This window comes from Lethenteron reissneri, chromosome 18, assembly GCF_015708825.2.
Source record: "Lethenteron reissneri isolate LAM-NWPU_2019-01 chromosome 18, ASM1570882v1, whole genome shotgun sequence".
Lineage (NCBI taxonomy): Eukaryota > Metazoa > Chordata > Hyperoartia > Petromyzontiformes > Petromyzontidae > Lethenteron > Lethenteron reissneri.
Window position 1 is genome coordinate 13,629,782 of NC_083796.1, and position 144,179 is coordinate 13,773,960.

At 50.6% G+C, this 144,179-nt stretch overlaps 4 protein-coding genes across 4 annotated transcripts in view; 2 read left to right on the top strand and 2 right to left on the bottom strand.

Moving 5' to 3' along the window:
• Positions 1-2,098: 2,098 nt before the first annotated feature.
• Positions 2,099-21,055, bottom strand: LOC133343895 (cAMP-regulated phosphoprotein 19-like). Its single transcript, XM_061553874.1, has 3 exons — positions 20,691-21,055; positions 12,771-12,878; positions 2,099-10,306 (listed from the first exon to the last, which is right to left on the bottom strand). The coding sequence occupies exons 1-3, from the start codon at positions 20,736-20,738 to the stop codon at positions 10,094-10,096; spliced, it is 369 nt and encodes a 122-aa protein (XP_061409858.1). The 5' UTR covers positions 20,739-21,055; the 3' UTR covers positions 2,099-10,093.
• A 1,517-nt stretch (positions 21,056-22,572) lies between these two features.
• On the top strand, positions 22,573-36,321 carry LOC133343896 (GPI ethanolamine phosphate transferase 3-like). Its single transcript, XM_061553875.1, is given in 13 exon segments — positions 22,573-22,608; positions 24,308-24,821; positions 25,377-25,441; positions 25,443-25,521; positions 27,024-27,147; positions 27,874-28,033; positions 28,530-28,787; positions 29,182-30,569; positions 31,217-31,509; positions 31,850-32,056; positions 32,503-32,678; positions 33,135-33,205; positions 33,444-36,321. Coding segments are annotated over 12 exon segments (3,456 nt in total). The 5' UTR covers positions 22,573-22,608; positions 24,308-24,316; the 3' UTR covers positions 33,574-36,321.
• Positions 36,322-36,489: 168 nt separating this feature from the next.
• Positions 36,490-114,570, bottom strand: ATOSA (atos homolog A). The gene is given in 14 exon segments (XM_061553317.1): positions 36,490-42,576; positions 43,067-43,094; positions 43,229-43,418; positions 44,205-44,432; positions 44,751-44,850; positions 45,486-45,562; positions 46,449-46,552; positions 48,048-48,087; positions 48,463-49,239; positions 49,242-49,842; positions 50,760-50,885; positions 51,526-51,740; positions 52,051-52,241; positions 114,353-114,570. Coding segments are annotated over 14 exon segments (2,847 nt in total). The 5' UTR covers positions 114,369-114,570; the 3' UTR covers positions 36,490-42,422.
• A 25,616-nt stretch (positions 114,571-140,186) lies between these two features.
• Positions 140,187-144,179, top strand: part of FECH (ferrochelatase) — a 22,370-nt gene continuing 18,377 nt past the window's right edge. The window contains exon 1 of the mRNA XM_061553876.1: positions 140,187-140,303. Coding sequence (XP_061409860.1) covers positions 140,270-140,303 — 34 coding nt within the window. The 5' untranslated portion in view covers positions 140,187-140,269. The remainder of the gene's footprint in view (positions 140,304-144,179) is intronic.

Consider the following 144,179-nt stretch of genomic DNA (forward strand, 5'->3'; position numbering starts at 1 on the left):
GCGGACCGTACCATCCGCAGTGGCACCACGATTGGGAAGAGGTTCCAGGTGAGGGCCGGGGCAGTCACCTGGGCCATCAATGGCACAAACGATGTGTCGGTGACACGTAGCCTTGAAACACTAATTATGTTAGAGATGCGACTGCTGTAGCGTTGGCAGTGGTGCATAAGCACAATTGACACACACGCACACACAAATAAAGCCATTCGTCAGCAACATTGTGGGCATAAAAAGTGAAAAAAATGTACTTCGCGTGAAATGGTGAAACCGAGTGGTCTTCATCGCAAGGCCTGCGGGCCACTGGCCAAGCAACAATACACAAATGGTGACATCACCCCATCATCATCATCGTGCTGTCAAATCCCAATGGTTTCAGATGCGTGGCGGCCCTCACGCTGATGATGTCTTATCGGGGAAAGTGGCCCACCCTCTGAAAATGACTGAAGAATACTGAGCTAACGTTTCTATCCTGCCGTTGCAGATGAATGCCCCCCCCCCCTAAGACAACCAAAAGTTGAAGAAGAAGAGGCATTTTGGTTTTCGAATTCGGTTAAGAAATAAACTCCCCCATCACTACATCGAGAGCCGCAGTGCACACGATGAATACGCGACGGAGGGCTGATTAATCATCACAAAAAGAGGATCGTGAAGCAAAGCCTCAAAGAGCCGCGGGTTGCCGACCCCTCCTGCACCTACAACATTGTTGGTGATGACGGGGCCACGGTCAGTGGTCGAGACTAACGACGGAGTGGCAGCCCAAAGGAGGGAACCACGCTCGCGAGGACATCCACTGGCAGGATGAGCCATTCAACCCTGCCCATGGGCACAGATGGGTCTCTTTTTATTATTATTATTACACGCTTTTATTTTACACGCTTTTATTTTACACGCTTTTATTTAACTCACTGTCTGTTGTTGTATCCTCAAATCTTGTAACTCAATTTTAACCCATTTCCCAATGTGGTATCGACTGCAAGCTTGGTATACTTACGTCATACTGATGATAATACTATATTCTATCATAAAAAAAATGTTGAAACATTATGTTTAATATGTTATGTTTCGGCTTGGGTCTAATTGTCCACGGTAAGCTGACGTTGGCTGTAAATGACAACGGTCCCTTCCGTTATGGCAAGCTTCTGGGCCACTTCCTGGAGTTCTTCTATTACTAGTACGGTACAATTCATTAAAGCGTATTTAAAAAAAAAGTAATATTACTTATTTGGTTTAAACGTGGCATGACTGTGAGAGACGGCAACGGCTTGGAATGACCTTTACTCAGCAGTAGATAGACCCTGGCTATTGTTATTTAGTTGTATGGAACTTGATGTCGTGTCTCGAACTCACGTAAAGACACTAGCGCCACCGTGTGGATTAGTGCGGAATTGCCCAGCGGTAGCAAGCTCATGATAATCGGATTCCTCTGCGTGATATATTAGTACAACGTCCTGCCAAGTCCACTGCTGGTTAAATCTTGCTTTCGTTCAATGTTATGATAAATTTGATTCGGAGTACAATATCAAGAAGTGTTACAAGCTTAGTATCCTTTCGTATGTAACGACACGTGACTTGGTATATTCAGAACGATTAATACTGGTAGGAACCTCCTGGTTACACCTAGCCCACATGGAATTATTGCGTCCGTACGTCCGTCGTGCATCCTAAAATGGGAGGGGTGGGGCTGGGTGGAGAGGGGAGGGTTGGGAGGGGCTGTATTTCAGAATTTCAAAATATGTTTCAGACATCTCTAATAGATATATATCAGAACGTCAGCAAATGAGCACGATTGGTTATTTTGTAGAATGTGTTCTTGTTGAAGAGACATCTTATTTCATGAAACTCGTGTTGTTTAAAGTTGGGATAATGTTGCTGGAGGCTTGGATTGATTTTCGTAAACCACGAAATGTTGTACAATTATAAATTCGTAACATGTATTTATACATTTTATAGGGATAACTAATGTTATATGCAAGAGGCGTTGGCTGGTCACGTATCTAAGCAAAGAATAACACAACAGTGACAGTGATACCATAGTCATGTTTCGTTTACGCCACATGTCTTACTTATTATTATGATATTACGAGTGAGCCGAGGCTGCTGCGTTCCCAGTAATAAAAGTTTATTTACAAGCCATGCTGGACACACGCCAAGAACAGTTCTGCTGTACAGGCACAACACACCACATCCATGCATCTCTCTCAAAAATTTTACTCTGCCACTGTGGCTCCCTCAAGAAACACGGCAGCTGGCATATGCTCGTTTATATCTTCTGGTTTCACTACTACTCCAATGAAATCAACTGCCAGTCCTAAATAAAAACAGGCATTGCGAAAAGCCAAATGTGCACCCATTTTGACGGAATGCGATTAGCAAATTCAAATGCTCAAAAGCTCAAGCAGTGAGTTAATAATTTTACGAATGAGGTTGGAGGCACCATCTCCCAACTATTGTCACTAAAGGTAAGCGTTTAAATCCATCAGCTCTGTTTCATTTGCAACCTAAGCTGGTCGGATGCTATGTAATCTACCAGTAGATTACAAACTGATTTTTCCCACATTGATATAGAGCACAACATTTTATTGAAAACTTGCCATCTAACAATATTTCCATTTGGATTTGCCGAATGAGACATTTAAAACAAGGCTATTTAAACTTTAGGGAGTACAAAAAAATCGTGAAATTGGCACCACCCAAGGGGAACAAATAATTCGCTTGAATATTTTGACAACATTGTCACAACACCCATATTTTTGCCAAAAAAATGTGCAAGCGGTGGAAAAAAGCAGATCACAAACCTACCGAGGAACATCCATTACTTATTCCTACACTTAATAAATAAGCATACTTGTCTCATTTGTAAGACTGGGGATATTTCAAAACTGTAGCCATCTAAACGAGAGCCTCTCTCCCTATGGTTATGTTTCTTTCCAAACGAGAGCCTGCGATCTAAGCCAATGCGGGTGCGGACAACTTTACCAATTTTCTTGCTCTAATGAGAGGGTGCATTTTGGAAAACCTTGACAGACCACATTATCTCACTGGGTGACATTTCTTTCAATGACATTCCTCGACAAAACTCCAACGAGTGTGTTCATTATGTCCAAGTTACTGGCTAAGACAAATACACGCGACATCTATAATGCATAAACAATTACAGTTAAAAATGAAAGCTATAAAAATGTTTGACAGAATAGCATATCCAACGGTTACTATAAATCTCTCAGCTAAAAATGTTAAGTTTGTGGGGAACCGCTCACTATTACCTTTGAACATAAGACGAAATGAGCGCGTATGAAACGTGTTGAAACATACCGATGCTTACATTGATTCCCTTCTCGTTTAACATAAAGGAGGTATTTACGTCATTACTTTGTTGAAGGTAGGCAGAATCAAATCAGTCACGGTCAAGCAGTGAACTATGACATGAGTCTTTAAGCAAGAACCTAAACAACCAATTCCATGATGGACCAATTATCTTTATAGCAGAAGCAAGGCGTAGTGGCTACTGTCAACAATCTAAAATTCCTCACGACGCATTATACTAACGTCGTGCTTTAAAATGGGTAACAAGTTATTTGAACCAATATACTGCAATGAGAAAACACATTAAGAATGAAGAGACAACATTGAAAGGGTACAACAGTAATGATACATTTGCCTGCCCAATAACGTATGTAAGATTGTGCTAAAGACGTGTGTAAACATAGGGTGTCAAACTTACCAAGAGATTATTTCACACACTGTCAGTCATTAAAAAGTTAACTCGTGCTATATAATTTGACTTGGCAACCATCAGTTACCAAACCTTATCACTCATTTATGTTTCGTTTTGCCTCTTAGCTGTTTGTGCTTAAGGTGAAAGAGCTTTTCTTTTGTAGCCACATCACTCCTGTCGGGGTCTTGTTGATGCTCATACATGCTCGTCACAAACACTTTTTGTTTTAATATTGGACTGTAACGGCACATGACACTGGGCATAAGAAAGCCAATATATTTCAGGCACTTCAAAAATTAGTGATAAGGGTGGCTGGCAAACTTCGAGTAACTCTTTCGTCATTTAATGTCAGCACCAGACTTGTAGCACGATCTTTAAATGTTGCAGGTTTTATACAAACCGATTTGTTTTTTTGCCAATCTATAGACAGCACTCCCACTGTTTCACCTGCTATAAACATAACGTCTTTAAGATCATCAATGACGGTTTCATTTGTTCATCATTTGACAATACCAAGCTTAATGGAAAAGCCCATTCTTTCTTGTTTTATAAAGTCTCGCCACAATGCTTAGTCATTTGACACCTTGAATGTATACATTTGCGAAATGCAAAGCCGAGACTGGAATGTTCATTGCAAGGCAGGTGAGATATTAGAGAGGGAAGGCCTTGAGCCTAAGATGTTACGAACAGAAGGAACTATCGTTACAAGTCTTAGAGCACACCATCACATCTCCACAGCTGTAAGGAAGGAAACGCCTAATTGGGGCAAGCGTCTGTTTTACTCAAGACACCAACACATCAACATGTCCGCAACAGAAAGACACAAAAAGGGGTCTTGCTATGGAAAGGTGACAACATAAAGCCACTTCAATTCACAACACTTCTACACACTTTGACAAGTCAAACGAAATCATAGTTTTGAAAATACTACGATGCATCCTCTTGCTATAAAACGTTAATAAATTTTAACAGAAAAAAAAATAAAAGATCCTCCAGGCTTGTTTTCGTCCCAATATATGCTGCACACACATGGATACACAGGAACATATAGGTGGCTGGGAGGCTTAGTGGGAAGAATTGCTCGCCACTGTGCCGAATTGTATGGATCATCACTTCAATTTCCACAAGACCCTGGTATTGTCCGTTTTTTGTAGATTGGATGTTACAAATAATCTCCATTACCGGTTCCTAGAAATAGTCGACTGTGTTGGCAGTGTCAAATTCTACTGGCAAATAACATTAAGAAAAATCTTTTTTCCAAGCCTCCATGGGACAAGATTCTTATGGGTTTTTAGGACTCTTACCCGGACTTATTAAAATGAACTCAATTTAAGAAGTGTTTCAAAGCGACATGGTCATTCGTCTCTTCTGCAATGAGCGAAAATGGTCATTAACTAGTTAAAAGGAATTGATATCTACCAGCGTGAATTTTCATGAAGTTTCAAGCGTGGCCATTAGAGCAGTCTTAAGATTGATTCCATTCAATGTTCTCAAACGTGATAACAAAAATATCTTTAGACTTTGAAAACATGGCTTCCATATATCTTAGCTGTATCCCATTCTTCTAAAGTGCAGGTGGATATCTTTTTTCATCTTATTGGGGGTTACAACCATATGGCATTAAGCAACTGATCACACAATGCAGGACCACGCCGACCATCGCCATTGTACGAGGCTTACTGCAACAATTCTCACCGAGCTCATTTGAGAGACTATGGCAAATGTAGTTAGAGGAATAGTTCCCGTCATTGATATTTGTTCATGGTAACATTTTGTGATTTGGGTTACTTGTCAAAGGTTTGCATTTGTGAATGGCGCCGAGTGGCCTGCGAGTGTTTAATTTAAGCGACAGCGAAGTTTTAACCACAAAGCTATCCGGCCACTCATGATGGAACAGACTCGGCTCAAGTCGTCGTTTTATCACCTGCTATACAACATCTCACTCGGGGTACACCGAATATACAGTTTGATTTTAGATCGAGCCAGTATCCGGTAATATTTTTGCTATTTGGGTATCTATTACTCGATGTAAATATAAAAAATGTAAGTACATATTCAATATTGACATTTTTATCCGCCTTTGTTACCATCCCACTCAATTAGTCTAAGTCACCCCTAAACCTGTATTATCTGCATGATCCCATTTAAACACGCGCTTTTAAAATGTTTCGTCTCATTGCAGCATTTACATTCTACATTATTTATCAGTGTATGTTACGCGAGTTTGTTTTTTGTGTATATATAAAAACTTTATTTGGTTTCAAATTCAAACCGGGTCAGATATCAACTAATATATTCGGCAAGATAGCAAGTCCGATTCAGTGCACCCATAATTATTCCCAGAACTCTTTAGGCAACACAGAATTAACTTTTTCTTCCACAACGCACGCTTACACACACACACTAAACTGACGGCTTCAATCCGTTAATGTCTTTGCGTTACACAGACGGAACTAAACATCACAGCCGACACGCCACAGTCTTCCAGTACTGGCAAGGCAAATGTGGTGGTATACGCCTGTAGTAGAGACTTGGGAGGCAGAGTTGGTGGACCACACAGATGGAGAAGCAAGAGGCCCACAGGAGGCAGCACAGCAAGTACATTGATGGCAGGAGGCGATTCCTCCGCAGTTTGTCGATTACCTCCAGACACTCGGGTTTTATTCGACGAGCATAAGCATAAAAATATGGACGGGGCGAAACTTCCCAAGCAGAAACCTCTTGAAAGACCGGTGACCACTCAGAATTTCCTGGGCAAGGAATGTCAAAATGTACACATTGTGTGGAGTGCCACACTGTAAGGTGGATTCCAGTGTACGAGTTGTCAAAATGAAGGTCCTAAACAGGACACATGCCAATTTAAAACTGTTGCACCTTCATCTATTACATCGACATTTTTCATGCAAAACTTGCTTTGCAGCGGTTTAATTGAAATGATCCATTGATAAAAACAAGCTAAATACGTTACATATTAGCATTGGCTAGGTCAAGGGTTATGGCGGTTTAACCATGCTGCTTGAAGTCGTCGAACGTGAAAGTTAATGAGCTCATCGATCTATGCTCTCTGCTCACCTGCTTAACATGGGCTGTGAAAAGCAGCTCGAATTGGCAGTCGGGTAGTCCTATGGATAGTTGCGCATCCTTATGGACACCGTACGTCGGCTTCACCGTTTACAACTGAACGCTAAACAGCATGGTATCACGCCTCAAATCCGAATTGACCAAAGCACATCGCGCTGTATGTGTACTCACCACAAACCCGTTCAACATGGGCTTAAAAAGTAACATTTTCAACCAATTGTTTTTTTTCTTAATTTTATCTCACCCCTCCCCCCACCTTCAACTACACTCCAGTTGTGAAATTTGAGTCGAGTCATAGCAGGACATTTCCATCTGTGTCCGGTCATCGGTGAGAAGACAGAGGACGTTAATTTGCAACCTCTGAAAAGCTGGGGTTGTTCAGAGGTGGTTGTCCACATCCACACCCATGATTCCAGATGTGCCGGCTACGGTGCTAACATTCACCCTCCCCCCCGAGGCACCCAGCCACCTCTATGTCCTGTTTATATTCGCGTGGAATCACCAAAGTGTGCTATGAAGGAGGTAATAATGACCGTGTGGCTATCACGAGCAAATTTAGGTGACGGTGTATCATAAAGCCGGAGCTGCAAACTGCTCACAGTTAAAGTTTAAACATATACAATGACACGTTCCAACACAACCATATTTCCCAAAGCTTCCCTTACAAATGTTTAAATCAATCCCCTAAAAGGTAATACAGGTAGGAACAGGTTCCACACTGCCCACCAGGGATCGTCTGTCTGTCGTGCACGAATGCGCTGTCCAACCAAGTTCCAACCTGCCCACTCCGAAGGAACGTGTTTTTGAAACACCGGCTTCAGATTGAACACAACCTAAATGTTTGATTTCAAGTCCTCCTTAAGAAGCAGCGTCTTTAGAAAACCGCCACCACACGTAACCAATTACCTTGCGTGTGTTATACCTCTCAAGGAGCTGCAAGAGGGTTACCACGATGGAAAGGTTATCAGTTTCATGCGATGCAGAATTCTCGACCAGAACAATTGACCCCCCCCCGGCGTGAAAGGTGGGCACGAAGCTACGGGGGGGGGGGGGGGGGGGGCTGCTCACGAATGTTGATGCGCGACTGCCCAACCCGTCTGGTGTGCCTGGAGTAATTGTGACGTCACGGACTAGCGACGTCACGAGACTGGAGGGCCCTGCCTGTTCAGCGTCGCCTTGCGGGGACATCAGCCACGAGGCACGCCGCAAATATTTACAACGTATGAATGTTGAGATCACCCCCCCCACCCCACTGCAACATTCTGAAAAAATATGAATCGTCATGCATGCTTACATTACATCGCTGTATGCGTGGAAATGTATATTTTATAGTAATTAAACCTCACGTTGCTGCAGAATGTACATTTGCAGGTGTATTCGATAAACAGTGATAATGCTAAGTCTTTATTACCTCCTGATATTTTCACTGTCCATTGTATTTTTTTTTTACCAACCTTAACCTTTTAAACATTTACCTTTTCGCAGCAACTTATAATCCAAGTGCACTTTTGCGAGCACTTCAACTCCTGAAGACGGCCGCAGTCGTGCGTGGCAAAAGCTTAAGAAACGCCGAATAAAGCAACCCCAAATAGGAAAATGAATCCACGCTTAAACTTTAACCTTTCGGTCAACCACCACTCGATGATGCGCCACATGGCAATGGCAGGCCTGCTCCCACAATGCGAGACGGCGATACGCAGGGGCTGTGGGTGGCTCTTTGGCTCAGTTGAGGCTAGACAGCAGACAGAGAAGACTAAACAAGCCTCAAGGGGACCTTCTAAGTTGGGGTAGGTCGCAATTGCACCGTGCCGTTTCTCAGGTGCCAAATCCACATTTTGAAAACCCGAGAACATTTTCCCATTTTGCTAACATTATAGAATTATAGAATGCATTTGACAGTAGTGTCAGAAATCTCTTATTATGAGATTCGGTTTGATCATGCAACTCCTCAACACACAGCTTTTCAAATTAGTTCATGGGCCGGAGCAAATATTGGTACCACCTCAGGCACCACACTTTATTTGTACAGATTGTATTATATGGCTAATAAGAGTGAATTGTTTTATAACCTACTCATTTCAAATAGTTATTACACAATCCATTATTAATGGCCAAGACATTTGTATCACTAAAGCTACGACACCTCAAGCGGTACCAAGAAGTGAGATATCTAGTCTGGGCTCACGGAATCATTGGAATAAATTCAACTCCGTTTGGAATTTGTACAATCGAGCTCTCCACTGCAGTGGACTGCCCGTATTGTGTGCCTGCAGCCCAGTGCTGTAGCCATGTGCATCTCACTGCAACGGTATTCTTCACAACAGAAACGTGTTCCCTGCCGCAAATTAAAAAACAACGGGTTTGCACCTGAATTGTATGAGGCCTTCATTGAAGGCACATGGGGACAAATGCTGGAAACTTAAGGCCTAATTTTTTCTTTACAACTTACACTGCGAGTCACAACGCTGCATTCTGTTTCTGTGTCTGAGACGTCACGTTTTCAACCGGAAATTCTCAAGTTTCACTCGTTGGAAGCAGAATCCATTTCAGCTCTCCCGTGTTCAGCGACTCATCCTCATTCAGCCGTATTATTGATCATGCAATGTGCATTCTGACTCTGCTAAACGGGAGAGGTGAAAATCTGGAATGGATTTTGGTTCCGGAGCATCGCAGAGATGAGAACGACTGCTTTTAAATCACCACTTCACAAATAAGGCTGCAATGAACGCAAAATAGGCCTTTAAAAGTGAAGACAGACAATTATTATTCAGAAAAGGATAAATGTTAAACGAAAAAAAATGTTAATTACAAAAGCTGCTGCACTTCATTAGTCAAGAGTGTTCAATGCAGAACGAGCAGCCAATGGCGAATGACAAAAACGACCAGTCACTCCATTACCAGATCATCTGTAATTAGTGCGAAAAATTGGACAACCCAGCAGAATTCACTTTGCTAATTAAAATGAGGTTCAATTAAATTTTGCCAAGATACACATATGCACACGTGCAGTACACACTTGCACGTGGGGTACACACGTGTATAAGCACCTATGTACCAGTGTGTACTCGTGTGCAGCACATTTATCCCCTACAACCTGTATCGAGTAGACAGGGGACGTCCAAACGGGACGGTTGTATGCAATGGTGTGCGTGCGCGCGCGAGTTTCAACACCCCTAGCATCCTACAGTAAACCCCAAAGCCTCGCGAGTCAGATGGGGGGCAGACGAGGGTACGAGCGAGTGAGAGTGTGCGTGCGTGGGGCGGGCGGGCGAGGCGAGGCGGCAGCACGTGGTGCGTTCAACCCAGCAGCTTGCTGGCGACCAGCGAGGGCTTGCGCTGTGGCAGATCCTGCGGCGTGGGGATGTGGTCTCCCGTTACGGGCTCCTTCTCGGGCCCGGCGTCGCACGCAGGCTCGCTGTTTGCGGCCGCCGCCGCCGCAGCCGCCACCGCTTTATTCTTCTGGTTCGCCTTGTACATGTTGTAGTCGCCGGAGTCGAAGTACTTTTGTTGCTGCGGGGGAGGAGGAAAAACACAACGCGGGAGAGGGTTCATCAATGGCGAGTCGCGTGGCATTGTCGTGCCGAGCGAGCGTGGCTTAACCATGCCCCGCTCTCGATGTCACGCGTTGCAAAATTAAGTTGGCCACGAATTTGGGAAGATTGTGGGAAAATATCCCTCGTGGTTGAACCACGACGGCTCTCCTAATAATGTTGATGTTAAGTTGAGAAGGATTGAGATCATAAGTTTGAGAGCCATCCATTGCATGTACTTTTTATCAACATTACAAGGTTTTTCAAATAATTGTAAATATATTTTTAGTGGTGAATTAATAATAATGGTGGCGATAATACAGTTATCAGCTTAATCAATTGCAATAGATAATTATGCTCATTATCTACGCGTAGGATTGGGCAAGCAAGAATAACTTGTTTATTATTTATATGTACTCTCTTGTACGTCATTTGTTCAGGTGAACCCTGCAGCCACTAGACGTTCTACATTTGTCAATGTAAAAAAATGAAATGTGACCATGCCTCGAGCCACAAGGGGAGAAAATCGCTCTATTCCCAGTGGCGATGGTGGCAGCAGCTGTTATTGATGCTGGTCATGGATGTGATAAACAATGCCATAAGGTGGCTTTCGGCATTGTTTATCATCGGAAAGGTCAGATTTCTAAATGGGATACGACCTCACCACTGCATCACAGGCAGCGCAATCAAGACAGCAGGAGGTACTGTCACCCGTACACGACAGACTGGGGGAAGTGGGAGGCCAGCAACACAGTTTAGCCTCTAACAGAAATCTGCGTGGGTTGAGGGGAGAGTTTGGAGCCCATTACTTTAACATAAAAAAATACCTTGTTAAATACATAGTTTATTTCCATGTTATGTTTTTAAAAATAAATGCATAAAAAACAGTACTGCTCAATTGAGATTCTGTAGACAAATTGGTGGGATACCACAAGAAGGTGCTTTACCCAATAAGGATGCAAATTGGCAATATTGATGCGGTAAAATGTAATTGCTTTACAGGTAAAAATAACTCCATGTTTGGAATTAATATTAACAACATATTAATCCACGCAATTACAAACGTTGCATCACAGTCGATACATTTACAATGAATGCAAAATTACAAAAGACAAGATTACAGAAAAACCTCAATGAGCCAGACTAATATGGGGGAGTCACGGTTTGGCTCGCTGGAAAGCCTGACAAGCCATAATTTCAATAAAAATGTATGCAAAATATTTTTTTTAAATCTTTGCTGCCTGGTGCGCAGGCAGGTAAGTGCACGGTCATGATGTCACTGTGCACATCTGCGCAATGACGTCACCACCCTTGTCCCATAGTGTTGAGCCGGATCGTACATAGCCAACTCTGCTAATCGGAGGTGCAGGGGAAGGACAAACTAAACACAAAAGGCAGTTCCAAAGAAACGAGTTTTCAATCTAGATTTAAGAGTGCATAGTTCCAATGGCTTCCTTATATCGGACGGAAGAGCATTCCAGACGGCCGCGTACTCAACAGTATAAGTACACATATCAGGGTGTGCATTCCAGGTCCGCGTTCGTGTACAGACCAAGCAATATAAAACCCTCATGGTGTGTGTGTGTGTACTGTGCCGTTAAGCACTGTCGATGTGTCCGTCGGTCCGAAGTGCATTGCACCCATGTGCCAAACCACCCTCCCCCACCATCACCCCTCCTCCCTGCCATCCACCACTAAATAGCATTCTTAATTACATCGTATTGGTTTTGTACAATTTTATTGCTCTGACCTTTTCATTCAGAATGTTAAACATAATAGTACAGCTAAATGTGAAATCCAGCTGTCTGGGTTCTCACCGTACATGTAATAGCACTGTGGGAGGCAGTGCCATGGTGGTCTGTTTCACTGCCCCACAAACCCAATTAGCTGGGTTCAATTCCTGGCCACGGCTGACATCAGTGGACGAGTGATATCAGAACCAGCTTTTGGGGCTCCCGTAGGTGGACTCCGCTTTAAAATGAGAGCTGGTGCAATGCATACATAAACATCAGCACTGGGCAGAGAACAGTCTATGAAGTCTGTGTGGTGGATGTTTGTCTCTGCGTGCTTGTGCGCGCATGCTTGTAGGGAGTGGTAGAGTAGCGGTGAGCACATTGCGCTCCGAACCTGGCGACCTGGGTTCGATTCCTGCTCACTCCCAACACCAGGGACAATTATCTGAACTGGTCCTGGGCCTCCCCTAGGTCGACCCAGCCTCAAATGAGTACCTGGCGCAATGTATAAACATCGCCATTAGGGGGACAAAGGCGGCCGGGCGTGGTGTTGGCTACCCACCGCCTCGTGTGCCACAAGGCTGGCCTTCATAGGTGCTCGCTGACAAGCACTTGCCCCAGTCTGTTAAAGCTATACGGGCGATCTTTGTCTTCATCTTTGTTTTGTGCGCACTTGTGTGCATACGCAAAGGGGTAGAGTAGGGGGCGTACCCCTTTGTGTAGACGCTTCATGAGGAAGGCAGAGCCCCCAGTCTTCGGTCCCAGCTGGGGGTACTTGGCTCTCAGCTTGGCCTCTTCAATCTGTTCCAGCGGTACTCGCTGCAGCGCACACATACAAACCCCACACCGTCATTACATAGTCTATTTTAATGATATCTGTTGTGCGTAGTGGCATGTGAGTCAAGTTTTTAACTAGTAATTAGCAGCAGGCTCAGCCCACTTTATATCAGCTTTAGTGTCGCACTGTTGTACCAAAAAACTTGAATGACTCCAAGTATAATGTTGGATTTGGACACCCATAAAACCACCTCCAGGTACACAATTTCAAAACATCAAGCAGTGCAAAGATTCAGACACTGGTTATGGAGGCAAAACTCGACAACACTAAGTATACACTCAATAAACTGCTGGATGAAGGCCTACCCACTACCGTCTGGGTTATCATGGTGGTAATTTTACCGTACTTCCTTACACTTGCAAAGTGTGGGTTGGTGAAGGATGGGAGAAGAGATGTGGGAGCATAGAGGGTACAGTGCAATATGTTTTTGCCGCACTGACCCACAGCAGCCTAAGACAACCAACGTGATGTTCATGGTGGTCGCCCATCCAAGCACTATCCAGGCTCCAACCTGCTTAGCGTCTGAGATCTGACAGAATTGTGCACATCTCGGTTGAGTTGCTCACTGGCACACTCGACTATATTTGTTAAACATTGTTAGAGCTTATATCAGTTGACACTTAGGAGCAGCTAGTGTCATGTAACTTTATTCAAAATCATCTATAAAATGTCTGCTATCGCACGTGATATTCTGCTGTAGGTCATCGTGGAAATGTAAAAAGGCGATTTCTAAAATGCATGCTCATACAAAAACTGCATGAACCAGGTCATCAAGATCAATAACACTACCAGGTGTGTTCCTTATAATTTCTTATATTAGATTTATCGATTTCTCAAAATGTTTAGATGTTATTTATACATCGTTTGTCATTCCCCCAAATGTACCCCCCCCCCCACTGTGCCATCAACATATTGTCATGAGATGAAGTCTCTCTTCTGAACTCTCTCAGGCCTTCTGGCCTTCCTAGCCTCGAATGTAAAACCCATTGGCCTGACAAAAACAACTCAATAATGTGCAATTGTGTAAGAGAAAAAACAATTAATGAGAATGCAGTGGGATATTGCACAACATTTAAAGAGTTCAAAGTTATATGGGGGGGGGGGGGGGGTGTAGAGATTTTGATATTAAGCCTCAGCTTAAGACCACAGTGATTGACATGATGCAATGGGTTCAGTAACGATGGATTCACTATGCCACGTTGCAAAACCTTGCAACAAAACAGTGGGCAGCTAGTTTTGGGAAGCTACCAGCAGCGTCTATTTTGACGTGTGCAATCGGATTAATTGTTAATTGGAACGCGAAGAAAAAAAGTCATTATACACCCATATTGAGCACACAAAAGCAGGCCCGGGTTCTGCTGCTGGGAAGCAGAACCAGCCTGGTTATGAGTGCTTATGAAGTCACTTCCCATTACATTTATAATTACTTATAAATTCACCACCGCATGTTACCTGTGAAGACAACAAACCCCACCCCCCAGACAATGCGTCACTTTCCCGAAGCGGAGCCCACAAACTTAATGTTGGCGCAATGCCTCAGGGAGTGTTACCCAACACATGTGTAGATCACAATTCACATCCATTCAAAAAATCTGCACCAGTGTCTGCTTTGTGTTAGGGGCTCAACAAGCGTAACACCGCAGGGTCATGAAAACTGTACCCCCCCCCACTCCCCAAAGCTGTGGCCTGTATTATTTGGCATAGTGCCTTGTTTGCATGTGGAGAAGAAACACCTTGCATTGCAGGGCATTAATATAAACAAACAATGGCATCAAGCGTTACTTGCTGGAATCTCCCCTTACTTAACCTCCTACCACGTGTGTAGTCCTTGATCAATCCTTGCCTTGATGAAGGCCTCCCATTGATTTTCTGACATGGGAGTTTGTTTGACCATACGTCAATATGCTGGCGAGTTCTCGTTGGTGAAGGGGGTGCCCAGGACCACGATGGACATCGCATGCCACTGATGTTAACCGTGGCAGGAAATTGAGCTCAGGACAGTGAGGTGCTTGCTATTCATTAACACTACTATATCCAAGCCTCCCATAAATTTGCATAATCAAAAAAAAGTTGTATTATTTTTTATACTTCACCCAGAAACGCCTCCCTTCGTCACAACACTCTTTTTCAAGAAGGTCCTGCTAAATGTTTGCAGTGGGGAGGCAATGTTGCTGCGTGCAATTCCAATTAAGTAATTTTGCAGGTACATATTTCAGCATTTAAATGCTTTGCCAATAACAGTTACATTGTCTTTTTTTAGCTATAGGAGGAAACCGGAGAACCTGGAAGAAACCGATGCAGAAGAGCCAGAGAACATACCAAGTCGAGACTAAAAACAAAAGGGCACGCACCCTTTTGCTTTTCGATTAACAAATGTTCACTTCCCCCTCTCAAATCCAGATTATTGCATTTTCCATCGCACACGACTGGTAATCTGTTGCTTATGCAGCCTTAACCTAATACATGTTTTCGCAATATAAATAGATAACTGGAATTTACGGTATATTTTAAACATCTTACCATATATATATCAAATACACGTCTACAACTTCGCATGATATACACGAATATGAAATTTGACATCGACGTGAAATTGGCAAATATAAAAATGTAGTCAAGTACCTGCACTTTAAATTCACACAATGTACCATGAATTGCATTTATTATATCCCAATGCACATTGTAAATCCATCGTGTATGTACAGAAACTATTGAATTACATGCATTCCTAACACAGTGGAGCCACGCCTTGCACATTTGGCCTCTATTCACAGTATCTTAAGGGGTCTCTGTGCTTATCACCAAACCAGTTTGAACTGTCGATTTCTAGACCACAGAAATGTTTGTTGGAAGTTCCTGTAATGGAGAGAGCGATGAGGTGTAGATACATTGCAAAGCAAAAGTGCTCGAACTATTGATTCCTGAATGGATCACATCTTTAATTTCAGCCAAAGAGTTACCCATTTTAATTGATGACAATGCACAAATTGGTTGTTTTCATGACATTAATAGTAAATCCCTTCACTGTACCATTATCACCACCAACACCATTATAGTTAATATCAGTATCTCATCAAAATCATAAAAGCCAACATCACGATTACCAGCAATACCACTACCACAATAACCATCACTGTCACGACGACCACCACAACCCTTGCGATCACCACCCATCTTATCGGCATCATTACAAAACTATCACCACCACTGATCCCACCATCTTTACCACCACTATAATCTCTACTTCCACTATCAATACTAAGACCACCACCATTATCACCAATGTCACAAGCTGTCTAGAAGTAACATAAAATTTAACCAAACATACCCCCCTCCCTATAATGGATATTGTAGTCGCATGGCTTTAAAGACTTGCAATTTAGCAACGTCAACAGAAAACCTACAGTGGATTTAAAAAAAAGTAAAATTTTTCATGAGATTTATTTATCCATTAAATTCATTACTGAATATAATATCCACCTTCAATAAAGATGGTAAAAGGTAGCAAAAAATTTGGTGGAAGATACATGGAATGTATCGTCCCCAAAGGACATTAATACTGCGGACTAGAGTGCAGGAGAACAGGGGGGGGGGGGCAGATACACAACGTAAATTTACCGAGTAGACAATGGATCAACGTTCACGTTGTAGCCCCCCCGTCAGTACCACCCCCCCCCCCCGACTTCTCCAGGACCCTACTGATCCAACCAGTCGTGAGAACGAATTATGCAAGCTCCTACTCTACAAATCCCAGTCTCACCACCACCGGCAGCTGTGACGTCGTGCAACCCTCCGGGTTTCCATGCCGTTGCCCCCCCCCACGCCGCGTTCTGCAACCCAACGTTCTGCAACCCAACGTTCTGCAACTCAACGTTCCGCAACTCAACGTTCCGCAACTCAACGCCGACGGTCTTGACGGCAGCCAAGTGCAGCTTAATCAGCGAAATGGTTTACCGAGCATATGTCAAAAAGTGCTTTGTAGCTCATCAGATTGCTCCAGTGTATATATATATATATGACAAAATCTCATTATTCTGATTACTGAGGTGAGCACGCTTTGACAATGCAAAAAACTGTTTGTTATAGCAGACTGCGTTTTTAGTCAATAATAGGAGACGGATGATTGATTCACCGTTACATGCGAGGTGACAGTGCACGCATCATTTATTGAAACGAACATGCGACTGGCTGATGACACGAGGGACATCACACCCAACTTGGCATATATTGGCAGTTTACACAGGGCCATCTGATCAAGCTAGGATGTTGAAACCATCAAGAATATGGCCCATGTGGATACTTGCAAGGACTTGAGCCAGACAAGCTGTCAGTGGTAAACACATTATGCTGGTTACAATTGGTATGCTGTCAATGATTCTACAGGGTGAAGTGACTGGATGGCAATTAGTGTCTTGGTTTTGTGTTGTATTCAAGGGAATAATTATACATGGGAAAACACAGTCTAACCTCAAATAAAGAATAATGGACAACCTTTGAATGAACTGTAGCAAGTCTCATCAACATGCTGGCAATTGCTGGAATATATGATTAGACTTTAATGAATAGATGACAAATTGAATGGCTGAGTGATGAAAAGGAGCACATTAAAAGGTGGAACTGAAGGTCCTCTGGGCCGACACATAAAAGGGGACATGTTACGTCACTGAAAGAGTTGTATACACAGTTTCTCAAAGACAGGGAAGAGTAACACTAAATAGCAATACGTTTGCAACGCTACTTTTCGAGACAGGCGTGTGATGCAGCCTAGGGAGGCTGGGATACTACTGGTCTCTTGGCAGCCAACAGTGGGGGAGGTTCTGCTGACAACGCTACGAAAACACTGACAATGTGGATGTTACGACCCGTCTGGCTAAGAGAATAGGGGTGATGGGCCTGAATTAGGGGTGGCAGGTGTCACATTTATAGTGCTACACAGCGGGGTGTAGTTGGGATTTGTGCACAATGCCAGGACGCACTACTCTGTTCATGTCAGTTAAAAGAAAAGTTGGAGCAAGCCAGAACCTAACCAACAGGGAGTTTGAGTTGTGTGCTTGTAGCGTATGTATGTATGCAGAACGTTTGCGCCACACGTAGGTAATCGTGCTCATTGGAGGTGTGGTAATGAGAGATTACGTGAATGAAAGCTTGCTAAACAGAATACATTTTCCAAATAAAATCGCGCAATAAATCATAACCTACGAGGGCAGTCCAATTATTTCACGATTGCAAGATGTTTTAATTGGCCAGCAGAGGCGGGAGATAATGGGAAGTGAGGTAAGCATTCAAAAAATGCCGGATGCACTTTAATATCCACTTAGCCAAGTCATGAGTATCGTCGACACAGAATACACGTGTGAGAAGGTCCAGTGCTTCACTCCGAATAGATCCTGCAGATGTTGCAAGTTCACACTCACACTGAAAGGTATTTAATCCCACAATCTGTAGCCTAAAACTGCTAGTTTATGTCCCAGTCCAGGTATAAACTATAAAAACATCCACATACTCAAACTTTTTTATTGATGCTTTGGTATTCTCTATAATATATTTTTAAATAATTATCGTATATATTTGGTATTCGTGCAATTTCTTTGTCTCAGAGTCTGCAGTAGTTTCACAGATGCTTGTCATGTGTAATTCAAATTGAGGGACTTGTATATATATATTTTATTAATCAAATGTGGATTATGACGCTGGGACACGATGGTCTACTCATTTTGAAGGGGCTGTTTGACATTCACTGTGAAGCAGACCGTGCGCATTTTATGGTGGCCTGCCGATTCCCAACTGCAAACCTCGGCAACAAGTGGCAAAAGCACTCCCAACTTGGCCATGTCACCACCTACACGGCATTAGTGAACATAGGCCTTTGCAACTCCTTTCTTGAATTAAAATCTCCCTTCTTTTGCAAGTGGCGAGCAAACCCCGTGCGAGTAAGTGTTATATTTCTGTGTTACCTACTGCCAGTGTTACTTGAGTGGTGCATGACTTGAATGTTGTTTTCCTCGAATGTGTTTGCTACCCAGTGTCTGCAATGTTTTTCCTTTATATGCTGCAACCTCATTTTTTTCCCACCAAGGCCCTCCACGGGTCATTCTTGTAAAATAGTTTAAGCCTGAATGTTTCTCACTCACGCAAACCTAATCAAATCAAAAGTCAAGCACAACATTGCAGCATACGGGTGACAAAATACACACCATTCCAAACAGTCTTAGTTTTTAATCCCACACAAGTGTAGGTTCCACATCTTAAGCTCTTGAGCACTCAACTCATCTTTGCTGGAATGATGATACAATACCTACTCGCTCTTTTATCATAAAAAAATATTCGCTGAGTGTAATTCTACAAAACAAATCAAAACGTCTTGAACTACCCAGGAGTAACATTTCAGGAGTACGACTACCTCGTCTTGCTAACATTACAAGTATTAGCTACGTTTAACTTGCTGAATAACAGCTATATCACCTGTAGCAGGAATAATGCATCTCAAAGGAGCACTTACTTTATTTAATAAATAAGGAAAGTCTTATTCCTAAAGGTGACAAATCTCAATCAGTTTCACAGATTAAATTATCACCTTTGTATTGAATATCAATTGGGCTTAACCAGATGCAATAAAGCATGTAGAATTACCGAATCTCAAATGGGCATTCACCTGATTCAATAAAATTCACGGACACGTCACACCGTGGCGATTGAGGCTCTAAAATGGACCATCACAAGGTTAATATGAAGGAAATGTATCCCAGTGAAGCCAATGCGAATAACTTTATTCAATAAAGCGCTTTTCTAGGGAGGAAGTGAACCTCAAATTCAATTGTAACCGATTAGATTAAGGTGGTGCTCATCTTCTTGGTTCTTTCGGTAAAGTCACGTAGAAGGGAAGTAATACTTCCCTTCTACGTGACTTTACCGAAAGAACCAAGAACCAAGAAGATGAATCCCTGCAGTCACGAAAGCTTTAAATCAAAATTTAAGGTGGTGCTGGTAATAAACTGGGTCAGTGGCTCCCCGGTCGAGCGTACGGCTCGCAATCACAAGGTTGCGACTTAAAATCGACGCTGAGGGTAGAATCGGTCCACCACCATCCCTCCGGATCGAGTCAAACGAATACCAACATTGTGGGGAAATCGGCAGGAGTTGCTTTCTATGGGTGGAATTCGCACCCGGACACATCAATGTGGAATTTCCTTCACTGGCTCAGGACACCTAAGGCAGGAGACGAGCAAATCGTTGCGTATTTAAGCAGTAAATCGCTGACTTTTGAGGCGGTAATAACAATGTGGCCTCACCTACTTCCATGAAGTATGCGTTGGCATGTATGAAATGAACACCTCGCAATGTGTGAGGAGATATGGGAGGGGAGGCATTGTAAAAGTTTGATTCTAGAGAGAACGCCTTGTGCCGAGACAAGACGTGGGGGGGGGGGGGGGGGGGCTTGCTTGGTGTTATCGATTACTTTGCGAGATGCATGACTTTAAACAACCCATACAGGCCCGTCACTTCAGCCCCACCTAGTCCTCGTGAGGATGCGTTGACACATATCGGGGGAGGCCGGGCGGGCCCTCCTTACCCGCTTCTATAAATAATGCCCTGGGCCGCGTCATGCACACACACACACACACACGGGACGCGTGGCCCTGCGGTAGACCCCCAAGGCCTTTACACGAGAGAGTGACATCAGCCACACGCCGCGTTACAGAGGACGTGGGGAGGGGGAGCCGCGAGCCCCTCGACCAAGGCCGCAAACATGTGGCCTAGTTGCCGCCGCCGCCACCGCCGCCGCCGCCTGTTACCTGGTTCTCCTTGTCCTTAGGCTGCGCATCGCCCTGCGGATCCGACATCTCCTGCTCACTCGCCACACGGGCCCGGCGTTAGCGGACGAGAGAGAGAAGGAGGAACGCGGCGCTTGACTTGGCGGTGGCCGATAAAGCCGCGGTGGTTTAGTGAAGCTTGTTGTGAGCGAGCTGCAGCGAAGGGCGGGAAGCTTCTCTCTCTTCGCTCTCTCTCCGCTCTCTATCTCCCCTCTCTCTCTCCGCTGTCTCCGCCCTCTCCTCGCTGTCTCTGCGCTGTCTTCTCGCTACCTCTGCGCTCTCTCCGCCGTCTGTTTATGCGTTCGCCGCCACACCGCCTCTCTCGCCCTCGCATTGAAATTCCCACGCCTCGTGGGCGGGGCCCGCCGCGTCGCGCGCTCCCCATTGGTCGGCGTCCCCCCCACGTGGCCGCGCGGGCCAATGGGGGCGCGCGAGCGCTCGCGGGGAGCGCTTATCCGCGCTGCGGAATTGGAATGGCGCCCTCGCCAACAGGGCCGAGGTGGCGTTCGTTGGTGACGTCATGGGCCGAACTGCGGTGGGGGGGAAGAGTGGGGGGGAAGAGTGGGGGGGGCTTGGGGGGAGGGGGGGAGAGTGGGGGGGGGGCTTGAGGGGGGGAAGAGTAGGGGGGCTTGGGGGGAGGGGAGAAGAGTGGGGGGGGGGCTTGGGGGGAGAAGAGAAGAGTGGGGGGGGGGGGCTTGGGGGGAGGGGGGGAGAGTGGGGGGGGGGGGAGTGGGGGGGTGAGGGGGGGAAGAGTTGGGGGGGAGTGGGGGGGTGAGGGGGGGAAGAGTTGGGGGGGAGTGGGGGGGTGAGGGGGGGGAGAGTGGGGGGGGGGGGGAGTGGGGGGGTGAGGGGGGAAGAGTTGGGGGGGGGGGGGAAGAGTGGGGGGGGGAGAGTTGGGGGGGCTTGGGGGGAGGGAGAGGGGGGTGTGAGGGGAGAAGGGTGGGGGCTGGTGGGGAGTGAGGGGGATGGTGGGGAGTGAGGGGAGAAGGGTGGGGGCTGGTGGGGAGTGAGGGGGATAGTGGGGAGTGAGGGGATAGTGGGGAGTGAGGGGAGAAGGGTGGGGGCTGGTGGGGAGTGAGGGGGATAGTGGGGAGTGAGGGGGATAGTGGGGAGTGAGGGGAGAAGGGTGGGGGCTGGTGGGGAGTGAGGGGGATGGTGGGGAGTGAGGGGAGAAGGGTGGGGGCTGGTGGGGAGTGAGGGGAGAAGGGTGGGGGCTGGTGGGGAGTGAGGGGGTTGGTGGGGAGTGAAGGGAGAAGGGTGGGGGCTGGGGGTGGGGTGAGGGGGGTGAGGGGGAGTGAGGGGAGAAGAGTGGGGGCTGGGGGTGGGGTGAGGGGGGTGAGGGGGTGAGGGGGAGTGAGGGGAGAAGGGTGGGGGCTGGGGGTGAGAGGTGGTGGGCGGAGCTTGGCCATGTCAATCAAACAGAATCGGAAAATGTATTTGCTGTTACCCGGCGTAACAAACGCCGATCTAAACTCATCCCTGTCAACCCCTTATCAGTGCCCTACCTTATTACAGACACATTCAGAACGTATTGGTCACCCCGTGCCCCTTATACATCTCGACACAAGGGAGCAACACAAACAAATAGATTTGTTTTTGCCCGTATTGAAACGGCTGTACAGTACAAGAATATGGATTAAACCGTATGGTTTGACAGGTATGCTCAACAAACATAAAAAAAACCGGTTACAAATGCGGCTTTCATCGATACACATTTCTAGATGGTAACCGGTTTTCCCTCAGTTTTGCACTTGCGGTTACGGGCAATGCAAAAAACTCACCAATTAAAAATATATAAACACCGATCTGAAGGTAAAAACTACCTCTGATCTGGCATGGGCCGCTCGCTCCACATTTCGTCTCGGGAAGCCGCCGCCGCTGCAGCCTTCGCGCCGGAGCGGTGATGTACACAGCTCCTCGTGTCCTTCTTGTCCTTCTTGTCATTGTTGTTGTTATTAACATCTCGTCGTCGTGTTGTGCAAAGACAAAGATCCCCCCGTGAAGCCACCTTCATCAGACTGTTGGGGCGGGTGCTGTTCGCGAGTTGCAATCCTGCGAAGGCCGCCACTGTGGTACACGAGGAAGGGTGGCCAGCACCACGCCCGGCCGCCTTTGTCTCTCCCCCAGGGGCGATGCTTACTACACACCGCGCCGGGTACTCGTTTGAGGCTGAGTCGACCTAGGGGAGGGAGGCCACAGAACCGGTTCAGATTAAGTCCGGCGCCGGTGTCGGGATTCGTAGCGCAGCGCGCTCACCTCTACCATCACCGCTTTCCACAAACACACGGACACACACAGACACACTGACTAACACACAGACACTGACTAACACACAGACACATACAGACACTGACTAACACACAGACACACACAGATACACCGACTAACACACAGACACTGACACACACACAGACACACACAGACACTGACACACACACAGACACAGACTAACACACACACAGACTAACACACACACAGACACTGACTAACGCAGTATAAATGTGTCATTAAACCCGCCACCACCCGACAGCCAATTAGTAAGGTATGTCACTTAAATAAAACATGCCAATAGTGTTGTTGCTTGCATGGCCGGGTTCGCACTGCTGTGGCTTGTCTGTCGAATTTTACATTTCTGGACGAGATGTGTGCATCGGCCTCCCAACACGACTGCTCTTACACCACTGCCAACACTACTCCCTCTTGATACAACTACCGCAAGGGAGCAGCATCTATTTTGTCATCTTGGCTTTGCTCCCTAACTTCAACAACCCGTACTGACCAGCGTGGTGAAGTATGGTCAAACACGCTCCACAGAAGATGAAGGAGCATTAACTGTTAAGTGAGGGTGAACTGCATTAGATCATCGTATTAGGTAACGTTGGTACGAGGTGCAGAAAAGAGAGGGTCGATTGGTAAGTTTAGCTTGGAGTGAGGAATGAAATAACATCTGTTAAGAATTTGCAGCCAGCTGGGGAATTAAAATATTGAATACCTTTTACAAAACGTGATTCTCGTAAATGGACTTGGAGGAGCTCAAATGGTGAAATCAGGAATGCGATTGCCCTGATTAGAATCGACAAACCCCAGATTGTCAAGAGACGTCTCTGCCCAGAAGAAAATGTAGCACAGGAAGCGATCTCAGTCGGTGAGAGACGAGTTTCACTCTAAAATAGCCAAATAGAGGTCAAGCAGGTTAAACGTGAAGATGAAATAACATAAAGACATCCAGCTCACAAAGTGTCCCGAGTTATCACAACTTTGAACTTTACTTGAATTCTTTATTCAAACCCTCCATTGGTTTTTACTTTTCTTTAACTTTGTAAATCTTTAACTAGTACAGTAGATTAATGTTTAACACATTACGTGCGCTGTGTTATTTTGACATTGTAGGAAAAGGTGGCGCAGTGGTTGCCACACTGTAACAGTACTTCACATCATGGGAATAATCGGCACTGGGGAGACGAGGGTAGCCTGGCGTTGTGGCGGCCACACCACCCTATCGTGCGCAGTGCTGGCCTTCTTGATAGGTACTCGCAACACCTGCGCCAGCAGCACTGTGTAGGCTACAAGGCGGATCTTTGTGTGTTTTTTTGCTGCAGTGTGAGACCATGGGGAGATGGGGCTGCCTGGGCTTGCTGGCTTGGCTCTGTCTCCTCTACTGCACGGGCCTGTGGGTCTTCACGCGCGGCTTCCTGCTCAACCGCTCCGAGATCGTCCGCAACAGCTCGTGCGCCGACTTTCCCGCCCCGCCTGGCCTGCCCACACCGCCGGGCTCCGCCACCCCGAACCGGAGCTGCTGGTCGGTGCCGGCGCGCTACCGCCGCGCCGTGCTGGTCGTCATCGACGCGCTGCGCCTCGACTTCGCCACGTACGACGCGGCGAGGAGCGAGCCCAAGCCGTACGAGAACCGCCTGCCCGCGCTGCACGCCGCGCTGCAAGCGACGCCTCGACACGCGCGCCTCTTCCGCTTCCGTGCCGACCCCCCCACCACCACGATGCAGCGCCTCAAGGCCCTGGCCACGGGCGGGCTGCCCACCTTCATCGACGTGTCGAGCAACTTTGCGTCGGCGCGCGTGGAAGAAGACAACCTCGTCGGGCAGCTCGTCTCCGCCGGTCAGTGGCGCAGCGTCGGGTGGGAGGGGAGGCACTGGAGTGGACTGAGCCCCTCTCCACCCCCCTTCTGAAAGCAACATTGGAGCTATAAAGAAAAAAAAACACAAGTGGAGAAAGTATTCGGTGGTAGAACATAGGTTAACTCTTTGGAATGGCCTGTGTATTAAGATGAAAGCAGAGTGCTCGAAAGGACAGAGATGATCATGCTCTTTCGGTGTTGGGAATATCTCTCGGCGAAACGAAGAGGAATGAAGAAGAAGATATACCAATATCGACCATGTTGAGAGACAAAACACAATGAGAAGGTTTTATGGAGATGCCACCAATGCAGGGCAGGAGTAAAGGGAGACCGAGCGATAGAGGGATGTGGTGGAATTAAATACGAAGATAGTGAGTGTGCCTAGGGAAGGCTAAAATTAGTAGCACAGTCCAAGATAGGTCCTAGGGCACTCAATTAGAAGCTGTCGTTGAGCACAGGGCATAAACTTGCCTGTGCCCACCGGAGGCCATGTTTGAATTGTAACGCCGTGACGTGGGTTTGCTGTGCTGGTGCAGGTAGGAAGCTGGTGTTCCTGGGGGACGACACGTGGATGGGGCTGTTCCCCACGCATTTCCACCGATGCCTTTCCCTTCCCGTCGCTCAACGTGCGCGACCTGCACTCTGTGGACGATGGCATCTTGCAGCACCTCCACAGCGAGGGTGAGAGTCCGTGTATAATGTATACAGAGCAATGGTACAAATTATTGTTCGACTTTAAGCTCTGGTTCTGCACCTCCGAATTGTTGATTGAACAATGCGTCCGATTCATTATGAATTGTGCATTGGTATCCACGGACGAAATGCACCTTACAAATGCAAATTATAATTGTTATTATTCATTTAGAAGCGCCTTCTGGCTGTGATATTGAATACTCAAACCTCGTGTCTTTTCAGGGGATGCTATATTTCACTCGGGATGGAATGTGATTTCACACCGTTTAGTATGTGATGATAGATTCATCAAAGTTATGCCTCCGAGTGGTAGTGCCTTCTCAGATTCGTTTATTTTGATAAGATAACCATAAACGTTTGTATAAACAGATTTTTATTTTTCAAATCTCGTAGAACAAACACCACAACCTACTCTTGTCAATGAAGATATCAGGGGACATTCAACATTGCTCAGCAGTTGGCATGATTTGCTGATGCCTTGCAAAAAATACCGAGTTCCAGTGGGAATTGAACCACACACCTCATACTGGTAATGACAAAGCATACCCATACTCATAATAATTGCTAAATAATAAGTTACATTTTGCAACGTTTCATGTCTGGTGAGCCTCCTGGCATGGTTGGCTACATACGGTGCGAAGGAAGTTTTAAGATACATGCGTAAGACAGGGTGGGTAGAAATCACATTCTTCGTGCGTTTATAATTGTTATTTTGTAGAAGCGGGAAAAGCCTTTGCATAACAGTAGCTTATCCTCCGATGCCATCATCAACTCTTTTCAAACACCCTGAAAGCCCCCTTCTAATTGAATGTTTCCGTCACCAGGAAGTAAGGAAAGGCACTTGCGTGATTAAACCCTTTCAACTCGGGTGGTTCTGACGGATCCTGTTGTCCTTATTAATGCTTCAATAATTAATGAACATAAACGAATTGCACAATTAACGTTAATCATGAATTGAGCAATGCGGTCGGAGCTCCCACCACAAGTTGTCATTCAGTGCAGGGGTAGTAGCACAACTAAATTGACGTTCATCCTGTGGAAAATTATATTGTTCAATTATACGTGACATTTATATCACCATGGACTTTCAACGATTCACACTAAAATACCACCAATTATCTTAGTTGAAAATGATAAGAATAACTGGTTACTTGAAAGCTAAAACCAAAACGCATTCACCATTTACCTGCGTAGAATGTGGAATGGAGGTGAGGATATAGACTGCATCGTCGGTTTTTATTAAGTAATCAGCTTATTTGCCCACGTGTTTACGGTCGCGTGGACAACGAATCGCCGACCCTCCTCGATGAGTGAGGAGCAGCTCACAGTGCTACGAGTGCACGTAAAAGGCGTGAATGACACGCTTAATCTGTGGAAAATATGCTCATGGAAAGTTGAAAGTTAACTAAACTGTTAGAATTTCACGCAAGCAAATGCAACACGGTTTGTCCGTGTGTTGTATCCGTGTGCGTCCGCGCCTGCTTGCACAGTGGCCAAGAGCGACTGGGACGTGATCATCGCCCACTTCCTGGGCGTTGACCACGTTGGCCACCGCCTGGGGCCGCTACACCCGGCCATGTCTGACAAGCTGTCGCAGATGAATGAGGTGCTCAGGTTAGGACACCTTGCTCGCCCGCTCGCCCACCGGTCCGCCCAGCAGCTTGCCCACACGCCTGCTTTTCTTGCCAGCCGGTTTTCCTGCTGCCTTTCCAGCCTGCTCGCCAAACCACCCTCCACGCCTTCCGACATGGCCCGTTCACGTGCTGCCTCACTCATTCTCCCGCTCGCCCGCCGGCTCGCCGCTCTCTCCTCCGCGTGCGGAGTCAGACGCTCCTTTGCGTTACGCATGAGAGCACGCTTGTGTGAGGTACCAGTTCGTTTTGGTTTGTTAAGCCCTTGGAGTATTGCTGACAGGACCGTTGCGTGTAACAGCTCCACGCATAATCCTAGCTGTAAGGTTGGCACGTTTGTATTGCATGGGAGGTATGTGTGTATAATTGTGGGTAGCGGTGGTTTAGCGGTTAGCTTGCTGCGCTTTAAATCTGGCGTCCCGAGTTTGGTTCCTGCTCACGGCCAACACCAATGACGATTATCTGTACAGATCCTGGGCCTCCCCTAGGTCGACTCAGCCTCTAATGAGTACCGAGTGCGGTGTGTAAACATCGCCACTCGGGAGACAAAGGCGGCCGGGTGTGGTGCTGGCCACCCACCCCCTCAGTACCATTCCGGCCTTCATAGGTGCTCGCTAACAGCACTTGCCCCTACAGTATGTTATGGATGGCTATACGGGGGATCATTATATTTGTTGCATTCTCCCGCTTCCCCTCTCCCCCGCTGCAGTAACCTGCTGCGAGAGCTGCCGGAGGACGCGGTGCTGCTGGTGATGGGCGACCACGGCATGACGGAGACGGGCGACCACGGCGGGGAGAGCGAGCGCGAGACCAGCGCCGCCCTCTTCGTCTACAGCCCAATCCCCGTGTTCAAGGGGGCACAGCCACGGGTGCGCCCGTCGCACTGCCTCGTAACCCGAGGGCACGAGGGTTTAATACAAAAATAAATCAATCTCAGTTTCAAAGTTGACATTCGAGGCGCAGAGCAGAAGTACACGCGGAGAAGGATATTCCGAGCAGCTGAAATCGTCTCGTGGCCAGTCGCGTGACTGTGCGAGTTGGAAACAGCCTGGGCAGAACTTCATCCCGACAGTGGATCATCACGGCAGACGTTCAAGATGGTTTGGATTGAGTAAACAAATAGGAGGCATTCTTTTCAAAGTATCGCTCATAGCTTGTGCTGCTTCACATAGATGGTAAACCCTGCTTTATAAAGTGTAACAAACAAATGTCACTTTTAAAGCAAGATGTTTTCATCAAGACTTGTGGTTACTTGTGGCTAGTTTGGCACTACATTTGAAAAACCAAAATCTGATTTCACACATTCGTGAAATAAATGTAATCTATTTCACTCATTCATTACCGATGGATGCTGTGTGTGCACAGGAGCCACGGACCGTGTTCCAGACGGACCTGGTACCTAGCATGGCGCTGCTGCTAGGCGTGCCCATTCCCTACAGCAACCTGGGCCAAGTCATCCCAGAAATGTTTGGAGGAGAGGATGATGAGGAGGAGGAGGGTGACGGCGGCCTTCCCAGGGAGGGTGAGCCCATTCCTGCGGACGGCGAGAGTGTGGAGCGAGAGGAATCGGACTTGGCTCAGCTGCCGATGCATCTGCAGGCGCTGCACCTGAATGCACAGCAGGTACGTCACGGCATTTGGATTAGAGGCTTTGCTGCCTCTTCACCGCTGTATAATCGAGCTGCGCCAGGGCCATCTCGAAGTCAGCCCAGCGCCGGTCCGTGACCTCTGGATTGTTTTTCCATTTCAGAAGCCGAGCCGTGCACCAATGTCATATGCAATCAATGTTTCATGAACTATTAACGACTGTTCCCTCCACATTCAGAAACATAGGTTTAGAGTATTTGGCTGCTTGAATTGTCCACGTGATGACAAGCCACTTCGTTGGCTTATCATCACATCTGAAAAGAGCTATACAGCTCAGTGGGCCTTACCTGGTAAAATAAAAAAAATAGATTAATAGTTTAGTTTAGCTGTCGGCTGGTGCTCACTGTCACTGCGTGCGTCTCGTTTCCAGGTGCAGCGTTTCCTCGACTCGTACGCAGCGCTGTCCGACGACCTTCCGCCGGACGGCCTGCACGCCCTGCGTCGCCGCTTCTCCGAAGCCGCGGCCGCATACAATTCGCTGGCGTCGTCCCCGAGCCCCGGCCTCCGTGCCACCGCCGCCACCGCGCGTGACGTCGAGGCGAAGCTGCGCCGCCACTTGAGCGGCGTGCGCAACCTGTGCGTGGCGTCGTGGGCCCGCTTCAGCGTCCCCGCCATGTTCGCCGGCGTCGCGCTGCTGCTCTGCGCCTGCGCGGCGAGCGCCGCCCTGAGCCAGGCCGCGCCGCGGGAAGGGCTCCCTGGGGTCGTCGCCACGGCGGCGCTGGTGGGAGCGCCGGCGGGGGCAGCGGTCGCCGCCTTCGCCGCGGCGGCGTCCGGGACGAAGGCCGAGTTGTGCCTGGCCGCGCTGTGCGGCGCCAGCGTGGCGTCCTTGCTGGCGTTCGTCAAGGAATGTCTGGGGACCCCGCCGACTCCGGCTCCCGCCGGTCCGCAAGAGGCCGGCAGCAAGGACTCCGGCGTGGGCGCGAGTGTCACCGCCGTGATCGCGAGCAGCGGCTGCCTCGCGCTGCGCTTCTTGGCGCCGTTCTCAAACAGCTACTTGATCCAGGAGAGCCAGGTGCTGCCCTTTCTCATCCAGTCAGTGGCTGTGTGGTCCTTGCTGAGCTTCAAGTGGTCGGGGACCCTGACCCTGTCTCTTCCGGCCGGCGGCGGAGAAGCGTCGAAGTCCGCTCAGCAGCAGCAGCAGCAGGCCGTAGCCGGGAGCCCCGCGCTGCGCCGCCAACAGAGCTGGTACATCGTGGCGCTGACGCTGGGTCTGCTGTGCTGCTCGCGACTCGCCCTGACGCTGCGCGTGTGCCGTGACGAGCTCACGAGCTGCGAGCCTTCGACGCTGCTCGTGCCGCCGCCGCGGCAGCAGGGCCGCTCGCGTGCCGACGGCCTCCCGCTGGCGCTGGCCGCCGCGTCCCTCTTCGGCGTGTGGGCGTTGACGCGGGCCGCGCTCCGCCACCTGGGCAACCTGAACGATCTGCTGTCGCCACCCACGCTGCTGGTGCGCCTGGGCCAGCCCGTGGCGCTGCTGTGCGTGTGCTGCCACTGGGCGTTGGCGCTGCTCCCCGAGCGCGGGCGCCAGGCGTCGCACGTCCCCGAGTGGGCGCAGGAGGCGTTCCCGCGCGCCGTGTATGGCGTCGTGGCGCTGGGGCTGCTGCTGCTGCTGTGGCGGCCGCTGGCCGTGTACGTGAAGCGCCGTCGGGGCAACGCCGCCGCCGCCGGTGGCTCCGGCGACGCGGTCCCGTTCGTCGACTCGCTAGGGGGGTTCGCGCACCCCGAGGAGAGGCTCAGACACGTCATCCCACAGATATACAGGTGCCTGACAGACAGGACAGCGTTGTGATGTTTATATTTCCTACAATTTGTTTCCTTCTCTAGCCCAGGGGTCAGCAACCACAATAACAAGAATAATTTTTCATTTCAAATTCGGTAAAAAAAACCTCTTATTTCAAGAGCCGCAATGCACGTAAATATGAGATGGTGGTCCTCCTTAATAAACAACGTCACGAAGCATTCCTTTAAGAGCCGCATGCGGTTTCAGAGCCGCAGGTTCCCGACCCCGGCTCTAGCCTCCTAAGCCAGATCAGGCATTACCGATGTGGGCCCCATGATAACTGCAATGCTTTGCGCTCCAATGCAAGAGAAGCAGCGAGAGAAAGAGCATCTGGGCACCACAGTGGCAAGATGTTAACTACCTCGCCTAGTATAGAGGTCTTGGGTTCGATCCCGACCTTGACGCCCGCTGAATATTTGGAGTTTGCACGTTCTCCCCGTGGTTGCGTGGATTTTTGTCCGGGTCCTCCAGTTTTCTCCTTCCACATTTAGAATGAACATTCCTTCAGAGTAGTTGGCTGCTGCTCTAAATCTCCACGTGATAAGCCACTTTGTTGAGCTATCATTTGTGATAGCCAGGTCATAAATAAAGTTTAGTTTATCTGGATCTACCGCCACCCCCCACTAAGGCACGTGTCGCGCTCGCTCGACGTCCAGCTGAGCTCGACGACGACGCCGGTGGCGCCAGCAGCAGCCGGTGCGGACGAGGGCGGCGGTCACAGCGTGGCGGCGTTCGGCCTGGGCTCGGCGTACACCGCCACGCTGCTCGTGCTGCTCACGTGCCTGGGCCTGCTGCTCGCCATGCTGCACCAGCCCGGCGCCGCGCCCTCCTTCCTGCTGCTCTTCGTGCAGGCGGCGCTCATGCTGGAGCGCCGCGCGGCCGCCGTGAGCCTGCACGCGTCGCCAGCGGGGGACGGCGCAGGTGATGTCACGCGACGTGGCAAGGCACCCCTCGGCAGCGGTGCTCGGAGGCATCCGCAATATTTTTTATGAGAATCGTGGTATTTTTGACCCCCTTCAACAAGCGGAAGCAAATGCTGCATATATTGATGTCGGAACCTTTAAATAAACAGTCACGTAATCAGTGGCCTCTTCACTAATTGGGAGTGCAGTAGGAAGTGGGGGGGAACTTCTGAGATCCCATCTGTTATAGAACCACTGATATACCTTGTTAAAAACATAACCCACGCTAGCTTTATTGTAACACCCACAATCTGCTTGCACCGCACCGTCTCCCGCGGCGTTCACCGCTCAACCCCCAGGAGGGCTGCTGTGCGTGCCGCTGCCCGACGTGGCCATGTGGTCGCTGGCCGCCTGCCAGTTCTTCTACGCCACGGGCCACCTGCCCACCTTCCCCGCGCTGCAGTGGAACGCGGCCTTCGTCGGCTTCCACGGAGGCCACGGCGGGCACGTGCTGCCCGCCCTCCTCGTGGGACTCAACACCTACGCCTCTCACGCGCTCTTCGCAGGTACGCCTGCGTCCCACCCCCCCACCCCTCACCCAACCTCCCATGTGCCACCTGGGCAGGCCACGCCACCGCAACGGTGACATGCAGCGAGGTTTCACCACGGCAGGTGATTGAGAAAGTGAAGCTTTGTGCTCTGGGGTGCATGGAGTCGTGCGACCGAACGCGAGTGAAAACCTGATATGCCGTGGGCTTCTCTTAACTGACAAAAATAATTTGCAGTGACGGCGAGTTACGTCCTTTAAAGTGACTTATTAATCCATGGTCGTAAAATGATCAGCGCTTTGTGGGAAATAATAAGTGGTTGTTCTTTGGAGAGACTGCCATAGGTATGTGGCTTTTCCACCACTGGTTCAGTGCTGCCTACAGAGATCAATGCTGTCCGACATTGGTTGAAAGCGTCGAAACAATACGACTTAAAAAACCGCGGTTGCCGTCGCCGCTCCCAGCCGGACTGCCGCTGCTGCTCACGTGGCCGTTTGCGCGCGAGGCCGGCGCGGCGCGGAGAAGCCCGGCGGACGAGGGCGCCACGGGGATGGAGATGCGACTGCACAGCCACCCCACGCTGCTGCACGGGGCCCTGCTGCGCCTGGGCGCCACCTACCTGCTGCTCGTCGGGCTGCAGGTGACGCACGTGGGGGCCCCTTCCAGCTGCACCGGGGGTCAGCAACCTGCGGCTCTTTGAGGACGGCTTCGTGTGACGTTATTCACGTGCATTGGCGGCTCTTGAAATATTGAGTTTTTTTTTTACCGAATTTTAACAATATGGCTCTTGTTGTTATTTTGGTTGCCGATCCCCTGAGCTCCACACCGACCGCACGATCAGAGTCATGGCACCAACCCATGGACGGATCCATGGGTTGTACGTAGCTCATCCCATAGGCCCCGTGCCTTTCCTTCGATGGTCTCCAGCCCCTTTTTAAACTGCATTTACATTATCAACAAAGAAGATGGAGCGTGGCAGAAGCAGGGATACACGGGCGCTCCGCGGCCGGTAGAAGCGAGTGGATCTCGAGGAAGAGTGACTTTGACGAGTTGTTAACTTGACCCTCGTGCCGTGTGTCGTCCGGTCTGCGAGCAGCTCACGGCAAGCGTCTGCGCCGCTGCAGTGCTTCGCCGCCACCTCATGGTCTGGGGGATCTTCGCTCCCAAGTAATTGCTCGCATGCAGCATTCATAATACGCAGCACATATGGGTTTACAGAAAATGTACATTTTCTGACTTCTAAGTAACACTCGACTGCCTGTCTCATCAGGCCATCTCGCTAAAAGTGACTGCGAACATGCATCTGCGTGTGTGTGTGCACGTGTGTGTGCACGTGTGTGTGTGCACGTACGTGTGTGTGTGCATGTGTGTGTGTGCACGTGTGTATGTGTGCATGTGGCTGTAGGTTCCTGTTCGAGGCCGTGGGCTTCGTAGTGAACGGCGCGTGTCTGCTGCTCGGCGTCGCGTTTGTGCTTCGCGTGGACGCCGCCGTCGCCGCATTCTTCCGCCGGCTCTGCCAGACGCTGCCGTACTAGTGGGGCAGGAGGAGGGGTGGGACGACGGTCGGCAGGCTTGAAACAACGACAACCGTGAGCAGTGGAGTCTGTCAAAGCGGGGAGAGAGACCGGGTGGAGAAGAGCGATTTGGGTTTATATGGAGGACCCAAAATGCGCGGAAGGAGGCCATGGAGGTGATGGGAGTGAGCATTGTCCTCACGCTTTTGCAGAGCAAATGCCAAATCTATGGAGAACCTCGGTAGGTCCATAGGTGTACGGTTACCTGCAATGAAGCCCGCCGTGCTAATTGCTGAAACACTGACGGTGAGCCACCGTGAACTCAATAATTCAATGACGCAAATCCACCGCACATCAGCCGAAGCCATTCCCCCGGCTAACTCATCGTGGCTTCGACTTGGAGTGTTGCGATTCTTCGAGCCATACGAAAGAGTAAGAAGGGGAGACCCCATACTCCGTGGAACACGACCCGTCTACACGCCGGAGCAGGGAACGCGCGTCGTCGCTGGTTAAGTTTCGCCTCTCTTGGCCATCACAAGTTCGTGTGCCGATGCCGCGGATGTGGGGAGGTGCCAGTGGAGCATCCAGCTGCGAGTGCCAACCACAGACCTCGTCTGCAACCCACAGCGATGTGTCACAAACACCGATGTTTTCACGAGCACGAGCATTTAAAGTCTCGGAGCACCGAGGCCCCCCCCGATTGTGAGCAGTTCATCCCTTGTGCCTGGTCAGGCGTGGGAAGGAACAGACAGTGGTAAGACGGGTCGTGTACACGACAGCAGCGGTAGCGGGAGCAGAGGGCATCGCAGCATTCGATTGCCGCCTCTCCCAGGCGGTTCGTTTGCCGCGCTCCAGCCGTCCGTTTCTCCCGTTGGCAACGCGCGACGTGCTAATATCACAAGACATTCCGACAACCGTTTCCGGAGGCTACTCTTCGTATCATAACTTAATGAACAATGAATATGCAGTATCGTTTATTTTCTTTTTTATAAGCATATGAATTTATATAACAACAAATCAGGTTTTCATAAATATCTAATTTGCAAAAAAATATCAAATATTTACATTTAAGGCAGACTCGTTGCGAATTGAGGAGTTAGCCAACTGTTCAGTAGTTCAGGAGCCAACTGCACTGAAAGTAAAAAAAAAACAGCATGAGCTTCATTGATTTTCCTTCAAAGACTCCTCCTGTCACGACGAGGGCACCGCTTAGTGGATTAAGGGAGAGAAGAATTGGCTCCATGGGCTTGTAGAGACCGACCAGTGGAGAGTGCACACACACAGCCCACGCTGGAGATGTTCCTATGCAAATCCAACGAACTGGACGGTCTGCTTAGAACAGTGACACACGAGACCACGGGCAGCCGACGAATAAATAAGTCTTAACCCTTTAACGCAGATTTGACCTGGTCAACTTCTGGCTGGAATCCCCTCCCCAAACAACGACGCCTGCCGCACGCCGCTCCTTTGAGAGATGCCGTTGCGCGAATCCAATCTCGCATTGCATGGCGACGGTACCGAACACCCGAATGGATTGGCAGCCTTGCAGCCGTCCCACCGTGTTCTTGGGTGGAAGATCTCGACAGGGTCCAGTGATCGCTCTGTACAGTTTACGCCTGGCGTGGGGAAACATACGCCCTGCGACTTTGTTTCACGTGACCAGTGGTCGCAACGTCGCACGTATCCGTCATTGCAAGCGTCTTGGCCGCACCAATTGGTTGCGAGAGTTGAGGATATGTTCGACCCGTGTCTATCGTTTTTGTGTGCTCAGTCACTACTGTCACTGCGAGTGTCCTCTTGCAGTGACAGGTGTGTGTGGCCCGCCAAAGAGATTTGAATGTTTGGCCCTCTGTAAGGAAGCTGTTGTCCACCCCTGGCTCTCTGAGTGTTATGCATTGGGAAGATGGATTGTGTTGGTCTCTGACCTGTGAAGGACACACACCTTTTGCATGTATGTGCCATCGATTTTTTTTTAAAGGTTCGTTCCGGTGTTTTTTTTGTAAGCAAATATTTATTTGAAATTTTTCAACTTGAAATGCAGCTCGGTCTGGGTTTTTTTAAATTGAGGATTTGCCTTTAAGATTGTCGCTACACTGCACAAGACTTGTACGCGTTGTACGTTTATACTTGAATTTAATATATCAACATTGATGGTGTAAAAACTAAAACAACCCATCTGTATGTTCAGTGATTACATTTCAATAAAAAGATAAATTCCCTGGTACATGGTTGAAGTCCTCCCTCTGTATGCAGAATCGTTTTTTTGCATGTCATTTTCTGAAATTCGCATTCACGTTTTATTTCGTGTACGTCAGGTTTTCTTTCGATACATATACGTCGTTGGAATGGAACCGTAAGAATTTTTAAAATAACTATCAGTACAGAGGCTCCCACAAGGCCAAGCGGGAGGACGTGTGGCACGGTTTGGTGGCAGCTATCATAGTGCGGTGCTGTCACTACAGTTGTCTGCGGTGAGTAACATATCTTAAACAATGGCACTGCGCATCTCGAAATAAAATTAACTTAACCGCTTGCGAGTTTAGGAGATCCAGCGGTGAACGGGACCCCACGCTGCAACTTGCAGACGTCTCAGAAAGGGTTAATTGGAGGTGAATTTGAGCTTTGTTTCAGCTCCCGCCCCTTCCTGCTTGTGCCCGCCCTTTCATCTCGAGGCCCCGCTCCTACCTCTTGAGGCATTCGTGTGGACGAAGTCTATCGAGGTGCGTGTTTTTTTTACGTGGGAGAAATCCAGATAATCCATACAAATGAGCGGACAACACGTACATGACATAACCAGCCTAATTGATGTACTGTATTCAAAAAGCACACCCAACTCCGCACGAAAAGTGTTTGTTGCACGATTTCCGTGAGTAAACTTGCGGTGCTGTCATCGCGACAACCCCCCAAAATAAAGTCCACTCCGTTCACAGCCTTGCACTCGTTTTGTTGCAGTTTATTTATTTACTTACGAACATTAACGTTGCAACCACGTGAACGATCATCGTCTCGAGTCAACCTCTAACCTCCACAAAGCGTTTAACGCGAAACATTCAGCCGACCTCTGGATGGGCACAACGTACGATTGCGCCGTGCCGTACCGTGGCATTGCTGACCGCCGTACAAGGAGTTTTGAGAATGGGCCGTTATAATTGCGCAAACGCTAACTGCAACTACCGTACTTGTCAAATCACCCATAACACAAACGCGTCCGTAGTGGTGTTTCGTCACAAGAGGTCGAAGGGTCACGCGAAGTCAGCGCGACATTTTCGTTAATATTCTCCAACGCGCTTTTTTATTTTCTTAAACCACACCCTCTTAAGTCTTCTGTGCATAGCAGGAGTCGTGTTGCAACGAACGACATACAATGTTTAATCATCAAAATTATAACATTTGCTTGATTTTCAAACACGCGGTATTATTACAAATTAAAGTCCCCAGGATCCAGCGAGCCCTGGGTGGTGCTCACCTCTGTTAGTCCTGAGCTAGCAGTGGAAGTTCCACATTCATATGCTGGGGCCAATGCTCAAACAACGACCTCTGTGTGTTGACTTCTTGCCAAGTGGGGCAGCCTCACCGGGTGGCACTCAATCTGCCGACCCCAAATGGACTGCGACCAGGTCATGGGACTTGGAATGGTCTTGAGATCACGAGCACAACGGATGTCGGGTTGAGCCATGCGGCCCTCTCGTCAACGCTGCAAAAGAAATCGTTCGTTCGCCCCCACGCGCGCGTTCAGCAATATGGTGAGTTTGGCACAGAGATTGCGTTGCGCTCGGGGTGACCCTGGTAGTATATATATTGACGGACGTCAAGGTTTCGTGAACAGGCATTGCGAACCACTTTCTTAAACGGATTACGAGGGGTGTGAGAGCTGACACTGGGAGAAAGAGACGACCACTGTAAACTGAACAATTGCTAAAGTTCTAATGAGAGTGACAGAGCTGAATATGGGAGGAATAAAATCTTTGGTCGAAAGAGAAATTGCTCTTGTATGAACAAATAACGATTTAATACCACGAAAAAAATTCACTCTGTTGAAGCCGGATTGCTAAATAAAATAAATCACAAATTAAAAATTGCTTAAAACTCTAGCAGCTCCGAATCAAGATGAGATAAAAAAAAATTGTATCAACTTGGAAGTGGTCCATTTGGGATTCAGTGACGTAGGTGACAATTCGTCATATCTGTTTCCAATAAGCCTATTGGTTTCCATCACAAACGAACTCTCGCTAACGTGATCTTGTTAAGCAGACCTAAACGCAGAGCCCCACCAAAATCAAGACTCCCAGCAGTGGCCACGTGGCAATTGGGGGCCCTCAACCAGCGTCACACTTCCCAAACGTTCTTCACACGCGGATGTTCCCATTGGGCTCCCTCCGACAGAGGAGGTTCGCTATACCTGGGCACAAAGAGCCACGGTGGAGGAAGAGATTGGACCACAGCCGTGGCCACGTGGCTCACAGCAGCGTGGTGCAGCGAGCATCTTCGGCTGGGAGATGCTCGCGTCCACTCTCAAGGAGAAGTAACGCCGAGACATCCACAAAGTTTCACGGCAATGGGGAGACCCTGGGGAGAGGGCCAGTGGCTCGTCAACTTGGGTTGTCCGCATTGGGAAGCGTGGGAGCACCATAGCGGCCATCATGACCACATTTTTATAGCCGAAAACCAAAACTTGGGGTTTATTTTTTCTACGATTTAAATACTAAGATGAAGAGGCAATATTCACGCAGTGTCTTGAGGTGGCCCCTTGAAAAGCCATTTCAACTCAACGGGCTCTCACGTTATTACAAAGTAAACGAACGAGAGGTTGACGCAGCATTGGCAACTTTAATTTAACACGTTTCACTCAGCCAGGCGAGAGCCTGGTGAAAATCACTTCTTCACCAAGACAGACGCCTCCCGCCACCAATCAAAACGGAACATTTTTTTAAAAGTATTTTTCTTTTAATCTTTAAAACAAACTAAAATATAACGTTGTAGCTGTGGGCAATTTTGCCATTTCGGGATTAGTTCTACGACACTGGCACGCGACGTCCCACTGTCATGATTTGACAGGGCCTTCAACGTCCAGCAGACGATGATCTTTGGCGGCAACGTCCTGCGGGAACTTACTGGGCGGCGCGAGTGGGAGTTGATCCCCCCAGTGTGTGCAAATGACCCGGAGGGGAACTGTCCTTCCCCGCCTGCGGACACAGCCGAGTACGGTCCAACAAAGAACATTCCTCGCGTCCGGCCGTGCGCGCAACGCACAAGCGGCGTGGAACGGGGGGGGGGGGCAGCCTCGAGTCGTCGTGGACGATAATTTACAGCCCTTTGTCAGCCGACTGCCGGATGAAGGCCTCCCCCGTGCCGCGTCGATCGTGGGGGTTGTGCGACCGGTACCACGGTGGTTAGCACGGATTTATAAGTTGAGAGAGAGGGCCCAGCACCGGGCTCAGATATGATGTTAGCTGTGGCAGGGAATGTAACGCGGGTCACCGGCGTTCATCGTGCGGTGCGCTCAGCAATGCGCCGCCCCGCTTCCCTCGAATCGTTAAAATGACAATGATGATGACCCCTCTGTGTTACTGCAAGGTTCGAGTTTTTAACGTTTTAAAACTGTTGGATTTTCTTCGGGTAACAAGCAGCCTGCCCAGTGCACACACAAAAGCGATGTTCGTAGCCAAAGCTGTCCTTCCACGCCTGCGACCCGCAGCGCCGCGTTGCAGCCGCGGCGCTGCCACGAGCGCACACGGCAGACGACTCCTCGCCGTGCTTCAAGCCCCCGGCGAGACTCGCGATAAAAACAAACGACGGATCAACCTAGCGATCGGTTTACTTAAGTTAACATATAAATTATAGGCTATACTTGTCAATAATAAAAAATAAATTAGAAAGAAAAAACAAAAGCACTCGGCTCAGGTCACACAATCTACAGGAATAACGTCCCGCGAAAAACGGAAACTCTGGGCGAGGCGGGCGCCCGCGGTCATGTGGCGACGCTAAAGTGACAAATCTAACGCGAGGGGAAAACACGCGCGTCAAAATCTGCGGGTACTGTAAAGTATTTAAGAATTGCACTTTTGAAAACTAATTTACTCTTCTCTTTCCACTCCAAAAAAAACATTATAGTAAAAACAAAACGGCCTCCCCCGCTTGACCCACCGAGCCCCCTCGCCTGCATATTCCGTCTCTCGCGCCGTCGCTCCGAGGTCGACGCTTATTGGCGTGGCGGCCGTCCTAAGGGTTTCCCTGGTCCCGAGCGGCGCGGCGCGGCGAGCGGCTCCGGCGGGCGATTTGGCAGAGCCGCACCGACATCCCCAGTACCGCGGCGCGATGCCCCGAGGTGGGTGGGGGGGGGGCCAGATCAGTAACCGGTAACCGCACGAGGCAACACGAACTTTTAGTTGGCTACCGAGAGTGAATTATGCGATGGCCTGCTCGTTTCAAACGGTTGTCGCGTAATTGACTGTTGGCCGGCCACTTAAAGGAAGTGGAAGTTCTAACATGATCCCACCTCGGGTGGCAGTGACGAGTGAAACATCTGGCCCCGGCTCAACTGGTTTTAAGTCTCGCTCTGATACTGGGTATCGCTTTAAAAAAATAACTATTGATTAGCATTGCTCAACACGAGGTATTGCCCAATGTTAAGAAGGTAACTCCGTATATTGACCAACACCTATTCAACTTAGCAATCAAAAGGCATCGCGGCCCTGAAATGGAGATGCAACACCAAGATTGATTAAAAAAAAAAGTGTCAATAATAGCCCTTCTGAGATTGCCATACTGGTATATAACCCTGGTATCGTGGGCGGTGGAAATGATACCTTCAGGTATCGGCTCAGTAAATACTCAGGTGACCTTGCTCCGAGTGGACTCGGAGCAATCGGAGGGGGGTAGATCTGGAGGACACTCCCTGGAGGTCTTGGTGAGCAATTCCGGATGTCTACGGCAAAAAGGTCAGGAGGCTCGGTGGAGAGCCCGGGACCTTCCAGGCTCTGTACAAGAATCCAAGACGTTGCCACATTTGGAGCCCTCATTGCCTGACTGCTCCGACTGCGGCTCCTTGGCTCTGTCGACGCTCCCACGCGCCGCGCCGGCCCCCAAGGGACGGCCGCTTGAGAGAGAAACGACCGCGGCGGAGAACCACCCCCAAGTGTCGTCATCCCGGACGCGCCGTCACTCACGTTGACCGAAACCCCCACCGGCGAAGAGACGGAGATGCCGGAGCGGTCTCGGGCTGCGAGCGGTGGTGAGTATTAAAGCGTTGTCTCCAACGCCAAGGCTGGAGCTGAGCTTTTGTGCAACGCACGAGGGGGGGGGGGGGGGTGCGAGGAGAGACAGAAAGGGGAGATGCTTGGGGAAATTAGTGGGGAGATGAGAGGGCAGATGAGTGGGTGAGTGGGGAGATGAGTGGGGAGTCACGAGAGAGTTCCCTTCTATTCATAAGGGTTCCCACCGTAATTATTTGAACAAGTGTAATAGTATGTATTCTGCTCTCTACTACGCCAATTGGTAAATGGAATTACAGTGCCCTCAACGTCCGGACACTCATCTCTCCGATCGTTGTATAAAACCAAATTGCACTGCAACGCATGGACGTGTACCGGCTTTGTTCACCCGGCAGAGTCCCAAGGCTGTTTTTCATGAAGGGACCAGCTTGGGATGTGAACCAATTCCTGTCGAGTGTTTAACGACGAATCGGCATTCCAGACGTAGACCGCCACGCCTGTGCCACCGTACACGTCACTGGAGCGAAGTTAGCAAGAACGCGCGGACCGGGTAGCGGACCGGGTAACGGACCGGCTGATGGACTGGGTAACGGACTGGGTAACGGACCGGGTAACGGACCGGTTGATGGACCGGTTGATGGACCGGGTAACGGACCGGCTGATGGACCGGTTGATGGACCAGCTAACGGACCGGGTGACACCGCTTACGTTGCTTGGTAAAGCCACGGGACGGCTCGCGTGCAAATGAGATTAAAAATGGCAACAACACATACTCTTTAAGATGCCGTGGCTATTTAAAAAAAAGTCCAAGTTGTGTCTCTGCCTGCGGCCATCTGAGAGGCGGGGCCCTGACGTGGCACTGGGAATGGCGTGTCGATGCGGGGTGTGGGACTTCCTTAGTTAGGTCTCAAAATGTTTTTCTACCTTTCTTGTTGTTATTTAAGTATTAGTATTATCTCACATAAAAAATGTGGATTCTTTATCCGACTGAATTTTGTACGTATTAATCTGCTATTGAAATGAAGCATGAAAAATAAACTAAGTTGTAGTTCCGCGAGTGCAACTCAATTATTTTTCAAAAAGTAAACGTGTGACGGAATGTGTGACGTGACGAGATGGAGACACGGCATGGGCGAGCGACGGGCGAGCGATGGGCGAGCGACGGGCGAGTGGTGGGTGAGCGACATGAACTCCCGGGGGCCCCACGCGGCGTTGCACAAAACCACCCAGAGCCGCCATGCACCAGCTCCGCTCTCGCGCCCGCCCGGCATCTCAAACACACGTCTCATCGCACCGACTCTAACCACCCAGAAATCTAGACACTTTCACTTCCTGTCCTGAACTTAAATAATTTCACTCTCAGCTACGCGTCACCGAACCTCGGGGACACGGGAGATCTCTGCAGTCTCCCCCCTCTGGCCACACCCCCGGTGGTTTGGGTTGACGTGAAGCCGCACCGGTGCCGTGTGTATGCACGTCGAACTTCTTTCGCGCCGCACGTAGCCATCCGTGCTCATCGGAGGTGCGGACATACGTCGCTGGCGTTGGCCGTGAGCGGGAAATCCAACTCGGGTCACGCCGCGAGGTGGGTCGTGGTCATGGAGGGAGGGGGGAGGGGTGGGAGGTGGGGGGGCTCGTGAAGGCCGAGGGGGGGGGGCATCAGAGCCGTGGGGAGTAGCGCGGGTTCTGCGGCGTCTCCGTGTATGACTTGAGCTCGTACGCCGCGCCCGAGTCGATCTCCATCGACTTGCGAGAGAAGAGCAGCCGGATGTCCGAGTGCAGGTAGATCTTGCCCGACTTGGAGCTCAGGAACCTGCAGGGGGGGGGGGGGAAGGCAACGGCATAACGAGACGGCTCGGCGAGACTTCGACACTTCACAAACCTTCAAAGTGCCCTAGCGCCATGGAGGTCACCACCACTTGGTAGCGAATGGCAGTTATTGCTGCTGTTGTTGTTGTGTACGCGTGCGGTGTGCGTGCGTTCCAGGAGTGTAGCAGTTAGCGTGCTGCGCTATGAACCCGGCGACCCGAGTCGGATTCCCGCTCACGGCCAACACCGGTGACGTGTATCTGAATGCCATCCTAGGTCTCTCTGAGGTTGACTCAGGCTAAAACGAGTGCCTGGTGCAGGTGTGTAAATTAGGCGATAAAAGACGGCCGGGCGTGGTACTGGCGACCCACCCCCTCCCCTCGTGTGCCGTGCCGGCCTTCATAGGCGGGTGCTCGCTAACTGCACTTGTAAGCTACACACGGAGGAAATTATCTGGCGTGCGTGCATGTGAATGTGCGTTTGTGCGTGCGTACCGCAGGTGGATGAGGTATCGGAAGGGCCCTGTCCTTGGCCCCGTCGGCCGGGGGGGCGCTCGCGGGCGACAAGCGGTCGGGGGCCGCCGCCGCCAGCCGCCGGGGCCTTCGGAGGGGAGGCCGAGCGCAGGCGGCCAACGGCGGCGGCGGGCGGCACGGCGCCGTTGGTCCCGTGGCGGGCGTGGGGGCCGGGGCCCGGCGTGGCGGGCACGGCGGGCGCCCCCGCCCTTCGTGCCGCGGGCACCGAGAACGTTCTCTGGCGCAGGAAGGTGTGGTGCCCGCCCGGCATGTCGCGCAGGTCGTAGATCACCACGAACATCTTCACCACTGTCTTGTTGGGGTTGAACAGCGTCTGCTCGGGAAGGCGGCACCGGCACGGCGAGGGCGTCACTCCCACCCCACATTGGAATACGACTCTGCTGTTGTAACATGGGTATCACCAATGGCAACAATTATCCATGTATCTATGCATGTGGATGATGCACGTGGATGTGCGACTGTGTGTACGTTTTTGAGTGTGGATGTGTGCGTGCGTGTGTGAATCTGGCCACCCGAGTGTAATATCCGTTCCAGGCCAACACCGGTCTTGGGCATCCCCTAGGTCAACTCAGCCTTAAATGGGTACCTGGAAATGGTGTACAATCATCGGCACTGAGGAGACAAAAGCAGCCAGGTGTGGCGTGGGCCATAAAGACAAAGTTCCCCCCTATAGCCTTAACAGACTGTTGGGGCAAGTGCTGTTAGCGAGCACCTATGAAGGTCGCCACGGCACACGAGGGGGTGGGTGGCCAACACCACACCCGGCCGCCTTTGTCTCCCTAGTGGCGATGTTTACACACCGCACCAGGTACTCATTTGAGGCGGAGTCGACTTAGTGGGAGGCCCAGGAACGGTTCAGATAATCGTCACTGGCGTTGGCCGTGAGCGAGAATCAAACACAGGCCGCCGGGTTCGTAGCGCAGTGCTCACCGCTACACCACCACGAGTGCCATGTCGGCCTCAATAGGTGCATGTTAACGGCGCTCGCGCCACCTCCGCCGTACCGTCCGCGCGTGCGTGGTCTGCACGTGCGTGGTCTGCGCGTGTGCGTGTGTGGTCCGTGCGTGCGTGTTCCGCGTGCGTGCGTGCGCGCGCGTACCACTTGTATGGTGCCGGCTCGCGGAACGTGGTACCCGCGGCAGCCGTGGGAGCGCAGGCCGAGGACGCCCAGGTAGGGGGAGGGGGCCCCGTCGTGGGCCACCGAGAAGAAGGAGACGTGCACGGGCAGCACCGCGTGGCGGGGGCAGAAGGAGCCGCTGGCGCCCAGCTCCGCCGTGAAGCCCGCCACCGAGCCCAGCGCGGGCAGCCGCGCGTTCAGCACGCACTCCTGCGGCGGACACGGCCAGCGTGAGGCTCGGGCAAAGATCCACGGGTCGCAGCGCCTACGAAGGCCGCTACCGTGGCGCACGAGGGGGTGGGTGGGTGGGTCGCCAGCACCACACCCGGTCGCCTTTGTCTCCCCGGTGGCGATGTTAACACGTCGCACGAGGGTACTCATTTGGGGGTCAAGGAACATCACACGAGTCTCACAGCAAGTCATGCCGATTCTCACCGAACCTCGCCGAACCTCGCACGAGAAGATACATCGATCCTCACTGACACTCTGAGTCTCGCGCGCCGGCGTCGCTTGTCGAATCTCACTCACCTCGAAGTTGCCGAGGAGGCAGCGTGGGCTGCTGCCGGGGCCGTGCGGCGCGGGGGGCTGCCGGCCGCTCTGCTCGTCCGCGGGCGCCACCACCTTGGGGCTGCGCGACAGGCAGAGGGGCCCCAACGCACGACCCACGTCATCACCTTCGGTTCGCCACGATGCGCCGTATCGAGCGAGCTCCCTCACGTTCCGCGATTCTCTCTGCAAGCCGAGAGTCTTAAGCGGCGCTCGCCACAGGGGAGCCGACGGGCCTGGTAGTCTATCGCGGCTACCGCCGCGCCCGCGTGGGGGTGCTGCAACGCCCGAGGGAGTGCTCTTCTCCCCCGCCGTGAGAGATGTCAAAGGAGGGACGGGCCAGCGCGATCGCACGGCCAGGTCTGTCCCGACGGCGCTCTCACAAGACGGAGAACGGCCCACTCAAGCGGACACTACAGAGCTACCCCCCGAGATCCTTTCAAGTCACCTGGGTCCACGCAGTAGAGGGCACAACTGCTCTGCCACCTGAGAGTAGTGTCTGTCGCATCAGCCAAACTGATGTTTCAATGTCAGAGCTTAAATTGATCCAAATTAAGTGCGAAAACAAATTTAACGTGACGATTTGTCTCGTGCGCTCATAGGCGACCAGGCAGAGGCCATCAACTCACTGCACCTCGGAACCCGGTTCGACCGCGGGTGGCTGCCCGGTTTCGAACCCGGGGTCGCCAGCTCGGCGCTCGGACCTCCGGCACTCACCTCTTCACGTGCCCGTTCTTGTGCAGCAGCGAAGCGTCCAGGTCGAAACGCCCGGAGATCCCTTTCCTGAAGGGCACCTGCCGAGCACAGACAGAGCACAGGCTTTAGAAGCAGCTGGGCCCAGCAGGGCCACGTGGAATCCCCTCGGCTAAGTCGACAATAGTCGACGGCACAGGGGTGGACTCCGCATCAGGATCATCGAACGTGACCGCTGCTCCTGACGCGGTTACCTGGCTTGGCCACCTGAGTGTCCACGTCAGCCACAGGAAAGGAGAAGACTGGGCGTGGGCACCAAAGCGAACGCAGGAGAGACGTCGCCGAGGGGGTTTAAAGTTAACCGGCCGTTATGATCACTCGGCTAAAATTGGGGACGTGGTGTGAACCAACGCAAAGGAAGGCTTTTGTGCGGCTCCATCCCACGACCTTCCCTACGGGAGGAGTTCGGTGGTCTTTCAAGTAGCTCAGAGCAGTCCCAGCGTGATCAAGGTTTCGTGATGGCCGACGCTGACTCGATTGGTAACCCGCTGACGGTGTTTTAAGTTCCTGTTGGGCCCTACGGTAAGGAAAGGCTTCCCCGAGCGTGCTGTAGGGGAGGGAGGAACGCTCGTAGCATTGAGGGGGAGAGCCAAGGAGCGAAGCCTCTCAAGTTCACGGGGATGCCGATGATCAGAATCTTTGTTTAGACCGATGAGCTATGAAGCTTTTTTCTCACCGATGTCTAGCAGGGGCGGGCGGGCGGTCAGCGAGTTACGACAGTGAGCGACACGCACGCACGAAGAAAAAACGATAGGAGTGCAAAATAGAGAAAGAGGCAAGCAAGTCACGAAATATAAATAGAAAATATAAATAACCAAAACATTAAGTAATCGATTCAATAAATTATTTATACGAGTCCGGCTGAGGAGCGGCACGAGCGTGTAATCACAGCGCACGGCAGACGAGTTTGTGTGTGCGCGGCCTTACTGGGCTGGAGGCGGCCTGGCAGGCCGGTGCGTGGGTGGAAGGCGATGGCGGCGGCGGGCAGCAGCAGCAGCGGCGGCTGGGCACCGTTATCCAGCAGCCGGCGGCTCACGGGGCCGCTGGGGCGGGGAGGGCACTACGGCCGCCGTCCGGCAGGGCTGCGCCTGCACCGTCGGAGGATCGCCGACCGACCACGTGAGAAAATGTACGGTCTATAGCAAGAGGGTTTCTTCTCTCCGCCGTTGTCGATGAGATTGACAGCAAAGCACGAACGGCTATGGCTCCGGAGCCGCGTGCGGCTTCTTAAAGGACTGTTTCGCGAGGTCATTTATCAAGGAGGGCTGCCGTATCGTATTCACGTGCACTGCGGCTCTTGATACGTCGAGTATCTTTTTTTACCGAATTAAAAAAAAATGTATCTTCTTGTTATTTTGGTCATCAACCCCCGGACCAGTCAATATCTATCACCACTGTACCCAGCCGTTGTCAACTGTCGTGTTCATGTTGAGTGCAGCCTCGGTGCCAGGGCAGGGCTCGAGTTGACCACGAGGATGGGCACAGCTGAGGCAGGGTGACCGGGTGGCACGCGCTCGCCGTCACGCCGAGTCGGCAACGCGTGCCCCCGCCAAGGCCTGGCTGTGATGTTCCTGGCGGCGAGATGTTCACTACCTCGCTTGGGACACAGGAGGTCGTGGGTTCGATCCCGACCCAGACGCCTACTGTATATTTGGAATTTGCGTGTCTCTCTCTCTCATCATCATCACGGTGGCTAGGAGATGTTAACTACCTCGCTTGGTATACAGGAGGCCGTGGGTTCGATCCCGACCCAGACGCCTGCTGTATATTTGGAGTTTGCGTGTCTCTCTCTCTCTCATCATCATCACGGTGGCTAGGAGATGTTAACTACCTCGCTTGGGACACAGGAGGTCGTGGGTTCGATCCCGACCCCGACGCCTGTTGTATATTTGGAGTTTGCGTGCTCTCCCCATGGTCCACCGGTTTTTCCCTCCACGTTTATAAACGAGGTGCGTTTAGAGTATTTGGCTGCTATAAATTTCCACACGATGATAAGCCACTTCGTTGAGCTATCATTTGTGGCCAGGGCGCTTCTGAAAAAGAACTATATAGCTCAGTGGGCCTTACCTGGTGAAATAAAAATAGTTTAGTTTTTAAATGATAGTTTAGTTTGTGAAGCGGACGCGAGTAATGCGGGTCGCTTGGCATCACGGAGATGTTTGTGCCGTTGTGTGCCGGCCACTGTGCGTCACAAAGATGCGACCCATCACTTCTTCACTGCAAGACGGATATGTTGCCATTGAACACTTGCCTGATTAAATCACAAACGCTATAAGCAGATAATAAGTCTCTCCTTCATTTATCTGTCTCGCCACAATGATAATCAATATTTACGCGGAGAGACAGATGTATGAAGGAGGCGCATTGTCTGCGTGTATATACTTCGCTATTTATAATCTCCACAATGACACCCGCGATTGCTGGTGTTATGATTAAACGACGGTCCTTATGCAGACAGCCGACTGAACCCAAGCCGCAGACTCATCATTTTCAATCAAACAGCAAACACAAGTTACCCTCCATCACCGTGAGCGATGCCCCGGAACGAGTGCACAACGTAGACGAGCTGGAAGAGCGAGCGTCGCAATTTGGCGCGATGCAACGATTTGGCGTGATTAATCGTCGGACTCAAGATGCAACACGAGCGCACAGCAAGTCCGCTTAACGAACGAGGACGTATGCCCGCGGGCACTTGGGTGAAACATCCTGAAGCGGTGAGCGAGAGCGAGTCGGGAGAGTTTCCTGCCGAACTGAACTCGATTACGTTCAGTCGACAAAGCTGCCTTGGATGTAAAGAACGCAAACGTGGCACCCAGCAACGGACTGACACGGGGTCGAGCACTGAACTAAACTAAACATTCGCCGCGTGCGCTCACGGTTGCGGGCACGGCCCCTTGAGGTGGCCTCCCCTCGCTCGCACGCCCTTCCTGCCCCCCCTCACCTGGCAAGACGCGCTCTGCCCGGCGGGGATGCCCGGCGACGAGGCCAAGTAGCACGTGGACGCGGCCGGCACCAGCGCGGGAATCGTCGTCGGCGCCGCAGGGGTAAGGGGGCCGCCGGGCGGCCGGGGGGAAGTCCTGACGCCGTCGAGCGGCAAGGTGCCCGGGCGGGCCACGCCGCACTTGGCCGGCGGGGACTGGCAGGGGTCCGCGGCCCTCGCCGCCTCCACGGCCGCCGCGGCCTTAGGTCTGTGCGGCGATGGCGACGGCAGCAGCTTGCGCTTTACGCGCGATTTGAGCGGCAGGGCGGCTCCGCGCGACGACACAGGGGTTTCGCTCCCCCCTCGGCCCCCCGCAGCGCCGTCCGGCGCCGGCTCCTCGCCGTGCGGCGTCCACCGCTCCGGCTCGTCGCCCGCGAGCGCCGCCTCGACGGGCGTGAGCGGCGGCGTGAGCGGCGGCGTGCCGGCGCGAGCGTCGCCCGCGTTCTTCAGGTTCCTCCAGGAGGACGACGGGGGGGCGGCGGTGCCATCGGGGGCCGCGCCGGGCCGGCACCGCTCGGGCGCCGGCGGGGACTCGGCCTTGCGGCGGAGGTCGCGGGCGGCGCCCAGGCGCACGGCGCGCAGCGACGTCTCCAGCTCGCACAGGTCGATCTGCTGCGCGATGCTCGAGATGATCTCGCGGCTCTGGTAGATGGAGCCGAGCGGCGAGCTCTCCTTCGCCTCCCGCGCCAACTCCGACGTTGGTTCGGCGGCGGTGGCGGCCGACGCGGCAGCAGGTCGTGGCGATCACAGAGTAGTTCTTGGACAGCGCGCCGCGCAGGCCGCCCGTAGTCCTCCTCTCCGCGGACGCTTCCGGCGGGCACCTGTAGGGCTGCCCGGCGGGCCTGGGCCAGCACGTGTGGTGAGGCGCGGCGTCTTCCGGGCACTCTCGCCGCCGGCAGCCGGCAGTCCTGGAGCAGTCGCACCGCTCGCACGCCGCGCCGTTGGAGCGTATGTACGTCAGCACCATCTTGCCCACCGCCTTCTGCTGCCGCCGCTCGGCCTCGGGAACGAACCGGTCGTATTCGGCGCGGCACGCGAGCTCCGACTCCGCGTCGCCCTCCTCCGCGCCGTCGAGGCGGAGCCGCGGCGCCGCCCCCGGGCTCCGCCGCGCCGGGCTCCGCCGCGCCGGCGGAGAAGACGGCGGAGGAGGAGGCGGCGGCGGCGGCGGGGCGGAGGGGAGCGTGCACGCGGCACTGGACGGCCGGCGGGGCGGGCAGGCGCGGCAGGGCCGACACGGAGACGCGCAGCGTGCGCGTGCAGGCCAGCGCCGGCACGGGGAACACGTGCTCCTCCGGGGACTCGGCAAAGTCCTGCTGCGTGGCCTCGCCCGGCGCGCACACCCTGGCAACACGACGGGCACGTGGGCAGGGTTCAGCCTCGGCGCAGCAGGGCGGCGACGACGACCGCGACGCCGCTTCTGCCGCTGCTAGGACAAGGGCTACAACTCACAGTATGGGGCTGTTTAAACGTACAGATTTGTCTTTCGTAGACAGAGGGTGGGTTAGGGGTGAGCGGGTGTGTGGGTGTGCTGGGTGGGATTATGGGTGAGTGGGTGCTTAGGTAGGCGTACGAATGGGTTACTCATAATACGGGTTTTTGAGTTAGATTGCAGAGATATATAAATGTGTCGTTAAACCCGCCACCACCCGACACAACCAATTAGTAAGGTTTGTCACGTAAACAGAATGCGCCAATTCGTCACTAGTACACCACACCGGTGTGTTGGAGAGTCAAGCCACAACATTTACAATCTGAGTACGATGTTTCGTAATTACAACTAGCTTCATCTGGCGAAACGTCGTACTCAGATTATCAATGTTGTGGCTTTGCTCTCCAACACACCGGGGTGCTGTACTAGTAACAAATTGGCACGTTCTGTTTACGTGACAAACCTTACTAATTGGCTGTGTCGGGTGGTGGCGGGTTTAACGACACATTAAAACTTATGCAATCTAACCCAAAAAAACCTGTATTATGGATGATATTGGTCGCAAAAGCCTACTACGTGTTAAACTGAATGGGTTATTGCGCAGATTAGCAGCTGGTGACTGGGTTGGCATGCCAAATGGGTTGTTGGGCAAGTAGACTGGGGAATGAGCCAGACTGGCGAGTCAGTAAGCGAGCGTGTTGGCGGGTGAACGGGCTGCTCAATAAGGGGGTTATATAATGATTGAGCGGACTGCTAAGCGAGTGCTTTGGTGAGGAACCGAGTTGAAAAATCTAGCGAGTGAGCGAGCGAGCTGCCGCCAGGTCCTCACCGATAGAAGATGGAGTGGTTGAGCTTCCCGTGCGCGGCACTGAGCCAAGCGCTCAGCTGGGAGAAGTGGATGTAGGAGCGCACCGCCTGCAGCAGAGTCCCCTCCGACACGGCTCCTTCGCCCGGCCTGCACACAACGCGCACGCACGCAGAGCCCCACTCGTACGCCGCTGTCTGGTCGCGGACCTTGCTTGCAGGAGGTGGCGGCAGTCGGCGCCTGCTTTGGTTGTCGCTGCTAGCGGTGGCAGCCTGTGTCTGGATCGCCTGCCAACTGCTGGTGGCGGTGTCTGGTTGCTGCCGGTAGTAGCTAGTAACTGGTTGGTGACAGCTGGTGCATGGTAACTGCTGGTGGTGGCAGCTGGTGTCTGATTGGCAAGAGTTGGTGTTTGATAACTGCTGGTGGTGGTGTCTGGTTGCTGGAGTCTGGTTACTCGTGGTGGAGGTGGTGCTGTTGGCTAATGGCGTAACAACAGCAAGGGGCACCAGCTGGTGCATTTGCCTGTCATCTCAGTCGGTCAAGCCATGGCACCTGGATCTGTCGCACGACCTCCTGTCTGCGAGCATTCGACACTTCAAGTGGCCTCAAAATGCACCTGGCCTGGCGCAGGCGCCGTGGTGACGTCACCGTCACTTAGTGGCGAATGGCGGCATTTGGTATTGGTTGGCAAATGCCCGGTGACTGCTGCTGGTGTTAGCTGGGGACTTGCTTGCCGGAGCGACGGAACGAGGTGGGGGGGGGGGGATGGCGAGTGGAGGGGCTCACTCACCTGCGTGGCGCCAGGTGCAGGGCCCAGCGCTCGAGCAGCAGCGACCCGCGACCGCAGGGGCCCCCCTCGGCGTCGCCGGCCTCGGAGCCGCAGGTCCCGCCGTGCCGCTCGCCGCCCGCGCAGCAGCCGGCGCGCAGACCCACCTCCACCATGACGGGAACGGCGTTCCTCCACAGCAGCAGCACCCGCGCGCGGGTCAGCTGGTACAGCCGGCACTGCGCGCGGGCACGGAAGGGGCGCGGGGGCGCGGAGGTGTCTCAGCGACGGAGGAGGAGCGCGTAAAGATGCGGCGCGGATAACATTCACGTTTGGAATTGCGCCAAAGGGACGGAAGAGGGGAGCACGTGAGTTAGAGAACTTGGGCGGGATCACGGCATCTTTCTGAGCACCGAGGAAGGTAAAGCGTGGTGTGGGTAGAGGGCGGAGGGAGGAATAAATAACTGGGCTCTCGGCGCGCCAACCTATTTACACGAGACTGCAAATGAGTTATTTTTAAGTTTCAATCCTCTACTCGCCCACACGCACCCCACGCTCACCTGTTCGCTGCCGAGGCTGCACACAGTGCGTGCCGTGGCGGCTGGCCGCGCGCTGGGGGCAGTGCGGGCCCTCCGCGCGGCCCTTCACGGAGGCCTCGGGAGTGCGGCCCTCTGTGACGAGCTGCGTCAGCGCCACCAGCAGCTCCTCGGGCTCCCACTCGCCGCCCTCCGGCGGGGCGTCTGCACGGCACGGAGCGGCACCAAACTGTCAGCGTGGCACGCGCGCCGGCGCACTCGCTCGGCAGACCCACGGCAATCTCCGCCAAGGCGCAGCGGGCGACGTTCACACGCGTGGGAATCAAACTCGGATCGCCGAGCTCATAGCGCAGTGCGCTCACCGCAAACGCGGATAAGCACGCACGTAGTTGCGTGCGAACGTGGCACTGGTACGTTACGCACGAGTAGACACGCTCTACGTATACGTGCCCTTTGCCGGCACACACACATGTGTGTAGATAGAAAACAACAAAACCAAGATCCTCCGTGTAGCTTTTAACAAACTGTTCGGGCATGTTCTGCCAGAAAGCATCGACGAAGGGCGGAACGGCTCACGAAGGGGGTGGTGTGGCCAGCACCACGCTCGGCCGCCTCTCTCTCCCTAACGCCGATGTCTGCGCCCCGCACCGAATACTCCTTCAGGGCCAAGTCGACGAGCACGAGGCGGTGGCTTGGATATTCCTCACCGGCCTTGGCTACGGGCGAGAATCGAACTCGGCTCGCCGGCTACGGAGCGCCGGCGAGCTCGCCGCCACACCGCACGCGGCAGAGACGCACGCGCTCGCACGCACGCGGCTGTACACAGACGGTGGGAACCGGCTCCACGGCCGCGATGCCCATGGGTTATGCATGAGCTGGCGGCGCATTGTGAGACGGAGCCGACCCGGCTGCCTCGCACGACACAGAACCCCCCCCCCCCCCCCCCGCGGCTTGGCGGTGAGCCGGTTTGCCCTTGCTCGCCGGGCTGGCTGCCGGCTTCCCCAGGAGGCTGCCAGCCCGGTTCCTCTGCCCGGTCATCAATTAATCCCCCGGGGTGGGAGAGCCCCACGGTTTAACTGCGTCAACTAAAACCTCAAATGGTTGAATCCGATCGTTGAACCCCCCCCTCCTCTCCCTCCCCAAAACCGGACCCAAATGGTTGAGCCCTCCACGGTTGAATTCGCAGAAGTGAACTCCCGCGGTCGAATCCAATCACCGAACCCCCACAAGAGAACCCGATGGTTGAACCCTCATTACTGAATCTTAACGACACAATCTCCCTGCGGGGTTCAACCCGCTCCACCCCCCCCCCCCACCCTCATAATTGAACCCCAGAGTAAACGTATCATCCTCTACAACTGAACCGCATGATTGGACCCCACGGTTTTAATCCCCGGGGTTGAATCCCATGGTTCAAACGCCGCAGTCTAACCCCTATAATTGCAACCGGTGAAACCCGACGTGGCCGATACTCCCAGAATGGCGAATAAACAACAGCTTGGGGGCAGTGCCACAGGGCGGGCTTGAGGGGGGAACAAACGGTAGATTTCAGGTGCAACGACTCGGATAAAACTTCGCGGTCCATCACCGACGCAAACGCATGCGCCGACTAGTGGACAAGATGCGTGCACAGGTGAGTAACAATTCCAGGTGCAGTTATAGCGCAAAGCCAACTTAATTTTTTGTTCATCGCTTTAAATAAATAAAAAGTTTTTATCCGGGGAGTAGAAGCCACCACGTTGTCTGGACGGTAATGCTACCCCCCCCCCCCCTTTGGTACAGTGTCCAACACACGCACTCTCTCTCGCTCTCTCGCATGGAGGGGGTTGCACTGCTCTTGAAGGGGGTTGTGAATGAATTCTTCATCCTGTGAACGTAAACCGGGACAACGTTGGAGAGGAACGCTGCCACGGCCGGTGGTAGCGATGGCGATGGAAATTAGACATTGCTATGGCCAGGTGCAGGTCTCTCCGTACAAGCATAACTGTATCTAATCACAAAACGGTACGGATGTTATCCAACCCAGATAAAACTATTGGGATTTTAACAACCTTCCAACTGTTGAGTCAAGCTCTCTAACCAAGCCATTGGCGGAGCCAGTGGGGGTGGGGTGGCACGTGCCCCCCCCCCAATGATCCGATCGAAATCCCTAATTTCGATCGGATCATTGGGGCTTATTAGTAATAAATCGGCATTTTGAGACCCCCACTGCCACTGTGTAGCATATTATTATGTACCAGGGACTCTATGAGATGATAGTCCATAATTGGCAATAAGTAATGGCAGAGCAGTTATAAGTGACTCACAGAATTGTGCGCAGTTGCGTATACAGGACACGACTTCCCTGAAGGCAAACACCTTCAGCGAGCGCGATGCCGATCACACAACGCGGTTCGAATTCGACCCTCGATCGATGGCTGCGTCATCGCCGCACACGCGTCGAATAAAAAGCAAGGGACAAGTCCTTACTTACTAACAACTCCCATCATTTTTCATTGCTGGAGGGGTTGCCCCCCCTACCTGATAATCCTGGCTCCGCCATTGAACCAAGCCACTGTCGGATATCTCCTCACGTCAGTATTTCAGCGTGACGGTGCCATAGAAACATGTCACCGGCAAAAATATTTTATTTCATATTACATGTTCCACAAAGCCCAGTTGTGTCCACAAAACAATGAGACCCTTGTATGTTTTCATTGTCTCTTCTTTAAAGAGGTTTAATGCCCTTTAATTCCCTTTGTCATCGTGTTGCAGTGATGACAGCCACCCAATGCTGAATTGCTCCGAAACACGTGTTCATAGGCACTGCTGATGCCATTGTTTTGACACGTACATGTATTGTTATTTGCCTCCCAGTGAGCATTTACTGACAAACAATAATGAGACACGCAGGTCCCATCAAGATGCAGAGACGACACGGTGGCTGTGAATATTGCCTATGAAGCGGAGTTCACGCGTAAAAATGATGACAAGGTGGAACATTAATTAAATGTCATATAAACACGGCGATACACGGTGGGCAGCAAAGGGGCATCGCAGCAAACTCCATCGTCTAACTGCACCATGCTCACACACCTGTGTTGCCCCGCCGTCACCAAGCCGAACTGACAAGATTGGTACACCCAGCCTGGTACAAGCACCAAGAAGAAGACATCACTGCCACCTCCGATGATCACGGCCGGCTACGTACGGTGCCAAAGAAGTTCAACGTACGTACAATCAGCGGAAAATCGTCAGCTGTTGCCGTCTGCCCGTCCGTCTGTCCTTGCGCGTGCGCGCTCGGCAGGTTTAACCGTGGCCTCATTGCCGTGCACCCAAACGCGTCGGCGACAAGCCGGCACTTGTAGAAATTCCGATCCTACCCGCCGCCGCCACCGCCACCGCCGCCGCACGTCACGGTATTTTCGGTGAAGTTACCCGAACCAAAAAAAATCTAAAGCAAAGGGAGCGCGCACGTTTACACACACGACCTTTTCGAGGCTTCGCGTTCAGACGCACGTTTCCGCCTTCTTCTTCTTCCGGAGTATTTTTAGTTCCCCTCCACGATGGCATTCTAAATATTGCGGCGCGGACATTCCTCCCGCGCACACCAAACAATACCTGCCCGTAACGCAAAAGGCAGGTGAAGACATGCCTTGCACACGCGTCACCGTCGCCTAGACGTCACGACAACGGCACGTGCAGGGGGATCGTGGTGGCGACTGGCTCAGTCTCACCGGCTGCACGCACAAGGGTTGACATTTCCACCTAAATCCGTCACCGCACGTGATCTCTAGCGTGACTCGCTCGTGCGCACGCACGGCGGAGGACCGGGTTATCCAAGTAGTCGGCACGCTCCCCGGTTATTGCATACGTTCAAGGAAGTGTACTCACGCAAGCCGAGATGGCTGATAATTCCACTGTCATCAATTAATCCTCATCATTAACAGCGGCACCTCGACTACCATTCACACGTGGCACCCACATCAAAGCCACCAATATAATCACCAACCACAGAACCTTCTCCACTCTACCTCCGTGCGTTGTTGAAGGAGGACAATAGGTCAAAACGTTGCCCAATCAACGCGTTTTCTTTTTAAAGGAGCGTTCCTGATGAATTTGTTGAGATGTTTTCTATTATTTGTGAGAGTGCACCACTGCACAACGAAGTATCACAAAATGTCCCCCCCCCCATCTCGAATTTTGTCCTTCCCCCGCACCTCCAATGAGCAGGGTTGGCTACGTCGGGCACGAAAGAAGTTCAACGTGCCAATTAATAAGTAAAAAAAAAACAGGCACCAATGCATCTATACGGGAAAGTCTAACCTTCGCAGTTACGTGGTTGATAAAAAAAATCAGACAGATGCTGAATGCACAGCCAATATGAGAAATGCTAAATCACGCCTGATTTATCACCTGCCTGCGTGACTTGGCTTGAATTCTAAGCGTGTACGCCACCGTGCGGGCTCCACACTCGATCACGCAGCAGCGCTCAAGCAACAGGGAGGGAGGGAGGGGAGGGAGGGCACCAGAGCTCTGGAGGAAGACAAGAGGCTGACGGGAATCAGGGAAGCGAATTAAGCACCTGGGGTGTTGTGCACGGTTGTGTCTTTCCGTCTGCATTGTCAAGAAGCAGGTTCGTTACATCTTTTATTGAGAACAACCAGGCGATGCTATCAGACGAAGGCAGCGCACGTTTCTTGTCCTTCCCCCACACCCTCCCATTAGCACGGTTGGTTAAGTAAGTACGGTGCAAAAGAAGTTCAACGTACAAGACGTACGAACAGAATGTTAAAAAGCCTTACTCGAACATCATTGCTGCTAATGATGATGGACCAAAGAGTGCCCCAAGACTATTGCTAGGGGAGTCCTGCATTGGGATGTTTGGCCAATATCATGAATGTGTGTTGGCATGTGCGGGAAAATGGGCATCAATAGAAAATAACGATTCAGTGGCAGAAATTCTCTGTCTAGGGCAAGAGCTACTATCTCTAGAGCAGTGTTGGCATTCGTGGTACCTAATTGATCAACCACGGAAATAAAGATACCATAAGTTTATTTCATACCAGAACTTTAAACCAGCACACTGGAGGTCTCAGACAGGTGGTTATAATCATCGGAATAAGAAAACTTCTTATACGTAAATTTGCTTACCCGCCAAGGGTTCTTCCCAGTGTGTTGTGAATGAGATATCCACCATCAGCTGTACCAGCTGCACAATCACTCACCAGGACACAACCGCATTTTTTAAAACAATTTTTACCAAAATAGTTTTTGGTAACCTGGTGTACAACCGTCACACACACACACACCACGCCGTAACCGCACGAATAACAACAACCGGTTATTTTAGAAAGTTGAAAAATATGACGATACATCTTCAAATCCAGTGCATGGTCAACCCCCAGTTGGCTGAAAGTTACGGATCTCAGTAGGCAAGAGCAGAACTCCAACAACCGCAGTGACACAATCGAGCGGGCGTTCTATTTGTGCTGTGGGGAAGTAGCCTGTGCTGGTATTGTACCCTTGTTTCACACTCCCCAGATGTCACGCATCAACGTGGTTGTTGCGTCGCGTGTGTCATCACCCCGCATCCCGCGTGCGAGACACACGCGCGCACACACACACCTGTTGGGTAGGTCAAATGAGTACCTGGTGCGATGTGTAAACGTCGCCACTAGGGAGACAAAGGCGGCCGGGCGTTGTGCTGGCCACCCACCCCCTCGTGTGCCGTGCCAGCCTTCATAGGTGCTCGCTAACAGCACTTGCCCCAACAGTCTATTAAAGGCTATAGGGGGGTCTTTGTCTGGTAATCTCCACCCTCCTTTGTGAATCCATTGCTGGATGAAAGCCTCCCAAATGCCGCAGCGGTCACTGGCGTCGTTTTTTTTACCACACCTTGCCACGCTGAGCAGTGCGGGTCGCTAAACTGGAAGGCCCAGGAGGTGTTTGGATGTCACCCGCCGCCCACGCTAGCCATGGCCAGACAGTGTTCGCGGCGCCTATATTATGGGGCGAGGACAAGATAAAAAACACACGTTTCTAACAGGTTGTTCTTGAAAGAGTTGGATTTGTCTACGAAAGCGAGGTTTCCTCCCCACACCATTCTAAAACAAACACCCAGAGAGGAAGCGACAAAATATCCCTCAACTGGCCTCTCAAGGTAAGAGTCGGAGGCTCTCCAGAGCGAAGGTTTCATCAGCCCATCTTATTTGATCAGTTTGTAAATCCAACGCAGAAACAAAACGATGTACGGTGAAATATACACGAGCCCGTGAAATGGAACTTGTCAATTCCGCCCACTTGCTCATCTGCTCGCGAGATCTTTCTCTGCGACTGACACTATTACAGAAGACTGTACCCCCGTCACAGGGTGTCTCAGCACTCTTGGCTATTCAAAACGATACCGACGATTTCCAACGAATCACGCTGACTTTACGCGTACAGAATTTAACAATAAAGTAATAATTTACAGCCAAATGAAAACGCACTGTCGGACAAAGGCCTCCCCCCTCAGCCGGCTAACGTCGTGTTGGTTTGGGGGTCGTTTGACCATACTTCACCACTCTTGTTAGTGCGGGTTAGTGGAAGGTGGACCCAGCACTGGTTTAGATATTACTCGTCACGTAAGTACGTATGTATGGATGTTGAACTTCTTTTGCACCGTACGTAGCCAACCGTGCTAATCGGAGGCGCGGGAAAGTCACTGAAGTTAGCCGTGGTTGGGAATGGAACTCAGGTCACCAGGTTGATAGGGACGTGCGCTAACCACCGCTCCACCCGCTTACTCTGCTTGTGTAGTAATATGTAGACATCGCATTCTGCTAACGAATGAGGAATTGGGACTTTTATAATTAGCTGTGCTTGTAAAAAGCAGCGCATTGGCAAACCATGACAAAACAGATTTAATTAAATGTCCAAGTTGCGCTCCTGGCTCCAGGGCATAATGTAACGAATTACTCGTCTCATTCAACAACCCCCACCAACCGCGCAGACACACACACACAGGGTGCGCTCCGAAACACAGGTTACGCGACAGGTCTATGTCTCCGCTCCTTCAAGGGGTCTGCATTACGCAGCCAGAAGACGGCACACTCCGACGATGTGGTTCACTCGCTGCCCACGCTGACCAGTGTACGCGGTGTCTAAACAGTGCCGTGCCTCTGCCCCAAGTGATGTGAGGGGGGGGGGGCGTGCTGGTGCTGGATCCTCCTAGCCACGCGGCAAAGCGTGGTGGCTCCACGCACATCACTGGATGGATCTGCCATCGGTTCCCGACGACTCCTCCGATGCACGCTTGAATGTGGATGATGGGATGAATTGGACGCTCAAAACCTTTTAGCCGCATTTTCGAGAGAGAGAGAAACAGAGGTTGATTGCGTGGAGAATCGGAGTTTGCAGGGATGGGTTACGCGTCGCCGTTTGTACAAACCGTGCGATCAAATCACCCAGAATGCGCCGGATCTCATCAGATCTCAGGAGATGAGCAGGATTATGATCCCGGATAGTGCTTGGATGGGTGAGCGCCATGCATTACATACAAGTGGCGGGGCGATGTATGCACGTATGTACGTTGAACTTCTTTCGCACCGTACGTAGCCAACCTGTGCTCATTCGAGGTGGGCAGAAGAGTGCAGTGTGACAGAATGCATTGTTGTACTGTATCTTCTGCGATCTCACGTCTGCGCTCCCCGCCTTCGCAAACCCGCGCTGACCATCACGGCGAAGCACGGCCAAACGACCTCACGTGACGCGCGCACACGGAACGGACAGCTGCTCATCCAGCAGCGGACCCACAAAGGCCTGTAGTCACAAACTGAAGCTCTCGGTCCGCACAAGCGATGGCTGTACCCCGGCGCTCTGCTCGGTTGGGGCCACTCGCCGCCGCGCAGCCTCGGACCCTTCTCCCCGCGGGGAAAACAACGCGCACAGATGAATGAAGGAATAAACGACCAAGGGGGCGAATTAATGAGCACGCAACGAACAAAGCGAGGGCTGAAACCGTGACCTGCGCGCCAAAGCAGACGAGCGGCACTACGTATAGAGGCCTTCACGGAGTAAGTAGGGGAAGAAAAAAACCCAAAGCCATGACGGCTAATTGAAGGCGGTGTCGAGAGTGGGACAGCCTGTTCCGTGACACCCATTACTGGCTTGCCACCAAGACGTCAAGACCGACTCAGGGTCGTTTCTCCGACGATTGTGGGGGCTGTCGTCGTGAGCCACGGGAGGCGGCGGAGGAACAGAATCAGAATATTTATTTATACTCCAGAAGGAATTCGATGAGCTATGAAGCTCTTTATTAACAGATGTCCAGTAGGGGCACGGGGTAAGGACGTTACAACACCAATGCAAAAACACGTTAGGAGTGCAGTACAAGAAAAGTAAACAAATCACCCAAACACATGCAAATACAACACTAAACCATCCCCATCCTACCAGACAAAGCCCACCGAGGTGTTGTTCAAGAGTGACCTGGCCACAAATGATAGCTCAACAAAAGTGGCTCATCATTTGGACATTTATAGCAGCAAAATAATCGAAATATTCTCAAGGCGTGTTTCTGAGTGTGAAAGGAAAAACCGGAGGACTCAGAGAAAAAAAATCCACGCCGAACACGGGGAGAGAGACACTGCCAACTCCAACTACACACCCTCCGAGCTGCGCCGGAGAAGACTCGGCGATTTTGCCCTCGCTTCGTCGTGTTAGCGGTGTCGTTTTAGCCGGTACCGTCTGCATGAACGTGACGGACCGCATTCTGCAGAAAACCATTCCCCCGAAGATGAAATGCCTCCCCGAACGAGCCTGTGGACCACTCGGATGTGCAAATCACTCCCGCCACGATTGTTCGCCTTTCTCCCATTTAATAACGGGGCCATGTGCCAGAAATATTGCCTTGTGCTGCGCCCGAGAGCACGTCTACCGCGGAGGTGTTTCGATGGGATCGGCGCGTGGCGCAGGCGCTGGGCGAACTGTTGCGCCGCAGGATCGCGAGGGATGGCGGCGGCCGGGGGAGGCCTTCATCCAGCGGTGGATTGATCGGGGGCCGTGTTGACATTTCTCAGGCGTCCCCGCCTCGGTCAACTTAACTTAAAAATCAGGCTTTAATATCCAATTTATCGATCGGTGAACAAAAGTGTCTCGACATAGAAATTAATGAAAGACACCCGCCCCCCACTCCCCGCCACCGCCGAAGAGCATCTTGAGTAAATGTTTTGCCGAATGAAGGTTGTTATTGATGCAACGCTGCTGCGCTTTGTTCTGGCACCACCACCACTACCGCCACTCCTTTGTGTAGTACCGTGCCGTCCTCAATACGTGCTCGCGAACAGCAACTGCCGCAGAAGTCTATATTCGAAAAGGCATGGGACTCTTTAAGTGCGTCTCAAGCCGTAATGCTCATATATTGCTGTCCAGTGGAACAAAGCCCGGCTCTACACTAACTGCCTTTTCATTAATCAACGAGAGCAAGAGAGAGAAAAAACGAAATCCACTCGCACAACTGTAGCCCTTCATTGTCTAATTGTGAATCGGTGCCCTTGAATTTGCGTGCGTCGTGTTCAGCACACGTCTCCGTGGGGTTTAATCCCAGGAGGGGGACAGGCGATGAGCGTGGCGGGACAGGCGATCAGCGCGGCAGGGCGCGTGGAAACTCACTGCTAAGAAAGCAAGCTTCGAGGTCGCCTCTTTATTTCATTTATGTCACGTGCGTTTCGGTTGTATCCCTCACCCCCCTTGTCATCCCTTCCCCCTTACTTAAAAAAAGTGACCCTCACCCCTTTTGGACCCCTCCCATACGGTTTGGGGCAGTGAGCCCCGTTCCCCATCTTTCTATCCCCTACTTTTCATAACCGGTTTGGCTTATGTGTTGACGGTGTGTGTGTACGTGCGTCACGACGTGATGCATCGGGCCCGCACGTTGTCTCAATTCTCCTCGTAAGCCTCCTCTCCCAACCCCCCCGCACCCCCCAAGCTGCGAGCGTCCGTGGCACAGCCGACAGTCGTAATAATAACGATGACGATGATGATGACGGTGGCGGCATCATCCTCTACGAGTCACGCACACGAACCGCCGTGTCTACCACCGGCGTGCGTCAGCGAGAGACGGCGGGTCACGCCATCGTAGACTGAACCGCCGTCGCCCTCGGCGCGCAGCAGGGGAAACAAAAAATCCATCGACGTCTGGCACAGCTGCTGCCAACGTCAAACGGAGTAAGATGCAAACAAAACCTCCGAGTGGGATATCTACTGCTTGGTGATTTTTTTGAGGTGTGCTTCGAGTCACCTTGTCGGGAATTTAACAGCTCTGGAGAATATCAAGAAAAGGTTAACTCTGCTGCGGCAAAGCCAAGCTTAGCTCACGGGGCTGCTGGGATATTTTTTGTATATTCATTTTAAAAAAAGTGCTTTCTTTAATGACATAGTAAAAGCATTTCTAACGTTACCTCCAAAGTCTTCACAGAGCCAACGCACAATGCTGCGCTCCTAACAATGTCAAAATGCTGCACCCGGTTGCCCTTGCTGCTCTTTCGTGCGGCCGCCCGTCCCGCCGTGCTCCGAACGACGCTGAGCGGCGCCGCCAACGACGACCGCTCTTGAGTCCTCCGACTCCTAATTGGAATTGCGGCAGAACATCTCAACTCAGCACGGTGGCACCTCCGTGCGCAAACGGGGGGACACGCGCCCCGGTTTCAGCCAATCGGAGGCGGCACTGTGTTGCTATGCTCGCTTAGGAGGCACCCCCACCACCCACCCCCCTCTCCCTCTGCGCGCCTCCCCCCCCCCCGGCCGGGCTGCACGCGATACATACAGAGTGACCGTTCATACAGAGTGACCGTTCAAGGTGTGCGCGCGTGCGAACGTGCTCGTTATGATTCATAGCAGCCGCCGCGGTCAGATAGTGGCTCTGTTTGCTGTGCCGTGTTCCGCGACGTTCCGTAGCGCAGCCACACCGACCCGCCCGCAGACTGCAAAATTTGCCGTTTGTCCGTGTTTATTCTTACACTTTGTACGGATATCTTTAACCCACGCCGGCAGGACGGTCGATGGAGCCGACGCATCTCCGTTGCGTGAACGTCAAAACGTTCACCTGCCTGCAAGGAGCAGCGGTGCGGTGGTGGTCATTCATAGGGGCAGCTCTGACAAAGAACTGCAGATTGCACTTTCCCATGGCAGGGGCCAGCAGCACCATCCACTGCAAGACCACCGCTGACTTGCCAACAAGCGGCACTCCATCCACAGCGCGGGGCTTGTAGCACCCGCGCACACGTGCCTACGCAGACCGCGGCATGTGCCAAGGAACTGTTTCGAGGCACCAAATGTTTCTTCAGAGGTCCAATAACTCTTGGAGAATTGGGGCCAACGCACAACTACACGATGACCAAATCTCACGAAAGACGCCGCTAGATATTTCTCAATCAATTATAACAAGCTGGATAAACGTACGGAATAAAAGCAGTGCTATTCAGTGAAGGCGCCATGGATTTTTGATCTATATATGTTAATATTAAACAGATGCAAAATCATAACATCATGATTTGTTAAGGAATGCACTAAAGGGGGCCTTGAAATCTGCTGTTTGGCTTGCCACTAGAGGGCACCACTGCCGATACAGGATCCCGGTAAGTTGGTGTTCCACCTGTATCGCAGTGAATCAAGCCCTGCCTGGCTATTAATATCCACACACATCACCGGAACAATACGATCCCTAGATATTAACGACTCGATAGATCATTTTTTGTATCATTGGTGCCGTTGTGGAGAGTACGAGTAACACGATAACTAATTATACAAGACACCTCCATTTCACATCTGTCCCTCAACATAAAAAATAAAGGTATGTTTTATTTATACAATCCCATCAGTCACACGGCCTTCTGGCACCACAACATTTCAGCAGCATTGGCTCAATAAAACCAAACTTGAAATAAAAAACAAAATTACATTTCTGGGTTGTAAACAATAGTGTTACGTCGCGTCTCAATGCAGCAGCATCGCAAACGAGAATCATTCATCGCGAATGCACCATTGGCCGATGTTCGTGCTCATCGCAGGCAGGCCACGTGCGTGCTTTCCCACCGACGCCTGTGGCTCGAGGCACAATGCCCAAGCGTCGTCTCGAATGCCACGTCTCAGACGTGCGCGCACTCAAACACGAGCGCCGACGTTGACGAGGTCGGGGACGCTGGCACGCACGAGGCTTTGGCCCGCGACGCGTCCACGCAACAGGTTCAACGTCGTGCTTCGAGAAGTCTTCCCCGTCGTGCCCAGCGACGATATTGACAGGAGCAGTTCAAACCCACCCGCTCCTGAGGGGTCCGTGCGGGCTGCCTCGGGTTGCTAATCCAAAGGCGAGTTTCGCACGGAATCCCTCCACGGATTTCGTTGAAAAACTCTCACGAGCGTGCGTCTCATTTCACGCCACGGAGCCCCCCCCCGACCCCGCCCGGAGCCATCGGCTTCCAACATCGGCCAAATCCCCCCACTGCCCAGGGTCCGAGAAGTGACGAACGCTCGCGTGCAATTTTTACCTTAAAACAAACGACGACCACGACAAACAAAAATCACAAGGAGGTAAGCACTGTTGAAAATTCCGTGAATAAAATATTATAACATAATATTTTTATAATGTAATGATGTTATATAATTAAATAACATACAAGGAATTAATATATAATTATATATTCACGTGATATATAATCTGTTACAATTATGTAATGATACTATATTTCATAATGATTATACATAATAATTGTATTATGTATAATTAGATTATCAAGATTATAATCACATAAAATATTAAATTACGGTGAACAATGTGCATACCATAACCGTGGCGGCTACAACAGAACGACAGTTGAATCCGTGACAGCGGTGGCTGTGAGTTTTGTCCTGTAAACATTGGTTTGAATGCGAGCGAGGGTGCTGAACAATCGCAGAAGGCATGACCGCACACGCCACCGTCACAATCATAATTCAAACGCACAGTAAATTCACGAGCCAGCGCACGGGCCAGCCACGCGGCTTTGCCTCGTGCAAAAAAAACACAAAAGAATACTAATCACCGCACTTACATGTCATAGTTTTTTTGCAAAGGGCAATTTCTAATTTTCCAGAGGAGGGAACGCACGTGAGCGCACGTACGCAGTGGCGCTGGACCAACGGAATCGGCAATTGCGTCCAAGAGGCTTGGGATGTCAGTGGGCCTCCCAGTCAAATAATCTCCACAAAATATTACAAAAACGAAAGCGACATGGTAGGGAAAAGTCCACGTTGATATTTCTCGCAAATGGCATCCCGAATGCGCTATCGAAATGACGCCGTGGAACCATGGAATTTCCTACCGTAACTCAAGTCAGAAGGACCCCCCCCCCCGCCACCCCCGTATGTCATGTCAGGAAACAGCCCCACAGACGAAGACGCCAGCGAACCAATTTTAAAAAGGGCGTCAACCTCGAGCCCTCTCTCCCCTCCACCTTTTCACTCGGCAGCGGACTGACAAGAGGGCCTCCAGTAACTCGGCAGCATTCGGCAGAAATCTAGGCGGCGTGAGAGGCCAAGCATGGAGCGGCGAGAAACAGCAAAGCCGAGACAACGCACACAGCTCTGACACAGCACCTGTTCAATCCAATGAGGATTTCTGTGTAATCCACCGCCATCTGTTCGGGGACTAAAGAGCCATAAAGAGAATTGTTTTTCTTCCAATTTGAGTTGGGGGCCAATTAATGATCATTTTAAACCGAGTAAGCGCCCTAAATAGGTAAAGTGCAGCGCAAAAAAATACGGCGGTGTAAGCAGGTGGACGGCGTACACACGCATTTCTGTTTTGTTCGTAGCAAACATGATATCACGTCAATCACCTCCTCCATTTTGTACTCCCCAATATAATTAAAATATTACTTTTCTGCGTATTTTAATGATGGATGATTCTACACGTGAACTGTTTTCGCATAAATCCGCGAGAATAAAAAAAATCTACAACGCTTTAAAATTAAAGTGCAAGTCTCCAGCACGGCTGCAGTGCGAAATTATCTGCTCCAACCATCAATGGAACAACCACCGTGGATGTGCCTGCAACCGAGACACGTCGGAACGCTTCAATCAGCGTACGCCCTCGCAACGCTTGAAGTGAACGCTGCGTTCCCTGTGATTGGACTGGTCGAGAGCGAGCCCATGCATCTTAGCCCACGGTTTTCTCTCCCTTCCCTCAATCCGTCGGAGCGGCGCATGGTCAGAGTGCTCGACTCACAGCTGCGAGCACCACTCTGAAAGTTATCGTTGTTTGCTTTGCTATGAATAGCTTGGCCCCAGCAATAATATTGTGGACTTTCAATGACGGGCTCAAGGCTGTCAAGGGACAAGCGCTGTTCTGCCCCTTCGCCCCTTCCACGAAGAAAGACGCGGACTCTTTTTGGCTAAACGTTTTCACAATTGCAGTATTTTTTTTTTAGTCAGCTGTATCCTGGCTGTGCGGTCACTGCCTAGGCAGAGAACAAAAGTAACTGCAATTTAGGACCTTTGGGGCCACGTCACACAAGGGCACACTGGACTGTGCTCGCTGAGGCTGCTCGGACGGGCAGGCGGTTCTCAAGTCGCGTCTGGATGCTGAATAAACCCTCGGAGTTGGGCTTCACACAAATGTACACTGCACGTACGTGTACGATCCAATGATGGATGGCAGCCTCCCAGTGCTATGGCGGGTCACACGTTGCACAATTAACCCTCTCCCGTTCCGAGACGTCAGCAAGTCGCAGGGTGTGCAGGGTGTGGTGGTCCCGTTCGCCGCTGAATTTCGGAACTCCTGAGCGGCTCGGCGTTCATTTTATTTAGAGAGGTGTGGCGCCGTTGTTTTTAAAAAAACATTGTACTCACCGCAGAGAACTGGAACGACACGACCACCATACTTTACGATAGCTGGCGCCAAACTGTGCCACACGCCCTCCCGCATGGCCTTTTGTGGGAAATCCTCGGTACCGATAAAAGTTATTTTATTTTAGTTTTTCATTCCAGTTCCGCTTCGGTGACGTACACGTACGTCTTCGGAATGGGAAAGGGGTTAAAAATCTCAAATAAACTAACAGAGGTGACTGGTTGGCCGAGAGTTGAGAGCGCTGAGCTGGCGTTGCCGAGATCACGGGGTTCAAATCGGGCAAACAACCAGGGTGGTGGTTTCTGAGCCCAGTCAGATGACTGCACGAGAGAAAAAATGCAATCGCAGTGTGTTCATTGTCTAAATTACAACTGTGAGAGTTAATAGATATCTGCTTGACTGCGATATCATTTCCAGGACATTAATGAGGCTGACGTGTAAGGCGCTGCGTGGCAGGAGAGGGATTGCCACATTGCTATGGCAGGGGTCAATCTGTCCATAGGATGACCACTGGTATCTATTTTATCGACCGCCGCAAGGATGATGGGCTGTCAAAACCTGCCTCGGATTTTTTTATGCGCAATCGCGAGGTTCGCAAGTTAGAATATACATAACCATAATTGTTAAACAATACGTGTAAAAAACCCCCCACAAAATACTCCATAATTGGCAGGTCTATGACGCGCAACATAATACTGTTTTCACGAGTAAAATTAACACTTAAGTGGCGATAATCTACGAAACAACACACCTCCTCCTCGTGGATCGAGTCATAAAATAAAGTCTGCCGAGCAATTTTAGAAATAAATGCCCGTTGACGAATTGCCGGGTAGCAGCCGCAGCCGCCCCCATTCAAGGGCACCGCACGCGGCACCGGCGAGCGCACGCTTTCCCGTACGTGCGGTGAGAGAACGCGGACGACGCTATTAATACGGCGGCGGGGCCGACAAAGCGTACGCCGGACTCGTCAGCCGTGCGAGTCACGAGGACCCATCGGCTAAATCGTGCACCAGTCGGGCGTTTTTTTAAAGCGTGTTGTTCGTGGTGCTCTCGCACTTTTTTTATTTTCAATTCGCTGCATTTTCATACGTTCGCACGTATGCGACACACGTACAGCCCCTCTTCAACAACACTCCTTGCATGCAGGGCCTCCCCGTGCTGCGTGGGTCGCATGGGTTATTTGACCATACTTCACCACGCTGGTCAGTGCGGGTTGGCGAAGGTGCGGAGGAGCGTAGACGTGGGAACGTCGGTGCGCAGCACAACAAAAGGATGATGTAACATCGCACTGCATTGCAAACAAAGTCGCCCCAGTCGACAACGTCGGTTCTGGATGGCGGTTACCCATCCCATCACTACTCGGGCTCAAGTCTGGTGAAGCTTCCGGGATGGGACGAGATCGGGCGTCTACGTAACATGCAGCCGGGCACCGTAGCCGAAAAGTCTCTTCTTCAGCGGAGGGCCGGGCGCCTTGGTGGCAGAGGCGTGCTTCGGCAAGTGAATTATCCGTGGCCGAAATGTTGATCAAACATTTTTTCGAGGAGACTCCCGCGGGACCCGCAGCATTTACGTCGGGGAGGGAAGGGAAAAAAACAAACCTCCGAGCTCTCTGTTGGTTCAAATCCAGGTCAGAAACCTGAGACTTCAGCAAGCTTTCACGCGTCGAGTGACGGCGGTGTATTTTTCTGCACGTAAAAATAACCGCGGTCACAAATTTGTTTTTTTGACTTAGTTTGGCCAACGCGCAAGTTGCGAGCGCTAAATTTGCATCGACGCATATTTATACCGGATGGATGACTGACACGTGCAAAGCTACTCTTCATATCGTGAATGAGCGCTAATATGGGTGGGGGCAGCGTGGGGTTCAAGGGAGACCCCTACCCAAGAGACAAAAAACTGAAGCAACAAAATAATCATTAGAGCAATAAGACAAACATTGGAACTCGGTCCGTAATGCAGCTGATGAGCGAGTTAACCCTGGACTCATCACCCCACGATACGAGGCGGCGTTATTGTTGCATGCTGGACGTCACTTTAAAAAAAACACAGCTTTTGGAATAAAAAAGGTGGCTGATTTGTGTGCGTACCTGTCAACCCCTTATCAGTGCCCTACCTGATTACAGACCAATTCAGACCTCATTGGTCACCCCGTGCTCCTTATAGATCTCAACGTTCATCCGACAAAGTCCCATCACGAGGGAGAAACACAAACAAATGGACAATTTTGTTGTGCCCGTATTGAAACGGCCGTGCGCCGTATGGACTTGAAAACCCACTTTCCCTGTACAAGAATACGGGTTACACCGTAATGGGTTGACACGGCCATATGCGTGCCAGGCCGTGTTTCGAGAGCGCCCTTTCACTGTGAGTCGTCGTACGTGCACGAGACCCCCAAAGGCACCCCGGGGCCCGCGAGCCGAGCGAGTGGGAGGAGGCGTGCGCGTCCCAAACAGCTGTTTACTATTTGCATGCTGCCCACGTGGAGAGGATGCAAGCACGCGCGCGCGCGCGAACACACACACACAGAGACGTGGCAACAGCTGATCGAGGTGAAGGAGGAGGGTGCCGTGGGTGGGGTCTGTCAGCTAATCTTGGCACAGGCGACTGCCGCTTTAACTCTCTCGCTCACGATAAGTGGTAGGTGTGACACGCCATACAGCGCTGTTACTATGCAATAACCGGAGCCCAACAGAAATCTGCGGAAGCCTTCCTAGTTTATAATCCATCATTCGTGGAAAGATATTTTCGCGCAGGTTAAATGACGTTAACGTATCGATTGACGTTGCATGGACGTGGCGGTTTAATGAACATCGCATCTGACGCGAGCGGGCGTCATGACCGAGGGCGGCTTCTTCCGTTGTGCTGCCCGAGTGACGAAACTGCTGCGTGGTGTTGCCAGTACAGGGACTCCTCGACTTACACACGAGGCAGGATCCAGAAGTCTGTCTGTTCGTAAGTCTTTTTGTTCGTACGGCTGTCGATTCCAAACACGTCGTAGGGGGTGTACACTAAACACGAGGAATGGCTTTAAGAGTTGTATAATCTACTCTAGATGTAGACGCCACTGGTTCTTCACGTTCTACATATGTAGATGTCACTGGTTCTTTACGTTCTGCAGATGTAGATGCCATTCGTTCTTCACGTTCTGTAGATGTAGACGCCACTGGTTCTTCACGTTCTGAAGATGTAGATGTCACTGGTTCTTAACGTTCTGCAGATGTAGATGCCACTGATTCTTCACGTTCTGCAGATGTCGTGTCACTGGTCGTTCACGTTCTGTAGATGTAGATGCCACTGGTTCTTCACGTTCTGCAGATGTAAATGCCACTGGTTCTTCACGTTCTGAAGATGTAGATGTCACTGGTTCTTAACGTTCTGCAGATGTAGATGCCACTGATTCTTCACGTTCTGCAGATTTCGTGCCACTGGTCGTTCACGTTCTGTAGATGTAGATGCCACTGGTTCTTCACGTTCTGCAGATGTAAATGCCACTGGTTCTTCACGTTCTGCAGATGTAGATGCCACTGGTTCTTCACGTTCTGCAGATGTAGATGCCACTGGTTCTTCACGTTCTGTAGATGTAGATGCCACTGGTTCTTTACGTTCTACAGATGTAGATGCCACTAGTTCTTCACGTTCTGTAGATGTAGACGCCACTGGTTCTTCACGTTCTGCAGATGTCGATGCCACCGCCGCCAGCTATTGCGCAGCAGTTTAACTTACGACTCTGTTCGAACAGGCAAACTGGACAGGTTTGTTCGTTATTATTTGGTTCTTTCGGTTAAGTCACGTCTAAAGATAAAATAATAAATATGCAATTATTTAATTTATTATTTTTTCTTTAGACGTGACTTAACCGAAAGAACCAAATAATAATTCCTGCAGTCACGAAAGTTCTAAAATTAAGGTTTGTTCGTATCTCTGAAAGTTCGCAAGTCGAATGTTCGTAAGTAGAGGAGTCCCTGTATAGGCTGCTGGGCTTGTCACTGGGAACTACACACACGATGACCGAATGTTGGTGGTGGGGGCCGTCGAGTTAACCTCACAGATGTCTCCCCCCGTGGCCACAGCTGCTTCACAAGCGCGGTTTGCTGCAAAGCGCGTTGTGTGCATCTCCCGTCGACACAAAAAAAACAACGCTGACTTACAGACACACGACTCCGTGGCTGCCGTAAGCATTACTACTGCCGCTTATGAGATCGACACAATGCACTCAGCGTATCATAAAATTCAGAGGTTAATCATAAACGTTTAACCCCACCACGTTACGCACCGTGCGTTGGAACATTGATGAAGTCTGTATGTTTTGCGAACGCTAGCCCGAGCTTTCTTTAACCTTGTACTGTGCTGATGCAGTGCTGTCAAAACATTTTAGTCTCTCAAATAATGAATAGTACTGTCATAAGAATGTACAATTTCCACCACAGACCCATGCTCATCTGAGCAGGCAAGCAGTTCCATTTATTTTACTGCTAAAATGCGATACGGCGTGCGTGCTCTTCTTTTGAAACAAACTCAAACAGTGCTCTGCACAATGCAATTTCTTAAACGATTATTATTATATTTGCCTGTCTGCTGTGGAAATATTTCCAGCCCTGGCCACTTGTAGCAATTTTTTATTTTTCTTTCCAAACCTGCATTGATAAAAAAACATATTTCGCTGAAATAAAAATATGCACTCACCCCATGTCCTCTCCTCTCTCTCCCAACCACACCACAGACACCCAATTATTTATTCCCTTCACCATTTCCACACTCCCATTTCCTCGTCCTTCCTTCCACCTCCACCGCCAGTCAAATGGACACATCTTCCCAAAACCCAGACACTATTTGTTAGGGCTACCCCCACCCCCCCAGATGCGACCAATCCTAACGTACAGGGGCATTTCACGGAGTTCGGTCTTAAACAGCAGAGGCTAAGCGCAACCCCTCTCTTGCAACAAAGCACAAAGACATCTCTCTCTTGTAGCGTGCGGAGGGACGTGAATGTCAGCGACTGACGGCCGACCAAACGCGCAAATAGCTCCACTCGTTCTTTTTGTGGTGGAACAAGCGACAACCGGCTGGAGCTGGGGACACACGCCAGCCAGGGGGTAGAGCCTTTTTATTCGTGTGTCCAGAATTTGACCCAGTCGAAGCAAGCAGGGCGAAGCACCGCCGATACAGGCTGGAGGTGCGCCCTGGGAACACTGTACACGTTCCCGATCTTGGGTGACAAAGACAGACACACACGGAGAGACGTGCACACATGCGTACCGTGCACGGCGTTAGGGAGGGAGGCATAGTGTGAGCCCCGGAGACAAGAACGGCCTCCCCATGGGCCAATGGGATCGTCTCAAACGGACTGACGTGCCGGCCCTCGAGTACACACGCACACTGATAAGCAGTGCACGTGGGTCTGTGTTTCTATGTGTGAGCGGTGGTGCAGCGGTTAGCACGCTGCGCGACAAACCAGGCGACCCGAGCTCGATTCCCGCTCACGGTCGACATCTCAACCGGTCCTGGGCCTCCGCTAGGTCGACCAAGCCTCAAATTAGTACCTGGTGCGGTGTGTAAAAAAACATCGCCACTAGGGAGACAAAGGCGGTCGGGCGTGGTGCTGGCCACCCACCCCCTCGTATGCCGTGCTGGCCTTCATAGGTGTTCGCTGACAGCACTTGCCCCAACAGCCTGTTATGGCTATACCGGGGGTCTTTGTCTTTGCACGTTAAAACGCACACGCATGTGCGAATCCAAATGCATAGTCTACGCACACACCAGAGTAGATATACAGTACACACACACAGATTTTTTTTAGCTGAGTTAAATAAAATTCAAATACCAAATGGCCACTGAATCAGAGTGACGCTTTCTAACACGGCTAAGAGTACAGACAAAGATCCCCCGTATAGCCATAACAGTGTTGGAGCAAGTGCTGTTAGCAAGCACCTATGAAGGCCGGCACAGCCCACGACGGGTGGGTGGCCAGCACCACGCCCGGGCCGCCTTTTGTCTCCATGCGTGGCGATATTTACACATCTCACCAAGTACTCATTTGAGGCCGAGTCGACCTAGGGGAGGCCCAGAACCGGTTCAGATTATCGTCACTGGTGTTCGCCGAGAGCGGAAATCGAACTCGTTGTCGCCCCAACAGTAAACACACAACAACAACCGCCATTCGCCACAAAGTGGCGGTGACGTCGCCATGGCGCTTGTGCCAGGCTAGGTGCACGTCAAGGCCACAGACGAGTAGCACACGCGCAACGTAAACACGAGCGAGGGGGTCTTCCCGGTGATGCCGCGGGGTTCGCGTGGGGGGGGGGGGGAAATCACTTTTTTTCACTGCAAGCAACAAAAAAGTACAAAAGGTCACCGGAGGGCAACAACGGGACATCGATCGACATTTAGTTTTGGGAGAGTGCTTGGTGGGACGGAGAGGGCCTCTCTCTGATGGTGGGGGCATTGGGAGAAGGGGCAAGGGAGCCCATCATCATCATCATCGCTCGCTCCAAAGTAACGAGGCTGCGCATCTGCACGAGAGGTGGATTTGATTGGCTAATTGAATGGAGGAAAGTTGATTTCGTCACTAATTGTCCCATTGAACTTTCGCCTGATGCGGGTCTCGGCGGACTAGCGCCTTTGTTGACATGCGGTGGGCCAAGCGGACGTCTGACGCACAGGTTGTATGTGCATGCCGTACACGCAGGAGCGCACGCGTACATTGTGCACATTGCACATGTAGTATTCGTGGTGAACGGTGGAGAAATCGGGGACATTTTTTAAACTTTTTTTTTCTTCTTCCTAAAGAAGTGGATCGTGTTTCACGATAGAGCCAGAAACGAATACTTCTTTTCTACGCACGAAACTCCGCTGCACATACTCCGAGGGGGCCCTTTCCTGCCACGGAAAGGAGGTAGGGAGGGGGGGCATGTTTTTTAAGATCTTTGTCTCTCGAGCTCTGGGCTCACGAAAGGTCAAATGAAAAAAAGCCCTGTCTTCAGAGTTTCACTCCTCCTCCTGTATTGAAGCAACAGATTATTAAATCTAGTCAACGTCTCTCACCCCCCCCCACCACCCCCATTCCTTATCCAGACACTGCGGTTATTTTCGTGTCTGTTGGAGGGTCTGACTCAGTGCTGGAAACTCCACATTCCCATGGTAGAGGATAGTCCAAATGGTTGCCCACTCAGAATATCGGTCGGGAGTAAGACGCTGCAGGACGTACGGCGATTAACAGTATCCATTTAAGACGCGCTGCACTGATCTGTTGAACTTATCTGAATGAATTACTTATTACAAGAAATATTAACTGCCACTAAAACATTGTAAAACATACACCAGCGACCGAATATCTTCATGTAAATATTTACGCAAGCCTCTCTCGAGAAGAAATTCACGTCCTTGGGTCTGAAATCGGAATAATGTACACACACACACGGGATTTTTATACAATTAAAAATGATTACATCATAGGACCTCCTTTGCCAGTACCAAAATATGATAATAGGATTTTCCCCTTTTTTTCTGGCAACAAAACAGGTTTTTTATTTTATTTAAAGCTTTCGTGACTGCAGGGATTCATATTCTTGGTTCTTTCGGTAAAGTCACGTAGAAGGGAAATAATAAAATAATATAAATATATGAAAAAAATTACTGAAAGAACCAAGAATATAACAAAACAGGTGTTAAGATGTTAAAACACCAAACTGAAACCTTTTTACAAGGAGTCATGTCTGTATTAACCACAATACTGGTGGTCAGAATGCAAACAAAAAACATACTCTGATAGAGCATAGAGTGTGTTTTTATACTCTGTGGTTAATGCAGGCATGATTCGCTGTAAAAGGTTCCAGTTTGGTGTTTTAACATCTTAACACCTGTTTTGTTGCCAGAAAAAAGGGGAAAACCTATTCTCAATTAAAATGGTATTCACTTATTTGGATCTAAATCTCCCCTGGTTATTATGTGAATGACTCAAGCAACTTTCCACTTTCCAACCCCACATTTTTTTTTAAGGACCAATACCTTCATCCTTTGTTGTGATGTTGCTGCACGTGCAGAAGATTTGGACCTTAAACATTTTCAACAGAGTCCTACACGCACTTATTTGTCAAAATATGAACGTCGTGGAATTTGCATCCTGTTTGTGAGTAGGATAATGATTTTTGGAAGGAACTTACACAGTCGACTTTCATTACAAATAACTTTCATTCAAATATACAACAGTTATTTAAAATACACTCACAGCCCATCATCACTTCGCGGTCGATAAACTCGGTACTACTTTGTGAAGGAAATTAACTGTGGTTGTTCTATGGCCTTGCCCCTTTCATTTAGAGACGCGGTATATCCACCACTGGCTCAGTGCTGTAAACAGGAAACGAGTACCGATTTAAATGCCCACATGAGCAGGAACTCACTTTTCACGAAATCCCAAAAACAAAGTACATTTGGAATCCGGGTACTTTAATTAACTTCCCACACCATTTCTGTCGAGCTAGACGGGACACGAACTGCCGTGCTCACAAAGTTCCGAAACTCGCCCCCCCCACACCCCCCCGACGTCGTCGTACCGGGGTAGGAAATTAAGGGGCTTCCTTAAAACATAACCCGAACAAATCTGCGAGCGGGACTTCGTGTCGTAATTCAATAACAACACGACTGCACGCACACACGCGCTTTTGGCAACAACACAGCTACCCGCAAGTTGTCCACGTAAAAAAAAAACACATTCTGCGAAACGGTTTCAGTTTGCGAGCGCCTGTTTAAGGCGTGGATGGGCACGTGCCAGACGGGACATGTCCAGACGCCGTTCTATCCCAAGAGCCGATGTTGCCACAGAGCACATTGAGGGTACTCATTTTAGGCTGAGTCAACCTAGGGGAGGCTCAAGCCTCTGGGGTTGTGGCACAATGAATGTCCCTACTGGTAGAATTAGGCAATACCGATTTCCCCCCTCCCCCCGCCCCCACCAAATCCCCCTTTAAAATTCAGTCAATGACACCAAAGTTGACGATTCGACTCGAGATATCAAATGTCCTGATCGTAGTGGCGAACGAAACGGCCTCGAGTGGCTGCAGAGGTCACGTGAACCCATTACACACAACTCGTAGCATTCAAAAATATTGATTCTTGCACACGCGGTCCTAAGCACCGTGCGATTTAAAATCAACAAACACAATCGATGACGATGCAACTCCGTGGATTGTTACACCCTGGGACTGTGTAGCTCGTTACTGTATAAACAACACAGGACACAGCACACACAAAGACAAAGACGGCCCGTACAGCCCTAACAGACTGTTGGGGCAAGTGCTGTTAGCGAGTAACACCTATGAAGGCCGGCACGCCACATGAGGGGGTGGGTGGGTGGCTCGCACCACGCCCGACCGCCTTTGTCTCCCTAGTGGCGATGTTTACACACCGCACAGGGGACTCATTTGAGGCTGAGTCGATCTAAGGGAGGGTCCAGGATCCGTTCAGATAACTCTACACCACACTCTACACTACACTCTACACAACACCACACTCTACACTACACTCCACTCTACACTCTACACCAAACTCTCCGCTAACAGGAGTGGCAACTGCTTGCAATGCGAAGCAGGCACTGGCCATCAGAGTAGCGGAACATTGGGCTAATGATGAAAGCAAGGTGGCAGAAACAAGGCTCACTATGCTCTTTGATTATTTCGGTAAAGTCACGTAGGTGAAAAAAACCCTAGAAGGCTCACTATGCACGAACGCTACTCGCGTAAGTTAAACCGTACACATAACAAGGGGCGTGTGCTGAGAGTCGAACGAGAAACAAAACAAACGCATTTCCCCCAAAGCAGCGACGGGGAAAGCCGACACTATTTCACTTTTACAACCAATCCACACGGCACGCACCACGTGAGAACGTCAAGGAAACTCACGTTGGGTCAGAAGGGTGAAGTATGATTTCGCGACAGCTGAAAATGCCTTCAAAACAGCCTTGACCCCCCCCACCCGCGACTTCCCCGGCCACTGCTGGCTTATTTAATGCAGCCCTGGCCGAGCGCAAAAAAGAAATGCCACTTGTGCACACTCCTACACAGAGACCTCCTCCTGCTCCTCCTCCTCCTCCCTCAGATTTCCCAACTCCCCCCCACCATCCTAACAACCCCCTCCCCTCCCACCACCTCAAACCCAGCCACACGCTGCTGGAGGCAAGTGCTGTTAGCGAGCACCTATTATTACGGGTCGGAACCGCGCACGAGAGGGTAGCGTGGCGAGCTGATGCTCAGACACCAGGTACTCATTTCAGGCTGAGTAGACCTGGCTGAGGCCCCAGAACCGGTGCAGATGTGGCGTGTGGCGAGCCACTGGCGTTAGCTGTGGCCAGGAAATTAACTCGGGTGGCCGAGTAGTTAGCGCATTGTGCCAACAAAGCCTGCACCACGGCTCCCCAAAACGCGCGTGTACAAATGATGCCTCTCTTAGGTCTGAATAAAATGTGTTGGGATACCAGAACTGCCACATCTGTCTCTCCGCTGCTACGGTCAAGACTATGCAATACAAACCTCTCATTTAATCCTGGGAATATCTCAGCGAGGCCCAGGTGAGTTCTGATACCACTTGGCACTGACGAAAACCACGGCACACTTGGGCTGTAAGGACATTGTCTTGGTTCTTTCGGTAAAGTCATGTAGAAGGGAAATAATAAAATAATAAAAATACAAATTATTAAATAATTCTCACGACGTTTCGGCCACAACGCAAGCAGCCGTCCTCAGGTGAAGAACAGGTCTGTCGGAGAGACGCTGTCTTTCCGACGCTGTCTTTCCGACAGACCTGCTCTCGTCGTGAGAATAATTTTATAATGTTTTATTTTTATTATTTTATTATTTCCCTTCTACGTGACTTTACCGAAGAACCAAGAAGATGAATCCCTGCAGTCACGAAAGCTTTAAATCGAAATGCAAGGACATTGTGCGATCCATCGCACCACTGCCGGGCAACACACGCACATGTATGTTGAACTTATTTCGCACCCTATGTAGCCAACCGCGCTCATCGGCGGCGCCGGATGTAGACCGGGCACTTCTGACATGCTGTACGCGACGTGCGAGCGACTGACCAAGGCCACCACCTCGGGGTTGGTCTCAGTCGGAGTTCATCCCCCGTCCATTGTCCACGTTTTAGCACCGGCACGGCCGACCGCGTCTCGCTGGCCACCTCCTTCAATGCAATCTTCCTGGCAACCACTTCAATTATTCAATATCCTATTTGCATTCAGCACTGCGAACAGGTCGACTTTGTGGCACAGGGTGAGGAGCAGGAGCTCTGTGTTTGTGTCGCTGGTGATCTGGTGTTTTGCAATGTGTTCCTTTCGTACCCCCCCCCCTCTTTTCACCACCCACATATCGCTACCCCCCCCCGCCACCTCGCCCCCACTGTTCCCATCAACGGGCAGCAATAACGCAAAGTGTTCTGAACGAGAGAGCTATCGCAGGCAAGGCAGCCGCAGTAAAACAAGATCCTTCTTTTTACTGAACTCCGAGGCAAGACTGCACGACGTTGCCAGGAAGTGGTGTAGGCGGCAAGGAGGAGGAGGAGGAGAGGGGGGTGACCTCCACCAATGGTGGCGGTGGAAGAAGTTGTTACTAGGTGGGGTGAGGTCGCGTTGGAGCCCGAGCTCGCAACAGCACCCGTGGCCAACAAAGCCGGAGGAGTCGCAACGAATGGCATCGCCACGGGGAGGAAGAGGCGGGTGGTGGTGGTGGTTGTGGTGGGGGGGGAGAGGCCGGCGGTTCCGAGAAAGCGGCTTGAGCCAGGATGAGTGGCAGTGGGACAAGGTGCTGATGGTGGTGGTGGAGGAGGCAGCGTTGAATGCAGTCTCCGCTCCCCCAAGGTTCAACAGATTCTATCCGTGACCTCGGCAATCAAACCTCACCGAGTCCGGCGAATCGCCGACGATTGGCGCAGGCAACCGATGGTGGTAGTCAGCTTGCAAAGAGCCGCAACATGTTCCCGTTAGTTTTCTGCCAATGTTTGTTCCCAGTGAGTTTGTTTTGTTTGGAGATAACGTACTGACAACAACGGCATGCTAACAAGCTCCCTTTTTCACGTTTTTAGTTCGACGTCACAATTTCCTATTCTCTTAAGACCGCCTCATCGGAAGCGACGTCAACTGGTTATTTCGCACGAACGCACATTCATGATTCCAACATTTTTTAAAATGTTTTTTACACGCTTTCTATTAACTCACTCTGTCTGTTGTTGTCGTATCCTCAAATCTTGTAACTCGATTTTAACCAACTTCCCAATGTGGTATCGACTGCAAACTTGGTATTACTAATGTCATACTGATGACGATACTATATTCTATCATAAAAAATAAATAAAATATTTTTAAACATTCTTTTTTTTTAACTCGAGTTGGCTGTAAATCACCACGGCCCATTACGTTATGGCAAGCCTTGGGGCCACTTCCTCGAGTCGTGGAGTTCTGCCATTACGAGTACGGTACATTTCATTAAAGCGTGTTTTTGAAAAAGTTTTAAAAAATATTACTTATTTACTTCCAGAATTTCTTAACCGTTGGATAATACGCACGGCACACCCTTCCAGTTGTCTTCGTCTCTGCTAAAAGGGGTTCATGTCTCTGAGAAGACCTCTGACGAGAAAAAGAAAGGACCGACTTAAATAGACCGAGCCGTATTCTTGGAGATGCTCACAAGTACAGACCGCTCTCCTAGAACGCTGCGCGTTGTTTTCACAACGCGCATTGGGATACAACGCGATGAACGTATGATTGGGGAATGCATTTTTTAAAATATATAATGCGGAAGACGAATTGGATATCACGCGATGGAGCCAACGGAACCACGTCGCGTTGAGTAGGGACAAGCGGTCATCCGGCTGCCTCCGCAAAGCATCGCACGAGGCGTTGGAATACTGCTGGATGCTGCCCCACGCACCTCAAGTCTTTGTTCGGCCTGCGCTACGCATCACGCGTGTCATCGCGGACTCTGCTTTACCCCCTATATTATTTATTATTTATTATAACGCGATGTTCTTCAGGAACGCAACTACTACCGCCGTGTTAGAGGCTGTGCACACGAGGGGGTGGGGGTGTGCAGGCCATCCTGCAGACGAGAGGTTGCCGTGTGAAACTCAACACTCAACGGACCCTCACCAGACACTGGTCACCCACTGGGCACAACACTCACCAACCACTCACCGCTCACCACTTTGCTGCGAGGTGGATTTGAGGAAACCCGTTGTGTAAAATTCTCAGAGGCCACAAATCGATTTTTAAAAAATATATATACCCACTATTGTCATTGTAAAATAAAATAGCTGATCGATGCAACCATAGCCTATGACCCAAGCACTTGGTAGGCGCTCAATCCCGTCAGATCTCAGAAGCTAAGGTGGCTTGACAATTGATACTTCTTAGATAGGCAACCGTGACGCATGACAAGGCACCTTAGAGCCCGTGGAGCTAGTGTCGGTATTAGGGGGCAGGGCAGCAAAAAAACACTGTTCCACTGTACTTCTATGCTCCCGTGCCTATGCTGCCCTCTGACACCAACCCGCACTGACCGGCGTGGTGAAGCATGGTCAAATACCGAAAGACCCAAAGAACACGGTCAAATAACTACCAGCATGGCACGGGGAGGCATTCATCCAGCAGTGGACTGATAACGAGCGCGTAGATGTACGTGCAACTAGGGATAGGCCGATGCTAAGCATACCGAAGCACTAATAGTATTACAACAACAGGAGGCTCGGAGTTTCACTTTAAACCAGGCAAGGGGTCGTTGAGAGACAACGCGTCACTTTTGCAACGTTTAGCTGGCACAAAAGCGAGTGATGAGTCGTGATGATGACAAAACGAAGAGGGCTTACAGGCACATCAGCATAAACAACAAAAAACACACGGATACTTCAGGAGTGGTAAACGGAACCAAGCGAGTAGTTTGAAAAACACAAATGTTTACAAGTGTCAAAGTAGTGATGCACGTGAGAACATTTAAAAAGCCATTCACAACAGTTAAAGAGGTACAACATTATTGTTGTCATCATCAGCCCTCATCAACCCACTGTTGGGTGACAATCTACAAGCGGTTGCTACTTCTCGTGGTCGCGCATTGAAATAATCCAACCGAGCACCTGAACATCAGCTTATTTTAAGCGCCCCATTTTCACGACGGAGGTGCGGTACCGTTATTGAGCCAGTAACGTGAAAAATTTAATTACGGTCGATGAAATATGGCATTTTCATAACCCGAGCGGATATGAAGCCCACCTGTAACTTTTACCTTCCCCATTGTATGTACGTTCAACTTCTTTTGCACCGTACGTAGCCAACCGTGCGAATCGGAGGAGCGGGGATAAACAATCGAAATTCTACTCAAAGTATATTGTAATTATTAAACGAATGATAGAAAATAACAATAATTTAGGAAATCACGAAACATCCAAAAGCAGAAGCCTCAAGCAAAAGTGTAAAGACCCACTCGTGCGTATGTACGTACGGAGAACTTCTTTCGCACCGTACGTAGCCAACCGTTGCCAGTAGGAGGTGCGGCAATACTGGTGATTTCGCACGCACGGCGCGGCAATGCTCAAGAGCCGTACATCCGTACGGTGCCTTCCAGCAGATGCTCAAGCTGCGCAGCGGCAGCGCTCGACACACACGTGTCAATCGACTTCACAAAGGATGCTCGAACATTCCTCAACGCGGCCACATTGATCGCAGCGTGCACTCCGCTTGTATTCTCAACAACAACAACAATGACGATGTATAACGGCGCCCGTCTTGAAATCACTCTGGTCCCCGATTTTCGCCACACGCCGTTACGTACGTACGTTGAACTTCTTTCGCACCGTACATCGCCAAGCGAGCTAATCGGAGGTGCGGAAGACCAACGTTATAATCAGCGGAGCAAGAGGATTCGTGTTTATGATTGTGCGATACTGCAATGTGGTCTGACGGAGCCAGAGGAAAGGTAACACATAGCTGCACGTGCGCCCTTGTTTTGTTTGTTGTGTTCCTGCTGTTTGCACCACGGAGAACAGACTCATAATTGAGAAAGGGCGAAGCGAAATATCGACACGAGGGAGGCGGGGGGGAGCGTGTGTTCACGGCACATCTGCGGCACGTTGCCGCGTGTGCGACATGCGCACGCGGCATGCTAGCCGCACACGCGCGCAGTTCATCGCCGGGGTCATCTTTAAAACGCAGTACCTGGAAACGTTCACGACTTCCAAGAAAATGGCCTCACGGGACTTCGAAAATTACGCAACGAAAGTTGTAATTTAGGGGTGGTTAGAGCTCGGGTGAAACAACTGCTGGAGCCAGATTTGGCTTTGAACTATAAACAACAATTGCCGAGGGTTACATTCTGACCGGCTGACAAGACACCCCTGTCAGCTGGGAAAGAAAAATAAACAGACAGGCTCGAACTGAATATTACCTGCATACACAAACACGTGCACACGTGAAGATGAAATGTAAATAATCGTCACCACACCATAGAGTACCTGTGGCGTCATGTGCCAGCAGGATGATGCGATACGTGTCATTAGCCCGATCTGGTGAACAGCCAACTTGAAATATACATTTAATAAAGCAATAGACAGGGGGCGGAGCGGTGGCACAGATGTTTGTGCCAAGCGCTGCGAATGCGGCGACCCGAGTTTGATGCCCAGCCACGGATGGCATCGGTGGCACGTGGAGTCTGAACCGTCCCCTAGTCCCCCCCCCCCGCGTCACGGTGCTATCCAGCTCGGTGAAGTACGGTCAAACAACCTCTGTGTGTGACACGGGGTGTGAAGACCTTCATCCAACAATAGACTGGCAACAGCCTATAAATAAGCACTGTTATATTATTAAAGGATCACCACACTTTTTTTTGGGCCAACACCTATTTTTTTGTTACATCTGGCAGAGCTATAAGTTAAGTGAGGCGGTGCTGTAGTTAGATAACAAAAATACACCGTCATAATGTTGAATAACTACTTTACAGACAGTAATTGTCCCCGTGATAACAATGACCCAGCAGCCATGGAGAGGTAGAATCATCGTCACCGCTGGCTCACGTCCACCAATGTAGACGAGAGTGTCGCTTTTCACGAACAGACGAGCCGGGGAACGCCCCGACACGGCAAGGTGTTCACCGTTTGTGGGGGTCGTTAGTGGCCTTCTGCCCTGCTGACAGCAACAGCAGCAGCATGCATCTTCGCACGCAATCCTCTTGTTGCCGTACGGCTGGTGTAGACGCAACAACTTACAATTCAATATTGTGGTGGGCAAGCCCAGATTCAAAACGCGTCCGGAGCAGCGGAGCGAATATCGCCGCGACGTCTCCTTCGTGTTTGTGGATCGTGCGTCAAGTCGTGACAGGTCGTGACAGGTCGTGACAGGTCGTGACAGGTCGTGACAGGTCGTACGTGGCCTTCTTCTGGTTGGTACGGGACGACGATGGGGCCCCGCCACAGATCCCGGACGAAGAATTGATGGCTCCTGTCTCTCCTCGCTCAACGCACGAACGTGGGGCGCAGCAGTGTGAGACGAACCCAGAGGTCCGCGGCCCCAGGACTGCAGTGTGCTTCTCAAGTTAATTTGAGCCAGGATAACAACAAGGCTGAGGGGCGTTGGGGGGGGGGAGCAAGGCGGTAGTTTTAATAAAAACACTTCCAAGTTTCCACTGTGCGAAACGCACGCACGTGAGCACAGACGGACGACCAAATTATACCACGTCCTTAGGCGAGATTGTATTCGACAACAAGGTAATTTCACAATCATATCAATGGCTGCGCTTCGGCTGGAATTAGTAAACCCGCTGCCATTTATAGCGACGCAAATTGTAATTATAAAGCCTGATTATTAATAGACGCTGGGCGAAAACAAGCTCAGCAGTCGTCTGAGTTACTTTTATAGTCATGTGTTTTGTCAGGAGCTAAACATTTTTGGCAGCGAAATATCTGATGAGAAGGATGAGTGGCTTCTTTTTTTTCTTGTGCGTCTAACGTCTGCATCTACAACCGCAAGCCATCAGCCGTTCTCCCCACCAGCCAAACGGTCCATGTCAACATGTACCAGCGGCCAGGATTGTCACTGAAGAGAGGGGGCAAGCGGGCTCGGGACGAAAAGGGGATCATCGAAGGCGGCCACGCGGTTTGTTTTGGTACAGAACGGCCTGGCCGTGCGCGAGTTTAGTCGAGCTCGATTACAGAGCTGGTGGATGCGGCCAAATTTACAAAGCGTCACGGAGACGGCGGCGAGCCTGGCGGCGCTCTGACAGAGCGGCAACAACGCTGGGAGCCGCCCCGCCTGTGCCACGGGCATCGAGCCGAGGCCCACAACGCGGGCCGAGGGCTCGGCGAGGCGGAGAGCTCCCCCCTTGGCGGAGGGGAGGGGGGGGCAGTGAGGAGGTCGGGTCGGTCAGCACTCGGACGCACGCGCGGCGGTAATCCGACACACGGCCGCGCGCTCGGTTTCACCGCGTCGCCGCTCGAGTGACGCTCCGCCGTGAGCATGGCTCACGAGGCTCTCGCTGGCACGATCTTGGCTGCCCTGCTGGATGCAGTTGTTTTGACTTAGGAATAGCATCAATTGTAAAGTTACACTGCCCCCCAAGGCAATCGTGAAAGTACACGGGGGGGATGCGGCGATGCATTGGATTGCACGCCACGCTGTGAAGCCGGCGTCCTGAGTTCGACTGCTGGCGATTCCACTTCACCAAACTAAATAGCATGAATAGTATTATATGAAATTATGATAAAAAACACTAAAAAGTGTATCAATAACCATGACATTCCAGGAGTCTTTAAGATAAATAATGGATCCCAATGATCCATACCTCCGATTTCCACACCTTCGATTAGCACGGTTGGCTACATACGGTGCGGAGGAAATGCAACATACATACATTCAATGATGGTAAATAAAATGTCATCTAGTTAGCGAAAAGGGTATTAATTTCAACAACCGTAATGGAAATTCTACATTCCTATGGCAAGGACATTATATAATCTGCAGACACTACATGTTGACGATGTATCTGCTCGGATTTTCGCTGTATCCTAGCAACGGCCGTCATATGGAAACCTTCCAAACTTGCCCCTGCGTGGCCTGCCATATACAGCAAATGTACACACGCACGTAAATAATTTAATTATATAACACGATTGTGACAACACTTAAAAATGGCAACGGGGTTTATAAATAGCCTTTCTTGATCTGCAGGGACATCAGACACTCCTTTTTAAAAATAAGCCTCCTCTGTAGAGGGCTACCTGCCTTGTATGGACGCGTTTCCTCTCCCGGGCTGCACGTGAGACCAGCGGCGAGGTGGTTTTGTCTCCTCGTGTCACACACACGGCAGCCTTGTTTTGGCCGATTTCTATTTAAATTGGACTTCAAGCCGCCAACAACGCAGCGGACATTTGTGCATTTCTATTTCTTTCCGTTCTGTTTTTTTTTCTCATGAAAGAAATTTGCTCAAGGTGGTGCCTTACAAAGCGCTCGACCCAAATCCCAGCTGGGGAACGAACTCGGCCCACTGTCCGACTCCCGAGTCAATAAAATGGGTACAACTTTGTGGAATGTGTGGGCAGACGGGTGGCGCAGTTGTCGGCACACTGCGCGATAAACTCAGAGCTACTTCGAGTAAGTCTATCATCAGTGACGAGTGAAATCTGAACCTGCCCTGGCCCAAGCCTACACCAACCTGCACCGACTGGTACGGTCAAACCTACCTCGACGGCAGACAGGATGTGTGGAGGCCTTCATCCAGCTGTGGATTGACAAGGGCTCTAAGAATTTGTGGGATGTTAACATTGGTCATTTCACGGGGAGGACTGGCCCCTGCCATGAGTTGGCATGAGAGATTCACAGCTCCCCATTTCCCAGAGAGAAACTAATTTGTTTTCGTACTGCAAATTGACACAAAGCCCGAAGCATATTCTAGTCTGCATCCTCTTTGTTACGGATTTCCCCACCATGAATCAACCTGCATGTGACGACACGGCCCCTTCTCTCTCTCGTGCCTAAAATGTGCACGTGCTCTCTTCGGCTGTGCAAATGAGCAGGTGGCTCATTCGTTACACTTGGGATTGATTAAGTGAAGCAAAAAAAAATATGAAATAGTTTTTTTCCTGTGCAGTCATTGGCGATTGGTGTGAGACTGTCTACTCAGAAACATCGATGGCGCTGTCTTCATGTCACACACAAGGTCTCTAAGCCCTCCGAGCCTCCAGGCCATCACCACGTAGTTTCACAGTTTCGGGTGATGCCATCGAAGAGAGCAAGAGTTAGAACTAAAACAAGATTTCATATGGAATTATTTAGGGTGAGAATCCGATGGGATGGTCAGTTTGACACGTAGACTTTCGTGACCAATATTATATTCGTAATAAATTTCACAATTCTGGCAAAAATCGCCCGACGATGCTGGATATAATGACCAGCGAAACGTCACACTCAAATTGTAAATGTTGTGGATTTACTCTCTAACACACTGGTGGGCTGAAGTAGTAACTAATTGGCAAGTTTTGTTTACGTGACAAACCTTACTGGTTGGCTGTGTCGGGTGGTGACGGGTTAATGACACATTTATACTTACACAATCTAGCACAAAAAGCCTTTATTACGATGGGATGGTGTTCGTCCAAATCACAGCGTGGCTTCTTCTGCAGCACTTTAGAATTCCCATCACTGCCTCTGGGCTGATTTGAACACAGAAGAGGCACTGTGTTTGAAGCAAGACAGCAGCTGTAGCCGATGTGCTCAAAACATAACCAAGCCTGCACATTGAATGGAGCAATTTACAGAGCCGCCCAGTTATGTCTATACGCAATCATCACATTCCGTCTCCACGGGACATCGCTAACGACAGCAGATCACCGTGTACCAATGTCAGCGACGCGATCCTAAATTCAAACTCAACTCACATCTCCAAACTCTACACAAATAACAGAAATTGTCCTGAAATGACCACTGCATCGCTGGACTTCTTCAGAAAGAGATAATAAATCTCAATGGGCTTTCACCTGGGTCGAATAAGGGAGGCTGATTTATTCATGAGCTGGGTGCGATGGGAGGCGAGCGGCGGTGCTGTGCTGAGTAAGCATTGTACTTCGCGTAGATAAAACGAGCGTCACCTCGTTTTTGAGGTCACGATCGCCGGACCGAGGAGCGATGGGCGGCTGTGGCGTGAAACGGTACGTGGCTCAGGGGAGCGGCGATTGTACGTGGCAATCCCGCGAGCGCCGGCCGATGGACAGGCCCCCCACCCGGGCCGGTGGCTCTAACGCAGCGGCCGTCGCACGGCACGCAGCGGCGGAGGCGGGCACGCGAGATGTCTTCCCGTCGCTCGCCCGCTCGCTCGCCCGCTCGCCCGCCCGCTCGCCCGCCCGCCCGCCCGCCCGCCCGCCGCCCGCCCGCCCGCCCGCCCGCTCGCTCGCCCGCCCGCTCGCCCGCCCGCTCGCAGGCTTAACGGGAGAGCCGGTGAAACGTTGTTGTTCAACAGCAAGAGTAGCCGAGTTGTTTTAATGTCCAGGAGACATTGTGCAAATTCAAAGCCTGGCTTGTAAATGACCATTGTTTTTCACGGATTCTTTGTTATCGATTTGTGCCAGCTGTTGTTTACCTACAAAAGTCTCAGTCCAAGGGGCCAGATCAAGTAGTCAACTTGTTAGTAGCACCTCAGATGGCTACACAACGTCTTAAAATTGACAAATTAATGTAAAATGTCCGTTCCGTACTGTCTACCCTGTCCTCCTGGAAGAGACCAGTCTCATCAGAGCCCAGAAGCGAAGAGGATTGAGTCTGGAGTCTGGATAGAGGATCGAGTCTCGATAGTGCTTGGATGGGTGAGTACCGCGCATAAAACAGGTGTTGTAGGCTGCTGCGGGATCTTCTTGAGCAGCATAAGGCAGTGAAGGCGAAAATAAAACATTGTTGTACTGCACTTCTATGATTCAACACATCTCTACGCTCCCCACCTTCACCAACCCACAATGACCAGTGTGGAGAAGTATGACAATAACCCCGACGACCCACACGGTGCGGAGAGGCCCTCATCCAGCAGTGGAGTGACGGAACAATTGTAATTATTCATAGACTGTTTATACACGCCATTCCAATATTTAGCATGACTGGTACACTAGAGGTCAGTTTCAGAGGTCAGTTTCCAGCCGATTAGCCTGAAGTGCGAGCGTGCGAGTGTATAAAATGAATTGCTACGTCAGGAGTTGTGGTGGTTCGTGCTAAGCTAGCACCGCTGAGATTTTAGGTAAGAATTCGGGGCTCAAGGTAGAGACGGCAGATGTTCACGTTCGTAGCAAGTACATTAGCGGAGGGATTTTGTTTTTGCAACAAAGACAGGATAAACCAATCTCTCATCTGCTCAGCAAAAGACAGCACAGTCTTAGAGAATGTGTAACACAGATTATTAAGAGATTAAGTTAACAAAGAGATAAGTCATCAGCTCTTTATTCACCATAATAAACTAACATTTAAATCCATCACCCACTGAGTCTTCTGATACATTCACCAGCATCATTTGTTTAGAGAAGGAAAATGTTTAACCAGTGTAGACTTCCCTGATCACCGAGGTGGCGTCGATTAAACAAACGCAACTGGATTTGCTGACTCGGTTGTGGAGAAGGGAAGAGCCGTTCATGCACCCAGCGGGCAACATAGTGGGCAACACATGGGGGCCGCACAGGGAGCCACACGGTGGGCCACACGGTGGGCCACACACGGGCCACACGGTGGGCCACACACGGTGGGCCACACACGGTGGGCCACACACGGTGGGCCACACGACGGTGGGCCATATTCAGCAGAACCAAGCCAATCCGCACAAGGGCACACTGCGCTCTCTCGGTACAAGGCAAAGGTGCAGCCCTGGAATCTCTCGCTCAAGCCACCGCTGGCGAAAGGGCCTCCACTCGAGGGTCCTTTAGAGGGTTATTTTATTTAGTTTACGTTGGGGTCATTTCATTTATTTTAACAAATGTGCAAACCGACTTCCATTGACGTGAATGCATGCATGGATTATCTTTTGATATGAATGTATTATCTTTTTTTTAGATTACAGATGTAATCTTTGAACATTTATCAAATAATGTTTTGTCTCGATTTATTCATGGTTCTTGGTTGAGTGACCCCCGCATGAACATGTAAAATGTAATACTAATAATGTTAACAGATAACATTAACTCAAAGAATCAACTATTAAAATGTTTTAATGCCAGCATTAAAATAAAATAAATAACCCTATATATGTCCTGACATTTGGACCACCTTGTACATACTTTAATTACACAATGTATGGTTAGGATTAGGTAACAGGCGAAGGAACATTCAGTTCAGTCACACGCACAATTGAGCATTACAATGAACCCATCTGGATGCTGCAAAGTTACATAACTCGGCTGGCCAACAAAGTCGGGGGCTGGCTCACTCCGTCATTGTGCAGAGGTCGATACAAATGAGTATCGCTGAGTGGGGAAACTAACCGTGGTCGTCTGCTGGACAGATTTGTACCACTGGCTTAGGGTCACCAACAAAGATCACAGCCTCTTATATATTTATAAGAGATATACTTAACGGTAAGGATTATAACAACTGGCTCCGCTGTTGTGATACGCACACGTACAACCCACGTGTCTGCCCCTTGCTGGACGAGGCGCCGTGCCGTACATAACATGGATGGACATTATTTGGCCATACGGCGCGGGTTGGCGAAGGGGAGTGCGCAGACATCAGCCATGTCCGGGATGCGAACGCAGGTCCGCCAATTGACAGTGCAGCAGTGGCACACCGGCTCCAGCCCAGCGTTCGGATTATGATTGCCCAACAAAGGTTAACGACAACGAAAAAAACGGTCCAGAAATGAAAGGTCGCCCCCTTCCACAACGGTACAGTTACCCCCCTGTCTCTGGTGCCTCCCAACAATGAGCTCACGTCATTGAAATCGTCGCACAGCTGGACGTTTCACAAGAGCGCACGTCACACGCTCCCACATCGAACCGATACGCGACGCGGCTCAAATACGCACACGCGGCACTTGTCACCGAAGGAAATCGCGCAACAGCTAAACACCGCCCTCGCCCCCGCGTGTGGCAATCTGCATCAGCTGTTGCGGCCCTCTCTGTTGCCGGGTGCCCTGTTGAAAAGGGAACAGCAGCGCGGGATTGCGGCGCGTGCAGTTAATCCCGAGTCTACGGCGGCACGACGGGACAAGCGCGGCGGCATTAACGGCGAGGGGAACACTCGTGATGGGAAAATGGGCGAGATGTTAACTACCTCGCCTGGTATACAGGAGATCGTGGGTTCGATCCCGACCCCGACGCCTGCTGTAAATTTTGAGTTTGTGTGTCGGTGGATTTTTCTCCGGATCCTCCGGTTTTTCCCCTCCACATTTAAAAGCAGGCGTTTACAGCATTTGACTGCTATACATTTCCACGTGATAAGCCACTTCGTTGAGCTATCATGTGGCCAGGCCGCTTTGAAAAAGAGCGATATAGCTCAGTGGGCCTTACTTGGTAAGAAAATTTTTTTTTTTATAGAAACCGATTTCCACATCACAGCTCTCGTCATATTAAACATGAAGACACGGTCTGCAAATGCGATGCTTTCCTATCAACCGTGGCAAAAAGGAGAGAGCCGGTGGAAATACGATGACAAAAAGACGTGAGCAAATATGGAAGCGTACGCATTCCTTGAAGTGTCACTCGTTTGAATACCCAATCCGTGTGTGCCGATTAATAAAGCTGAGAGTCCCCTGAGAATAATTACCGCTTATACAAGTTATACCCCGTGCTATCCTCCGATTAGCACGGTTGGCAACGTACGGCGCGAAAGAAGTTCAACATAATACCTTTTGCGTTTAGCAGTTAGTATGCCTTATTCTGTTGAGCAAACTTGAACGGGAATAGTTTTGAGTCACGCTTTGCAGAATTCTCTGTGCGCTTTTTTAACGAACACCTGGAAACTAATTTTCATTTTAATCAACTAGCGCAAAATTGGGACGGGTTAATATTGCCCGTGCCGTTCGTTCTTCACCGATTCCCCGTGTTGCTGTAAATAACCTCGGTGGCAGCGTATCTCTGCATACGACTCCTCTCCGATTTAAATGTCGTTCGTTTTTAGGAAACAGAATAATTCATACGCAGTTTGGTGCTTTGTAATCTCCAAATATCAGTCGCAATTCCAAAGAAAATCCACGTGGCTGGCCTACTTTCCATGCAAATTCAATCGGTGGGAGGAAAACGCGGTGCACTGGAATCGTGACTCACCTGCGCATTGCGCGATCACTTGGCGCGCTCGCTTCAAAAGGTGCCACGGTGGCTCTCGTGTGTGTCTTAGTTTGGTGTGGGGATGTGCGACGCAAAACATCGTCGCTCTTCTCATGTTCATGATATCGTGCGATAGCAACATCGCCCATTCATTTGAAAATATGGAGAAAAATAAAAGTGATACAGCGATGAAGTTGAGAGGCGTCATGGAGAGGGCCTAAGCTCTTAAATTGTCCTTGACGGTGAGCCTACGAAGGTTCCGTCATTAGGACAGCTTGCAAGCAACAGCGGCGCATTTGTAGGCGATTCCACAGCATTGCAGCAGCAGCAGCAGCAGCAGCGGGAGTGCTGCTCGTCCATGCCCTCCAGTCAAATGTTTATTACTCTCACAGATTATAATTTTGCTGCGGCTAAAACTGACAAATGTACACCCCGAGACAATGGCAAGCCGCCCGCGCGGTAACGTAACGCAGACGGACGGCGGGCCCGCACGCGGCTGAAACAATAACCCATTTCCCTTTCAGGAAAAACAGAGAATCAATCTGTTCGTGGGAACACATTACCAAATTGTTATGCGTGCGTGCATGTGCACGTGTGTGTAAATGTAATCTGCATGTGTGGGGAGGGTGGGGGTGGCGAAGGCAGTGTATCGTAGCGGTTAAGTCACCACGCCGCATGCAAGCCTGGCGTCGTGAGTTCATTTCCAGTAGTGAACAACAGCACCAATGTCTGGGTATTATCAACGAGGTGGATTTAGGATAAACTGAGTGCCGAGTGCTGCGCTGCGTTAACATGGACAGGTAGGAAATAATAGAAACGAATTGTGTCAGGGCCCCGAGTCCACCCACCACACTCTGTGTGATGGTGCTCGCGAACAGCTCCGTGTGTAATAGTCTACCGAGGTCAATAAATTGTATCTTCATTATTATGGCTACGGGTGTTTTTGTTTTTGTATTACAATGTACTGTTCAGCAATCTACGCTCCGGGGCAGACACAGTGCGCGCGTGTGGATTTACACCTGCTGTAATGTACACATGTTATACGTTAGTGCAGTTATATTTCACGTGCGTGCTGTTCTTAGATTGAAAACTCATTTATTTAGAACTGCTTTTTTGTGTTTAGTTTGTTCTCCTTCACCCCCCCCCCGCACCTCCGATTAGCGCGGTCAGCTACGTACGGTGCGAAAGAAGTTGAACATACACACGTACGTACGTGTTCGAATGGAAGGAAAGTGTTCACGTTGCGTGCGATCTGGTGAGCAGTGTTGTGCCACAGGGCTGGGTCCCGTTGAGAATCGCAGTGAGAGCATCGGTGACGTCGCTAAGAATCATCAAAATGTTTATTTTTCCTGGAGAAATCCGATGAACTACAAAGCTCTTTTTTCACAGATGTCCAGTCATTCTCTCACTCGTAACAACTCGGTTTTACAAATCTCAGAACACTCACCACCCCCCCTCCCCCCCACAAAATGTACCGCGTATGGCGAAAAGTGGGACGCTTCCGAGTGGGCGACCAACACGGAGGAGCGACGAAATGAGATTGTGCGCAGGCGCAAAGATGGGGACCGTTACATCGCACGACATCATGGGACGGAGACAAACAGCCGAATGTCTTGAATCCAGCGGCGAACTGACAGTGGCTGAGGTCGCAGGTGAGAAAGTCCACGTCTAAACTCCGTCATGTGGGAAACTATAAATGGCTGTAGTTGTGGTGCTGCATTAGTGTACTTTGCCAACAAGCAGGGCCAAACTTGTTGTGGCCGTGCGTGTAATAAAAGTCGACTATTTCCTGATAAACCGGGACACCGCGTGCTGGATGCACGGGCTGTGCGGGACGCTGCCGATGGGATATCGGGTTTAGACGAAAAGGCTCAATGGGTTATTTTGAACTTGGCTGGCCTATAAATGTAGCGTCCTTTGTTTTCACGTTAAAGAATTTGACATACGCACAGGCCATATATGAACTCTATTTATAACTGGGCGAGAGTCAATTGCAACAAAAGATATCCTCATGCCGCAGAAAACTATATATATATATATAACAACTACCTTGGCTCAAGACGACCAACAACAATACTTCCGTGCAAGTCAAAGATTAGACGAAACATAACGTCAACAAAATCAAACGCGCGCGGAATATTCGCGAGAACAAATTCGCCGCACGTGTCAGGCACGCAGCGGACACGGCGCTAATACGACACCAGCCCCTCTGAGCCATCCTGGCCACCTCCAGCAAAGTGTACTCGGCCCCCCCTTGGTCAATCCGCTGCTGGATGAGGGGCTTCCAACGCCGTGGGGGTCATGCTTCACCAGGCTGGTCAACGCGCGTTCGTGACGCCTCAAAGGATAAGCCAGCGATGATTATATTTAGAGGCTGTTTTTGTAATTACATGAGTGACAGTGTTAGATATATATTTTCTGTTGTCACGTTTTTCCTGTTCTATTCCTTATGCCCATGAAATATCGCTATGTTTAATCGTGGTTTTTTACTTTCTCACTCGTAACAATTTGTTGAACAAATCTAACTTCGCAATATTTTTTGGGAACAAATTGACAATGTTTTTCAAATGACAGTTTCATATGCATGTTATGTGAAAAAAATGGTGTTCTAAAATGGCCATTTTATTGGTAAGAAAACCGTGCAAATGTTTTCAGTGGCAGCGGAGCTCATTTTTACACAGGCGGGCGAAAGATCCCAGAAGACGACGCCAGCATCGGGAGCCGCCCCAGTCGCCCACGAACGGCCGGGACCATCCAACTGGCCGGAACGCGAGGACCCCGATGACTGTCGGAGTGATCCGAGCGGTGCTGGCTTAGTGCTCGTGTGTGGGCATCGGCCCACCCTGCCCCGCTTCTGAAAGCTCAGCGAGCGGCGATGCGCACCCAGCTCGCTCTGTGGCAGGCCGGTAACGCTGCAGCGGGAATCCTGGGCACGGGCCACTTTTCCCGGTTGACCCGCTGGGAAGGCACGCTTCATCAAAGTCGCCGTACGAACGTGGCGGCGATAAATGATCTTGAAAAATAAACAAAGCTATTTTTTATTTTACCAGGTAAGGCCCACTGAGCTATTTAGCTCTTTTTCAGAAGTGACCTGGCCACAAATGATAGCTCAATGAACTGGCTTATAATCTAAACACACGTCGATTCTAAATGTGGAGGGAAAAACCGGAGGACCCGGAGAAAAATCAACGCGACCACGGGGAGAGAGACACGCAAACTCCAAATATACAGGCGTCAGGGTCGGGATCGAACACACGACCTCTTGTACACCAGGAGAGGTAGTTAACATCTCGTGGCATCTCAGGCAACATCATAAACAACATTTTTACTTGCGCCTTACACGGGGTTACGCGCAGCAGCACTGTCTCTTCGGGTGAAGTGTGAGGTCGAGTTGCAGGCAAACCAGCGGTGCCGTGGCCAGCACGCCTTCCTGCCCCTGCGTTTCACCAGCCCTCGCGAAAATTCACCCCCCCCCCCCCCCCCGCGAGGACTTGGAATACTCGTCGAGCGAGGAGGCTCTTGCCTCTTAATCAATTCCACACCGGCCGCGCAATATGCTGCGCCAAATCTCTTCCACTCCGCAAATATCATAATGAGCCTGCGGTACGGGGAGGTTTATAGTCTTGGTGGCTAAGCAGCAAGGGACCCCGGCTGTGTGTGCCTGTGCATTGGGAACAAGCTTTAGAGAGTGCTTTATTGCCTCCGCGTTGCACACACACGGCACCTGCTATCGCCACGCAAACACAATCCCAGCCCAGCTCGACGTAGCACGGACACACACCACGCGTGTAAACGCAGACACCGATACCCTGCCTGTGTGCCATTTCACGCTTCTTTCTCCTCAACCGGCATCGCTTTGGTTGACCATCGTGTGTCCTCTTGACAAAATTTTAAAACAACAAAATGTTAAATTTACCCGTGAATACATTTAACAACGGCGAGCTGCGCAAGGCGGTTACGGGGAATCTTTCTTGCGGTGCTCGTAGAATTCTGGGATCGGAATCAGAATCTTTATTTATCCTGGAGAAATCCCATGAGCTATGAAGCTCTTTTTCACGCAAAGTGAACAAAAAAACTAAAAAAATTACAGGAGTGCAAAGTATAGGAAAGTTAAGCAAATACATGCAAATAAATCCACTACAACCAAGCTATTCATAATATCCAACTAAGCTATTGTTTTAATTTACCAAGGCCACTGAGCTACTACTTATTTTTCAGAAGCGACCTGGCCACAAATGATAGCTCAACGAAGTGGCTTATTGTGTGGAAATCGATATCAGCCAAATAATGATCAGTCATCATCGCCCATGATCAAGCCACGACTGAATGAAGGATTCCCAAAGCCGTCGCCATCTCCCAGGCCTGTGACGTGACAATCCACGCAGCACCTGCTATGGTGGGTGTTGTCTTGGGCACGTTCCCTACTTTGGCTGCTACTCCACCATAAGTCTCAACCACTGCCCTCACCCCTGTTTGAGAAGTGTTCTGACAAATTCAGGCTTCGGACTGGGGCAGAATTCTGGATAGGTTACCTTAATTTCATTCATTGAGATACGGACATTTCACGTGAAACTAAAGATCGCTAAATGCACCCCGATTTGGCAAGACGCGTACTGCTTCCGGCGTGCAGAGAGCACGCGACGTTTGCTTGTGCACAAAACGTGACGTGACATTCTTAACCTCGAGATTGTTGTTCCTTTTTTGGTAAAATGCGGTATATAGAGAATTTTTTAAGGTTATTTCACAACAATAAACTGTTGAAGCAGGTGATGCCACGAACCCAGCAACCCAAGTTCAATTACCCCGCAAAGACTAAGATCGGTGATGAGTGGTATATAAACTGGATGCTGGGCCCACTTTGACCAGCATGGTGAAGTATGGTCAAAGAACCCCCACAAATGACAAGGCGTGGGGAGGGCGTCACACACAAAGGGCTGATACTGGATTTTCTAAAAATCGTAAATTTATTTTCTAAGAAGCACATCTGGATGTTATGAGCTGTGTCATATTCAGTGGCAGGTCCGGCCTTGCAGCTTAGCAGCCGATTGTGGGGATCAGCATCTCATTCCTGCAGAACTAAAAAATACAAATCCGTCCTACAACAACTACATCCATGTGGATCTGTCTGCAAAACAAATGATGGATCTCAATGGGCTCACTTGTTGAAAAAAGGCAGCGAATTACATTTAAATGTATTATAATGTATCGTGACCTCAGTCAGGGTGTGGTGATGAAGATGAACAGCTTTTTCAGTTACGATCTGATTTGCATGCTAATTCAACGAGCAATAAAAGCAACGTCGTAATAACAGGCATGACTGAGTTTTAAGTCCTGAATCATAGCCGTTGATGATGCCGTACTAAAAACAACCACAAACAGATGAATGGCATATCGACACAAGATAACCAAACAGGAAGTATTTGCTATATCTTGCTAAACCCTGCCACCACGTTGGACACAGCACAATCAGAGAACCAACATCTTGTGCATGGTGCCTCTGGGTCTCCACATTCTCTCTCTCTGCTATCACCACTCTCCACTCATCATCAGCATCTTCGTCAACCATGATCTATATCCACTGCTGGATGGAGCCCCCCCCCCACCAAGTCGCCACCTTTAATGGCTTCACAATGCAAAAATCCTAGCTCCCTACACAAATGCATATTTGACCGCTCCATCTCCACCGTGGATGTATTTCGGGCCGTGTGTATAAATATTTTTCCCTCTGGCTGCCGTTCCATCATTCATCTCGATCACCAGCAGTGACCCCTTCCAGTGGAGTTTCCCGCCCAAGCCCCACTAGATTCTACTAACAGACAGAATGATGCCTTGAACCCTGCGCATGTCCCATATGTCCCTCTTTTAGATTCCCGGTGTCATTCTAGGCACACACCTCCCCAGACTCCTGTGGGCACTCTTTCGCCTCGTTTCCTTTTCCTGTTCAAAAGTTGTTGCTGTTTTTAACCACGTGTCACAGACGGAGAGAGAGAAAGGGAAAAAACTCAAACACGCTCCGTCAATAACACTGCGGCTTTTTAAGAAGGGAAAAATGTATGAGAGGTGACGACGTTCCTGGCAATGGGCCTTCTTCTTCACAGCACATGAATAGAATCAGCATGTTTATTTATACTGGAAGAGGAATCCGATGAGCTATAAAGCTCTTTGTCACAGATGTCCAGCAGGGGCACGGGGTCAGAACGTTACGACAACAAACAATCCAAAAATACGACAGGAGTACAACATATAGAAAGGGTAAACAAATCACTTACATTTCGATTTAAAGCTTTCAGGTCTGTCATTCAGACGCTGTCTTTCCGACAGACCTGTTCTTCACCTGAGGACGGCTGCTTGCGTTGTGGCCGAAACGTCGTGAGAATTGTATTTTATTATGTTTTATTTTTATTATTGTATTATTTCCCTTCTACGTGACTTTACCGAAAGAACCAAGAAGATAAATCACTTAAAAACATACAAATAAAAATAAACAATGTTTTTTTTTTATCTTACCAGGCAAAGCCCACTGAGGCATCTACTTATGTTTCAGATGGCGACCTGGCCACAAACGATAGCTCAACGAAGTCGCTTATCACGCGGAAACTTATAGCAGCAACATCATCTAAGTAATCTCAAACGCATGTGGAATGAAAAGACACGTGGAGAAGCCAGAGAGAAAAACTAAATCCACGCGACCACGGGGAGAGAGCAGCCAGACAGATGCAGAGACTAAGGTGGAGACACTGACCCTTTTACACCAAGGGGCCAGACAAAAATGTTAACTTTAAAAAACCTTTCCGGATGAACATATATTTTAAAACGTGTAAGCATGTGGATAGTTATCTATACGGAGCTATTGAGTGACAGACGTGGAGCTCTGTTAATATACACTTCTTTAGTAACTCTTCTATCGTGTAGGAAATACATTTTTCTCTCTCTCTATTCTATCTATATCTTCTATTATCTCACTTCACTATTTCATAAGAATACATCTATCTTCACTCTTATCTCAGCGTGCACTCCGTCTTGCCCGAATTCCTCTCCAGGGAGTTCACGTGGGTTCTTGCTTTATAACATTTTCGCTCTTCTTCCATTTCACTGCATCTCGATTTATGGAAAGCACTTTAAACAAAAAAAAATTTCTTCCACGGCTGATCGTACGCAACTACTTGCTTCATTTGCTAGAGGACCGGTTTTGAACAAACATCCCTCCGGGTGGCTACGAGGCACAGAGAGCCCGACTTCACAATCGGGAAGCCGTGAAATTACCTCCCAACTGCGAGTCGACTCATCGGCCCATCATCCTTCCCAATGTTGGTAAAATAGGTACTACTCACTCGGTGAGAGGTCAAAAAATCAGTCGTCATGTGGAGGAACCGGTCTTGCATTAGGGACGTGGACATTGCACCACCATAATAAGCGCTGTCCATCACTCATTTCACTACGGAGGCACTAGATGTCTGTAAACCTGTCACCTGGCAGACAAACGCGGGCCAGGTGCTGAGTCACCATGTGCCCACAGGGACAGCTGCCACTGGGGGTCCCCTATAAATGTGCTGCGGTGAGGTGCGATGTCAAGCTTGCCGAGACACCGCGGCGTAGAAGGCGCCATTGACTTCCAGGTGGCTTCACGCGAATTGGCGGTCGCATAAACAATGCAGCAAAACCTAGTGTGTGAGAGCACGGGTCTTTGTTGCTATTATTTGCCATTGATATGTGCTTAAAGGGTCTTTGTTATCGGTGTGCGCCACAAACGGCTCGAGACTCAATAATTAGTTTTTATGACATTTCAATACAAGTGATATTCATACACTTAAATATGTATGTGTGTTGAACTTCTTTAACAACGTACATAGCCAACCGTGCTAATCGGAGGTGCAGGGGAAGGACAACAACACTAAACACAAAAAGCAGTTCTGAGTTTTCAATCTAGATGATTTAAAAGTCCACAGCTCCTGGGGCTTCCTAACATCGGAAAGAAGAGCGTTCCAGACGGCCGCACAGGCGCACCCGAATGCGCGGCGACGCGGTGACCGACTTTGGTCGATGGCTAGTAGCCAAAAAACAAAGTAGTGGCCAGCGACAAGCTGACTGCACCAGGTCCTCCTGCACTGTGCAGTCCCACCTCTCCTCTCCATCACGCCCCCCCCCCCGCCACCTCTACGCAGCCAGCGTGCGAAACAGCGCAAGGGCTACAGGATCCAGCTGGCGCAGCTCAACGAACATCCGTATTGCTTCGTAATAATATATTCGTGATAAATGTGAAAGCCACATTTTCCCCGATGGAAATGGCACAGCTCATTTGTCACATCACAATTATTGCATTGCTAATAGGAAGAGCTCACGCCACTACAAATCGATGTGTGTGTGTGTCGTCGCAATGTGTACGCAATACAGTGAAAACTATGCACCAGTAAGCCGATAATACACATTGCAGATTTCAGGTCTAAGATCTGGACCAGGCCAAAACAAGTAAAAAAACACGTAACTTTTCATTTGTTCCGTTGTCAATGAGCAGACTGAGACCATGAAAGTGACTCCCCACTTAAGAACGAGGAATGATAATGCATGGCTGATGCCCGGATTCTAACCCAGCGTCTCGGTGGCGCCGACTCATCGCTACGACCCAGGTGTAGAGAAATCCCTCTTCACAACCGATTCTTGCCGCTATTTTAAATTCTGCTTCAACACCCGAGCAACATGAATGATCCGAGTATTGAATTATTTCACATATTTGAAATCAATATTTCGTCTTTTCTTTCCCATAATCCAAAAAGTTTTTGTTCAAAAATGAGCGTGCGCTCAGTCAACCACCCGGCGCAATCAAACTTTCAAGATGGGTTCTCAGGAATGACTTTGGACAAATTGGTTCTCAGGAGTGGGGCGCCCACGGTGGCTAGGAGATGTTAACTACCTCGCCTGGTATACAGGAGATAGTGAATATGCCACGGTGGTTAGGAGATGTTTACTACCTCGCCTGGTATACAGGAGGTCGTGAAAGTGCCATGGTGGTTAGGAGACGTTAACTACCTTGTCTGGTATACAGGAGGTCGTGGGTTCGATCCCGAACCCGACGCCTGTTTATTTGGAGTTTGCGTGTTCTCCCAGTGGTCGTGTAGATTTTTTCCTTGGGTCCTCCGATTTTTTTCCCCCACATTTCCAATCAACATCACGCGTTTAGAGAATTTGGCTGCTATAAATTCCACGTGATAAGCCACTTCGCTGAGCAATCATATGTGGCCAAGTGGCTTCTGAAAAAGAGCTAAGCTATATAGCTCAATGGGCCTTACACGGTATTCAAATAGTTTAGTTTATGTCCTTCTGTGGTGTAGGTTTTCCACTCCTACGGTGGGGATCGGTGTCTGCATAGCAGCAACTGTGGTTGGCTTTCCACGTAGTGGTGGTGCGGCCTCGCCAGTTAGAACTCATCTTAGGAAAGCCAAGATAAATGACGGACTCAGCCAACAGTGACAGGTCATGAGGGCCAGTGATATGTGGACTGAGCCATCTACGCTGTCATCAGAGCTGCTGTGACCAGGTCGCTTCTGAAAAAGAGCCATAGAGCTCAATGGGCCTTACCTGGTAAAAGAAAATAAAATGCCTTTATAGTTTATGTACGTACGTGAGATAGGGGGTGAATACTAAAGTGAATTGATCCGAGGGATTGGGGTTGGCACCTACGCGAGCGCGTGGGTGATCGTGGGAGTTGAGCGAGTGAATTGATTTACGGGTGAGTCAGCAAGCGAACGAGTGGAGTGACCGATTGAATAATTGTCATTTGTGTGAAAGGGAATAAGCGAATCAAGGGGCAGTGAGTGACTCAGTGGATGAGAGGCCCGTGCGTGCGAGCGAGTGGGTGGGCGAGTGAGGTTGGCACAGTAGGAGCCACAGGTGGTGCATCGGCCAGTCATCTCAGTTAGTCGACCCGTGGCACCTGCAGGGTCTGCCCAGCGACATCCTGCCAGCGGGCGTTCGACACTTCACGTGGCCTCAACGTGCACATAGCCTGGCACAAGCGCCGTGGTGACGTCACCGCCACTTAGTGGCGAATGGCGCTTGTTGTTGTTGTTGGGCGAGTGAGGTGCGTGCTTGTTTCGTGTTACCGCTGCACCAGCTGCAATGCTTAATGAGAGCGGACGGCATAAAGTAGCTTGTGTGCGCTGCACTGCCATCACAAAGCATTCACAAACACGGCCCATAAAATATTTTACTTCCAGAGAGCGGGGGACGGCGTTTATCACTTTGACAAACGTGACTTGAACCTGACTGTTCACATTACGGATGTAATGCCCTTCAACAAACAGTCCAATGTTACCCAGGTTCTACAGTGTTTTTTAATGTAATGGTCTCATCTCGAAAATAATACTTTAAAAAACCCAGTTTCACAATTTGGTTAAAACACTCGTTTAATAAAGTCCAGCTCTAAGGGATTATTTGTGAGATAGACATCAATTTGGTTACGTATGATATACCCTTGAAGGAAACAAAGCGAAGTGAGTGATTGAGAGCCTGCCTGTGTGTGCGAGTGGGTGAACGATGAACTCTAAAAAAAACACCTCCCATGACAATGTCGTTCCCTCAGGGGTGTTATGATTTAACAAAAAAAAACACACGTTTCAGTCTGTGACGTGGTTTTGACATAACAATTACGATCCACTTTAAGTCACGTCAAAATGCCCCCCCCCCCCCCCCCAAATGCTCAAAAACGAGGATCGTACAGCATTCATTTTCATTGTCAGGCCTGAGTTAGTCATTTAAGTTTCACATTCCCATAGGAGATCCAATCTTGCCACAGGACGACTAGACATTGTTAGATATCGCTTGCCGCACGTGTCACCAAATCTCATTCAACGATCAACACAACTCACAGCAATATTTTCATTCAGAAGAAATTATAAATGAACGACTCAACTGCCTAAAGCAAACTATTACTCACCCTCTTCTTGTTATTTTAGTTTGCCAACCCCTTGCCCTCACCTAATTCGCAAAAAAATTAACAATTAACCGCCATGGGCTCCCACCTCGGTGAAATAAAGGACGAAATAAAAGACGAAAGAAAGGGGGGCGGCCCGGCTATTCGCCGTGACCACGGGGACGCGAGTGGAACGCCGCCGGCGCGTGACGCCCGGCACGCCGAGCACCCCACGGCAATCACGGTAGCCAAGGGGGGGGGGCAGTGACGTGGGCGTCCGTCCGCTCGCTCGCCCCCCGATTGACCGCTTGTGTGACGGGGGGGGGGGGTTAGGTGAGAAGGGCGTGCCGTGCACGAGCTGTACAAACAGCTGACGCCCTCATGCCCGTCAGCCGGCCGGCCGGCAACGCACCGTTTACATTCACGTGCAGCAGCCGCCGCCACAACAGCAGCAGCAGCAGAATGCGCACGCAAGGATAACCTTTCGGCACGCGTTTAAAAGAGCCGCACTGTCTGGGGCAGGCACAGTGCGCGCGGTGGTGAAAAAAAGCTCCCCTGGCGATTTGCAAGTGGCGGTGGTGGCGGCGTCAGGAGGATGGGAGCGGGAACAGCCTTTGCCAAATTTGAGTCGAGTTGGGCAGTTTTGTGATGAAACTCATTGATGACTCATCGACTCGAAACGATGTGGAAGTAAAAAATAGAAAAACCCCGGTCCTTCGTTTATGCAGGAAAGATCCAACTGCATCTCGGCTGAGTCAGAGTGCGGCTCAGGACGTATGGCCAATACCTTTGTGAGTAATGCTCAGTGTGGGATGAAACCAGAGAAAACCCACGCAGTCACGTGATGGCACCAGCGAGCCGATGGTCCATTGTTGTGAATGACGTCACAGGGCACCAGACGTCAACTTTACAGCCGGCTCGATGACAGCGTAGACAGCTCAGGCCACAGATCAGTGGCCCTCATGACCACGAAACTTGAGTTCAAAGACCCGTCACTGTGGGCCGAGTCCGTCATTTATCCGGGCTTCCCTAAGATGAGTTCTAACTGGCGAGGCCGCACCAACACGACGTGGAAAGCCAACAACAGTTGCTGCTACGCAAACACTCACCTCCACCGTAGGAGCATAAAACTTAATTCCAGATTTGAAGTTTTCGTGACTGCAAGGATCCATACTCTTTGGTTTTTTCGGTAAAGTCACGTAGGTGAAAATAAAATACAAATAAAAAAACTAAATTAAATCACGATGTTTCGGAAGCAACACAAGCATCCGTCATCAGGTGTGACTGCTCCAGCAAAATTACTGTAGCGTATGAAGAGAGCTATTTAGAGACACGTGTTTGCCCCCCCCCCCAGTACCCTATATAAACACGTGTCTCTAAATAGCTCTCTTCATACGCTACAGTATAAAACTTACACCACAGAAGGACATAATCTAAGCAAAACTATTCAAATTTTACCAGGTAAGGCCCACTGAGCTACATCGCTCTTTATCAGAAGTAACCTGGCCGCAGATGAAAGCTCACCTAAGTGGCTTATCACGTGGAAATGTATAGCAGCCAAATACTCGAAACGTGTGATGTTGATTCGAAATGTGGAGGCAAAAACCGGAGGGCCCAGAGAAAAATCCACGCGACCATGGAGAGAGAGAGAAATATACAGCAAGCGTCAGGGTCGGGATAGAAACCACGACCTCCTGTATACCAGGCGAGGTAGATAACATCTCGCCACTGCGGTGCCCAATGCTTCTTTGACATGAGTGCGTCCCAATGCTTGTTTGAATATGGATACACTTTGACAGGGAACCGTTTATCTCAAAGGTTCATAGGTCAACACGTTCATTATGAGCACCAGTCATAGGAAGGCGGGGGGGGGGACAGTTAATTGATTTAGAAATGTAATTGTAGATAACTTTCTAATCTGCTGTCAAAGTCATAACATGTTTACAACAAATATTGTCCTCCGTAAAACACATTTAACCAAACAGTGTGTGTGTGTCATTTTATTATTTTAGCTATTTTTATTACGCAGTGCCGTACAGCATGAGCCTCTTGCATCAAAGGTCACACTGGGTGAAAGAAGCGTTCTCTCTCTCCTCTCTATTGATCTACAAATCATATTCTTTACAAAACCTATCTGTAGTCACAAGGTGCAAGCGTGACCTGCAAATTATTTATAGATGGTGTTGAAAAAAGAGGCTTTTGTGAAGATTTCATCTTGTGGGGCAGTGTCATTGGGGCTACTGACAAAAGCCCCGAGCCTCAGTGTTCTGAGTGTTTAACCCGAACAATGGCGAGTGGTGTTCGTGACACCACCACCTAAGCCTTTGGGTTGAAGTGCGTCGTTAAATGAATTATGTCATTTGACGGCAGCTCCTCTGAGAGAATACAAACTCTTCTCGGCGTATTTAGATCACAATGGAATATATTTCGCGTTTCTTTCGGAATTATCACCCCAAGGATGTCACCGGCACCCAGGCGGAAGGTTTAGCTGTGCTCCACAGCTCTCCCGGCATATTTAGCGATTGCAGCGCGTATTGTTCGGCACGATGTCCGACGTTTTGCTCCACGTGCGAGCAACTCAGTTCCTGAAGGGGCTCCCAGCATGGGCCAATAAACGAATCAAGTGCCTGAATAACCCAAAGAAAGAGCGAGGTTATTGCTACTCACTCTGTGACGGTTCTGATTAAATTTTGATCATTTCTGTGACCAAATATCACTTTTATCCATTGATCATAAGCCATAACGAAGCACAGCGCGGTACTGTCTATCCAACAGCAACGTACGGCGCACTCACAGGACATCGCTTCTCGTCATCTCTTCATTCCTTACGATGCGTAGCCATGTACGTGCGCATGTTGAACGTCTTCCGCACCGTGCGTAGCCAACCGTGCTAATCGGAGGGACGCGCAGCCACGTGACGCCTAGCGCGGCGTCTAGCGGTACCTTTGCGTTGTCGCCGGCCAGATACAAATCCCAACCGCACTGTACGAGCCCCGCGTCACTCGCACCCACGTAGGGGAGCCGGCTGGAGGGCAAAGGCAAAAATCCCCCGTATAGCCTGAACAAACTGTTGAGGCGAGTGCTGTCAGCGAGTAGCATCTATGAAGGCTGGCTATTTGGCACAGGGCAACAACAACCCCCGCGCCATTCGCCACTAAGCAGCGGTGACATCACCACGGCGCCTGTGCCAGGCTAGGTGCAATCCGAGGCCACGTGAAGTGTCAAAGGCTCGCTGCTGGCAGGAGGTCACGGGACAGACCCAGGTGCCATGGGTTGGCACAAGGCACACGCGCACACACACTTGCACATGCGTACTCGCACAGCAGGCCCTCCGTCACGCTCTTCCAATTCCCTACCAGTTGCCCCCACAAGCCTTGTGAACTCGAGTTCGTTTTGAAACAAACAGCGGCACAGCAAGCGCGTGTCTAGCCGTCTGTCTTGAGCAATGCCAGCTTTGCCCACGAAGCCAGATTCGTTTGCTTCGTGCAGGGCATGCAGTTCATTTGGCACGCTCTCACACTCTGTATGAGTTCTATTTAAAAACACAGCGAGTTTGTATAAATTAGTTTATCAGTGTGTGTGTGTAGGCAGGAGGAGGTGGATAGGGGTAAGAGGACTGCGCTACGAATCCAGTGACCCGGACTTAAATCCCGACCATAGTCATCATCAGAACCGATGCTGGGCCTCCCTGAGCTCGACTTAGCCATAAATGGGTACCTGGTGCAGTAAGCACTGCACTGGGGAGACTAAGGTGGTCAGTTGTGGCCACACCACCATCTCCTCCGGGCTGTACCGGCCCTCTTAAAAGCGTTTTCTCCCACAGTCTGTTAAAGGCGGCACTCCTTGTCCATGTCGGGAGGTGTTGTGGATAGCCGTGCATGTGTATGCGGGTAAGCGGATGTGTACATTTGTTTGTATGCGTGGGCAGTGTGTGTACAATTTGGCAGGAGGTTTGTCGATCGGTGTATTTATGGGTGTGTCTATTGGCCGTAGCACGAAGGTGCTCACTAACAGCACTTGCCAACGCAGAGGTCGTTGTCCAGCAACAACGGAATACGGTGGAGGAATGCACACAACAGTGAGCAGAGCATTCGGTGGCTAAACCACATTAAAGTGGCACAGTGGGGAGTACAGATGGTGGAGTGTGCCAGGGTGCCACGGTGGCGAGATGTTAACTACCTTGCCTGGTATGCAGGAGGTCGTGGGTTCGATTCCGACCATGACGGCTGCATGTTTGGAGTTTGTGTGTGTCTCTCTCAGTGGTCGTGTGGACTTTTCTCCGGGTCCTCACGCGTCTTAGAGTATTTGGCTGCTATAAATGTGCATATGATAAGCCACATGGTTGAGCTATCATTTGTGGCCAGCTCGCTTCTGAAAAAGAGCAAAATAGCTCCGTCGGCCTTACCTCGTAAAATAAAAGAGTTTATAACCGTTATAACACTGGTCTGTTAACCGGTAAAACCTATGCAAGTTATATGACTGACTGTTGGCCAGCATGACTTTGACACTATGTGACCTCAAAGTGTACCTAGCCTGGCTCAAGCTGTGTGGTGACATCATCACCACTTAGTGGCGAATGAAGGTTGTTGCTGTACGTGTGTTTATGTTGCAGTTGGTGAGCAGTGGCAGAGTGGTTAGTGCGCTGCGCTACGAACCCGGCCACCTGAGTTTTATTCCCGCTTACGGATAACACCAGAAACTTTTTCTGAACTGCTCCTGGGCCTCCCCTAGGTCGACTCAGCCTCAAATGAGTACCTGGTGCGGTGTGTAATCATCGCCAGTGGGGAGACAAAGGCGGCCCGGCGTGGTGCTGGCCACCCAGCCCCTCGCGTACTGTGCCGGCCTTCACAGGAGCTCCCTAACAGCACTTGCCCCAAAAGTCTGTTGAGGATATACGGGTGATCTTTGTCTTGTTGCAGTAGGAGAGAATGGGCCCACCACTTTCCCTAAACAACATGGAAACACCTTATCCATTAGCCATGATTTACGGTGAAGCTTGATTGCGAACCCAGCATCGCCATATCAGCTGAAAGAGCCACAATCATAAACTTCATCCACTTCCCTCTCAAATGCCACTTTCAGCTGTGCACAACGATTACATTCTCTCCTACAACCAAAAACAGGTGGCCATTGAGTTCAGGCCACATTGTGAGCTCGAATGTGGCTTGTGGATGGATTCCCACTCCCAAAGAAGAAGAACACGCAAGTTCATCTTGCATACGGCCATCCAGCGTGCTGTGAAGTGACAACTTCTGGTCTCAATATACGTCCCCACACACGACAGAGGTCAGTATATGTGCGTGCTTGGACATGGCGTGCATGGATGAATGTTGTGTGGATGTTGCCGATTGCAAGATGTCATGTTGGTAAATGCAAGTCCACAGACCAAGGTTATCTGGTTCATGCCTTTCAATCGCTCTTACCGAAGTGTTAACGTCGTAGCTAATTCATGCACGAAGTCACCCAATAAGATGATTCTGCTAAATGACTTGAGCCAATAAATTGGATAGAATTGATCGAACTCATCGATCTATGAGAGTACAGATACCACTACCATGCTCAATGACCACAACATCCCAAGCCCCACCTTTCGTCCAACATTCAGAGTCGTTCGGCATTGCAAGAACGAGTGTGGTGCTCATTGGTTGCTGAGGAATTGGGGAACTGCCTTGGCAGCCAGTGATCGTGAAACGTGCCCAGCCACCACATGTCCTAGCATCTCAATTTTTTACTGATCAGAGGGATGCTGAATGGGACACTGCGTGTGATAAGACAACCTGTAACTTTGATCTGATAAATGGGAACCCGGAGCAGAGTAAACTTGCTCTTGGCTGGTACCAGTGGTGTCAATATCAACTTCTGCGGAGAGAACTTTTAGAACAAGCCGTTGGATGGTGTGTGGTAGTGGCAGCGCCCCGATGAAGATACGATGAAGATATGAGGACGTCAAGTGATGCCCAAAACAACAAGCCGGAGCATCCGGTCCCTAAAGGACGGCAAGTTGGCATCGTGTGCAGTGCGTAAGTGGAGAAGCTGCCAGTCATCCTCGCGATTGGCTACTGTGTAGGCTTTCACGGCCGTGCTATACAGCTCTCCGATGTATTTTCCAGGTCCTCCGACACGTCGTTTGGCATGATGTCCGACGTTTCGCTCCACGTGCTCAGACACCGAGCGAACGTCGGACATCGTGCCAAGCAACGAAAAGCAACAACCCCGTAAACGCAATGGGGAGAAATCCTCGTCGTTTTCACCCGCATCTGGGTCTGTCTCGTGACCTTCCAGTGAGCCTCCTCCACTTTACACGGCCTGAAATGGCACGAGCCTGGCAAGAGTGCAGGGGTAATGTCAACACCCCTGGGTGACAAATCGCAAGCTGTTTTTGTTGTGTATTTGCGTGGGGAGCAGTGGCGCAGCATACATTGCACCACGCAATTATCTCTGCAAGCCGGGTTGACTTTGGCGGTGTGTATGCATGTATGTAGAACTTCTCTCGCACCGTACATAGCCAACCGTGCTACTTGGAGGTGTGAGTGTGTATAAATATGGAGCGGGACACATCACGGCACAAACGCTGCGCTTTACTCCCAGCAACCCGGGTTAAGATTCCTCGTCAGGCACGCAACAACCCGTGGTGTTTTGTGAGTGAACGCAGCCTATGACAAAGGCCACCGTTATTGTGCGGTGCCGGTGCCCGTTACCAACAACGCGTGTTGTGGCACCACGGGGCTTCAACGGGCGCTCGCTAAAGCGCACGCACCTGCGCCAATGGGTTCAGGGGGCTAAGCGTCGCAGGAACCTCGTTTGATTTTTTTTGCGCGAACGCACGTCCGTGTTTCAGCACACGAGGACCCATATGCTTACACGCGCTCTTGCAAATTGTCACGCAGTATGCTTCTCTCCCCCCCCCCCCCCCCAACATTATTACCGTATCACCACCAACGTTAAGTGTCCCTTCCTCGTCACGCCAACCCTTCCCCCTACATCCCTTGCCGACTTGCCTATACCCCCCCTTCACATCCCACCCCCCTCTTCACCCCCCCTCTTCACAACCCCCCCCCTCCTCCTCCAGTATTCAGCCATCTCCCCTCTCCTCATTTAGCCCCTCCCCTCACACCAATACCATCAAGCTCCCCTTCCACACGAACCCAGCACAGCCTCGTGTCTTTATTATTGTGTTACGCTCGCTTACCCAGTATAGGCTCAGAGTCCCGTGACTCTCTTCCGAGAGGGTCCTGCCAAGTGTTCGCTAGGTCGAGTTCAAATTAGTGCATTATGGGAATTAATTTTGTTCGAAGCACTTGCATATGTTTTTTTTTTTTTTACAGCCGATCCACTGTTAATCCACTGCTGGATGAGGGCCTCCCCTAGCCATGCTGGCCACGAGGATCGTTGGACCGTACTTCTGCCACGCCTGCTCAGTGCTGGCTGGTGAATGAGACGACCAGGTTTAGTCCACATGACTCGCCGCCAATGTTAACCATGGCAGGGAATTGAACTAAGTTTGCTGGACTCGTAGTGTAGTGACGTAGTTGTCTGGAAGTTTGCCTGCACCACCAAACGACACGTCGCCCCAGGTCTTCCCAGACATGACAATGCCATCTCTATTCTCCACGCTTCTTAAGACACGGAGCTCATTGATGAACACCTTTATTCGCCTTCTAATATTCGGGATCTTGTGCCTACGATCCATGAACGTGTCTACGTGCGTGTGTAACGCAAGCATGTGGCGGGGCGGGTGAACGTGGATAAGCGAACTTGCACGATGAACCCGGCGACCTGAATTTGATTCCTGGCTACGGCGAACCGGTTCGGGATCCCCCCCTCCTTCAACCAACGCGGCCTGGCCGGCGTGGTGAAGAATGATCAGACGACCCCAATGACGGACGCCATGTCGGGGAGGCCTTCAACCAGGAGCGGATTGTGTGCGAGCGAACATGTGAGCGTGCGACGAGGGGAACCGAATTATCTCTGGCCCTCTTGCCTACAACACCTTTTACCCCAATAGCCCTGGCCACCCAAATGTCCCATTATCTGTGGATTAGCCTTATTATAAAGCAAATGTGTGTACAATAGGAAAGGGGCGGGCACAGCTCTAGTCGTATGTCATTATCCTCGTTTGTCTGTAGATAACTCGCAAATTAATCATCAGTTAGGCCCTAAATCCATCCCATTCCCCGTGATTACCCACGGATAATGGAGATGAATACTGACTATGATGTTCTTTTTTTCCTATTATTTGTAGTTATCACAGATAAGACCTTGTTTCCGTAGCTATTAGGAGGAACACTTCTCTTATACCGTACACGCACTTGCTCAAGAAATGAGACGGCTTCCCCACTGTCCCAGAAAACACGAGATGTACCGTACAATAACGCACGTGTCAACCCCCCACACCTGTACGCACGTACGTTGAGCTTCTCTCGCACCGCACGCAGCCAACCGTTCTAATCGGAGGTGCCGGGGGAAGGACAACCATACCTGTGCGAGGTGCCGGGGGCTGTTTTGACCATACTTCTCCACTCTGGTCAGTGCGGGATGGTGAGGGTGTGGACGAGTAGACACGGGAAGCATAGAAATACGGTACAGCAATGGATGTTTGTCGCATCGCCTTCCCCTACGCACCTGTGGCAACATATCTGTGAGTGTGTGCGGTGTGGGGAGCGGTAGAGTAGTGGTTAGCGTGCTGCACTACGAACCCGGCGACCCGAGTTCGATTCCCGCTCACGGCCAAGGCCAACACCGGCGATGATTATCTGAACTGGTCCTGGTCCTCCCCTAGGCCGGCAAATGAGTACCTGGTTGCGGTGCGTAAACATCGCCACTGGGGAGACAAAGGCGGTCGTGGTGCTGGCCACTCACCCCCTCGTGTACCGTTACGGCCTTCATAGGTGCTCGCTAACAGCACTTGCCCCAACAGTCTGTGGAGGCTATACGGGTGATTTTTGTATTTTGGTGCTCCACCCACGCGCTGCCCCTGTCCAGGTTCAATCTTGCTTAGCTCTGGAGATACAACGAGATCGGGCGCATTCCACACTATTTGGTCGTCACGTAGGCAACTGTTGTTTTTTATATATCTGTAATGTACACGCTCGTTAACCCTCCTTGTCTATTTGTGCACCAAATATGGGCACAATCTAAACTATAAAAAATAATTTTACCAGGTTAAGGCCCACTGAGCTGTATTGCTCTTTTTCAGAAGCGACCGGGCCACAAATGATCGTGGCCTATTCATATGGAAATGCATAGCAGGCCAAGTACTCTAAACTCGTGCCGTTGGATCTAAATCTGGAAAGAAAAACCAGAGGACCCGTAAAAAAATCCACGTGACCACGAGGAGAGAGACACGCTAACTCCAAATATACAGCAGGGGTCGGGGTCGAACCCACGAATCTCCTGTGTACCAGGCGAGGTGGTTAACATCTCGCCACCGTATTTGATTCATGGATCTTACAGAGACTCATGTTGGACCAGTGTCCGAATGGTCGCCGAGGTTTGTTTTGGTCGTAGACATATCACGGCCTTTTGCAATGAATATTTGACAGGATGCTGACGTCAAGGACAGGAACACTGACCAACACGCGAATTGAGCCCTGGTTGACAAGTGAACAAGCTAGGTAACAACTGTCCTTGCCTGCACCGTCTGGCAGTTCACCAGCATTGATTCAAGCCGTCCTCACTCTGCCATCCTCAGTCTGCTGATGAGACACTGAATTTCAAAACTGACCCTGAGGTTGTTATCCTCTTTTTACGGAATCAATGCTGCTGATATTATGAACTTCCAAAAGGCCGTGCAGCCAATGGATTACGTAAGAATACTTGACAGATATATGACGAGTACATTGTCTGAAATTTGTTTACCTTATACATTTGGACGTATATGTGTGTACATAGTTCCATACGGGAGTGCGGGCGGGTAGTGTAGGGGTTCGCGCACTGCGCTACGAACCCGGCAACCCGAGATCGATTCCCGCTCACGGCCAACACCGGTGACGATTATCTGAACCGGTCCTGGGCCTCCCCCTAGGTCGACTCTGCCTCAAATGAGTACCTGGTGCGGTGTGTAAAAGCATCGCCACTGGGGAGACAAAGGCGGTCGGGCGTGGTGCTGGCAACCCACACACCCTCGTTTACCGTGCCGGCCTTCATAGGTGCTCGCTAACAGCACTTGCTCCAACAATCTGTGAAGGCTACACCAGATACATTTGTCTTACTTTTGTTTAAAATTGCATACGGTTTATCGATTGAGTGTTTGCAATGTACAGGGTCATACATTTATAGATACCCCACCGATTTATAATGACCCGCTCGCTTTCTTGCCAACAGACGATTACATATTGTAAAAGTGCAGGCCTTCACATATCGTCGTGATGGATGGAGATTAGCTGTAGATTGGATACGATGCTCTGAATGTAACAGTTGGCTTCTCTATACGGAAGTCTCCCGATTCTTTGAGTGGGTCATCTATAAATGGGTCCCCATATATTTCAACTGCGTGCGTATGACAAGCACACCACGTTTTGAGTCTACGTCTCAAAAGTGGAAAAATCTGCCAGGCCGTTTTCTCTCAGCTTCGCAACGTTAATTGATGATAGATAGACAGATGTCGTCTGCTCACATGTGCTAGTACCTATCAACCCACACGGGTTATCCTCTATTCTTGCACAGGGAAATTGAGCTTTTAGGTCCATACAGCGTACAGCCCGTTTCAATATGGGCAAACCAAATGTTTTGTCTGTTTGTGTTTCTATACGTTTTGGTTCTTTCGGTAAAGTCACGTAGCTTCAAATCAAGATTGTTTGTGTTTCTCCATTGTGATGGGACTTTGTGGGATGAACGTTGAGATGAAAAGGGCACGGGGTGACCAATTCGTTGTGGTCTGTAATAAGCTAGGCACTGATAAGGGGTTAGCAGGTATGTGTGGTGCTGTACAGCGCAGTACAAGTCGTACTGCTGGCAGAGTTTAGAGGACTGGTATAAAGAAAGAGTGCTGAGAATACGCATTAAAGGAGACTCAACTCTCAGGCTCTGTACTTGATTTGGAGAGCCCAACCCCTTGTTGTTCTACAATGAAGTCAAGTTCACGTATAAAGTGTGCATAGTGGGTTATTAATATACTGAACCGTGTATCCTTACGGGGTTTTGTATGGGTTTTGCGGATAACATCGCGGATCCTGATATCCGCAAAGATGTGTCCTGCAGACACGTACGGCTGACATATACAGCAATTGTACATGTGTGTAAACTTTAGTGACTTTACAGTCTTCTCGTATCTACAAAGTACACACGGATGCACAACGGATGAGCGGTGGCCCACTAATTAGCGCACTGCGTCTCTGGACGTGGTCTCACCCGGGTTTGATTCCCGACCACGGCTCATCAGTGCCGACCAAAGTGGTGAAGTATGGTCAAACAACCCCATGGCTGACATATACAGTGGAGGGGGGGGGCTTCATCCAGCAGTGTATTGGTCGTGGTCGATGATAATCATGCCCGATAAACACGTCCACACACACCCCGCACACTTAAGTGCGTTAACGCACAACGTAGTAAGAAGTAGAAGGCTGCTGCCATGATCTTGATTGGTATAACAACAATAATAACATATGCCGTGTGTGTGTTGTGTGGTTATTGTACGACGAACTTCTTTCGCACCGTACGTAGCAAAGCGATGCGCGGTGTTTATTTAGCTTTGTAGAGGCATTTCTGGAAGGTTTGAACACACATGTACTTGTTGTCGTGTTGTACACAGTGAAGTACATGAGTGAACAGTTTGTATATATAGTTATGGTAGTGAAAGAATACTGTAAATGCGCAATGGTAGTAAATTGTACCAGTGTAGTGCAGCGCACGCAGATTGTACTCACACTCTGACAGGATATTACACATTTAACACTAAAGGCTTTCGCGAGCAATATTACTCACGATAAAGTGTTTTACCACGACGGATATTACTACACGTAACACACACACACACACTGCGGTAGTATTACACGATCGTGGGTAGCACATCGCCACACACTACGAGTGTTTAGTTTACACCGTGTACACACATACCAAGAGCAGTTTAGTACAGCGTGTCGCACTAACACTTCCACAGTATACAGTACACACATCACGCACGCCAAAGTGCTCACGATACACAACTGTGCACAACACATTCCGTCGTACAGCACACAGTACACACCGTGACAGCATACACACACACACACACTTGTGTGATACGCAACATTAGTGAACTGGAGCACACACACATCAGTAGCACAGCGCGGACACTTCAACAGACGTAGCAACAACACCCACCACCATCGGGCTTCATATCGACTCCAGGGGCTGAGGCGCTCCTCTGCCCTCCTCCTCCTCCTTCTCCTCAGGTCACCGCGTCTCAGGCGAAGTGCGCGCTGGCGGCTGCGGCGGCTGCGGCGGTCACCTCTCCCGTGGCCGTGGCCTTGACGCTGACGGCCCCGGCAAGCCCGGGCCAGCAACGTCCGTCCGCGACCGCGGCGCTCGAACGACTGAGCCCCATGTCCATCGCGCGCACCGACCCCCGCCCCCCGCGTGTGGGGGCGGGGCTCCGGCCTCGGATGAGGCGGGGCAGCCACCGCTTTCGAGTCGTCCCATTGGCCAGAGGCTCAATCCCGGGGGGCGGTGGCATCGAAGCGCAACAAAGCCGCTGATTGGTTGCAGTGTGTGTGTGTGTTGCGGGGGGAGGGGGGGGCTTTGCGTGCGCTTGGTGGAGAGGAGGGGGGGGGCTCGGTCTCGAGACGGGGGGGGGGGGGCGCGCGCTTTACCGCACCAGGCGACCAATCGGCGGACCCGCCAGCGTTTTGTTGTCGTTGCGTCTCGCCCAATCGGCGGCGGGAGAATTGACGGTGACGCGGCCGCTCGTCGCGTCCGTTGACCAATTGGGTGTGCGGGTCGCTTCTGTTGCTGGGGGAGTGGGGTGGTGACTGCCCCCCCCCACCAACTCCTCTGCTCACCCACCCCCCGCACACACAGCCCCCACCCTGCCGACTAAGGTGTTCGGTGAAGGCGCAGCCCTGCAATTCCCTGCTCACGCCCCTGCTGGTGGAAGAGGGCCTCTCCACTTGACGCCACGTCGACGTAACCGAGACGTTGTTACAAGAGGCGGGATACCCACGCTTAGCCCCACCACGCAACCCATGGACACGCGCGTCAGCCAACTCGTGGTTGTTCTGTACCGGTTTATACGACTCGGCAGGATGATCGGTTTCAGAAACTTTGCCCCCCCCCCCCCCCATTGTTTCGACTGATTCAGCTGCCGCGGCGGGAGATCGAACGGGTGTCCTCTCGACCATTAAAGCCAGAGTGGCTTGTCCCATTGAGGAAATGAAGAAGGGACATTGCCCGAAACGTCGCCTGTTATATTTCCTTTTTTTTACTTTTGAGGACACAGATTTATTGACGAATGTGTTGATATTTTTGTTGTTGTTATTTGTGCGCTACTGGTAATGCAGCATCACCAAATATTTTGTTTAAAACAAACTTGATTTGAAGCTTTCGTGAGTGCAGGAATTACTCTTTGGTTCTTCCGGTAAAGTCACGTAGAAAGAAAATAAATTAAGTAATAGAATACGACGTTTCGATTGCAGCACAAGCAATCGTCATCAGGTAAAAATGAATGAGAAAACAAACATAGTAAACTTAGAAATATAACGCAATACAACACAGAGAGTCGGCTAACATAACAGTCAACACCCTACCTGTTTGATTACGTTCTTCCAAAGATTGATACATTTTAATTTAAAGCTTTCGTGACTGCAGGGATTCATATTCTTGGTTCTTTCGGTAAAGTCACGTAGAAGGGAAATAATAAAATAATAATAAATAAAACAATACAATTCTCACGACGTTTCGTTTTCACACCTGATGATGATTGCTTGTGTTGCAATCGAAACGTCGTGAGAATTTTATTGTTTTATTTTTTTATTTCCCTTCTACGTGACTTTACCGAAAGAACCAAGAATATTGCTAAATTTGTTTAAAACATTTTTTGCCAGTCTGCTTGGCGGGGCGGGGGCTGGCAGCGGTGTTGATTACGCGGCGTTCTTGCCACAAATTTAAGCCGAACATAACTGGCAGGGTATTGCTTTCGCTCTTATTGCTGCGAGAGCCAGCCTCAGTTTTTTCATTGGGGGTGACAAACATTGGACCCCATCGTTGTGGCCTTAGAGGCACCACTGTCGTGGAAATGCCAAAACAACAACACAAATATCGTGTTAAGTGTTGTTAAATACCATGGGCGGGGGCAATTTCCCTCCCAAACTGGACACTTTTATTAATTAATTTTCAGTAATTTAGGATGAAGATAAAAAATTACAATTGCATGCACCCGCAATTCCGAATGTGAGGGACAAAGCAAACTCCGCCCGTGCTAAATACCAATTGTCTCAATTCAATGTCTTTTCATTCAAATACATAATGGTCAACTAATTGTTGTTCAAGTACATTACGTGTTCTTTTGTTGAGTAAACCTGGCACCACAGATAGGGGTGTAACTTCACTTGAGAGCCATGCAACAATGAGAACCTTGTCGAATGGCCTCGCGGCCAGCGCATGGAACACTCCCTACCCTAAGTGGCAATTGTAGTGATACACTTCGCCAAACACACAAAAAACTGTTTTTATCTTCCAACAAGGAGGATGGATTGATGGCTACTCAGTGGGGTTCCAATTACATTGGGGAGATCTCCAATGCCTCAAACGAGATAGATCGCTTCTCTTTCTCATGGGAAAGATCCGATAAGAAATGTAATTATTAGTTCTTATACATACGTGAGATGCTTACGTGAGTAGGTTACACTCCGAGACGAGTGGAAAAGATGGGGCCAGACAGCCCAGAGAGGCCAGAGGGTTCAGACAGACTGAGCCTGAGAGCCTAGAGGGGCCAAACAGCCCAGGCCAGAGAGTCCAGAGGGGGCAGAGAGTCCAGAAGGGTCAGACAGCCCGTGCTAGAGAGGCCAGTGGGGACAGACAGCCTGGACTCGAGAGGCCAGATGGGCCGAAGAGGCCAGATGGGCCGAAGAGGCCAAACAGCCCTGGCCAGAGAGTCCAGAGAGTCAGGAGCACCCGTGATATACACGTGAGCCGGGCAGCGTGCACTGCTGTGCGTGTAAGCTATGCATCGCATGAGAACGGCTCAAACTCGTATTAACCACTCAGTGGTAGATTGGTAGAGCAGCAGTGGAGAAGCTAAACGCTAATTTTAACATTTGCACTTGTTTAACGACATGGGGCCCACACCCAGGGCAGGTGAGATTAAGGAGACTCAAAGTGAGTGCTGCAGAAGGAATATTGCAGAGAAAGAAGACAGATTTTCCTCCGGGAGAAGGAAAAGAAAGGTTTTACTTTTAGAGAAAGAGAGATGAGTTCATATTGCACCTGTAGTGGGTTTTATCGAAGGCGGAGACGAATCTTTGGAGGCAACACTTTATTCCAATAACGCTACAGTACAGCCACAGTCTCTCACGAGGGCAACGGCCCCTTCAGACTCCCACCTGGGGAGGTACTGCCTCATGGCTCTTGTGCCCTTTCACGGGCCTACAGGCCCTGGGTCCTCCGGCTACGTGTGCCCTAGGGGAGGCTGCACTAACCCGACCCAGCCAAGGTACGGTTCCCGACCACTGGCCCACTCGGACCCGGCCCTTACAAGGACGTCGGGCCGGGGGTTCCCAGGGTCTCACCACTGGCCCACAGAGTCCCGGCCCTTACAAGGGCAGCTGGGCTAGGGGTCCCAGGGTACTAGCTAGCTGGTCTTCTAGCTTCTGTCTTGGACTGGCCCCGGACCCTTCCAGAGGTCCGGCTTTTATACACTGCCCAGTGTGTCAGCCCCTGGCCACGCCTACCTTCCAGACAGTTCCAAGGGGGGGGGGGGGGGGTTCGGGGGATCCCAGGACACCCCGCAGCCCCCTCCTGCTTTGGGGCTGGGAATATAGCGACTGCCCCTGCAGGAACGTGTCTGTCCTTCCCTCCGCACCTCCGATTAGCGCGGTTGGCTACGTACGGTGCGAAAGAAGTTCAACATACACACGTGCATTGTGTGCTCGAATACTTTCGCATTCGCCACCCAGAGGATCTCCTGCACGCCCACCGTGTCACGACTTCTCGACGCTCTCCTGCGAGACGACCAGCTGCGACACAGACCTGTGCCTGACATCAACGCGAGTTCATAATCATCACTCTGACGCTCTCAGCAATCCCATCACGACAATTGGATTATCACATCTTATAATTGACAATCACTGGAACGCAAGGCAACAGCTTCTCAGACTATATGGTGCCAATGGTATTCTGAATTTAATATATGCGTAAAATATTAACCGTGCTTCATATTTTAAACACGGATTGCCTTTGTTGCCATAGTTTGACTTATAATCATCATGACATGCACTGGGTGTTGCCTTATTAACCTCAATTCTGCGTTAAGTCATTGATTAATTTATTTTCGTTTTTTTTTATTGTGTAACAGTATCAAGCATCATTTGAACCGAGTGACAGTTGCATATTTGATGACTGTTACTCAATTTTTTACATAAATAAGAGACGTGTTGCATTAAAATGTTGTGTGTGTGTGCTTGAACGTTGTGTCCAATCCATCCATTACATGCGAGACGTAAAATAATCCGGACAAGTCAGGCTGCCTTCTATCATTGTGTATAACGAATCAATCATACCCCGAGACAAATCAAACCTGACAATAACTGGCAGACACCTTCCAGATCGACGCCGCTGACGACAAGAGTGGCAGAACGATCGCCAAACGAGCACCGCCGCTCGCATGCCGTTGGAGGGTTCTCATCTCGCAGTGGACTGAACAAAATCTGGTGCACAGAAGCTGACGTGTGAAACTGCACACGCACGATAACACATTCCTCCTGCGGAGGGAGCTGGTAGGAACGTTGGGTTGCTCGGTCAATGGCCAGGATCAACGGCGGCGTGGTGTATTCCGCAAATATGGCCGACTGTGGGGCGGGCACAATCCGGCGTGAGTAGGTTAAACGTTGAGTTTTATAAAGGCACCACGGGGTGACCAGCCCCTCCCCATCCAGCCCCACCCCATCCAGCCCCACCCCTCCCACCCCCCACCCAGCCCCACCCTCCCCACCCAGCCCCTCCCCTCCCGACCCTCCCCACTCAGCCCCTCCCCACCCAGCCCCTCCCCATCCAGCCCCACCCCTCCCACCCCCCACCCAGCCCCTCCCCTCCCCACCCAGCCCCTCCCTGCACGACGGACGGACGGACACAATAATCCCCTGTGGGCTGATGTAACCAGGAGGTTCCTACCAGTAACAATACACCTGTATAGCGATGCATTTGTATACGTGTATTGTTTTAATTGTTGTCTGTGTCCTGCACGTCGTCAATTGCAATGCTTTGTCTATAGATGGTGGGCGAAATAAGTGCTTCCAGCCACTTTCATGTGTTGCAAGATTCAAGGGAACTGCCGACATAGGTGAGTTGTTGTCTCTGCCGGCACCACACGCCACTGGGATAGCGAAGTAGATAAGCAGAGGCACGGCCAGTGATGGGGGGTATGCCCCAGACGACGTCCGTTGAAGAGATGGAGCGAATAAATCCGCGTGTGTCTAGGAGCCAGATTGTTACGTGGCAGGGCCGTGAGTGAAAAGTATTACCTCGGGGAAGCCTTGATCCAGTAGTGGATTCATCGTGGCTGAGTATAGCTCTCAATTGAGCAGCAATCACTATCATGAGATTTTGTATAAATCCCACCCGAGGTCAAATTGGGCCATCATCATCACCATCATTCCTCCCGCGTCTGGCCGCGCTATGGATTTGACCGAACCTCACCACAAGAATGTGGAATTTCCTCTGCTGGCTCAGCATCAACAATGATGGTTATTATTAGCTTACTGTATATACATCACATTGCATAATGTGTACACTGTAATTAAACAGGAATGTATACGTATACAGTCCATTCCTGGTGAAGTATGGTTAATTAATTCCCACGACCTGCACGGCGTGGGGAGGCTCTCATTCAGCAGTGGACTGACGAACTGGTTATTCTTCCAGTATTTGTATTCCTTCCACTTTTAGCAGACGGAATTAAATGAGGCCCACGTCTGAATACTACAGCGCGTATCATCGTCGCGATCGGTCAATATTAACAAATCCACGATTCCGGGGTGGGGGGGGGGGGTAAAAATAGCAGTGGCAGCAACAAAAAGAACAAATCGTGTTGACAAAACAATAAATAACATTGTAATAATTAGCCGTGCAACTTGCACGGGGAAAGAGAGAGAGAGCGAGAGCGAGCACTGCAGGGCGTTACGGAGTGTACCGGAGATGAGTGACTCATGAATCTGCTTTGCAACAGGCGTGCGTGTCATGCCGAGTTGGGGATGAGGAGGAATGGAGGGAGGAAGTAGGAGGGAGGAGGAGGAGGGAGGGAGGGAGGAGGAGGGAGCGAACGAGGTGGATGTCATTACTCTATAAAATTAACTGCAGGGCATGGATAGTGAGCTGAAATGCAAAGGCAAATGTCACCCGTGTAGCCTTAACTGACTGCTGGGGAAAGTGCTGTTTGCGAGCAGCAACCAAGCGAGTAGCAGCAACCTGATGAAGCGGCACACGACCGGGTGGGTGGTCGGCACCACGCCCGGCCGCCTTTGTCTCCCCAGTGGAGATTTTTGCACACGTTTACAGATGGCACCAGGTACTCGTTTTTTAGGCCGAGTCGACCCAGGGGACGCCCAGGACCTGTTCAGATAATCGTCACTGGTGTTGACCACGAGCGGAATTCGAACCTGGTTCGCCGGGGTTACGCAACGCAGCGCGATTCAACCTCTGCGCTACCCACGGAAATTGAATCACACCAAGACGCACCGACACCACCACCACCGACACCACCACCACACACCACGCACTCACACGAGCCCGGCCCCGCAAATGTTTTATTTTGTCTTCACGAACCCGAACAAAGGCGCGGGAACAAGGTGTTCCTTTCAGATTTGGCAACTCAACTCGTCTCGCAGCATCATGCGCACTTTGCGTGCATGCAATGTGTGCTGCAGACGACAGCGCCCGTGGCCAGAACTTTGCTCGCTTTGAATAGCGCGATGTAAATTATTCTAATAATACAGGGCGAATGCAACCCGATATGGAAGGGCATAGTTCAACCCACGTGCATTAACGAATGCCACTTTTTTCACCGTCGTAGGCAAAGTCGTGCTATCCTTTATTTATCCCCGAGATGATGGACAGACACGATGAGGCAACGCGCATGATGATGCACGACCTCGCTTGCAAGGGTGACCTGGATTACATCCAGTCGCCCAACAGAATGTAAAAAAAAACATTGCACACTTAACAAATGAAGACCATGTTGAATTACAAAAAATTGACAATCGTGTATACTTACAAATGTGAATACCGGATAGCTAAGTAAAGGAAGGTGAATGTTGCTTTGAAACCACAGCGAGCAAATTACTGATGGAGAGGACCCAGTGTCATATAATTGGAAGCTTTGTCGATGTCTCATTTAACCTGTAAACGTGTTGACCTTGCTGCGAGCACTGCAAGCACTCCTTATCGTGTTGTTGTATTGTGTGTGTTGTTGTTGTAACTTGCTGACCCACCCCTGTGACAACGAGCTTCATAGCTCATCGGATTTCTCCAGGATGGAAAAACAAATTCTGGTTCTAATGCATAAACATGTCTTACAGATAGATGCGGTACATGCACAGTTGTACCGTACTTGTATTATGAGCTGTACTCCCCACACTGACAGATATCATCGCAGCAAAAAGGCCCTAGGTTCGATTCCTGACTACGGGTGCCTTTCTCTGTGCAGTGCGTATGTCCCCTCCTGTTCTGCGTTGGTTTCCTCCGGGAATCTCTGCTTCCCTCCTACACACACAAAGATCCCCCGTATAGCCTGGCCTCGCTCCGCCCTCGATCACGCCCCCTTCGAGATCTTTCCCGAAGGATCTCGACCCAGCATCACGTGTCCCACTCGGGCTGCCACGTCCCCCCTTGCCCTCTCTCTCAGGCCATCACCAGGACTATGCCCCCCAGGTCTGGCTGGCATGCCGCACTTACTCTGGTGCTAGAGAGATGCTTGCACACCTGTAACAGTCGCCAACACCCTGATGACACCATTTACGTCACTACACACACATTCCGTCTCGGCGCGATGTTGTTTCGGCAGCAGTGGCTTAACGCACGCAAACTCAGAAAGTCCCGCGTGTGGCCAATCCGCGTCAGGAAGGCACGTTTTGCTCTCTACGTGGAGAGACCGATATGGGAAAAATGCCTTTTGTCACTGTGACAATCGGCCCACTCTGCTGACAATGCCCAGAAGGTCGAATCCCAGCCTATGGAGTTTGCTCGCTTAAGGAAATGTCGCCAGATAACATTGGTCTGGGGAGCCAATAGGCAGGCCTGTGGGCTAAATGCTTCATTGATGCGTGTATATGTGCGCACATACAGAACTAAATCTGCTTATACTGGAACCTCCTGGTTACACCAGCCCACAAGGGATTATTGTGTCCGTCGTGCAGAGAGGGGGTGGGTGGAGAGGGAGGGGCTGGGTGGGGGGTGGGAGGGGTTGGGCTGGGTGGGGAGGGTGGGGAGGGCCTGGGTGGGGCTGGGTGGGGCTGGGTGGGGAGGGGCTGGGTGGGGAGGATAGGGCTGGGTGGGGGCTGGGTGGAGGGTGGGAGGGGTTGGGCTGGGTGGGGAGGGGCTGGTCACCCCATGGTGCCCTTATAAAACTCAACGTTTAACCTACTCACGCCGGCTTGTGCCCGCCCTCACAGTCGGGCATATTTGCGGAATACACCACGCCGACGTTGACCCTGGCCATTGACCGTGCAACCCAACGTTCCTACCAGCTCCCTCCGCAGGAATGTGTTGTATGCTCTTACTCACAACACTCCACAACGACACACAATGAGTTTTATGGTGGTCGGAGGATTACATGAAGACACGCTGCTTCGCACGTGTATGCATGTGTGTATGTTGAACTTCCTTTGCACCGTACGTAGCCGAACCGTGCTAATCGGAAGTGTGGGGGGCATCTCTCTGTACTCCTCTCATTCATCGAGCAGAGTGGACGGTGGCGTGGGCCTGCACGTGGGGTGATTAACAGATTTAGAAAAAAATGTAAATATATAGAATCAGCAGCGCCTGTAAATGTGCAACACGGCTTATTCGTGGAATTCTAACTTCTAGGAAAGCAAAAGACGCATGCGGTTGGAGTGAGCGTTTGGCATACTTCACGTGTGTCACTCCACGTGTGTGACACACTTTACGCGTGTGACACAGGTCACGTGTGTGACACACGTCACGTGTGTGACACACGTCACGTGTCACAGACTCCACGTGTGTGACACACTTTACGCGTGTGACACAGGTCACGTGTGTGACACACGTCACGTGTGTGACACAGGTCACGTGTCATAGACTCCACGTGTGTGACACACTTTACGCGTGTGACACAGGTCACGTGTGTGACACACGTCACGTGTGTGACACAGGTCACGTGTCACAGACTCCACGTGTGTGACACACTTTACGCGTGTGACACAGGTCACGTGTGTGACACATGTCACGTGTGTGACACAGGTCACGTGTGTCACACACTCCACGTGTGTGACACACGTCACGTGTGTGACACAGGTCACGTGTGTGACACACGTCACGTGTGTGACACAGGTCACGTGTCACACACTCAACGTGTGTGACACATTTTACGCGTGTGACACAGGTCACGTGTCACACACGTCACGTGTGTGACACACGTCACGTGTGTGTCACACTTCACGCGGCGTAATTGAGCGAGCCGGCGACTGAGGAGTGAAAGTGCCTCCAGCCAGACTAATTCCCACTGTCTAGATTAGACTTCTTAATTTAATCGGCGACACAGAGGTTGGTGTTGATTTGAACAGAGATGTGCAGCGACTGTTATTGGACGCTCTGGGAGATTGAAAATGCAAGTTTTAAAGTGCTAATTAGAGACATTATTGTGCATGCATAAGAGTGTTTATTCTTTGTTTCATTGCCTCGCACGATTTGCTCTGGTGGAATGGTTCACGCACTTTGGACGCCAGTTTAACTCGTGGTAGGCTTTCGTACCAATATTATCTATAATCTTGATTTAAAGCTTTCGTGACTGCAGGAATTCATACTCTTTTGAGTCTTTCGGTAAAGTCACGTAGATATAAAATGAATAGATCACGACGTTTCGATCGCAACACAGGCAATCGTCTTCAGGTGAGAGCGAGAAAGCTACTGAAACGAGGTCTTGTATAGGTCTGAGATGGGAGTCCACTCAGGGTAAGAGGGCAGGGCTAGAGATGGTCTCCCTGAGGCTGTGGAAGTGGCTATTGTATTGTGAGAGATTAGCATGTCAATGATGCTTCGGTGGCAGATCGAGTAAGACATCCAGCCTGTCAATACAAAGGCATTCAACCTAGTAATGCAACTCAGAGAGTCAGCTAACATTGGCAGGAAGGATGGAAACATCACAGCAGGTTAAGACTTTACCTGGTTAATCACGTCCTTTCAATGATTGCTCTATAATAAAGTGTTTTATTTATTATGGCGTCATCTGGTCCAACACCATGTGAGATTAGGCTCTAAGAAAAGCTGTCTCCGGGTGTGGACCAATCAATTTCAAGGACAGTGCATACATTATCAGAGTTGTGTTTTTTGTTTGCATTCCGACCGCAGGTATTGTGGTCAATGCAAACATGACTCCTTGTAAAAAAAGGTGTCAGTTTTGTTGGCAGATAAAAGGGTAAAAAAACCAAATTATAATATTTTGCTACTGGCAAAGGAGGTTCCAATGGTATGAATGTGTCGTTAAACCTGCCACCACCCGACACAGCCAACTAGTATGGGTTTGTCACGTAAACAGAACGTGCCAATTAGTTTACTGCTTCAGCACACCGGCGTGTCGGAGAGTAAACCCACAGCGTGTACACTTCGAGTACGACGCTTCGCTGGTGATTGCAACAACCAGTTTCATCGGGCGATAAGCCAGAATTCGTGAAGAAGTCCTCTTGTTTCGGTCTTAAATACACACTGGACGTGCCAACCAGAGCTCATCGGTTCCATTTCTCGGCGCGGCAGTAAAAACAATGGGGCTAGTTTCATTAAAAATAAAAACACCACCAACCGCTGTCCACCCGGCAGTCGAAGTGGGCCCACCACAGTTAGTCGATCGCCTGTCGAGTTACAACGTGGGTGACTCTTCAGAGACACCGATAGCTTACGATCCATGGGTTTAATTTAGAGCAGTAGATTCTTAACTTTTACTGCAGCCTGCACTCCTTTGTTTCTCAATCGTTAAAAATATACAATGTCAATACACACGTAGGGTGTGATGAAACAAAGTAAGTTGCACTTACGTGCCCGAGCTGAATTCGTGCGTGATTTACCTTATTAAAAAATAAATCGAGCCATGTTTCGCACCCCCAGAGAGGGCATCTCGCACCGCGTAGCAGACCATGGTGCCTGCACCCCACGTTAGGAACTACTGCTCTAGACGAGTAACGCATCGTGCCGCAAAGACAATGGCAGCAACGCGACCGTGGGTCAATCGAGAAGAGACCGTAACGGCGTCCCACGACGCATCGCCCAGATCCACGAATACGAAGAGAGGCATCGAGAGCGACGGTCATACACTGCGCTACTCCTGCGGCGGTTTATCTCCGCCTGACCACCTGAATGTTTCAGTTTTCAGTTGCATTGATTAGGTAATAGCCCTGTGAGCCATGCGGCTCTTGACTCGGGTGCAACCGCAACAAACAAAAACATGAAACATCTTAAAGTGACTACACGCAACAGAAAAATCCAGGAAAAAACAGCAAAGTCTTCCAGAAAAAAACACCGCATTTCAACGCTGTGTGCAAAAATCCCAGTGAGATGCGAGTCAAACAATAACAACCATAAGACAATTTAGATTAAAATTATCAGGCTAACTTTGTACTACAACAAACAAACGTGGCTAAACCAAACCGTTTTCAAAATCACCAAAATAAAGCTGTAAATGTGAAATTGTAAGTTGATGCTCTGCATCTACATCAGCCGCCATACGACCACGAGAAGAAGAATAACACTGGTCAACACACTTTTTCTGGCATATGGTATGCTAACGGGTTTAAGGTAATTTTGTGGTGCTGATTCCAAATCTGGCATTAGTTTTTGTCTATCACATCAGGTTTTTGAGATATCAAATATTGCATTTTCAATCAAAACTGCAGAAGAAAAATATTAAATGAATGTGGATATCTACATAAAATTATATTATAAACACACTATCCTAAAAATACAGCACCATATTGTAACACTAAAGCAGTCACTGACTCGCAACAACTTGCAATCATAAGTGACAGAGTTAATTTCGGGTAAAATCAATGAAAATGGGGTATGCTGATAGCCTAAAAATGAGATGTGATAGAGCAAATCTGAGAACAGATTTGGAATCAGCACCCTCTAAAACAGCTGCAAAAGTCCAGGCCAGAAAAAAATGTTTTGTTGTTGTTGACCAGTGTAATGTAAGCAAACAACTCTCTGTGTTTCGATTTAAAGCTTTCGTGACTGCAGGGATTCATCTTCTTGGTTCTTTCGGTAAAGTCACGTAGAATGGAAATAATAAAGTAATAAAAATAAAACATAATAAAATAATTCTCACAACGTTTCGGCCAAATTCAGACTGAATTTCAGACGCTGTCTCCCCGACAGACCTGGTCTTCACCTGAGGACGGCTGCTTGCGTTGTGGCCGAAACGTCGTGAGAATTATTTTATTATGTTTTATTTTTATTATTTTATTATTTCCATTCTACGTGACTTTACCGAAAGAACCAAGAAGATGAACTCTCTGTGTGTGTGTGCTTGAGCGACCTTGCTCTGTAAGGCGCGTATCTCACCGCTGTTGGGATTCACGTGGGATGCGCCCACGGGGTTCTCCCACGAGGCACTCACAACCGCACTCGCTTCCCAGTTGACCTCGCACAGCCGACTCCGGCACGGATTGCCAGGCCTCATTACTGCCGCCACGAAACGTCGTCACATCTGTAATTAACCCGAGCTCACCTCGTTGTTGCGTTATGTGCCATTCATTCATTCTCCGAGTGTCCATTAAATGGGCCCCAGCATTGATTGATGGTTCGGGGTGTCTATGTTTGCAACATTTGTTTGTCTAGATCAGCGTGTCTGGGCACGCCAGGCTGAATCAGCCTCTGACAAGCCCCACAGACAATGCACCGCTGTCTGCTCATCTGTCTGCACACGGATTAAACTAAAACTATTCTTCTTGGTTCTTTCGGTAAAGTCACGTAGAAGGGAAATAATAAATAATAAAACAATAGAAATTTGATTTAAAAAATGTTTATTGTTTTATTATTTATTATGTAATTATTAATAAAGAAAACAATACAAATTATATTTAAACAAATAAAAATTGTATTGCTTTTATTTATTTATTATTTCCCTTCTATGTGACTTTACCGAAAGAACCAAGAACATGAATCCCTGCAGTGCACGAAAGCTTTAAATCGAAAACTAAAAACGATTCTTTATTTTACCAGGTAAGGTCCACCGAGCTATATAGCTCTTTTTCAGAAGATACCTGGCTAGTATAAATGATAGCTTAACCGAGGTGGTCTTATCGAGTAGGAATTTATAGCATTAATAATCAACGCATGTTGATTGTAAATGTGGAGGGGAAAACCGGAAGACCCGGACAAAAATCCACACGACCACGGGGAGAGAGAGAAACGCAAACTACAAATATACAACAGCAGGCAGTCAGGGTCGGGATCGAACCCACGACCTCCTGTAGACCGGGCGATCGAGTTAACATCTCCTAGCCACCGTGGCGCCACAATTAAGAGACTAAGAGCGTTATTAGTCTGCGTCTGAGTGATAACAGTTTGCGTTTCAATTCTTCGGGGCTTTAAATGGTTACAATGCACAGTATTCATAGATTGTGTTCATTGGAGGTGGTGGCTGCCACGGGCTTTGGTGCAAGGAATGAGATGGGACCCCGTTCCAAACATCCCCTTCTCTTCCTCGGCATGCAGCAAACCTGGGCGCGGCGCAGTTGCACCACCTGCGCACTCGATAACTGCGCCACTGACTTGCGCCGTTCCATCGCTGGGATTGAGATGATGAGGCCCTCCCTGCTGCTTCTCAATTGGGTTGCTGTTGCTAAGCATTTGATTAGCGACGGGCTGTGTGCGAGTGAGCGAGCGGGGTTGTAATTCAAGCCCACGGCCAAGCCGCATTGCCAATGAGATTGCAGCGGAGGCGAGAGAGACACAGATACAGAGAGAGACACACAGATAGAGACACACACATATACAGAGAGAGAGACACACACAAAGAGAGACACACACAGATAGAGACACACAGATACACAGAGACACACACAGATACAGAGACACACACAAAGAGAGACACACACACAGATACAGAGAGACACACACAGATACAGAGAGAGACACACACACAAAGAGAGACACACACACAGATACACAGAGACACACATATACAGAGACACATACACAGGTACAGAGAGACACACACACAGATACACAGAGAGACACACGCAGATACACAGAGAGTCACACACACAGATACTGAGAGAGATACACAGAGACACAGCGACACACACAGATACACAGAAACACACAGATACAGGGAGAGAGACATACACTGATACACAGAGAGAGACAGTGCAGAGTCAGTGTCGTGATAGGCCTGGCTCCTGGTGCAAGGGGTGGCGATCTCTCTCCTCTCGCGTGGCCAATTTCCATCTCCTGGCGGCCACGCACAATGGGCCCCTGCGCAGTTGCACCGCCTGCGCGCATCTGTCCCACAGGTGGAAGACGACGGGAGGCGGTGAGAGCGAGCTCCAGAGAGCGGTGGCAGCAGCAGCCCAGGGGGATGACCTTGTTGAACTTCTTTCGCACCGTACGTAGCCAACCGTGCGAATCGGAGGCGCAGGGCGAAGGAAAACAGCACGAAACGCAGCAAGCGGTTCTCTAGAGACGAGTTTCCACTCGAGATTGACGGTGTCCGGGGCCTAGGGGGCACACGCAGTGAATGTTAAACTCACTTTTAAAAAAAATGTTAAAGACAAAGCAGAACGAGTTTCCGCTCCGATGGTGTCTGCGGTGCGTTCTGTCCCACCGCTCACCGCAGCCCCCCCCCCTCCTGAGTACGCAGCCCCCCCTCATGATGACGCAGCCCCCCCCCCTCGTGAGTACGAGGGGGGGGGGCTCCTACAACATCAGGGTGCAGCGCCACATTAAATACGCACTACAATGACAATAGTTTAAAGCGATTTGAAGCATGTTTTATTTTCAAAATGGAAATATGGTTTTGGGGGGGGCGGGGGGCAGAGCTTTGTGACGTCATATTTGCGGGGGGGTCTGACTTTTTGTGACGCCGTGTGACGAGCGGGGGGGGGGGGTCCAAAATAGTCCAAAATCTCGTGACGTCATTTATGGAGGCCCCTAATTGCATAAATTCATCGCGGGATGCGGCCTGAGCGCAGAGTTAGTTGGTGGGTGGAGGCAGGCAGACAGGCAGGGAGGGATGGGGTTATGAAGCCCTCAGCTGGGAGAGAGCGGCACGAATTATCCCGTGTCAGCAGCGTGTCTCCCTGGCGAGGACGGTGCCGGAGGCGATGGGTGACGGCATTGGGGCTCTGCCACCTGTCCCGAGGTCTCCCCAGCAGGAATCGTCCTGCTCGTCGAGGCAGCTGCTATCCTTGGGGAAATACCACAGAGTTCCTACCGAGATTTTGAAAGTTCCGGGTTTCTGTTGTTGTCAACTGCATGATGATGATGATACATGAACCACACAAGTTCAACATACCGTGTATAACAAGTATATGGTCCATAAAGTTTTTTTTTGGGGGTTAGATCGCGTAAATATAAATGTGGTGTCGTTAAACCCGCCACCACCCGACACGGCCAATTAGCATTGTCTTGTCACGTCAACGAAACGTGCCAGTTAGTTACGAGTATATCAGCGTGTGCTGGAGAGTTGAACCCACATGATACTGGGGCGTGAAGAGGAGGAGGAGGAGAAGGAGGAGGCAAGAGACACAGCGAGGTGAATGGTGGGGAGGGCGACTGGGGGCAGCGATTGCTCCGTCCGTGTCACCCGGCACTGCCGCTCTGCAGGCCACCAGCTGCGTGGCGACGTGCCTGGGGACGATCTGCACGGCCCATTCCCGTGTCGGTCCATCGTTGGATGAGGGCTTCCCCAAGCCGAGTGGGCCCTGGGGGCTATTTGAGAATTATTTGATTCGAGCGCCATTGCGGTTTTGGGGCGTTGGCGTCTGGGAGCAGAGACGTGGGGGCGTCATAGAAGCGGAACACAAGGTTAAGGCGCAGCCCCTGTAAGTGCTCGATCGGGCCACTGCTGGCCGAAGGGCCTCCTACTCGAGATAGCCCTCGAGGGCTTCTTTAGAGGGTCGTTGGCCTCCACGTCGACATGGGCGAAGTGTCGTGGAGAAGGTGCGAGTACCCACACGTGACCCCCACACGTGACCCCCACCGCACGTGACCTGCCGAGCGAGCAGCCGACTGCGGTGAACTCATTTATCCTGCTGCGTGGGTCGGCACATCACAACACAAAACCGTCTGTCGATCACAGCCTGGCGTGCATTAGTGGTCGCCCATCCAAGCACACCTATCCAGGCTGAACCCTCTTTGACCCCTTAGATCTCACGCGATTGGGCCCATTGCGGGTGATTATGCCGCAGGGAAATCGGTTGGCCTGCGACCAGATTTGTTTGTCGCTGAGCCAATTTTAGGTGGAGTCGACAATTCACTTCGCACAACGACCGCCCAGTGGACGCCACGGTGGCTAGGAGATGTTAACTTCCTCGCCTGGTATACAGGAAGGTCGTGTGTTCGATCCCGACCCTGACGCCTGCTGCTGTATATTTGAAGTTTGTATGTCTCTTTCTATCTCCGTGGTGGTGTGGATTTTTCTCCGAGTCCGCCGGTTTTTCACTCCACATTTAAAATCAACGTAACGCGTTTAGAGTAATGAGGCTGCTGTAAATGTCCACGTGATAAGCCACTTCGTTGAGCTATCATTTGCGGCCAACTCACTTTTGAAAAATAAATATATAGCTCAGTTGGTCTTATCTGGTAAAATAAAAAATAGTTTAATTTAGAATGTCAGTAGGGAATTAATAACTTTTCCTCAGCAGTGATGCTGTCATTAAAGGACCAGTGATATCATGATGTACAATAGTTGTTGTTATTGTTGTCAACCTGTAACTTTGCAATGCTGGGCAAAAGTCTTATTGTTTAATTCCATTACTTTTTTTTCCTTGCTGTGTGCAGTGGAAAAAGTTAAAAGCACAGATCTGACAGTTGCCTGACAGCGATATGGCGAAGAAAGTAGACCTGGCCACAAGCACCAGCGGCTAGATTTCGTCGAGATTCAAGAGACAATTCAACTGTGACCCTGTTAAATAACGGACAATGGAAGATTTATAGATTTAGCAGTGGGCTGGACTCTGAGGTTGTTGTTGTTGTTTGGCTTTTATGGTTCAGCAGTTGACTCGATCCCAAATGTGCACGTGTCTCTCTCTCTGACTCACCGCGCCGGACGAAACTCAGCGGACGATCGTGGCGCTTCAACGAGCCTCGCCGATTCCTGCACATCGCGAATTGGTGCATCGATGCTGAACGCATCTCCTGCGCGACTCCCAGGTCTCAGCAATGCCCTTCTCCTCTTTGGCATTGAATTGCAGCGCTGTGAATTGGATGGCTCGTGAACGTGTGTGAACTACAGTGTAAGGGCACGGCTTGGAGCGTGCGTCAGGGTAGCGAGTTACGCGTTAATCGGAGAGAGGCTTGCTGGTTGGTGGCGGGTGACGAGGCGTGGTGCCTGTCGCACGTAACGGCGACGTGATGGCGTCACGTGGCGATGGGTGAGGCTCTCGACTGGACATCTGTGGTGAGAAGGAGCTTCATAGCTCATCGGATTCCGACAGTGTAAAACAAAAAACCGTTCCTATTCCGAATGACACCAACGCGTTTGGTCCGCTGCTGCGTGTAAAGACTCGCCCCATAGGCGCGTTGATGCGAGATGGGCATCATTCTTTCTGACAGGTACGCGGCTATTGTAGGAAAAGCTCCTTTAACGTCCACGTCATCATCACTTCTTCATCACCGCCTCGTTATGCGCGAATGGCAAGAGGCTCTGGGAGTTTGGGATTTGATGGAATTTTCTTAAAATAAATCCGTAAGAAATGAAGCCGTGGTTTGTGCAAACATTTTTCTTTTGACACGATTGTTTCCATTGCGTTATCGTAAGCACGCTTACCGTGCTTACTTGCGCCACAGACGAGACCCCAAACGCTGGATAAATATGTGGCACGGGTGATCGTGTCGAAGATCATATCCTGGAACATTCGACGGCTGTCGCGACCGCCTGTCCCCCCCGCCATCAATAGAGGGTGGAGCACCCTTTACGCAATTGGGGGAAGCTCGCTCCATGCCGTGGCGTGTTGTTTGCAGACGACGCCTTGAATTGCCCCTTTGAAGCGAGAGAACTGCGCAGGAAGTGGGTGCGTCGAGTGGAAATCGAATCGTATACACACGAGCGGGTTTGTGGAGTTGCCTTGTAATTCCATAAAAGGCCGTGCTTGCATCTCTTAGAAATTACAAAAATATCCCACCGGGTGTTGTGAATGTTCTCGTTTTAATTTGACCAGGTAGGGCCCACTGAGATGTTTAGCTCTTTCTCAGAAAGCGGGCTGTCTATCACAAACGATAGCCCAACGAAGTGGCTATTCACGTGGAAATGTATAGCAGGCAAATGCTCTTCACGCATGTTTCTCATTGCGGAGAGAAAAACTGGAGGACCCGGAGAAAAATCAACGCGACCATGGGGAGAGAGACACGCAAACTCCAAATTGACAACAGGCGTCAGGGTCGGAATCGAACCCACGACCTCCTGTATATCAGGCGAGGTAGTTAACATCTCCTAGCCACCGTGGCACATTCGCGACCTCCTGTATACCAGGCGAGGTAGTTAACATCTTCTAGCCACCGTGGCACATTCACGACCTCCTGTAAACCAGGCGAGGTAGTTAACATCTCCTAGCCACCGTGGCACATTCGCGACCTCCTGTATACCAGGCGAGGTAGTTAACATCTCCTAGCCACCGTGGCACTTTCGCGACCTCCTGTATACCAGGCGAGGTAGTTAACATCTCCTAGCCACCGTGGCACATTCGCGACCTCCTGTATACCAGGCGAGGTAGTTAACATCTCCTAGCCACCGTGGCACATTCGCGACTTCCTGTATACCAGGCGAGGTAGTTAACATCTCCTAGCCACCGTGGCACATTCGCGACCTCCTGTATACCAGGCGAGGTAGTTAACATCTCCTAGCCACCGTGGCACATTCGCGACCTCCTGTATACCAGGCGAGGTAGTTAACATCTCCTAGCCACCGTGGCACATTCACGACCTCCTGTATACCAGGCGAGGTAGTTAACATCTCCTAGCCACCGTGGCACATTCTCGACCTCCTGTATACCAGGCGAGGTAGTTAACATCTCCTAACCACCGTGGCACATTCTCGACCTCCTGTATACCAGGCGAGGTAGTTAACATCTCCTAGCCATCGTGGCACATTCGCGACCTCCTGTATACCAGGCGAGGTAGTTAACATCTCCTAGCCACCGTGGCACATTCACGACCTCCAGTATACCAGGCGAGGTAGTTAACATCTCCTAGCCACCGTGGCACATTCGCGACCTCCTGTATACCAGGCGAGGGAGTTAACATCTCCTAACCACCGTGGCACATTCGCGACCTCCTGTATACCAGGCGAGGGAGTTAACATCTCCTAGCCACCGTGGCACATTCGCGACCTCCTGTATACCAGGCGAGGTAGTTAACATCTCCTAGCCACCGTGGCACATTCGCGACCTCCTGTATACCAGGCGAGGTAGTTAACATCTCCTAGCCACCGCGGCACATTCGCGACCTCCTGTATACCAGGCGAGGTAGTTAACATCTCCTAGCCACCGTGGCACATTCGCGACCTCCTGTATACCAGGCGAGGTAGTTAACATCTCCTAGCCACCGTGGCACATTCACGACCTCCTGTATACCAGGCGAGGTAGTTAACATCTCCTAGCCACCGTGGCACATTCTCGACCTCCTGTATACCAGGCGAGGTAGTTAACATCTCCTAGCCATCGTGGCACATTCGCGACCTCCTGTATACCAGGCGAGGTAGTTAACATCTCCTAGCCACCGTGGCACATTCACGACCTCCAGTATACCAGGCGAGGTAGTTAACATCTCCTAACCACCGTGGCACATTCGCGACCTCCTGTATACCAGGCGAGGGAGTTAACATCTCCTAGCCACCGTGGCACATTCACGACCTCCAGTATACCAGGCGAGGTAGTTAACATCTCCTAACCACCGTGGCACATTCGCGACCTCCTGTATACCAGGCGAGGGAGTTAACATCTCCTAGCCACCGTGGCACATTCGCGACCTCCTGTATACCAGGCGAGGGAGTTAACATCTCCTAACCACCGTGGCACATTCGCGACCTCCTGTATACCAGGCGAGGGAGTTAACATCTCCTAGCCACCGTGGCACATTCGCGACCTCCTGTATACCAGGCGAGGTAGTTAACATCTCCTAGTCACCGCGGCACATTCGCGACCTCCTGTATACCAGGCGAGGTAGTTAACATCTCCTAGCCATCGTGGCACATTCGCGACCTCCTGTATACCAGGCGAGGTAGTTAACATCTCCTAACCACCGTGGCACATTCGCGACCTCCTGTATACCAGGCGAGGGAGTTAACATCTCCTAGCCACCGTGGCACATTCGCGACCTCCTGTATACCAGGCGAGGTAGTTAACATCTCCTAGCCACCGCGGCACATTCGCGACCTCCTGTATACCAGGCGAGGTAGTTAACATCTCCTAGCCACCGCGGCACATTCACGACCTCCTGTATACCAGGCGAGGTAGTTAACATCTCCTAGCCACCGCGGCACATTCACGACCTCCTGTATACCAGGCGAGGGAGTTAACATCTCCTAGCCACCGTGGCACATTCACGACCTCCTGTATACCAGGCGAGGTAGTTAACATCTCCTAGCCACCGTGGCACATTCACGACCTCCTGTATACCAGGCGAGGGAGTTAACATCTCCTAGCCACCGTGGCACATTCGCGACCTCCTGTATACCAGGCGAGGTAGTTAACATCTCCTAGCCACCGCGGCACATTCGCGACCTCCTGTATACCAGGCGAGGTAGTTAACATCTCCTAGCCACCGTGGCACATTCACGACCTCCAGTATACCAGGCGAGGTAGTTAACATCTCCTAGCCACCGTGGCACATTCACGACCTCCCGTATACCAGGCGAGGGAGTTAACATCTCCTAGCCACCGTGGCACATTCGCGACCTCCTGTATACCAGGCGAGGTAGTTAACATCTCCTAGCCACCGTGGCACATTCGCGACCTCCTGTATACCAGGCGAGGGAGTTAACATCTCCTAGCCACCGTGGCACATTCGCGACCTCCTGTATACCAGGCGAGGTAGTTAACATCTCCTAGCCACCGCGGCACATTCGCGACCTCCTGTATACCAGGCGAGGTAGTTAACATCTCCTAGCCACCGCGGCACATTCGCGACCTCCTGTATACCAGGCGAGGGAGTTAACATCTCCTAGCCACCGCGGCACATTCGCGACCTCCTGTATACCAGGCGAGGGAGTTAACATCTCCTAGCCACCGCGGCACATTCAGTGATGCCGAGGGTGGGAAAGTGCTGCCCCCTACCGAGTCATCCAGGTGACACTTGAGCGGACGTCCGAGGTAGCTCTTTGATATCCACGTTTTCCCCGAGTCGTTCTGCCTCTTCTCTCTAAGAGAACGCTGCCACTCCACCGAGTTGCTCACCCCAAGTCGCCATCGCCGCTCGTGGTGGTATAATGCAACGCCGGTGATGATTGCCGCTGGCAGTGATTGCACCGCAAAATCCTGAGTCGAAGGTGTTGCTTCGCTCTGCGGCCGTTCTGAAGGGCGAATTTATCTCGTGACGTGACACCAATTGGGATAAAATTAGAAAAAGACCTTTAAAAAGCATAACTTGACAGGCCTGTTATATTTTTTACATTAGCACAAGCGTTGTACCATTAATTTCCCCGTAAAGTCGTGCAAATGAAACGTGTTTTTTGATCAGTGGGGACCTCATTTGATTCCACCATACTGTGTAAGTTTGTTATATATGATTATTTTACTGGTTTGGGTGCTCCACCCTCACTCAAGGTCTGGCTCATTGGGATTTGGACTGAACATCTCAACGAACCGTGGGTAGGGAAAGATCCCACCAAGAATACGCTTTCCCCCATTGTCGTAATTCCATCTTCTGGCTGTCGAAACATCCCGAGATGAAACCACTGCGGTTGGAGGAACGTCTTCTTGTTGGTGTGGTATTTCCTGATCAGTGATTGTTCATTCTGTGGACGTTAAAGTCCACGGGCTTTTGTTGAAAACAGCGGATCGTTATCTTCACCTCTCATTCACAAATTAAGAAGATACCACAGATGTGCACTTTTACATCTAAATTGAAAACTAATTTATTAAAACATTGTCGATGTGTTTCGTTTGTTGTCCTTCCACCCGCACCTCCGATGATCAGAATCAGAATCTGTATTTATCCTGCAGGAGGAATCCGATAAGCTGTAAAGCTCTTTTTCACAGATGTCCAGTAGGGGCGGGTCAGAACGTTACAACAACAAAGAGGGGCCGTCCATAAATGACGTCACGTACCTAGGAGGGGGGGTTAGACATTTGTGACAATGTGTGACGAAGGGGGGGGGGGGGGGTGAGAAATGTGACGTCACATCAAAATGCGCAACTTTAAATAAATATAGACAACACGTTCTACTTACTTAAATCGACTACAACATCAGAGTGTGCAGCGTCACATTAAATACGCACGACAATGACAATCGTTTAAAGCGATTTGAAGCATTTTTATTTTATTGGGGGGAGGGGGGCAGAGCTTTGTGACGTCATATTTGAGGGGGGGGGGGCGTCCAAAAACACGATCGGAGTGCAGAGTATAAGGAAGGTAAACAAATCACTTAAAAATTATACAAATAAACTTAATTTATCTTACCAGGTAAAGCCCACTGAGCTGTTAGTTTATTTTTCAAAAGCGACATTTAAGTGTTAATTCTAGATTTTAAGCTTTCGTGACTGCAAGGATTCATACTCTTAGGTTTTTTCGGTAAAGTCAGCAAGCGTGCTGTGACGGTTCCACCTGAAGACGGAAGCTTGTGTTGCCTCCGAAACGTCGTGATTTATTATTTTATTTCTATTATTACTTTGATTAATTTTTATTTTATTTTTTACCTACGTGACTTTACCGAAAAAACCTAAGAGTATGACATTTAAGTGGCTTATCGTGTGTACGTTTATAGCTGCAAAGTAATCTCAATATATAATCAGCACGGTCGGCGACGTACGGTGCGAAAGAAGTTTAACACACACGTACGTAACACCGAACCTGCTTGGTGTGGGAGAAAACCCCTCCATGCAGGTCTGCAGCGGTCTCACCGCCTCGCTTTGGTGGGCCTGGCTGCTGTGCCCCTGGCCTTGAATCAATCGCCGATTGCGTAAAGCAATTTCCGAAAAACTCTTAGGTTTTTTCGGTAAAGTCACGTAGGTAAAAATAAATAATAAACTAATAGAAATAATAATAGAAATACAATTATTTTATTTATAATTGTTATTATTATTTTATTTATAAAATAATTTTATTTCTATTATTATTTCTATTATTTTATTTTTATTATTTATATTTACCTACGTGACTTTACCGAAAAAACCTAAGAGTATGAATCCTTGCAGTCACGAAAGCTTCAAATCTAGAATTTCCGAAATGGCTGTGAAGCAGCCGCAGCAGCAGCAGCAAGCGCGGCCCCAGCGCAGGAGGCGGCTGCCACCTTGTGGACTGCGTCGCGAACTGCAATAGCCTCGGTCGTGAGGCCGACGCACATCGCGGATACGACCGCTGCTGGTGGTGGTTGTGGTGGGGTCATCCAGTCGCCCTCCAACAACAACGGAGGGCGGAGGAGCGACGCTCACAACAACGAGCGGAGCGCCGGGTGGCTAAAGCACAGCAAGTTGGCACAGTAGGGGGCACAGGTGGTGCATCAGCCAGTCATCTCGGTCATCTCGGTCAGTCGACCAGTGGCACCTGGGTCTGCCCCGTGACCTCCTGCCAGCGGGCTTTCGACACTTCACGTGGCCTCAAGGTGCACTTGGCCTGGCACAAGCATCGTGGTGACGTCACCGCCACTTAGTGGCGAATGGCGGTTGTTGTTGTTGTTGGGGTCATCCAGAACAGATTTATTTTTATTTTTTACCAGGCCGTCCATGAATGACGTCATGCGATTTCGGGCGATTTTTGACACCCCCTCCCCCCTTCGTCACACGGCGTCACAAAAAGTCAGACCCCCCCCCTCAAATATGACGTCACAAAGCTCTGCACTCCCTCCCCCCCCCAAAAAATAAAACATGCTTCAAATCGCTTTAAATTAGTGTCATTGTCGTGCGTATTTAATGTGGCGCTGCACTCTGATGTTGTAGGAGAAAACATTTATTAAAACGTCCATTTAATTAAGTAGAACGTTTTGTCTATATTTATTTAAAGTTGCGCATTTTGATGTGACGTCACATTTCTCACCCCCCCCCTCGTCACGCATCGTCACAAATGTCTGAACCCCCCCCCCTAGGTGCGTGACGTCATTTATGGACGGCCCCTCAGGCCCACTGAGCTAGATACAAACCGTGCCAAACCACACGGTTTAGCCGTATTCTTGTACAGGGGCAATTGAGTTGTAAGGTCCATACGGCGTACAGACGTTTCAATAAGGGCACAACAAATGTGTTTTTGTCTGTGTTTCTATATTGTGATGAGGCTTTGTAGGATGCACGTTGAGATTTGTAAGGGCACGGGGTGACCAATACGGTCTGAATTGGTCTGTAATAAGGTAGGGCACTGATAAGGGGTTGACAGGTATCTATACAGATCTTTTTTACTGGTAGGAACCTCCTGGTTACACCAGCCCACAGGGGATCATTGTGTCCGTCCGTCGTGCAGGGAGGGGCTGGGGCTGGGTGGGGAGGGGCTGGGTGGGGAGGGGAGGGTGGGGAGGGTGGGGAGGGGCTGGGTGGGGATGGTGGGGAGGGGCTGGGTGGGGAGGGTGGGACTGGGTGGGGAGGGGCTGGGTGGGGATGGTGGGGAGGGGCTGGGTGGGGAGGGTGGGGCTGGGTGGGGATGGGCTGGTTACCCCGTGGTGCCCTTATAAAACTCAACGTTTAACCTAGTAATAGGATTTTACCCTTTCAACTGGTACAAAACTGACACCTTTATACACGGGATCATGTTTGCAATAACCACAACACAAGCAGTCAAAATGCAAACAAAAAGAAACAACTCTGATAATGATATGCACTGTCCTTGAAGTTGATGGGTCCACACCCGAGACAGCTTTTCTTAGAGCCTAGTCTCCATTGGTGCTGGACCAGATGACGCCAGAAGGTGAAGTTACGTGACTTTACTGAAAGAACCAAGAATATCTCGCACGATGATTATTGTCTCAGGGGAGCGCTTGTGTAACGTGTGGGCGGGGCCCGGTTGAGCTTGTGGGCGGGGTTCACCCGCGGTGGGCGGGGCTATGGGCTTGTTTGTGGGCGGGGCTATGGGCTTGTTTGTGGGCGGGGCTATGGGCTTGTTTGTGGGCGGGGCTATGGGCTTGTTTGTGGGCGGGGCTATGGGCTTGTTTGTGGGCGGGGCTATGGGCTTGTTTGTGGGCGGGGCTATGGGCTTGTTTGTGGGCGTGGTTAAATGACTGGGCGGGGGTTGTCATAAGTGGGGCGGGGTCACCCTTAGTAGGCGGGGTCACTGAGCAGTATTAGCATAAATGGGCGGGGCTACTCCGAATGGGCGGAGCCAGCGGGTCGGGGTGTGTGTTTAGTGGGCGGGTTCAGTGGGCGGGGTTAGACCGAGTGGGCGGGTTCAGTGGGCGGGGTTAGACCGAGTGGGCGGGGTTTGACCGAGTGGGCGGGGTCTCGGCTGCCCCCGGCCCCCACCGTCACTCCCCGTCCCCCCGCCCCTCCACGTGATCACAGTTCAGCGATGGCAGCGGCGGTGCTGGGTCGCGTGTGCAGAGGTGAGCAGTGAACGCAGCCGCAGCAGCAGTCGCCTCCCGCGCGCCTTTGTCTCTCCTCTCTTCTCGAGCGCTCGCCGCTGTTGCTTTCTGTCTGAAGGACTTGGTGGGGGGTGGGAGGTGGGGGGTGGGGGTGTCAGAGAATCGGAAACGGCCGTGGGAGGCGAGCGCTGTCATCTTGTCACCGCGCCGGACGCCACCACGCGCGCGCTCACGTGTGTGTTGATGTGCAAGTGAAAGTGCACCTAGCCTGGCACAACGCGGTGTGGTGACGCGACTGTGGTGGTGAATGGCGTGAGCGAGCACGTCTCGTGCATAGCTGGCGCGGCGGAACGCGTTGTTGTTGTTTTAGACTCGACTCGGTCGGTCACTCTCGATGGTGACCGTGGTCTGGAATCGAACTCCCCCACTCGCCACTACAAATAGGCGCTCGCAAACACTCCGGTGCAAAGGTGCATTGAAAAATGTTGATACTCCGACTGATGCTCCTGCTGTTGTGGAGTGACTCATGCAGACAGCTATGGCTGTAGAGTTTGGTAATACAGTACTGTACATGTTGTAGACGTCGTTTATTGTGAAAATTCGGTCACAGTTCCTATGATCACTCTTTCGTTGCTTTTATGGCTTTATTTTGGGATTTTCGAAAAGTTTTTTGGTTTGGCCATGTTTGTTTGTTGTAGTACAGAGTTAGACTGATGGCCTTAATCTAAGTTGTCTTGTGGTTGTTGTTGTTGTTGTTGTTTGACTTGCATCCCACTGGGATGTTTGCACACAGCGTTGGTGTACGGTGCTTTTTCTGCAATATTTTGCTGTCTTTTCTTGGATTTTCTGTTTGCACATAGTCACTTTAAGATGTTTTCTTGTTCATGTTTTTGTTTTCTGTTGCGGTTGCACCCGATTCAAGAGCCGAATGGCTCACAGGGCTATGCCTAATACATAAACTTGAACTTGATCAACTCCACCACCTCCACCGTGCGAACTCTCTCACTGGTTTCACGTGGAGGGGGGTGGTGGGGGGGGTGTAAGTTCACTTGGATCATCGGCCACGATCGCTCCACTGCTGGATGAAAGCCGCCCGCCCCAAGCTGTCGGTTCCCACGCGCGAGCCGATTCCATCGCTCCGTCTCCTATCGGGACGTCCCTTACCCCCCATCAGGTTATTATCGAAGCCGGCGATGCTGTGCGGTGTCGAATGTGAATGGTGTGGAACGGGTGGGTCGTTGTGACGGCAGCGGATAATTCAAACGAAAAAAAAACAATTGAATGGGGGGGAAGGGTGGGACACGTGCGGTGGATCGGCAATACCCCGGTTTACGGCGGGGATGCGTTCCCAAAATGTGCGTCGACGAATATGGAAACGGCGTAAAGATCAAAGCGATGTACGGGGACAGTGGTGGGTGGTGGTGGTGGTGACGAAGGCTGAGTGGCGACGGATAACGAGAAACGACGGGGGTTGAGGCGACGCAGATGCGGGTGGCGGTGTTCACAACGACGTGACGACGCGTTTGGGAAACGACGTGAAACGTGTGGGAGACGTGACTCGGGCTGTTACTGTACTGTACTCACGTGTTCCCGCTTCTGTGCTTCCCCTGCGAACCTTCACTCACCCAAACTGACCAGCGTGCGTGTGTGCCTGTGTGTGTGTGGGTGCTCGCTAACAGGCACTTGCCCCTACAGTCTGTGAAGGCTACACGGGGGATCTTTGTCTTTATCTTTGTGTGCGTGGGGAGCGGTGGTGTAGTGGTTAGCGAACCCTGCGACCCGAGTTAAATTTCCGCTCACAGCCAAAACCAGTGACGATTATCTGAACCGGTCCTGGGCCTCCCTTAGGTCAACTTGGCCTCAAATAAGTACCTGGTGCGGTGTGTAAACATCGCCAGAGGGTCGGGCGTGGTGCTGGCCACCCACCCCCTCGTGCGCTAACAGCACTTGTCCCAACAGTCAGTTAAGGCTACACGGGGGGTCTTTGTCTTTGTGCGTGCGTGGCGAGGCCCCCGTTTTCATTTAGACTTCTCACGACTCGATTCAACGTACGACGTGGATTCTCTCAAAACCGCTTCGCGCTTCATGGGGCTACCGGTGAAACGCCCATGCACGAGACGATTTAAGTATCTGACGCTCTCTGGCAAGTGGATTGACACACGCCGTGCTACACGGCTGGGTCAATTCCGCAGCAAATTTGAAAAATGTAACCGCCACCGCTGTGGCCAAGATGACTCTGCACGGTGCTGTTTTCTTTGGTTAAAGTGGGCCGCACAATGAGCAGAGCGCTCTCGAGTGGCCGGCACGGGCGCACAGGGCTTGCGTCTAAGTGGATAACTTGGTCCAGGTTACACAACGGGATTTTTGCGTGCAATTTTTCCTGGATGCTTTAGGACGTTTTGTGGCCCAATTCCCGGTCAATGGAAAAGCTTACTCCAGGGTATGTGTACGGTGAAGCGTAAGAAAGCTTGAGAGCACAGCTTTCAGTCGCGGTGACCTCGGTTGCCCATAAAACAAACAGAAGTCTCCATTCCGTCTCCACGTAAAACCGGCCTCAGTTCATGTCTGATGTTAGTCGTGGTCGGGAGTCTAACTCGGGTCAATGGTCTCCGTAGCACGGTGCACTAATCACAGCACCACTGTTCGCCGCTCCTCCGTCACGTTGGTGTGTAAGCCTTGGCGCGGGGTGTCTGTCGGGGTGTCACGGGGGAAAAAGTGTGCGTGTGATTTGGCCTCACGGGGTCAAATTTCGCGTGTGATTTGGCCTCACCGGGCCAAAGTGCGCGTGTGATTTGGCCTCACGGGGTCAAAGTGCGCGTGTGATTTGGCCTCACGGGGTCAGTGCGCGTGTGATTTGGCCTCATGGGGTCAAAGTGTGCGTGTGATTTGGCCTCACGGGGTCAAACTTCGCGTGTGATTTGGCCTCACGAAGGCCAGGCAAATGTAAGTAGGGTTCACTTTCGCCCGATATGCTGACGGGGGTCTAAAGGAGCCATTTTGTTGATCTGCCAGCGAAGAGGAGTTGCCTTTGACGCGCCCAGTTTGCAGCACCCACACTTAGGGTGGCGAAGCGTGTCTGTATGTATGTCGAAGTGCTAACAAGCAGCATCACCTTGCCAAAAGTGGTGTTCCCTGGACTGAGCGACATGATGCGTGGTTGGTTTCCGGACAGCTCCGATGGCCGATTGGTTCGCGTATCAAGAGATTTGGGAATGAATTAGGTGCAGTTAGTTTTTTTTCTGTCTTGTCACATGATACCGTGGGCACGTGCTGGCAGGCTACGTGACGTCATCGTTCTGACGTGCCCCGACTGGACATTGTGAAAAAGAGCTTTATAGCTCCTCGGATTCCTCCAGTATAAATCTATTCTGCACAAACGTTCTGACGTCATGATTCCATGTGGCTTGATGTCGTAACGTGTCGCGACATCTGTACGTGTTTCTTATCTTCCGCATCTCTTATCTCCCGTTTATCTTTCATCTTACTCGTCTGTATCTTGTAATGTCTCGGCGGGCCACATCGCTCAGTGGGCCACAGCTCGGCAGGGCCTCTCCTAAGGGCCTTCGTGGGCCACATCTGGCCTGTGGGACGCGAGTTGTCATCCGCAAGGCGTAAGAAAATTGCCGGTCATTAGTCGCGTGGCAAAGATCCGTTTTAAGTGAGAGAAAAGAGAGAGCAGAGGGGAGAGACCGTTAGAGACGGGAGAGAGCGCATTTACAGAGATTATAGAGCAGCGAGAGAGAGGGAACAGACGGGGAGATGGAGAGAGAGGCACAGGAGACAGGAGTGGAGGCAGCAATTAGAAAACCACCACCACCTCATCATGATCACCACCACCTCTCAAATGAGGATCGGAGTGTGATTCCCGGTTGTCGCTTACACCAGCGGTGCTTCTCT

Bases quoted from the DNA above. Each gene is read 5' to 3' on its own strand.
- LOC133343895 (XM_061553874.1), bottom strand. From the start codon at position 20,738: ATGTCGGATCCGCAGGGCGATGCGCAGCCTAAGGACAAGGAGAACCAG. The intron at 12,879-20,690 runs GTAACAGGCGGC...TGTGCGCTGCAG, and splicing joins CTAAGGACAAGGAGAACCAG to CGAGTACCGCTGGAACAGAT. The intron at 10,307-12,770 runs GTACGCCCCCTA...CCTCCCCCGCAG, and splicing joins TGAAGCGTCTACACAAAGGG to CAACAAAAGTACTTCGACTC.